Here is a 144,179-nt window from a genome sequence, read left to right on the forward strand (position 1 = left end):
TTCTCTCATCTCTTCCTAGATTTCCATCACATATATGTGACCATAAAGAAGTTTTCCCATGGTTCTTTGATACTTTATTCTTTGTTCTTCACACTTTTTGTTTTAGTTTGGATGATTTCAATTGATCTATACTCAAGTTCTGACACTTTTCTCAGCTTTGTTTTGAGCCTACTCATGAGTCCTTCAAAAGCATCCTTTGTGATACATTTTCTTTTCCAGCATTTCCTATTTGATTCTTCATTAATTTCTACTGAAATCCCCCCATCTGTTCATGTATATTGTCTGTCCTTCTCACAGAAGCACTCAACACATAAAATTCTGATATTTCCAAAATATGCTCATCTCAATGTGTGGTTTATTAATTAGTCTAATGCTGCTTGGCAGAGGATTATTTGTTCTTTTCATTTTGTAATTTTTTTTGATTGCATGCCAAATAGCATGTATGGAACAGTGGAGACTCAAGTAAGTACTATATATATATATATATTTTTTTAAAGATTTTATTTATTTATTTGACAGTAGATGGAGAGGCAGGCAGAGAGAGAGAGAGAGAGAGAGAGAGAGAGAGAAGCAGGCTCCTTGCTGAGCAGAGAGCCCGATGCGGGACTCGATCCCAGGACCCCGAGATCATGACCTGAGCTGAAGGCAGCGGCTTAACCCACTGAGCCACCCAGGCGCCCCAAGTAAGTACTATATTTGTCTTCAACTGGGCACTGCTATTCTGCTAGGATGTTAGGATGAACCAATCTGGTAAGGAACAAAGTTGGAATTAGATTCTGCTGTTGCAATAGTTATCTTCAGTACACCACTTCACATTTTTTCTGTTACCTGGTGTTTAGGGCAGGGGCTGGAGTGCTGGAGGATTTTTCTCAATGTTCCTCCTTCACCCTCAGCTTTTGGCCATCCCTGTGTACCTGTGCCTATCTTTGCCACAGGATTCTCTGTCTATGTTCTTGCCATTTTCCCAATGTTGCCTGCTATTGCTTAACACTAAGAGCAAGTCAGCCTGTTTATGGGAAAGAGAGATATTCTTTATTGTCTTGGCTTAGTCTCAGTTTTGAGTGGGGATTGGAGAAAACAGATTTTATGTATTTGGGGGAGCCAGGACTACATAACCCCCAAAACAAGATAGAAGTGCTCTTCCCTCAGCTGTGAGCAAAAAAGGTAATATTGCCATCTTCTGACCAATCTAAAGACAAGAATTCACACCAAAGGACAGGAGTGAGAGAATTAAAGAAAAGCAAAATCGAAGCTTCCTTGGCTGACCCAGACCCAAGTCTTACCCTGCCAGTATCTTTTCATTTATATGAGCTGAGAAATATGTTTGGTTTAGGCAACTCTATGTTACATTTTAAAAAATATATTTTATTTATTTCTTTGACAAAGAGACAGAGCAAGAGAGAGAACACAAGCAGGGAGAGTAGGAGAGGGAGAAGCAGGCTTCCTGCAGAGCAGGGAGCCCAGTGTAGGGGCTCAATCCCAGGACCCTGGGATCATTACCTGAGCCAAAGGCAGATGCTTTATGACTGAGCCACCCAGGTGTTCCTATGTTACATTTTTCACTACTTAAAACTAAAATCACCCTAATGATAAAATCACCATGAGCTCTCATGATCTCCCTTTTTAAGTGATGACAGCAAAGAAATGCATTAGAAACCCTGATTTCTGATGATATAGTGCAACTTGAACTAGCCCCTTGGAAGCCAGGTTAAGTGAGCACTTTGGTCACCTTGTTCATCCAATGAGGGAAATGTGATTGAAAGATTATAATGCAGGGGCACCTGGGTGGCTTAGTGGGTTAAGCTTCTGCCTTCAGCTCAGGTCATGATCTCAGGGTCCTGGAATCGAGCCCCGCATCGGGCTCTCTGCTCAGCAGGGAGCCTGCTTCCCCCTCTCCCTCTGCCTGCCTCTCTGCCTGCTTGTGATCTCTCTCTGTCAAATAAATAAATAAAATCTTAAAAAAAAAAAGAAAAAGAAAAATTATAATGCACCAATTTATAACACTACTGAATTGTACTAGGGCATTCTAGGCTAAATTGAGACCTGAAGAAATTTCACAGAAAGAGAAAGGTGCTGACACCCAATTTATCCGTTTCCCCCCAAACCCAGGGAATTTTGAAAATTAACTTCAGGGATTTTTATTCTTTAGTTTTGACCATAATGCCACCTACTGAAATAGAGTAATCACATTTGCGTTCTTAACCACTGGGGATAATATCTCAGCAGTTCATTAATTCAGTAAAGTTGGTAAAAGTTAGTTGAAAAAAGCTATAAATGCAGTACAAAAAAGAAAAGACAAAGCCAAAATTTTGCTTGTCAGAGAAAACCATTGTATATATGATGATGAGTAATCTTTCATACAACATCTATGAGGCATGTGTTTGAACACATATGTATACAGACTTAGATAACTGGATATTATGAAGATATAATCACATTTTCACTGCACAATATGCATGATTCTTTGTCATTTTTGATTGATGCCTTACTTTCTGTCACTCCATTTGATAGGAATTTAGAGAAATTTATTCAAACCCTTACTTATTTCCAGTTTAAAAAATTACCCACATTCTACAATTTTTTTCTATTAAAATTGCTTTATCATAAATTATTATTCTATGTTTCCAGGTGGGTATGCACATTTTACATATATATACATAGTATTTACATAGATATATATGTATGTATGTAAAATGTGCATACTCACCTGGAAATACTATATATCCTATATATGGTGTACATACACTATATATATATGTGTACATATATAGTATGACTCTGCTCTAACAAACTTGTGTATTTTTCAAACCCACCAATAGAATGCATTGTTTTTGGAAAATAGAGACTAGCAAGTAAAAGGCAATCCTATCTTAATAACCAACACATTTCATAAGATGTTCAGAAAAATTCAAGATTTTTCCTTTCTTTGTGTGAGTGGGAGGACAGGGATGGAGAACTTGATAAAATTAAAGCCCTCCAAAAGCATCACAGATTCTAACTAAGGAGGTTTGAATTGGACAAAGACTGTAACTCTTAGAAATCAGTCAGATTAAAAGAACTTTGATGTCAATATGGAGACTAAAGAACCAAAGTATTATAATTTTGACATTTATTAAAAAAGTATTTTTCATTAGTAACCATTTCTGACACTTTTCAAATCTTACAGTAAAACTCTACCTTAACACACAGGGCAGGAGTAAAAAGTCAATTATGTAAAATGCAGTGTAACCAAAAACACTGTTTTCCAGTTTGTACTGTCATTTAAAGTGCACATACATGTGTACACACACACACACACACACACACACACACACACACATAGTGCTAAACTTAAACTGATGATATACTGTATAGAAAGAGACCACGTGGTAAGAATTCAGCTCCTCCTGTTTAAGACAGGACAAAGGATGGGAGCCAATCCCTGCAGGGTTACAGCCAAGTTCACGTAATTTCAGACTGCAATATTGCTTGATATCCAGTATTTCAAGGAATGTTTTCACATTTGAAGTGCTTATATCAAGGTTACTTGCAGGATTCCTCCTCCAAGCATTTTTAAATGTTTTTTTTGTGTGTGTGTGGGGGGGGGGGGATGAACTTAATAAAATTTTTAAATAGGATACTTTTATACATTTTTAGTCATTAGGCAAAAAGTACTGAGCACCTACAATGAGTTACACAATGTCATGGTTTTGTAAACTCAGTAATGAATGAAGCCCCTTCCCTCACTAAGCTTGTATTAGATAGGACATGGGTTTAGGCACACTCGTCATTGTACTTTTGTTACTCTTATCTTTCAAAAGCCCTAGTGCAACGATAGTTAAAGTCACGCACAATGCCTGCTAAAGTTGTGACAAAATTCCTTTATGGGAACTCTCCGGTTAGATGTCTCTGCTGTGTGGTCGGACTATTGTGAATGTCGAGGTTGGGTAGAAACATTACATTTTCATTAAAGAAATTTTTTCTACTAATAATAGCTGTAGCGATTGGAAAATTTCAGTTCCTAGTTGAGGGTTTCAGAACAAACAGAACTGTTTTATAGAACTTCATTTCTGTACGGATTCTCTGATGGATAATCCTTACCATACTCTTCACTTTTATAGAATTTATCACCACTGTGGACTCTCTGATGAATAAGGAGACCTGAGCTCCAACGGAAACCCTTACCACATGCATCACATTTGTATGGTTTCTCTCCTGTGTGGACTCTCTGATGAGCCTGAAGGTTTGATCTCTGACTGAAGCCCTTTCCACACACCTCACATTTGTATGGTTTTTCCCCAGTGTGGACTCTGTGATGAGCTTGAAGACTTGAAAACCCACTGAAACCCTTACCACACTGTTCACATTTATAGGGCCTCCCTTCTGTGTGGACCCTCTGATGTGCTTGAAGGCGTGAACTCTCACTGAAGCCCTTTGTGCATACCTCACATTTGTATGGTTTCCCTCCTGTGTGGACCCTCCGATGTGCTTCAAGGCGTGAACTCTGACTAAAGCCCTTCCCACACATCTCACATTTGTATGGTTTCACTCTAGTGTGGACTCTCTGATGACCTTGAAGATAAGCTCTCTGACTGAAGCCCTTCCCACATACCTCACATATATATGGTCTCTCTCCAGTGTGGACACTCTGATGGCTTTGAAGGTATGACCTCTGACTGAAGCTCTTACCACACTCATCACACTGGTATGGCTTCTCTCCTGTGTGGACTCTCTGATGGGCCAGAAGAGTTGAGGCCTTACTGAAGCCCTTACCACATTCTCCACATTTATAGGGTTTCTCTCCAGTGTGGACTCTCTGATGAATTTGAAGATTAAAGCTCCAACTGAATCCCTTCCCACACTCCTCACATTTGAATGGTTTTTCTCCAGTGTGGACTCTCTGATGGCCTTGAAGGTGTGAACTCCGACTGAAGCCCTTCCCACACTCTTCACACTTGTATGGTTTCTCTCCAGTGTGAACTCTCTGATGGCCTTGAAGGTATGAATTGCGACTGAAACCCTTCCCACACTCTTCACATTTGTATGGTTTTTCTCCAGTGTGGACTCTCTGATGGGCTTGAAGGTATGAACTCCGACTGAATCCCTTGTCACACTCCTCACATTTATAAGGTTTCTCTCCTGTGTGGACTCTCTGATGAACATTAAGAACTGACCTATGACTGAAGCCTTTACCACAGGCATTGCATTTGTATGGCTTCTCTCCAGCGTGGGCTCTCTGACGATCTTTAAGTTTTGAATTCCAACTGAAGCCATTCCCACAATCCTTATAAGCTTTCTCTCCAGTGTGAATTTTCTGATGACCTTGAAGATATGAATTTTGGTTGAAGCTGTTACCACATGCATAATGTTTATATGGCTTTTCCCTTGTGTGGACTATCTGAAGGTCCTGAAAATGGGAGGCCAGACTGAAGCCATTACCACAGTCCTCGGAATTATAAGGACGCTGAATGTTAAGATTTGAGCTACAAATAAAACCCTTCTCATATTCCACATCTGTGTATAGTTTCTCTTCGGTGTGGGTTTTCTGGTGGACTTGAAGACAAGAACTCTGATGAAAGACATCCCCATTCTCTTCATATTCATGGGGTTTCTCCACAGTACAGACCCTAAAAATACTGTTAAGGTCTAAGCTATGACTGAAGTCTTTTTCATAAATATTGCATCTACAGGAAGTCTCCCCCGTGTGAAGAAGTTCACAAGTGTTGAGAGAGGGGCACTGACTGAAGTTCTCACCATATCCACATTTACATGGCTTCTCCTCTGTAGGTTCTCTATGTTCTCTCTGATGGGACTGCAGGTGTGAACTCTCAAAAATACAACCATCTCCTCTATGAACACTTTGATTAATACAAAGAGCTGAACTGTAACTGCAACCCTTTCTACACGGACGGTAAGAATGTGTCTTCCCTTCTAAGTGTAACTGCTGATAAACTTCCGAGCTGGAATCATCACTGAAGGCTTTTCTGTACTCATTACAGGAATAGGGCTTTTGCCCTGTTTGAATTAAGTCTTGATTAAGCAATGAAACCTTCATGATGTTCCCTCCACAATTATGGCAGCTGTAGTTTTTTTCTGTTCGGTGCACTCCCACATTGTCATTGTGATGTGATACCCAACTGGTGCTGTCACACTTACAGAAATTATTTTTCATCAAAATTTGCTGACATCTACACTGATAATTATGTGACTCTGTCAGATACATTTTCCTCCAGGAATGCTGGGATCTCCAAGATGGAAATTCTTGACTTTCTAGGCAATTGGAAACATCCTCTATGTGAGTCAATATACAGTTCTCGTCTTCAGAAATATGAACTGGCACTCCTTCCCAAAGCTTGCAGGGGACATTGCCTTGTTTTTGCAACTGAGAAATATTCCCTTGAAACTTTTTCATGGAATCTTGACACCTGGTTAACCCGTCTGCACCCTGTTGCCAGGTCTGCCGGGAAGAAACCTCTTTGGGAGAAATGTAGTGTAATCCCACTTCTTGATTACTCTCCATATTGTGTTGACTCTTGGCTCCTATAATAATAAAGACAATTTAGACATGTGCACAAGTGAATTTTTTATCCAGAGATTTTCAAGATTTTGCACTTAGGTCATGACATGAAACTTTAATGGACTATGGAAAAATTCATGTTACTTTTTTTTTTTAAAGATTTTATTTGTTTATTTGACAGAGACAGAGATCACAAGTAGATAGAAAGGCAGGCAGAGAAAGAGAGGGAGAAGCAGGCTCCCCGCTGAGCAGAGAGCCCAATGCGGGGCTCAATCCCAGGACCCTGAGATTATGACCTGAGCCAAAGGCAGAGGCTTAACCCACTGAGCCACCCAGGCACCCCTCATGTTACTACTTCTAAGAGTACTTAGAAAGTAGCTCTTCTTTGGTTATATTCAGGAATATAAGTAGGATCCACATAATTCAGGCCATCTGTATGCCTCAAAATCAGGGCTTTGCAACACAGCCTAGAAACATCAAACATGGTAGCCCTATTAAACCATGTAAGTATTATCATGGGTTTATTATGAGTTCAAAAGCCCTATTAAAACCAAGTAAGTATTATCATGGGTTTATCATGAGTTGCCTGGAGATCCCACAGACAAACTAGAAGGCGGTCTTCTCAAATTGGAAAGAATAGGATTCAAGCAGACAAATGGTTTTTGTCCTGATAATAACTTCTGCTTTTTTTCTCTGGCATGTGGGTACGGCAATGTTTTAGTTTGTGTTAGGAGATAGTGTTAAATGCTGTGCAAAGGTAAACACAGAGGTATCATATGGACTCTCTAATAAACTGTTTATCATCATGAGAATAAACTACTCTTCTAAGTCACTTTATGCTATATCACTATATCAGTTTCAACTCTTCAGAAAAAATGGTATGGTATATATGAACAATTATCATTTTTTTTTAGAACCATATCATATTTATCCATTTGTCTGTTGAAGGGCATCTTGGTTGGCTCTTTCCACGGTTTGGTTATTGTGGCCATTTTTGCTATGAACATTAGGGTACATATGGCTCTTCACTGCATTTGTATCTTTGGAGGGTTTTAGAAGGGAGCGGGGTTGGGGGTTAGGTGAGCCTGGTGGTGGGTATTAAGGAGGGCACGTATTGCATGGAGCACTGGGAGTGGTGCATAAACAATGAATCTTGGAACACTAAAAACACAAAATTAAATTAAAAAAAAGATATTTCACAATTAGCAAAGGACATTGTATAGATCAGAATGTGAAACCCTGTGACAGAATACAACTACAAAGACAGAAAAAAAAAATGGAGGTAGAGGGAGGGAGCACAGCCAAGTTCCCTCGCACCTTCGGGTGTCCTTTGAGGCAAATCACCAAAGACCAAAACTCAATGAACACTGACTTTGGCTTCTGTCCTTTTCCTGGAAAAATACTTTTTTTTTTTTAAAGATTTTATTTATTTATTTGATACAGAGAGAGAGATCACAAGTAGGCAGAGAGGCAGAGAGAGGAGGAAGCAGGCTTCCTGCTGAGCAGAGAGCCTGATGTGGGGCTCGATCCCAGGATCCTGGGATAATGACCTGAGCTTAAATCAGAGGCTTTAACCCACTGAGCCACCCAGGCACCCCTGGAAAAATACTTTAATGTTTAGGGATTTTGAAGCACCCAAAGACTTGAAGACAGGCACATTTTTGTGGAAATGGTCAGTCACTTAGTTATTAACACTCTGCTTATAAGCAGACAGCAAATCCTCATATCCTGGTAAGAAGTATCCTTCCTGCAGAAAATGGATGCAGCAGGGCTGACGTAATAATGTACTTTTATCTAGAATATTCATTTATTAAGAGTGACATAAAAGAGTTGACACTGAAAAAAACATGTCATAAACCCCAGATATTTAAGAGGAATATAAAGTGAAACAATCTTTTAGTTCCCATTTTGGAAAAGAACAACTCGAAGCTTTTATTTTTTTCTTCTTGTTACAGGCTTGGTTTTATTATTATTTTTTAAATTATGTTCAGTTAGCCACTGTATAGTATGTAATTAGTTTTTTAAAAAATATATTGTATTTATTTAAATATTTTACATTTAAATTATTTAAAATTTAAATTATTTTTAATTATTTAAATTATAAAAATTTAAATTATTTTAAATATTTTATTTATTTATTTGACAGACAGAGATCACAAGTAGGCAGAGAGGCAGGTGGAGAGAGAGAGAGAAGCAGGCCCCCTGCTGAGCAGAGAGTCTTATGTGGGACTGAGATCCCTCAGGAGCCACCCAGGCGCCCTGTAATTAGTTTTTGATGCAATGTTCAATGATTCATTAGTTAAGTATAATACCCAGTGTTCATCACGACACGTGCCCTCCTCAATACCCATCACCCTGTTACTGCTCCCCCCACCGTCTTCCCCTCTGAAACCCCCAGATTGTTTCTCGGAGTCCATAATCTCTGATGGTTCATCTCCCTCTCTGACTTCGCCCCCTTTGGATTTCCCTCCCTTCCCCTATGGTCCTCCATGCTACTGCTTATGTTCCACATATGAGTGAAATCCTATGATAATTGTCTTTCTCTGCTTGGCTTACTTCACTTAACAGAATCCCCTCCAGTTCTTTTCTTTAAAAGATTTTACTTATTTATTTGACAGAGAGAAAGGGGTGGGGGTAGAAACAAGCAGAGGGAGCAGCAGGCAGAGGGAGCAGCAAGCTCCGCGCTGAGCAGGGAGCCCAATGCAGGACTCGATCTCAGGACCCCAGGATCATGACCTGAGCTGAAGGTAGGCACTTAACCGACTGAGCCACCTAGATGCCCCAACACATATTTTTTCTAATACTTGGCAGCCCATTAACTCTCTACAGCATCCAGAAAAGAAAGCAGTAAAAAAGGATTCTTTTCATACATGAATACTATCCTTAAACATAATCATTCTTCCTTTTCTACCTGTGTTTGTCTGTCTGTCCACACTACAACATATTATCTACCAGGATGAACTCTTTTTGATTCCAGCAAACAGGAGTTACTCAATAAGCATATGGTGAATAGATCCCACAGTGACTCATTCTCACTCTCAGAACTATAAGGGCATGGATACATGTTGTTGTTCATGGGAAAGAAACTGGTGACAGTAATTCTGCTATAAAGTTGAAAAGCTGTGTAAGAGGCAGGGCTACCATTAGGGGATCACCTGCTGATGAGAAAAGCCAAGGTCACAGGAATCTTGTGGATTGAGTTTTTTTAATTTTTAGAATAACTTAAAATAGTGTATTTTTTCTTGTATAATATCTACAGGTAACACCTCATTATCCCCAACTTAAAAAAAAAAAGAAAAAAGAAAATGCCACACTGATGCCAGGGTGGCATTAGAATTGGAGGCATTGCAAAGAATGCAGGGTAAAACTCTATGGCACATCCACACGTGCTCCTCTTCGTACTTAAGAAACAATGCGAGTGGGGCACCTGGGTGGCTCAGTGGGTTAAAGCCTCTGCCTTCGGCCCAGGTCATGATCCCAGGGTCCTGGGATCAAGCCCTTTGCTCAGCAGGGAGCCTGCTTCCCCCTCTCTCTCTGCCTGCCTCTCTGCTTGTGATCTCTGTCAAATAAATAAATAAAATCTTTAAAAAAAAATTAAATCAATAAATAAATAAAATAAAATGCATTAAAAAAAGATGAAGTGAAGGGACATACTACAGGAGGCAGATAAAGTAAATAGCTTATGCATGAGAAGCTTGGCATCTAGCTAGAGTTCATCATGATGCTTAGTTTTGCTCGGTATCATCAGAAACACTCAGTATGCATCCATAAAGATACAGTTTAATATATCTTTTGGGACTGACATGGTGGCTTGAGGACATGATGGCAGCTTGCTATAACCATTTTTTTGGGGGGGGTGTTAGACGTAAACAATGATTCTTGGAACACTACACCAAAAACTAATGATGTACTGTATGGTGACTAACATAATAAAAAATAATTTTTAAAAAAAGTTCTTTCAATAGAGAACTGTACATCATTTATGACATGACCCCTCTCAAATATTTAAGAGATTAAAGTTTCCTTTTGATGAGTGGCTTTCTAATGTTAAAGTAATACAGAAAGGGGAAAAAAGGTTATTTCACTTGGTTTCAGGCTCTATGGAAAAATTATGCATTTAACGACAGTAACCTGCACTTCCTTCAGCCAGGGGTGCATACCAGAACACCTTGTCATTTCCTCCTCTTCTCTCAACGTTTAAGTTCTATCTTAGTATCAAAGGCCGGGTGCCGATGAGAAACTGTGTTAAGTCAAATTCATAAATGAACTTTTCTGATGGAGAAAATACACACTGCAAAAGAGCACTAAAAGACCTCATCTCAAGGAGGAAAGCTGAGAATTTATTTCACCTCCTTAGTGATCTTGCTTTAGAGATGGAGAAAGTCCATCATTCCAGCATCTTCTATGAACCAATTCAACAACAAATGTTATACGTGTTGTAAATACCAAACAATTCCTTTATTTTTTTTTAAGATTTTTTTTTAAAGATTTTATTTATTTGTCAGAGAGAGAGAGGGAGAGAGAGCGAGCACAGGCAGACAGAATGGCAGGCAGAGACAGAGGGAGAAGCAGGCTCCCTGCCGAGCAAGGAGCCCGATGTGGGACTCGATCCCAGGACACTGGGATCATGACCTGAGCCGAAGGCAGCTGCCCAACCAATGAGCCACCCAGGCGTACCCAAACAATTCCTTTAAATTTAATAGTTAGCTAGTTAGTGAGAGCTAATGAATTAAGAGAAAAAAAAAAATCTCAATTTATATTTTCTTTTTCTCTCCTCTTTTTTTTTTTTAAAAGATTTTATTTATTTACAGACATTTATTTACAACCCTCAGTTTGTTTCCCAGAGTCTTACTGACCTTTTAGACAGCAAGAGAAAGGAAGGCACTTATTGGGCAGTAGAGGATACGGATAAACACTTGCACAGCTCGCCACTCCCTTCACCACATCTGAGACTTAGCTCTGGGAGAGTATATTTAACCTTTGGAAGATTTCTTGGGTCTCCACTGCTTTTCCTCACCACTGAATGAGCTTGATCTTTCTGTTTTGGCAGGTTATTAGTTATCGATTCAGTTTCCTTATCAGATTGTCGATTTCTTTTCATGTTAAGTTTTGGCAAATTAGGCTCTTCATGGAATTGGTCCATTGCATCTTGGTTATCAAATCTGTGGGCTTAGAGTTTGCCTACAGTATTCCTTTATTATCCTTTTAATGTCCATAGGACCTGGGTGATGTCTCCTCTTCCATGTTTGGTATTAGTAATTAGTATCTTCTCTCTTCTTAGTGGGCCTGGCTAGATGCTTACTGATTTTAATTTTTCAAAGAACCAGCCGTTGTTTTCTTTTTTTTTCCTCTATTGGTTTCCTGTTTTCAATTTGATTTTTTTCTCTAATTCTTATTATTTCTTTTCTTCTGCTGACTTTGGATTTAATTTGCTCTTCTCTTTTTAGTTTTCTAAGGAGATTATATGGTGGATTTTAGATCTTTCTCCTTTTTAAAAAAAATATTTTATTTATTTATTTGACAGAGAGAGAGAGAGAGATCACAAGTAGGCAGAGAGAAAGGGGGAAGCAGGATCCCTGCTGAGTAGAGAGCCCAATGCAGGGCTCGATCCCAGGACCCTGAGGTCATGACCTGAGCTGAAGGCAGAAACTTAACCCACTGAGCCACTCAGGCACCCCAGATCTTTCTTCTGTTCTAATATAAAATGGCTCCAATACCCCCATTCCATGCCACAAGGCTATAATTTTAGAATCAGTTTTAATTCAGTCTGCAGGGGGAAACATATAATATATGGAAACAAGAACAGGTTATGTAGAGTGGGAGCAGAGGGCAAAATGCAGAAAATCCCCTTTATATGAGAGCATAAAATTGGCAGGGCTACCACAGCCTAAGATTTGATATCAGAACCACTATTAACAAACAAAAAAGTTATAAGAAAAACAGACTAAACATATATATAATTTAAAAACCAGATTTGTATATTTATTAGCAACATGACATTTTCTCCATATCTTCCTTATGTCTGAAGTTAGTTAAGGCAAATGTGTTAAGTTTTCTATTAAAAAGTAAATCTTAGGGGCACCTGGGTGGCTCAGTGGGTTAAAGCCTCTGCCTTCGGCTCGGGTCGTGATCCCAGGGTCCTGGGATTGAGCCCCACCTCGGGCTCTCAGCTCAGCAGGGAGTCTGCTTCCTCCTCTCTCTCTGCCTGCCTCTCGCCTACTTGTGATCTCTGTCAAATAAATAAAATCTTTTTTTTTTTTTTAGATTTTTTTTTTATTTATTTATCAGAGAGAGAGAGGGGAGAGAGCGAGCACAGGCAGACAGAATGGCAGGCAGAGGCAGAGGGAGAAGCAGGCTCCCCGCCGAGCAAGGAGCCTGATGTGGGACTTGATCCCAGGACGCTGGGATCATGACCTGAGCCGAAGGCAGCTGCTTAACCAACTGAGCCACCCAGGCGTCCCCAAATAAATAAAATCTTAAAACAAAAAAAAAAAAGTAAATTTTGGCAGGGAATTTTAACTCCAAATAAACATCAGTTTGGCACCTGTAAGATGTCCCTAAATATTTATGAAAGGTTGTGTTAGAACTTGAGGTTTAGGGGCGTTTGGGTGGCTCAGTCAGTTAAGCATCTGACTTTGGCTCAGATCATGATCTCAGGATGCTAGGACTGATCCCTGCATCGGGCTCTGTGCTCAGTGGGGAATCTGCTTCTCCCCTTCCTCACTGCCTCTCACCCTCTCATGTGCACTCGCTCTCAAATAAATAAATAAAATATTAACAAAAAAAAGTCCTTGAGGTTTAAATTATGGTTAACATATAAAGTTAAACTATGGTTGTAATTATTAACACAGTGATGTTTGGTATCCTAGTAAGCAAGAAGGGAATTAAAATTACTGAAGGAAACAGCTGAAAACAGCTGAGACCCACTGATAGGAATGGGGAGTTTCTTTGTTCAGTGCCAGACAATAATAATCTAAAGAAAGAGAATTAAAGATGAGGAATTCTTGAGAGTCTATGGACTCTGAAAAACAATCTGAGGGGTTTGAAGTGGCGGGGGGGTGGGAGGTTGGGGAACCAGGTGGTGGGTATTATAGAGGGCACGGATTGCATGGAGCACTGGGTGTGGTGAAAAAATAATGAATACTGTTTTTCTGAAAATAAATAAATTGAAAAAATTAAAAAAAAAAAAGATGAGGAATTCTTAGGGACTGTCTGTAAGAAAAACACCAACTTCTCAGCTGTTCTTTTTCACTATAGGGAGTGACAATCAGGTTGGGACAGAGAAGGAGATCAGAGTGCAAGAAAATATCTGTGAGAGATTATTTAAAGATAATGCTGAAGAAATCTGGCCCACCAGTGGACTCATGGCACTTTATTTTTATTTTTAAATTTAATTAATTAATTAATTAGAGAGAGAGAGAGACCAGGTGGAGTAGCAGAGGGAGAGGGAGAAGCAGACTTCCCACTGAGCACAGAGCCAGACACTGGGCTCGATCCAAGGACCCGAGGATCATGACCTGAGCTGAAGGCAGACACTTAACCGACTGAGCCACTCAGGTGCTCCTCACAGCATTAAAAAATAAGGCGGGGGGAAGGGGGAAGAAATAAGAGAGGGAGACAAACTATGAGAGACTCTGGACTCCAGGAAACAAACTGAGGGTTGCAGAAGGTGGGGGTATTGGGTAACCGGGTGATGGGTGTTAAGGAGGGCATGTGATGTGACAAGCACTGTGTGTTCTATGCAACTAATGAATCACTGAACCACATCAAAAACTAATGAAGCACTGTATGTTGGCTAACTGAACATAATATAAATAAATAAATAAATAAACGGATTAGTGCCATGAAGCCAAGAAAGCTTCAATACTGAAAGAGCCTAATATGTGTTCTGAAAATACTTTGATCTTCATTGAAGGGGAAGTTTCTGGGTTTCTTCAAGGTGTTCAAATGCTGGTACTGGCCTCAGGGTCCCTCAGCAGAAGAATCATTAGAACCAGAAGAGCTGTGCCACTTTGGGGTGTGTGTGTGTGTGTGTGTGTGTGTGTGTGTAACACACGTGCACACATGCAGTCATGCCCAAGTTGCTCCTGGTAATGTGAATGTGGAGGTCTCTCTGCAGTAGTTGACAGATACAAAAATCTCACACAACACTCCTGCTGGTATATCTGACATCCTTGACATGTGCTTTGGAGTCTGTCATTCCATCCTCAGACTTTCTAGGAGCCTGGACAGTAGGAAGGACTATAAACTGGGAAGGACTGAGATATATTTAGCATCTCTTGAGAAATAAAACCGAGAAACAAGGACATGGAATGTACCCCTGGTTGAGGGGGAGCACTGCCTCTCTGTGGACTTGGGGGGGCCTCTTGCCAGATACTATGCTCACTGATGTATAGAGTTGCTGCTTTCCAGTCACTTCCCACAGAGAAAATTAAAATTGCCAAATACTTTTCTGAAAAGTTTAGTGGATTCAGATCTAGCTGTAGCCAGCCAATTACCAAGAGGAAGAAGAGCACGATAATTTGTAGGGAGCACCTTCTTACTTAAAGATGAAGGGATTCCTGGGGGGGCTCGGTCGGTTAAGCCTCTGCCTTCTGCTCAGGTCATGATCCCAGGGTCCTGGGATGGAGCCTCGTGGAGCTCCCTGCTCTGCCCTTCCCCCTGCTCCTGCTCTCTCTTGCTCACTCTCTCTCTCCCTCAAATAAATAAAATCTTAAAAAGAAAGAAAGAAAGAAAGATGGAGGTTACTAAAAGTAAGGATCTCATGGTTAATGAAGTGGATGGTTTGGATATTATGGGAGATGACACTCTCTCATAATGCAAATGAAAAACAGAAACAACTTGCTATAGAAGAAAAAGAAAAAGAAAACCAAAGCCCTTGGTTTGTGGAGCCATGATGTCTGTCTGGCCCTACGGACCGAAACTTCGCTTTCCATCCCTGCTGGGAGTTTCATTTTTCATCAGCAGCCACAGGTACTGTTAAGGTACAGGGCTGGTAAAGGGCCATCACTCAGAGCCCCTGGGGACTGTGACACCTCATGGAAGCGAGGGCTGCAGGTGGCTCTAAGAGGCTGATGGCTGTACCTCAGACGGAATTAACCTGGCAGTTCCACGAAACAGATTCTGTTTACTTATGTGGCTTGATAAGTTGACTGTATATACACCTAATCACTTGTTTTACTGTAAGTAAAATTATTTTGCTTATCACTTTCCAAATATGAGACACGATTTAGTGACTGGCAAGGAAGGCCATACTTTGGAAAACAGATTACGAGATATTGCCAGATATATTATTTGGAACGTATGACCTAGAACAGCGTGAGAACACTAATGGTGAGAAACCATTTGTGAGGCTTAAAATCGATTTAGTAAGTGATGCATGTAACTTAAAAAAAACCCAGAAGATATCCGTGGTACACTGCATGTCCAGATATCACTGCATGAAATACTTGTTTCAGATGTGCAGATATATAGGTATACATACATCTGTCTATACAGGGTTATATTACATAGCAGGGGATGTGACTGGAAAAGTACGAAAACCACTGGTCTAGATATTTGAGGAAAGTATAAACTTCACAATGAAATAATAGCAAGGCTCAAATGCAAAGTTCAAATGTGGAAATGTGGAAAAATATCAATGAGTAGGTTTGTACCTTTCAGTTTCATGCCTACACGGGCTAAAGTTTCAAAATATAAGGAACAAATTAGCACTTGAAATAGATTCTTTCTCAGGGGCGCCTGGGTGCCTCAGTGGGTTAAAGCCTCTGCCTTTGGCTCGGGTCATGATCCCAGGGTCCTGGGATCGAGCCCCGCATCGGGCTCTCTGTTCAAGTGGGGAGCCTGCTTCCTCCTCTCTCTCTCTGTCTGCCTCTCTGCCTACTTGTGATCTCTGTCTGTCAAATAAATAAATTAAAAAAAAAGAAAGAAAGAAAGAAATAGATTCTTTCTAGGATGTGTGAACCTTGAGAGTACAGCTTCTTTTTTTCTGTTTACAATGGCCTCCAGCTGAAAGTTATACCCTAGATCCTCAAGAGCACGAAGATTTGAAAAAAAAAAAAAATCTGGGCATTTCTTTAAGTTAATAATAAACTATTGGATAAATTAAGAAAACAATCCCATTTACAACTGCATCACAAAGAATAAAATATCTAGGAATAAATTTAACCATGGAAGTGAAAAACCTATAGGTTGGAAAAATTACAAGACACAAAATTAATGAAAGAAATTGAAGAAGACACAAATAAATGGAAATATATTCACGTTCATGGACTGGAACAATTAATATTATTAAAATATCCATGCTACCCAAAGCAATTACAAATCCAGTATAATCCCTATCAAAATCCAATGGTATTTTCTGCAGAAATAGAACAAACAACCCCCAAAATTTGTATGACAAAAGATCCCAAATAGCCAAAGCAATCTTGAGAGAGAACAAAGTTAGAGGTATCATACTCCCTTATTTCAAACAGTATTACAACACAACGGTAATTAAAATAGTGATGAGCACTATGTTATATACACAACTGATGAATTGCTGAACACCACCTCCGCAACTAATGACATAATATATGTTAGCTAATTAAATTTAAATAAGTAAATAGATAATAAATAGTATGGTATTCATATAAAAAAGGCACAATGGAAGATCAATGGAACAAAGATCAATGGAACAGAATAGAGCCCAAAAATAAACCTGCACTTATATGGTCAGTTAATTTACAACAAAAGGAGCAAGAATATGCAGTGGGGAAAAGAAATCTCCCCAACAAATACTGTTGGGAAAACTGGACAGCCACATGCAAAAGAATGAAACTGGACCACTTACTTACACCATACACAAAAATGAACTCAAAATGGATTAAAGACTAGAACATAAGAAACTAAAACCATGAAACTCCTAGAAGAAAACACAGGCAGTAAGCTCCTTGACCTCAGTCTTGGTGATTATTTTATCTGACACCAAAAGGAAAAGCAACAAAAAAATAAAAGGTGGGACCACAACAAACCAAAAAGCTTCTGCAGAGCAAAGTAAACCATCAAAAAAATAAAAAGGCAACCTACTGAATGGAAAAAAATAACTGTAAATCACATAGCTGGAAGGCTAATATACAAAATACATGAATAATGGCTACAACTCAATAGCAAAAAAAATCCCCAAACAGACCACATAGAAAATGTGCGGAAGATCTGAATAGATATTTTTCAAAAAAGACACAGATGGCCAACAGACAAGAAAAGATAGTCAACCGTCACTCATCATCAGGGAAATGCATATCGAAGCCACGGTGAAATACCGCCTCACACCTGTTACAATGGCCAGCATCAAAAAGGTGAAAGAGAGAAAGTGTTGGCTAGGATGCAGAGTAAAGGGAAGCCTCATGCACTGTTGGTGGGAATGGAAATTTGTGCAACCACTACAGAAAATGGGTTCCTCAAAAAATTAAAAAGAGAACTACCATATGATCTAGTAATTCCACTGCTGGGTACTTATCTGAAGAAGATGAAAATGTTAATTCAATAAGATATATACATTCCCATGTTGACGGCAGCATTATGTACAGTAGCCAAGATAGGGAAACAACTGAAGTGTCAATCAATAGATGAATGGATAAAGAAATTGTGGTGTGGGGGGTGCCTGGGTGGCTCAGTTGGTTAACCCTCCGCCTTCAGCTCAGGTCATGATATCAGGGTCCTGGGGTCGAGTCCCGTATCGGGCTCTCTGCTCAGCAGGGAGCCTGCTTCCCTCTATCTCTCTCTGCCTGCCTCTCTGCCTACTTGTGATCTCTGTCAAATAAATGAATAAAATCTTAAAAAAAAAAGAAACTGTGGTGTGTATACACACACACACACACACACACACAACACACAAACATATTACATACACACACTGGTGTGTATATATACATATATATGCACGCATACATATATAGGTATGTATGTATATATACATATATACATATATGTGTGTATATATACACATACATATATATACCTATATCTACCTATAGATATAGATAGATAGGTGTATATAGATATAGACAGATAGATAAATATAGATATAGGTATATATATATAGTGTAATATTACTCAGCCACAAGAATGTAATCTTTTTTTTTTTAAAGATTTTATTTATTTATTTGACAGAGAGAAATCACAAGTAGGCAGAGAAGCAGGCAGAGAAGGGGGGGAGGGGGAAGCAGGATCCCTGCTGAGCAGAGAGCCCCATGTGGGGCTTGATCCCAGGACCCTGAGACCATGACCTGAGCCGAAGGCAGAGGCTTTAACCCACTGAGCCACCCAGGTGCCCCCCCACCTTTTTAAAGATTTTATTTATTTATTTGACAGACAGAGATCACAAGTAGGTAGAGAGCCAGGCAGAGAGAGGGTGGAAAGCAGGCTCCCAGCTAAGCAGAGAGCCCGATGCAGGTCTCCATCTCAGGACCCTGAGACCATGACCTGAGCCGAAGGCAGAGGCTTTAACCCACTGAGCCACCCAGGTGCCCCCACAGGAATATAATCTTGCCATTTGCAACAACATGGATGGACCTTGAGGGTGTTATACCAAGTGAAACAAGTCAGACAAAGACAAACACTGTATGATCTCTCTTATGTGTAGATTAAAATACCATAAGAAGATACCAAGTTTACAGACTCAGAGAACAGACTGGTGGTTTCAAGAGGAGGGGGTTGGGGACCGGAGATATAGGTAGACTGATGGGTTTGGTGGTATTATATATATATTTTTTTAAGTTTAAAGAAACTGAGTAAGAATTTTAAGAAAACTGCAGCTGGGTCAAGAGACTCTTCAGGTGTTAGAGGGTAAGAGGATGAAAAGAGAGGGCAGAATGGAAAGATAAAGAACTGGGCATTTGAACAAGGAAGTCAATGCAAGAGGGTCTCAGTTGAAATTGCTACCTGGGAAGGACCAGTTATGACGCTGGCACAGATCACTTTTGATATTGACTCTAGTTGACTGGCTTTTCTTAATCTTTTAAGGATAATGGCTACCTAATTTTTTTCTTAAAAATTTTATTTATTTGACAGAGATCACAAGTAGGCAGTGAGGGAGGCAGGGAGAGAGGAGGCAGGCTCCCCGCAGAGCAGAGAGCCTGATATGGGGCTCGATCCCAGGACCCTGAGATCATGACCTGAGCTGAAGGCTGAGGCTTGAACCCACTGAGCCACCCAGGCGCCCCAACGGCTACCTATCTATACTCAAGCACACCAACACCATTAGAATTAGGATAGGCCTTCATCAGAAAACAAACAGCATTCTACAATATCCTTTGATTGTGCTGATTTATTCTATGCCTGCCAGCTGTCCCACGGAGGACTGAGGACAGTTAGGACCTTGCATCTGTTAACCAATTCATTCACTCAAGGCAAAGAGAAAAGCAAGTCGAGTAACCCGAAGCAGAAGCATAATTATGATGGTCTGATGGGCAGCAGTGAGGCAGAGCAGAACAGAATGAATGAGCAGAAGTAAACACCTACAGACAAATACAGAAAGCCAGAGGTGGCTGAGGGCATAGACAGCTTAGGGCCTGACATGTTCTGATTCATGTCTAAGGAGAGAATCTCTGGCTGCTGTGTTACGGCAGGACGGTTCTTACCTAAATATCCATCTCTTTGGGTTTCTGTCTCTATCATCAAGAGATTTTCTTCTCTCTCCAGCTGGAATATAAGGTCTGGCTTGAAGGGCTGGTTCCCTGAAGAAAGGCAAGGAGAGCAGAAGTTTAAAGTTTTGATGAAGTCCAACTGATCTTTTGTTTGTTTGTTTGTTTGTTTCTGAATCATGCTTTTGGTGTCTAAGAACTGTTTGCCTAACCCAAGGTCAAGATTTTCTCCTGTGTTTCTTTCTAGAAGTTTCATACTTTTACAGTTTCCATTAGGTCTTTTACCCACTTTGAGTCAATTTCTTAGTGAGATGCAAGGCATGGGTACAGATGCATGCAGAAGTCTAAATGTTTCAGCACCCTCTGTTGAAAACACTGTATTTTCTCCAGTAAATTGCTGTGACACCTGTAATACATCTAAAATAGTTTTAGGGGAGGGTGCCTGGGTGGCTCAGTGGGTTAAAGCCTCTGCCTTCGGCTCGGGTCATGATCCCAGGGTCCTGGGATCAAGCCCCGCATGGGGATCTCTCTCAGCAAGGAGCCTGCTTCCTCCTCTCTCTCTCTCTGCCTGCCTCTGCCTACTTGTGATCTCTGTCTGGCAAATACACAAATAAAATCTTAAAAAATAAATAAAATAAAATAGTTTTAGGGGGCACCTCGGTGGCTCAGTCATTAAGCAGCTGCCTTTGGCTCAGGTCATGATCCCAGGGTTCTGGGATGGAGCCCCATATTGGGCTCCCTGCTTGGTGGGAAGCCTGCTTCTCCCTCTCCCCCTGCTGTTCCCCTGCTGGTGCTCCCTCTCTCACGTGTCTCCCTCTGTCAAATAAATAAATAAAATCTTAAAAAAAAAAAAAAAAGTAGTTTCAGAATGGCTTCTTCCATCTCACTGCAATAAGCAAATCCACGAGAAATTCTTCAGGACTGCAGTTTGTTTTCCCATCCCCCTCCCACTGCACCTAACACTAAGGGGACACAGTCATGTGCTGTGCTCCTTAGCTACGTCCCTAAGTTCTTTCTTTCTTCGCTCTCTTCAGTGTGGTTAGGGTATCAGTTTCAAATCTAATTAATTTCATTTGTTTCATTGTTCTTTTAGTTTTAGATGATCATACTTTTGCATTCTTATTTTTTGTCTTTCAAGATTATATTTAAATTCTAGTTAGTTAACATAGAGTGTAGTGTTTGTTTCAGGGGTAGAGTGCAATGATTCATCAGCTGCATTTAACACCCAGAGCTCGGGGCGCCTGGGTGGCTCAGTGGGTTAAAGCCTCTGCTTTCGGCTCAGGTCATGATCCCAGGGTCCTGGGATGGAGCCCCGCATCGGGCTCTCTGCTCAGCGGGGAGCCTGCTTCCTCCTCTCTCTGAATGCCTCTCTGCCTACTTGTGATCTCTGTCTGTCAAATAAATAAATAAAATCTTTAAAAATAATAATAATAATAATAATAATAACACCCAGCGCTCATTACAACAAGTGCCTGCCTTAACGCCCATTACCCAGTTACCCCTCTTACTTGTTTCTTCTTATTTAATTTGTATAATGCATTGAACTAATGGATCTAATTTGTATAATACATTGAACTAATGGATTCTCAAAAATCCAAACCAGGCAGAAAGGCACACCCAAAGGTGTGTGACACATATCTTCCACACTCTTACCTCCTACTCACTATATGAGACTGGCTTCATGAATCTCTAATTAATCCTTCTTGGATTTCTTCTTATAAAGACAAGCAGATAGACGGAGGTTTCCTTATTTCCCTTCTTTCTTACACGAATTGCAGTATACTATTAACGCTCTTTTGCACTTTGTTATCTTTGGGGAAAATTCCTAGAAGTGAATTGCTAGGAACATTGCTGGATAATTATCAAATTCCCCTCCTTCAGGGCTGTTTCATTTTGCTTTCCTACTTCTGATGCATGAGATTTTATTTATATTCATATTTATTTTTATATAAATTTGTTATATTTATATAAATATTATATATTTATATTTATATTCCCCGCAAATTCCCCCACAAAACTCCAGTGTTGAGTATTTGAATTTTTGCGCATCTCACAGGCGAGAATTGGTATTTCAGGATAATTTTACTTAAAATCTCCCTTATGTTTCATGAAATGGAACATCTACTGAAATATGCACATGCACACGTCTACCTTCTAGGTCTACCCCCCCGAGACCAAGAAACAAAGCCACCGCAGTAGCAGTGACAGTACCCAGCATTCAGATCCTGTTGTTAAAAATCACTCTCCAAGAAAACAGATGACTCCAGAGCTGGGGTTATGAAACAAAAGATTAACACAGAGCAGCATCTATGCCATAAAGTAAAGGAAGTGCTCAAAAATATGGTGGGGGCATATCACAAAAGGCCAAATTTGGAAAACTTTCAGCACCGAAGTAATTACAGTAATATTATAAACCATTTTTTACAAAAAGAATTCACAAGTCTCGACAAATACATAAATAAGTGATTAAGGCACGTGGGGCTCCTGGTTACTGTAGAAGGCCAAGAGCTGACTGCCAACTGCGAAGGAGGTAATAAGTCAGAAAATCGTTTTGTAAGGACCCTCGTAAAGACCAGCAAAGGCAAGGATCAGCACTGGATGTTAAATCTACAGGGAAATATTTGTGTGGTCTTAAAAAGTGTTGCCGTATGATTGCAAGAGAAACAAAGAGGTAATTTTATAGTGGAGAAACTGGACATCTGGACTGGGTGATCAAAATCAGCACACACCAATGAGGGACAGATGCTGTGCCTCTACCCGGGATGTTCCCAAAAGGACTGCCAACGTCAAATTCCAGCCAGAATGGATCATTGAACCAAATTATAAGGAAGTATTAGGAATGCTGTATGAAAAATGGGGGGTACGGGCAAGGGAGGAATAATAGTATTCTTCCAAAATGTTGCTGTCACAAAAGACAAAGAAATTGCTGTGGAAATGCTCCAAATTAAAGGAGGCTGAAGAGATGTGACAGTCAGACTAGACACAAGACTAGGCCTCACTCTGGAGAAAGAAAAATGTGCTTTTGGGAATGTAACTGGCTCTACTGATAAAATCAGAGCATAAATGAAAGATTGGATAAAAGTCTTACAGTTGCACTGGGAATATGTAAGAGAATATTCTTATTTCTACAAAATACACTGTTCAGTGAAGAATTAAGCTTGCTCAAAGAGAGGTCTGGTCTTTATCCCCAGCTCTTGGGAAGTGATCTTTAAGTCCTTGGGATTTCCTGTCTCGTAGGAATGTCTTTCTCATGTGGAGGCTTTGGACAACACCAGATTGCTTACCAATGTGATTTACGGTGGGGACTTTGGGCCATCTGCTATCAGTCTGATTTCCAGAGGGACTGGAAACTAAGGTCACACACTCAGGTGTCCAGCCACATCTATATGGCCAAACCGCAGTAAAAACTCTGGACACCACGGCTCGTGTGAGCCTTCCTGGTTGGCAGTGCTATACTCCATGTGTACCATGACCTGTCACTGCTGGGTAGAGTCCCTGCGGTCTACGTCTCCTCTGGGAGAGACAATTAGAAGCTGGTGCTGGAAATCCCCTGGACTCTGCCCCAGGTGCCTCTTCCCTTGGCTCTCTCCTTTTCATTTAATAAAGTGTAACCATGAGTATAACCACTTTCAGTGCTTTCTGAGAGTTCTTCTAGGGAATTATTGAGGCTGAGGGTTATCTTGGGGACCCCTGAGCTTATAATTGGTGTCAGAATAAAGGCAATCTTGGGGACTCCCAAACTCTGCATATACACTGAGGCATTTAGAGATAAAGGGCCATGGTGCATATAAATTACCCTCAAATGGTTCAGAAAAAAATATGAATATCCATATGTTACCATACATACACATATATGTGGAGAGAGAAGGAACACGCTCATAAATAAAATAAATGGGTAAAAATATTACTCTAGGTGAATCTAGGCAAAAGCTATAGGGGTGCTCTTATTCTTTACTTCTGCAAATGTTCTGTAACTTCTAAGTTATTCACAAATACACTGTTAAAGGAAAAAAAAAATAACTCTGAAAAATCAAGTTAATACATAGTTGCTTTTGCTGGCACCCTTGGCCTGGGCGGGAGAGCGGTGGGCGGGGACCAGGGGGGAGGGGCAGATAAAAAAGTTAGAGTAACTCACTAAACTGACTACATGACAAACAACAGGGCTGGACCACAATTCGCCCCATTACATAGTGCGAAGGACAGAAACATCTTGTCAGTGTTGGACGGCAATTATTAGGACTCTTATCTGACCAAGCATGATTTCAAGGGTCTCAGAGCTTCAAACACCTGAGACACCGAGAGCCTGTCCTCACCCACAGAGACCAGGTTCCTGAAGTTCTCCAGCATCACATCGCGGTACAGCTTCCTCTGGGCGGGGTCCAGCAACCCCAGCTCCTCCTCACTGAAGACCACCGCCACGTCCTTGAACGTCACCGCCTCCTACAACACCAAACACATGCAGACTGTGTTTATGGAAGAGGGGCAGCACTGAGAAAGTGTCAAGGATGGGAAGCTGTTCTAGAATCTGGGGGACCCAATCAAAGTAGCTGCCTTCTATGACACTCATTCCGTCCACCAAAAGGGACGCAAGAAATCGTGGACATTACATCGCCGCCAAACAAACAAACAAACAAAGAGCTGCCTTTTGTTAGCACTCCTAGGCTGCTATAATTTTAAATTTATAATTTTATAATTTATAATAAATTTATAATTTATAATTTATAATTTTAAATTTTATTAGGAACACCATTTGCCCCCAGAAAAGCTTTAGTACCAATAGCATGTGATGGAGAGTCTCTGTTCTCCATTTTACACACACACACACATTCCACTTACTTAGTTTGACAAACTTACAGGTATCGGTCTTTTACATACTGTTGGAGTATGGAGTTCACCCTCTATGCCCCCCCCCCCCGCCCGGAGTGTGCAGCGGTGGTGTGGGCACAGCTCCAGAGCTGGGCTGCCTGTCCTCACACTGAATGCTCTGCCTCGTGCTAGCTACGTGCCCTTGGAGAAGGTCTTCATTCTCTCCTCCATGTGCTTGGTACCTGTACCATAGGGTACGCATGAGCGACTCTAGGGAAAGCAATTCGGAGCAGGGCCTGGCACAGAGTACCCAAAAAATGTTAGCTATTATTATGATTAGTATTATTTATTTTTTTAAAGATTTTATTTATTTGTCAGAGAGAGAGAGAGCACAAGCAGGCAGAGGCAGAACAAGAAGCAGGCTCCCTGCTGAGCAGGGAGCCTGATGCAGGACTTGATCCCAGGACCCTGGGATCACAACCTGAGCCGAAGGCAGACGTTTAACCGACTGAGCCACCCAGGCGCCCCTTATGTTTAGTATTATGATCACGTCTGTCATCCTACTGCAGCACTGTACAGTAAGTCAATGATCTAGGTAGGATACGATCAACTCATCTAAATAATGCAGTTTTAGATTATCTATCATAAACAATGTCACAACAAAAATCCCTTTCATGTGGACCTTGGATTATCTCCTTAAAATGAATATTGAAAAGTAGAAATGGTAATGCTGAATGACAACTTTCAGCATTTTGATTCATGACAGGTGTTTCCTCCAAAAAAGATTTTTCCAGCTCATTCTTCTTCCACGTATAAATCCCTAAACTTCTATACCAGATACGAATACTTAAAACAGATATGAATGCCAGATATGAATACTTAAAAAAAAAACTCTGATAATCTCAGAAGTAAATTTGGGAAGTAAAGACCAGTTATTTAGAAAAATTTTCACAAAGCTGATTAGTAATGAAGACCCTTCCCTTTTATGTATTTGCTGGTCATCTCTTGCTCTTGCTGTATTCAAAATATTCATTTTGGGGACATTAAGTTCTTTCTTCCAAATATGTTGCAAATATTTTTCATTCTACTTGGGCTATTTGTCTTGTAACTTTTTACTGTAGTAAAATGTAAATTTTTTGTATGAAGATCTTTGTTCTGGCTGGAGCTCCAAATGTCACCACCTCAGGCCTTGGTCTCTGAATGAAAAAGAAAGACAAAACAATGTTTTGTTTTGTCTTTCTTTCTTCCAGTATCTCTTTCCTGATACTCTTTATCCAGAAGGGAAAGGCTTTGGAGTTGGCCAGATACTTTGGAGTTGGCCAGATACTCATCTGCTGTAGGATCTTGAGCAGGACTTGAACTTCCATGAACCTCTTACCTTCATGTTAACAGTGCAGAATATTCTAAATCCCCCTTGGAACAGTGGATAAAGTGACAGATGGAAAGTGCTTGGATGTCCTACAGTATGACTACAATTTTTAAATTAAGTATCTATATTGCTCTAATAAATTAATTCATGAAAGGTGAAACACATGAAAGTACATAAACATACACAGACACAAAGTTTCAGGTTTGGGGAAGAAAAAAATCGAGCTTTTTGTATGAAAACATCTCACAATTTTTTTCTGAGTTCATTTTCAGTATGATCCTGTTAGACAAAAACATCTTTTAGGTATTCTTTTTGTAAAATACCCAAGGCATCACTTAGGAGAAAAAAGTTTTTTAGTTTTGAGTCCCTACAACGGAAGGACAAATTATCTTATAATTCTCTCAGAATTGCTTTTTGTGGGGCACCTGGATAGCTCAGTCAGTTGAGCATTCAACTCTTAGTTTAGCATCAGGTCATGATCTCAACGTAATGGAACGAGCCCTGCGTCAGGCTCCATGCTCAGTGGGGAATCTGCTTGAGATTCTCTCCCTCTCCCCTCCCCTATAAATAAATAAATAATCAATCTTTCAAATAAATAAATAAATCTTTTAAAAAGTTGCTTTTAAAGTAAAGACTGTATGTAGTAAAACTGATACTTCTGCATAAAACTACTAGAATCCTCAAAAACTTAAAAACTTATGAATGGGGAATAGTGAAAAGTGGGGGTGGGGAACAGCGTCCATTAAAATAATATTAGATGGCAAATTAAGTGTTATAATCTTAAGTGAAAAAATTCAAAATTGTATCTATCATTTTATATAATAATATATATAAAATACCTGAAAAAATAAATAATTTATAAGCAGAGTGATATGTGAGCTTTTTCATTTTTTTGAATTTCTTTTTTTTTAAGATTTTATTTTTAAGTACTCTCACACCAGTGTGGGGCTCAAACTCACAACTTTGAGATCAAGAGTTGCGTGCTCCATTGACTGAGCCAGCCAGGTGCCCCCATTTAAAAATCTTTTCTCGGGGCGCCTGGCTGGCTCAGTGGGTTAAAGCCTCTGCCTTCAGCTCAGGTCATGATTCCAGAGTCCTGGGATTGAGCGCCGCATTGGGCTTTCTGCTCAGCAGGGAGCCTGCTTCCCGCCTCTCTCTGCCTGCCTCTCTGCCTACTTGTGATCTCTGTCAAATAAATAAAAATAAAATCTTAAAAAAAATAAAAAATCTTTTCTCATTTACACTATTATTTGTAAAAATAAAAAAATGACAAAAACCGAAAGGAAAACGTTTTTAAAAACAAAGAGCATGGCACATAAATGGCTAACACCTGCTGAAATTCTTTATTCTTGGCAAGGAAGAGTAAAAAAGGAGTCTACCTAACTGAGAAGTGAAAGAAAATGTTCAATGACAGAAATAAAAACCCAGCTCACCTGGAACTTGATCATTTTTTCCTCCTTTTCCTAGGGAAAGGCAGAGACCTGAGAAGGTAAAACAAGGTCATGAGAAAGAAGCCATGAGAGAAAGGGAGATGTATCTTTGTGTACAATAGGCAAAGGTGTCCCTTACTTGCTCCCAGAAGATGCTGCCACACACACCTTGGCAGGCCAGGTGTGGGCTGGATTCCAGCTACCATGAGGTTATCCTGGCAGGATGCCCTCATGCACAGGACAGTCTGCACAGTGATACTCAGCGCTCCTCACAGACCTCTCTGCTCCTATGGACTCACTCTGATACTGGAAAATCTGGAAAATGTGGAAAAGGAGAGGCAGTGGTATGTACTGGTTAAAGCTGGACTCTGGGCACAAAATTCAGTTTTAAAATCTGGCATTGGGGCGCCTGGGTGGCTCAGTGGGTTAAGCCGCTGCCTTCCACTCAGGTCATGATCTCAGAGTCCTGGGATCGAGTCCTGCATCAGGCTCTCTGCTCAGCAGAGAGCCTGCTTCCCTCTCTCTCTCTCTGCCTGCCTCTCCATCTACTTGTGATTTCTCTCTGTCAAATAAATAAATAAAATCTTTAAAAAAATAAAAAAAAATATAATCTGGCATTGTTGTGTATTTGCTATATGTTGGCATCGCTACAGAATAAACATGTAATATTTAACGTATAGGACATATATGAGTACAATATACAATATGTAATACACACATATGTTAACCATGGTTAATTAATTAACCTCTCTAGGGTTCATTTCTGTAATCTGAAGCATGAGGACCATAATAGAACCAACACTACCAGATTGCTATTAGGATTTCATGTGAATAGCATAAAAATGTTGTAATTATACCAATGTTTTCTAGATGCTAAAAATAGAGCTTCCCTATGACCCAGGAACTATACTACTGGGTATTTACCCCAAAGATACAGATGTAGTGAAAAGAAGGGGCACATGCACCCCAATGTTTATAGCAGCAATGTCCACAATAGCCAAACTGTGGAAGAAGCCAAGATGCCCTTCAACAGACGAATGGATAAAGAAGATGTGGTTCATATGGAATATTCCTCACAATGGAATAGTCCTCAGTCATCAGAAAGGACGGATACCCACCATTTGCACTGACATGGATGGAACTAGAGAGGATTAGGCTAAGTGAAATAAGTCAAGGAGAGAAAGACAATTATCATATGGTTTCACTCCTATGTGGAATGTAAGGAATATCACAGAGGACCACAGCGGGAGGGAAAACGGAATGGGAAGACATCAGAAAGGGAGTGGAACTACAACAGACTCTGGGTTCTGGGAAACAAATTGAGAGTTACAGAAGGGATGGAAGTGGTGGGAGGGGGTAACCAGGTAGTGGGTATTAAGGAGGGCACGTTTTGTGATGAGCACTGGGTGTTAAATGCAACTAATGAATTCATTCAGCACTGTATCAAAAACTAATGGTATGCTCTATGTTGGCTAACTGAATACAATAATAAAAAAGAAAAAAGGAGGGCACATGTTGTGATGGGCACTGGGTGTTATACACAACTAATGAATCATTGAACACTATATCAAAACCTAATGATGTACTTATACAGTGGCTAACTGAAAATAATTAAAAAAAAAAAAGAAAATCAGATACTATTCTCCATCATAAAACTGTCCTTGTAAGTGTGTCTTATAAGACAACTGGGCGGCAAAGATGGCCTCTTAATCCGTTGCCCCAGTAATAATGTTTGTTTCGACACTGAGACCACACTTCTGAAAAATTTAATGATTGACAGCTATTCTTTTTATTTTTTTTTACAGTATTTCTTTTTTAAAAATTTTTTAAAATTTATTTTCAGCGTAACAGTATTCATTGTTCTTGCACCACACTCAGTGCTCCATGCAATCTGTGCCCTCTCTAATACCCACCACCTGGTTCCCCCAACCTCCCACCCACCCTCCAGCCCCTTCAAACCCCTCAGATTGTTTTTCAGAGTCCACAGTCTCCCATGATGGCTATTCTTTTTTAAAATTACTTTTTTATTTTATTATTTATTTTTATTTGAGTATAGTTGACACATAATGTTACATTAGTTTCAGGTGTATAACATAGTGATTCCACAAGTTTACACATTATTCTTTTTAAGATTTTATTTATTTATTTGACAGAGATCACAAGTAGGCAGAGAGGCAGGCAGAGAGAGAGAGGAGGAGCAGGCTCCCTGCTGAGCAGAGAGCCCAATGTGGGGCTCGATCTCAGGACTCTGGGATCATGACCCGAGCCAAAGGTAGAGGCTTTAACCCACTGAGCCACCCAGGAACCCCTCAGAAGTTTATACATTATTCTATGTTTACCACAAGTGTAGCTGCCATCTGTCCCCATATTCTTCTTGAAGTCAGAGAAGGCTCAGATAGCACATCCCTTTTCCCACATGGATATAATGAAGGATATAATGATGCCACTATATTTCTCATATCCATGTAAGGTGTTGGCTCAGCACTTGATGCTTGCAAGGACTTGGGGACCAGGAGTTTAATTTCTTGGGCAAGGTTATTTATTGTATTCAACAGGTGTTTACTGTTATTTACTGTTTTCAAGCAGCTTCTCGATCATTCGTGTAAGAGAAAGAACTCAAAAAAGGGCTGGTTGAGGCTGTGACTAAGGTAGAGCCTTTTGTACCACTTTAGAGAGAGGTTTTCTTCTCCTGCAACAGAGTACCCATCTCCTCCCAAGTCCCTGCCCACACAGGCCACAGCTGAAGAATCCACAGAATGTATGCACCACTACCAAGAGCAAGTATTGACTTGGCTTCACAGTTAGTAGTGAAAGAGCTGAGTTTTCTTCTCACTTACCCAATATTTATAGACCACCTTCTGAAAGGGATATAGTTCCTAGACCTCTAGTTGCTTAGAGTCTAAGTGTGGGAGACCAATTAGGAAATGAGCTGTTACACACCGACAGATGCCACAGTAGAGTGTAAACAGGGTCCTTTGGGGGAACATGGAAAGGGTCCCCAAACCTACACTGGATAAGCGAGAGAGTTAGATGGGCTCAACAAAGAAAACGAGGCCTGATGTTAGCCCTGGAGGATGACAGTGCTGTATCAGCCACTCAAAGCTCAACAGGGTACTCAAACAGAACAGTACTCGAACAGAGGGTACTTGTGGCAAATAAGGCGAAAAGGTGGTGAGAAGTCAAGAACCAAATCACATGCCTTAGAGGCATTGCCTCATTTAATCCTCAAACAACCCCAAGGATTAACACAATTTTTACTGTTGAGAATATCGAAGCATTGAGTTGTTGTTGTTGTTTTTAATGGCAACACTAGGGCTTATTAAGCTGTGCCTTAGTAAAGGCACTGGGGCTTGCCCATGATCCTCTTGATGTATAAAGCCCGAATGTTCTACCAATTCCTCTTGAGCAATGACACCAGGAAACTGACAGCTAAGTGGACGTTGTACACAAGTCCATCATCTGTCATCTTGACATGGCCAACGGCCTTGCCAGACACAATACTTTCTTCATCTAGACTTTGATTTCGGACTTCACTTCATCCACTTTGGCCACCAGGTTCTCATGCGGGTCAGCAAGGAAGGGAAGTTGCCAGCTTATTCAGGCCTGGACCCAGAATTCGTGGATCTGTTTGATCAGAGATTCTGGAGCCCAAAAAGTATCATACTTCTTGGCCAACTTCTTGACTGATTTTTTTAATCTTGTTGATGCTTCAGGGCCTCAACGCCCATGTGGGGAATATCCACAGCTTTGGCCTCATCACCCTAAATCACACCTGGAGAACGTGGGGCAGGGAGTGGACCTAAGCCTGATGATAGGGTTATAGTTCTTCAAGCTGACTTGCAGCTCCACAGTCTCCGAACACTTCCAGTGCTTATGCTGGTTCCTGGGCAGGACTTCCTGCATAGCTTCGTACAGCCTGTCCCAGGAGACTTTGCTGCTCGTGCTGCTGCACACTGCAGTAACTGGAAAAGCTGAAGCATTGAGATTTTAAGTTATTTATTCATGATTATCCATTCAGTCAGCAGAGCAGCCAGGATTATCATCCCAGAGTCCATGTTCTTAATTACTAGGATGGTGGCTTTCAATCTACCAGCTCACTGGTAATTGTTGGGAAGCTAATAAAAAAATGGAAACAAAACTAATACCCAGGCCCCAGTCCAGGGTCTATAATTGGTATCTGTGGAGGAAGAGGTTTCGTGAAAATGAAACCTCTTTCGCTCATGTGACTAGTTTGCAGACAGGGTTGCAAACATAGATTCTGAGATGAGTAGAAGCAATTTGCAGGCTGAGCCTATGCAATCAACCATTAGATCGTTCAACCTCCCAGTGAGTATAGGGAATGACTGGAGAACACCTAAGCCAGGGGCAGAGGAGGGTCTGGGAGTCAGGCCTTGTGACTCCCAGCTTCCCACTGCTCCCTATTATAAGATGCTCTTGGAATTGTGTCTAAGTGTTGTGGATGTTTCTTCAGGCACATACTCAGTATGAATACAGGCCACCAGTTAGACTTGCTTCATCAGATTTACCAAGCAATAGGAGTTACGAATCATCCACGGGATTTTAAGAATTCAGAATATAAAGCAATTTATGTTATTATAAAAAATAAAGCAATTCGTTTTAAACAGACATTTAAACAGTAGTCATCCCACAGCTTTACATGTTAGAAAGAGTCTGATTATGTCCCTTTCTCGGTTAAAACATGTGCATGACTGCCCAATGCCTTTAGAATAAAGTCTAGACTCTTAGCAAGCCATCTATAGAGGAATCTTCCATGTCTGCTCTCCCCTGTAAACTCCAGCTGTGTAAAGGACTTTACCTCACAGGAAAGCCTCCAGGATTTTGTAGGTGAAGAGAGGCTTTACAAAAAGAAGTATGGGCAATAGTTTGCCGACCTGCATCCTAAATCCTCTTGGCTTTTTATACCAGCTTATACGTCCCCTGTTCTAAGATACCTTTTAACAGGCTTTGCTACCAGCCTTATCAACTCCTAAAACCCACCTTGCCAGTCTGATAAAAGCAGAGTGTTTTGGCCAAGAGCCTAGGCTATAGAATCAGGTTGCCAAGCTTCAATCAAGATTCTGCCACTTAATAGCAGAGTAAACTGCAAAATAATTAACCTCTTGATGTTTCTGTTTCTTCATCTGTAAAATGAAGACAAAAGTAGGGTTATTATGAAGAACAAATGAGTTAATGCATCCAAGCGTTAGAAAGTCCATGTAGTTCATAATAAGCACCCAACAAATGATAGCTGTTATTGTTATCCTCATTGTTGTCACCATGAAATAAATATAGAAGCTGCACATCAGCCCTAGTTTGCCTCTAAGAGTATTTATTTTAGGTTAGTAATTAACACTAGGCATATACCACCTTTTGAATATTCTGAAAAAGTGGGTGGCTTCAGCATCCTACTCAATCTGATTGAGATAAAGGGCAGAAAATATTTATATCGTTTGTTTATTCGATATCCATTTTCAGAAAATTTGAATACAATCTTACTGAGCTGAAGGTCCCTCTTCCCTGATGCCTGTTGGAAAGCTACATCAACCACAAACAGGTACTGAATAACTCCTCTCTGTCAAAACCTATACTTGGAAATAAGCACAGAGAACTTGACATTGTCCCTATTATATAGAAACCTGCAACAGAGTGGGAGAGACAGAGCAGAAACACCAGTGAACTCACAGACAGGTCAACAGAAATTATCAGAACTGAAGATCATGCAAATCGTGCATTTTGTTGTTTATTTCATAGTGTGTTGGAAAGGTTATTATTATTATTCAGGTCTTTTATATTCTTACTGAACAAGCTTGCTTGTTCTATGAGTTACTGAGAAGAGTACTCAAATCTCCATATGAAATTGTGGGTTTCTCCATTTCTTCTTTTGGTTCTGTCCAGTTTTCCTCATGTGGTTTGAAGTTATGTTGTTTTGTGAATACACATTTAGGATGGAATGTTATGTCTACTCGATGAACTTACCCTTGGTGTAAGTGTCCCTCTTTGTCCCTGATAATAGTCGTTTGTCTGAAGTCTCCTTTGTCGGATATTACTATAGCCATTCCAGCTTTCTCTTGATTGTTGTTTTCATGGCACACCTTTTTGGGGTAATCCCTTTAACCTTTACCATATCTAGGTCCTTATATGTAAAGTAGGCTCTTTAGATAGCATATACTTGGTTCTTGTTTTTTAATCCATTTTATAATCTCTTAATTAATGTATTTCAGCCATTAGCATTTAATGTAATTTTTATATGGTTGGATTTAAGTCTATCACTTTACCCTGATTTTCCTCCCTTCCTTTTATAAAATTTAAATTAAATTAGCCAACATATAGTACATCATTAGTTTCAGATGTAGAGTTCAATAATTTATCAGCTGCATATAACACCCAGTGCTCATCACATCATGTGTCCTCCTTAAATGCCCATCACCCAACTGCCCTATCCCCAACCAAATACCCTATCCCCACCCCTACCCACCTTCCCTCCAGCAACAGTTTCTCTCCTATAGTTAAGAGTCTCTCATGGTTTGTCTCCCTCTCTGATCACTTCAAATTCAGTTTTCCCTCCCTTCCTCTATGACCTTCTGTGCTGCTTCTATTCTTCCATATATGAGTGAAACCATATGATAATTATCTCTGATTGACTTATTTCATTCAACATAATCTCCTCCAGTTCCATCCACATTGATGTAAATGGTATGTATTCATCCTTTCTGATGGCTGAGTAATATTCCTGTGTGTGTGTGTGTGTGTGTGTGTGTACAGGCATTGTTATTTATATATACATATATATGTGTATATATATATACACACACACAATGGAATACTACTCACATTCTTTATCCATTCATCTGTCTATGGACATCATGGTTCTTTCAATAGTTTGGCTATTGTGGACACTGCTGCTATAAACATTTCCTCCATGATTTTCTTCCTCAATTACCCATTTCCTGCCTTTTTTGGGGTTATTTGAAAAAAAAATTTAGGATTCCATTCATTTTAATTTATCTGTTAACCTATGGCTATAGCTCTTGGGATTTTTTCCTCTAGGGTTCCAATATATACACCTAGTCTTTCACAGTGTACTTAGTGTTATTGTTTTACCATTTCCACTAAAATGCAGAAGCCTTACCATCAAATAGTTCCCTTAACTCTCTCCCACATCATGTAGTAGTTGTATCTATTACTCTATATAAAATACTCTAACCAAGTTATAATTTTCACTTTAAACAGTCATGTATATTTTTAAGAGGAGAAAAACAATATTTTATATTTATCAAAAAAACTTAGCATTTTGTTGCTCTTTCATTTCTTTTTTTTTTTTAAGATTTTATTTATTTATTTGAGAGAGAGACAGTGAGAGAGCATGAGCAAGGAGAAGGTCAGAGGGAGAAGCAGACTCCCCATGCTTCGAGCTGGGAGCTCGATGCGGGACTCAGTCCCGGGACTCCAGGATCATGACCTGAGCTGAAAGCAGTCATCCAACCAACTGAGCCACCCAGGTGCCCTCTTTCTTCATTTCTTAAGTTCCTAGTTTTCATTTGGTATCATTTCTATTCAGCCTAAAGAATCTCTTTTAGTATTCCATTTTAGCATAGATGTGACACTCCTCCCCCTTCATTCCCAGAGGAAATTTTCACTGGATATGTAACTTTGAGTTGGCAATTCCTTTCTTTAAGCACTTTAAATACGTTGTTCTGTCTTCTGGCATGCATGGTTTCTCCTGAGAACTCTGCAGATATTTAAATCATTGTTCTGCCACATATAATGTGCTACTTTCTCTAGCTTTAGTCAAGAATTTTTATCTATAATTTTCAGAACTTTATGATATATTCAGAAGTAATTCTGAGTTTCTTGTATTTGATATTCACCAAGCTTCTTGAATCTAAATTTATGTATCTCACCAAATTTAGGGGGTTTTCAGCTAGTACTTCCACACAAATATTCCTCTCCTCCTCTCCTAAGACTCCAATCACATGAATACTAGACTTTTGATATTGTCCCATAAGGATCTAAGGTTCTGCTCATATTTTCAGTATTTTTTTCCTGTTGCTCAGACTGAAATATTTACATTGCTTTATCTTTGAGTTCATTGATTCTTTCCTTTTTCATCTCCAGTCTGCTATAAAATCTTATAAAGTTTGAAATCTTATAAAGTATTTTTTCAAACTGTAATAGAAATAAACTAAAGATGAATAACAAAAAGATATCTGGAAATCTCCATTTGGAAATTAAACAGCATACTTCTAAGCAACCAAAAGGCCAAAGTCATAAAAGAAAGACAGCATACTTTAAACGGAATCAAGATGAAGAAACAACATATCAAAATGTGTGAGACACAGGCAAAGCAGATATTATATAGAAATGTATTCACATATTAGAAAAGAGGAGTCTAAAAAAAAAAAGAAAGAAAAGAGGAGTCTAAAATCAATTTAAGCTAACAACTAGGAAAGGGCAAATAAATTACACTTAAAGTAAACAGAAAAAAAGGAAATAATAAAAAGTAGAGAGAAATCAATAAATCCAATAAACATAAGGCATAAATCAATGTAACTAAAAATATAAGAACCCTAGAGAAAATAAGAGGTTTAGCAAATTTGGCTACCATACAGGCCCCTGCCTGTTTTTGTTTAGCTGTGAGCTAACAATGGGACTAACACTGATTTTTTTAAAAGACTATTCTTTTATGGTATGTGAAAATGATCAAATGATATTATTCCACAAATTCTCTAAGGTATTACTGGAATATAGGCATGCTCATTTGTTTAAGTAATATTTCTGACTGCTTTCATACTACAGCAGCAGAGTTATATAGTTGTTAATATAGACTGCTTTATGCTGAAGAGTTTATATACAAACCTATCAGCAACCATATATCAAAAACCACTACTAAACATACAAAAAACAGAGAGAAAGAAATTAAAATACATCACTAAGGAAAATCAGCAAAACATGAAAGAGAGGAAGACAATAAAGGATCAGAGAAAATCTCCAGAAACCACCACAAAGCAAGTAACAAAATGTTAATAAACACGTATCTTATCAATAATTACTTTGAATGCAAATGGACTAAAGCATCAATCAAAAAACTAAGGGTGTCAGAATAGATTAAAAAAAAAAAAGACCTATCTATATGCTGCTTACAAGAGACTCATATTTGACCTAATAACACCTGTAGATTGACAGCGAGGCATGGAGAAACATTCACTAAGCAAATGGATGTCAAAAGAAAACTGGAGTAGAAATACTTGTTTCAGACAAACTAGACTTTTTTTTTAAATATTTTATTTATTCACTTGAGAGAGAGAGACAGAGCAGAATCAGAGGGGCAGGCAGAGGGAGAGGAAGAAACAGACTCCCCCCTGAGCTGGAAGCCTGACGTGGGGCTCAATCCCAGAACCTTAGGATCATGACCAGAGCCGAAGGCAGACACTTAACCATCTGAGCCACCCAGGTGCCCCTGGACAAACTAGACTTTAAAACAAAGACAGAAAAAAAAAAAAAAAACCCACAAAAACAAACAAACCAACAAACAAACCCAAGACTGTAACAAGAGATGAAGAAGAAGGACATTACATAATAAACAAGAAGATGTAACAATTTTAAGTATTTATGTCCCCAATGTGGGAGCACTCAAATATATAAAACAATTAATAACAAACATAAGGAAATATATGATAATAATACAATAATAGTAGGGGACTTTAACACCCCACATATCAATGGGCGGATCAACTAAGCAGAAAATCAACAAGGAAACAATGGCTTGAATGACACACTGGACCAGGTGAACTTAACCGATATGTTTAGAACATTCCAACCTAAAACAGCAGAATACATATTCTTTAAAAGTGCACATGGAATATTCTCCAGAACAGATCACGTATTAGGTCACAAATCAGACCTCAACAAATACAAAAAGACTGAGATTATACCATTTTATGTGTATAATTACACCATTTTATGTGTATGATATACCATCAGCACATTTTCTGATCACAACACTATGAAACTTGAAGCCAACCACAAGAAAAAATCTGGAAAGACCACAAATACATGGAGGTTAAGTAACATGCTACTAAACCATGAATGGGTCAACCAGAAAATAGAGAAGAAGTTAAGAAATATACAGAGACAAAAGCGAAAACATGATGGTCCAAAATCTTTAGGACACATCAAAAGCAGTCCTAAGAGAGAAGTATATAGCAACAGAAGCTTACCTCAAGGAGCAAGAAAAATCTCAAATAAACAATCTAACTTACATGTAAAGGAACTAGGAAAAAACAAAAACAAAGTCTAAAGCCAGCAGAAGGAAGGAAATAATAAAGATTAGAGCAGAAATAAATTATATAGAAACTAAAAAACAATAGAACAGATCAATGAAACCAGGAGGTGGTGCTTCTTTGAAAGAATCAATAAAATTGATAAACCTCTAGTCAGACTTATCAAAAAGAAAAGAGAAGGGACCCAAATAAATTAACAAATGAGATAGAAGAAATAACAACCAATACCACAGAAATAAAAATAATTATAAGAGAACATTATGAAAAAGTATAGACCAACAAATTGGACAGCCTGAAAGAAATGGGTGAGTTCCTAGAAATATACAAACTACCAAAACTGAAACAGGAAGAAATAGAAAACTTGTAATCAAAAAGAAACAAGAAACAAAAGTTCAGAGCCAGATGGCTTCATAGGGGATTTCTACCAAACTCTTTTTTTTTTTTTTTTAAAGATTTTATTTATTTATTTGACAGAGGGAGATCACAAGTAGGCATAGAGGCAGGCAGAGGGAGAGAGAGGAGGAAGCAGGCTCCCCGCCGAGCAGAGAGCCCCATGCGGGACTCGATCCCAGGACCCTGAGATCGCAACCTGAGCCGAAGGCAGCGGCTCAACCCACTGAGCCACCCCGGCGCCCCTCTACCAAACTCTTAAAGAAGAGTTATACCTATTCTTCTCAAAGTATTCCAAAAAATAGAAAAAGAAGGAAAACTTCCAAACTCAACCTACAAAGCCAGCATTACCTTGATGCCAAACCAAAGAATCCATTAAAAAGGAGTATTATAAGGGCACCTGGGTGGCTCAGTGGGTTAAAGCCTCTGCCTTCAGCTCAGGTCGTGATCCCAGGACCCTGGGATTGAGCCCCGCATCGGGCTCTCTGCTCATCGGGGAGCCTGCTTCCTCCTCTCTCTCTTCCTGTCTCTCTGCCTGCTTGTGATCTCTGTCAAATAAATAAAGTGAAAATCTTTAAAAAATCTTTAAAAAAAGGGAGCATTATAGGCAAATATCCCTGATTAATATGGATGAAAATGGATGAAAAATTCTCAATAAAATACTAGCAAATTAAATCCAACAGTACCTTAAAAGAATCATTCACCATGATCAAGTGGGATTTATTCCTGGGCTGCAAGGGTGGTATAATATTTGCATATCAACCAATGTGATACCCTACATCAATAAAAGAAAAGATAAGAACATATGATCCTTTCAATAGATGCAGAACAAGCATTTGACGATGCACAACATCCATTCATGATAAAAAACCTTCCACAAAGTAGGGATAGAGGGACCATATCTCAACATGATAAAGGCCATATACAAAAAAAAACCCATAGTTAATATCATTCTCAATGAGAAAAACCTGAGAGCTTTTCCTCTATGGTCAGGAACAAGACAAAGATGTTCACTCAGAGCACTGTTATTTAACATAGGACTGGAAGTCCTGGCTTCAGCAATCCAACAACAAAAAGAAATAAAAGGGATCCAAATCTGGAAGGAAGAAGTCAAACTTTCACTATTCGCAGATGCCACGATACTCTGCAGAAAACCCAAAAGACTCCACCAAAAATTGTTAAAAGAGTTACACAAATTCTGTAATATCACAGAATACAAAATCACTGTATGGAAATCTGTTGCATTCTATACACCAATAATGAAACAGCATTTACAACTGCATCAAAAACCATAAGATACCTAAGAAAAAACCTAATCAAAGAGGTGAAAGACCTGTACTCTGAAAACTAGGAAAAAACTGATGAAAGAAATTGAAAAGGAAACAAAGAAATGGAAAGACACTCCATTTTTGGAAGTGGAAAACATTGTTAAATGTTTTCTTCCACTGGAATAAAAAACATTGTTAAAATTTCTATACTACCCAAAGCAATCTACACATTTAATGCAATCTTGATCAAAATACAGAGCTAGAACAAACAACCTTAAAATTTTTGTGGAACCACAAAAGACCCCAAACAGCCAAAGCAACCTTGAAAGAGAAAGCAAAACTCAGGTATCACAATTCTAAGACTTCAAGTTATATTACAAAACTACAGACATCAAAACAGTATGGTACTGGCACAAAAATAGCCACACAGATCAGTGTGTCTGTGTCTGTGTCAACACACAGAAATCCCAGAATTGGACCCACAACTATATGGTCAATTAACTTTAGACAAAGCAGCAATGCATACCCAATGGGACAAAGCATGTCTTTTCAACAAATGGTGTTGGGAAAACTGGACAGTACCATGCAAAAGAACAAAACTGGACTGTTTTCTTACACCATACACAAAAATAAATCCAAAATGGATGAAAGACCTAAATGTGAGGCAGGAAACCATCAAAATTCTAGAGAAGAACAGAAGCAGTGAGCTCTCTGACATCGACCATACCAACTTCTTTCTAGATATGTCTCCTAAGGCAAAGGAAACAAAAACAAAATAAACTATTGGGATTACATTAAAATAAAAGGCTTCTGCACCGTGGAGGAAACAATCAACAAAACTAAAAGGCAATCTATGAAATGGGAGAAGATATTTGCAAATGACATATCTGATAAAGGGTTAGCATCCAAATATTTAAGAACTTCTATGAATCAACACCCCCCAAAAAATTACAATTAAAATATGGACAGAAGACATGAACAGGCCTGTCTCCAAATAAGACACACAGATGGCCAACAGACACATGGAAAGATGTTCAACATCACTTACCAGGGAAATGCAAATCAAAACTATAAAAAGGTTCTGCACAGCAAAGGAAAGAGTCAACAAATCAAAGAGGCAACCCACAGAATGGGAGAAGATATTCACAAATGACACTGCAAACAAAGGGCTGATATCCAAGATCTATAAAGAACTCCTCAAACTCAACACTCAAAAAACAGATAATCACATCAAAAAATGGGCAGAAGATATGAAAAGACACTTCTCCAAAGAAGACATACAAATGGCAAACAGATGCATGAAAAAATGTTCATCATCATTAGCCATCAGGGAGACTCAACTCAAAACCACATTGAGAAACCACCTTATACCAGTTAGAATGGCCAAAATTAACAAGACAGTAAACAACAAGTGTTGGAGAGGATGTGGAGAAAGGGGAACCCTCCTACACTGGTGGGAATGTAAGCTGGTGCAGCCACTTTGGAAAACAGTGTGTTAAGAAATTAAAAATAGAGCTACCTTATGACCCAGCAATTGCACTACTGGGTATTTACCCCAAAGATACAGATGTAGTGCAAAGAAGGCCATCTGTACCCCAATGTTCATAGCAGCAATGGCTACAGTCGCCAAACTGTGGAAAGAGCCAAGATGCCCTTCAACAGACAAATGGATAAAGAAGATATTGCTCATATACACAATGAAGTATTATGCCTCCATCAGAGAGGATGAATACCTAACTTCTGTATCAACATGGACGGGACTGGAGGAGATTATGCTGAGTGAAATATATTAAGCAGAGAAAGTCAATTACCATAGAGTATCACTTACTTGTGGAGCATAAGGAATAACACGGAGGTCATTAGGAGAAAGAAAGGAAATGTGAATCGAGGGAAACCAGAGGGGGAGATGAAGCATGAGAGACTGTGGACTCTGAGAAACAAACTGAGGGTTTTGGAGGGGAGGAGGTGGAGGGATGCGTGAGCCTGGAGGTGGGTATTAAGGAGGGCACGGATTGCATGGACCACTGGGTGTGGTGCATAAACAATGAATCTTGGAACACTGAAAAAATAAGATAAAATTTTTAAAAATGAGATATCACTTCACATCTATTAGAATGGCTAAAATCAACAACACAAGAACAATTGCTGGTGAAAAGGTGGAGAAAGGGAAACCCTTTTACACTATTGGTGGGAATGCAGACCAGAGCAACCAATGTGGAAAATATATGGAGATTCCTCCAAAAGTTAAAAATACAACTACCCTATGATCTAGCAATTGCATTACCATGTATTTACACAACGGATACAAAAAGGCTGATTCAAAGGGAAACATGCCCCCTGATGTTAATGGCAGCATTTATCTACAGTAGACAGATTATGGAAACAGCCCAAGTGTCCATCGACTGATGAATGGATAAGGAAGATACGGTGTATAAATACAATGGAGTATTACTCAGCTATAAAAAAGAATGAAATATTGCTATTTGCAACGATGTGGTTGGAGCTAGAGTGTACTTTACTAAGTGCAATAAGTCAGTCAGAGAAAGAGAAATACCGTATTATTTCCCTCATAGGTGGCGTTAAAGAAACCAAACAAAGGAGCAAAGAAAAAAAGAGAGGCCTACCAAGAAAGAGACTCTCCACGATAAAGAACAAACTGATAGTTACCAGCATGGAGGCTGGTGGAGGGATGGGTGACACAGGAGATGGGGATTAAGGAGTGCACTTGTCAGCAACACTGGGTGACCTACAGAAGTACGGATCACTATATTGTACACCTGAAACGCATATTATGCTCTATGTTAACATACAGGAATTTAAATAAAAGCTTGAAAAAGTAAATATAATTGTTATTATTCATGCCCAAGAACTCTCCCATACCTTCCTGTATTTATTTATTCAACAAAAGTCAGGGCATCGCGGTAGAAGAATTTACAGATGGGTTAAGGAAATACCTTCTCCCCTGAGAGGAGATAACCTAAGAGGAAGAGAGACGCTAAGTCCTACTCCGGTGACGCTCTGCTTCCAGGAGCCAAAGCGCCATTCCCTCCTCCCAGGGGCCTTTTTCAAGAAGTCCAGGCTGGGGAAGGAAAGGAGGCTGAGAGAATCACAACTTCATTAGAACTCCCGCATGAATTACGGTGGTGTCCCAGACAATAACCAGGAATGACTCTTTATAACTACTTAAATTTAGATTAAAAAAAAAAAATGGGTATCTGGGTGCAGCCTCCCTTCCTGATTCAGGGATCCCAGAAGGGTCAGAGCTCGGACCCCATCCCAGGTTCACAGATGCTTTTATGGAACTGAGAGCTTCTCCAGAAATTTAAAAGTATCAAGAGACCTATTTTTTTTTTACCCCAAGCTAGACTCTAAGCCTTCCGCTGCTGCATCCTCATTTAACTCTTAAAGTAACTCTACTAGGTAGACACGACTACCCACTTAAAGAAAAGAGGCAGAGACGGAGGTTCTCCGAACAGTATACAGCCGGGGAGCTGGGAAAGGGCAGCACTGGCCGGGGGTCGGGGAAAGGGTCGGGGAAGTGCAGAACCCGGGAGACCCTCACTCCCAGCGACGTCGGCGCCCGGCCCCGGCCCTGAGCCGGGGATGCACGCACTGCCCCGCACTCCACGGAGCTCATTCAGAGGGAACACAAACCCCGCCCTTCGCCGCCGGCGGATTCTCTTCCCCAGGGTCGACGGCCAGAGGACCATGGGCCCACGGCGAAGTGACGCCAAGTCACTGCGGCTGCCGGGAGGGTTCTGGAGGAGGCAAGGCTCACCTTTCGCAGAGGAATGAAGGCCGCGTCCTCCTGTACCGGGAGCGGAAGCGACTCTGTCTACAGAGACATCCTGGACTACGCTTCCCAGAATTCCCGACGGGAGCAGGGTCGCAGCCTCTGCCTTCTACAGCGGAAGTTATCCTGCTGTACTTTGTTCCCGGACTACACTTCCCAGAATCCCCAGCACCCCTCTCGTCGCCTTCCTAGGGCGGAAGTGTCGGCTGTCACACCGAGATCCTGGATTGTATTTAAAAGCGTGTGGCTCCGGGTCGAATTTTGTAACCCGGGAATGCTGCCAAGTGTATAGAACTCTTTAATGTACGTCTGTATTTTCTCCAGCCAACGATGCATTCAGGGCGTCTTTCCGGAGCTTAATGCGTCTGACCTTGTGGATCTTGTGGACCACAAATCCCGGAATCTCCTGCGGAGTGGCCCTTTCCTCAAGGCTCTCCCTCTGTTTGGGATAGTCAGCGTTTAAATAGTCGGTGTTCTCTTTTGGAGAGTCAGCCTGAATTAATTCTATACTGTTAGTCTAGCTTGGCCGCCCCGCCCCCATCGTTTTCTTGAAATTTTTTCTTCCAAATGTGACAAAAACTAAGACAACTCAACCAAAACAAACTACCTATTCGAAGAAGCTTCCTTATAGACGCTAGAGAACCTTGAACTGGGAGAAAGAGGAAAGGAAAGGGAGAGGAAGGAAGGAAAACATTACAGAAAGGAAGAGATGGATGCGGGGTTTGGGAGGGGCGGAATGCAGATACTATAAGGAAATTTTTGCTGACCTGTACTGAGTATCGAATTTGACAAGTATAGAGTCTCAACCTTAGTGTGACTGGTTTGCATTTCTTTATTCTTTATGGGCATGCATGCATCCAGAACTGACTGAGAGAGATAGAACAAGAACAGGGCAAGAATGTTCCCATTCAGGATGCCTGGGTGGCTCAGTGGGTTAAGCCTCTGCCTTCGGCTCATGTCATGATCTCAGGGTCCTGGGATCGAGTCCCGCATCGGGCTCTTTGCTCAGCAGGGAGCCTGCTTTCTCCTCTCCCTCTCTCTCTCTCTGCTTGCCTCTCTGCCTACTTGTGATCTCTGTCAAAAAAAAAAAAAAAAAAAGAATGTTCCCATTCAACACTTTTTTCAACATTACACTGAAGTTGTAACTAATGCATTAAGATAGGAAAAGAAAATTAAAAGTATACGGATTGGGAATGAAGAAATAAAACTGTCATTGTTCACAGATGATATGGTCATCTATGTAGAAAGTCCAAAAGAAGGGGCACCTGCGTGGCTCAGTGGGTTAAGCCTCTGCCTTCGGCTCAGGTCATGATCTCAGGGTCCTGGGATCGAGTCCCGCATTGGGCTCTCTGCTCAGCAGGGAGCCTGCTTCCTCCTCTCTCTCTCTCTCTCTCTCTCTCTGCTTGCCTCCCTGCTTACTTGTGATCTCTCTCTGTCAAATAAATAAAATCTTTTTTTAAAAAAAGTCCAAAAGAATTGACAAAAAATTCCCAGAACTAATAAGCCATCATAGCAAGGTTGCAGGATACAAAGTTAATACAAAAGTCAAATGTTTTCCTATATATCAACGATGAAGAAGTAGAGTTTGAAATTAAAACATAATACCATTTGGGGTGCCTGGGTGGCTCAGTGGGGCTCTGCCTTTGGCTCAGGTCATGATCTCAGGGTCCTGGGATCAAGCCCCACATCAGGCTCTCTGCTCAGCAGGGAGCCTGCTTCTCCCCTCTGTCTGCCTCTCTGCCTACTTGTGAACTCTCTCTCTCTCTCTCTCTGTCAAATAAATAAATAAAATCTTAAAAAATAATAATACCATTAGCAACCCCCTAAAGGAAATACTTAATTACAAACCTAACAAAATGTGTAAAAGATTGATAGAGGAAAACTACAAAACTCTAATGAAAGAAGTCAAAGAATAACTAATTAAATGGAAAGATATTCCATGTTCATGGATAGAAAGACTCAACATACTCAAGATGTCAGTTCTTCACAATTTTATCTATAGATTCAGTGCAGTCTTGGTCAAAATCCCAGGAAGTTATTTTGTGGATACTGAAAAACTTTTCTAAAGTTTATATGGAGAGGAAAAGACCCAGAATAGCCAACAAAATATTGAAGAATAAAAAAGTTGGGAATACAGACACTTCTTGACTCTGAGGCTTACTATGCTACAGTGTAACTACAGTGATGGAGACAGTGGAGATACTGATGAAAGAACAGACAAATGGGGGTTCCTGGGTGGTGCAGTCAGTTGAAAATCTGACTCTTGGTTTTGGCCCAAGTTGTGATCTTACAGTTATAAGATCAAGCCCTGTGTCAGGCTCCATGGTTCAGCACAGAGTATGCTTGAGATTCTTTCTCCCTCACACTCTCCCTCTGCCCCTCCTGCTTATTCTCTCTCTCTCAAATAAATAAATCTTTAAAAAAACAGACAAATAGATCAGCACAATAGATAGACAACCCAGAAATAGACTCATATAAAAATAATCAACTGACCTTTGACAAGGGAGCAAAAGCAAAACAATGATTCGGAAATAGTCATTTCATCAAATGGTTCTGGAACAACTGGATGTCCTAATACAAGGGGAAAAAAGGAGGATCTAGACCCAGACCTTACATACTTCACATAAATTAACTTAAAATGGATAAAAGACTTAACTATAAAAACCAAACATAAAAATCCTAGAAGATAGTACAGGGGAAAATTTAGATGATCTTGACATTGACTGTGCCTTTGTAGATACAATACTAAAGTATGATCCATGAAAGAACTAGTTGACAAACTGGACTTCGCTAAAATTAAAAACTTCTACTCTGTGAAAGACAACCTCAAGATAATGGGAAGATAAACCACAGACTGGATTAAAATATTTGCAAAAGACACATCTGATAAAGGGTCTCTGTACAAAATATACAAAGAACTCTCAACACTCAACAAGAAGACAAGCAATCCAATTTAAAAATGGGTCAAAGCCCATATCAAAGCAGATATACACATGACAAATAAGCATATGAAAAGATACTCTACATCCTATGTCCCCAAGGAAATGAAAAGTAAAAGATTACTTTCTCATTTTTTCCTAATCAAAATCCCATCAATAACTAAAAATTTTTTTATTTATCTATACAATGGAAGTACTAGTCAACATTAAAAAGAAACTAAAAGTAATTACTAGATTTATGCAACAATAAGGATGAGTTTCACAAGTATTACACTAAGTGTAAGAATTGAGACAAAATATACATTTTATGATTCTATTGCTATCTCATACTGCAAAAGAAAAGAAAAACTACAGGAAAAGAAATTAGATCCGTGGTTGTTCAAGGATGGTAGCAGGTTGAGTGGATTGAGGATGTAGAGGCACCAAGGATCTGTTTTTGTTAGGCAAATGTTGTGTTTCTAACTAAGACAATTAACTTTTTTTTTTAAGATTTTATTTATTTATTTGACAGAGAGAGATCACAAGTAGGCAGAGAGGCAGGCAAAGAGAGAGAGGGGGAAGCAGGCTCCCCGTCGAGCAGAGAGCCCGATGAGGGACTCAATCCCAGGGCCCTGAGATCACGACCTGAGCCGAAGGCAGCGGCCCAACCCACTGAGCCACCCAGGCGCCGGACAATTAACTTTTTAAAGATCAGTTTCTAAATGGTAAAAATGAAACTGAGAAAGCACTTCATGGAATAATTTGCAGAAGATAAGAACTTAGCTCCTACGCTATGGATATATAGTGTTCAGACCTCTATGAGAGGGTAGAAAAATATGCAAGTGTGTGCACTCCCAGTATAATCTGAATCATCTGTAGGTCTCTCTGGACTTGAACTTATCAGCCCACCATGCTTACTCCAATTACAAAATATATAGACCACTGACTGCTGCCACGCAGTCTAATGACTTATATTTAAGTTGTCCTTGCATTCTTTTATTCATATGCAAATATACTGTACTGCTTCTTATAAACTTGAGAAAAGAACATCAGTGTGTTCAGTGAACTCTAATGGGATCCACTGATTTCCCTAGTCTCCCTGTCAGACACAGGAATCTCACAGACTGCTCGAAAGGCCTATTGTAGATTCTACTTTAGTAACAGCTTGGAGACCACAGGTTGTGCAGTGAGCATATTGAGCTACAAGTTGACTATTCATATCTTTTATATTCATATCCATATTTTTTAAAAAGATTTATTTATTTATTTGACAGACAGAGATTACAAGTAGACAGAGAGGCAGTCAGAGAGAGGAGGAAGCAGGCTCCCTGCTGAGCAGAGAGCCCAATGCGGGACTCGATCCCAGGACCCTGAGATCATGACCTGAGCCGAAGGCAGCGGCTTAACCCACTGAGCCACCCAGGTGCCCCTCATATCCATATTTCTATTGGAGTTTCATTACCTTATGAATCTCCAAGATTAAGCCACTTTCTAGCCTATATGTTGTTCATATTTTCAGCCTGATTTATTGTATGTCCTCTACACCTGTATGTATGGTGCCTTCTTAACATAAGGAAATCGAAAACTTTCATACAGACTTGCTTGTTGTTACATTTACTTTGGCTGGAGCCCTGTGCACCCATAACCAGAAGCAATCTTTTCTGGGTGTCATCACTGTTCTCTAGCGTTTTTGTTTGTTTGGGTTTTTTTAAGATTTTATTTATTTATTTGACAGAGAGAGATCACAAGTAGGCAGAGAGGCAGGCAGAGAGAGAGAGGAGGAAGCAGGCTCCCTGCTGAGCAGAGAGCCCGATGCGGGACTCGATCCCAGGACCCTGAGATCATGACCTGAGCCGAAGGCAGCGGCTTAACCCACTGAGCCGCCCAGGTGCCCCTCTGTAGCGTTTTAGAAGTTTTAACTAGTATTGTAAGTACACACCGGAAACTTATTCACAGAGAGCAACTCGACCAACATTACAGCGCTAGGAAAAGGCAACGGTGATTGGCTAGCCCAGGAGACGGCTTGGGGAGCTCAGCACCCAGGAGACCACCAAACAGTGACGCACAACCCTGGCCTGTCGCCAAGCTCCAACAAGTGATCCGCCCCAAACGCTAGGAAGCTCCGCCTAGCAAGAGGGAAATGCAAATGTCTCCACCGCTTCCTCCCTCGGACATCACTTTTTGCCCTTAAGACATTGGGCTGGGACACTACTGGTCCCTTGCCTAGCCTGAAGAGGCCTAGAATCGTTGCTAGGACTCAAGTCTCCCCACCACATGGGGAATAATGGCCGCAGCCTCCCCTGGAGCGGAAGTTCCTGCGCCTTCCTTCCTAGAACCCCGAGCCCCACACGAGCGACACAACCCACAATGCTGAAGAGGAAATGTCATCCACTGCACGGAACTTCTGGACTACACTTCCCAGCATCCCAAGGAGGCTTAGGGCTACAGCCCCGCCTACCGGGAGTGGACTATACCTCCCAGAATCCTCTGCGGGAGGGCTACTGCCCTCCCGCCTCTCTTTCTTTTGCTTAATTAAATGCTTCTACCTGAGTCACTTCCCTGGCGCTATTAGCTTTTGAATTTTTTTCTTTCTGTATTTCCCCCCCCCCCCAGGAACTAGTAAGTGGGAAAAAGGTGAAGCTTTTCGTATGAAAATAAATTGACACTTTTTTTTTTTTTAGCAGAAAAGTGATTGTATGTGACAAAAGAGAAGATTTTAAAAGGACTTGGTCTGTGCTGCATGAGGAGTATTTTATCTCGGACTTGATTTGACTTGATTGCCTCTTTACCTGTGCCTATATTCGTCCACCTCTGACTGTGCTACCTGGCATGAACTGTTTATTTCAAGATGCCAGGAATCCTCAAGGAACTCCAGGCACAGATGAGCCTAGGAAAAAGAAACAGCAATGTTATTTCTGACAAGTGAAAGGAACTGCACTAGCAAGGAGTTGGAGAAAATACTGCAATAGGGAAAAGTCTCTTTCCTTTAAATTTTTTTAGTTCAAACTCAGGCTTCCCTTTGACTACTCCTGTATTGCTTTTCAATATTATGTATTTGCTATGAGTATTTTACTTTTAATCAGGAGGGGGGAGGTAGATTGAGGTGGGAGATGGAGTCCAGGTAACTATGACAGGTGAAACTATAGGAAGTACGTACTTACTCTTTTCCTTTGGGCAGAAAACAATTTTTAAAATAAAACAATAATACAAAAGTATTGAAGGTAGTAATATGAAACACTTAAATTCTACACTTAAAATTTTTTTTCCCACAATGGCTTCACTTTTTTTAAAAAAAATTTGTTTCTGAGGTATTTTAAAGCAATTCCTTGCAATTGTTATTTCCTTCCAAATACTACATATATCACTTAAAAATAACAATATTTTTTTAAAATATTTTATTTATTTATTTGACAGAGAGAGATCACAAGTAGGCAGAGAGGCAGGCAGAGAGAGAGAGGAGGAAGCAGGCTCCCTGCTGAGCAGAGAGCCCGATGCGGGACTCGATCCCAGGACCCTGAGATCATGACCTGAGCCGAAGGCAGCGGCTTAACTCACTGAGCCACCCAGGCGCCCAAAAATAACAATATTTTTTATGTAGACACAAAATCATTACCTTATGAAACAAAATGAACAATTCTTAGCATTATCTAAACTGTATGTCAGTTTGAGTTCCTGTTTATTGAAAAAATGCTTTTTACAGCTAGTTTATTCCAATCAATATGCAAACATATTATATTTGATCCTGAAACTCATTTGTTCTGAAACTGTATCTACCCTCCCCAACACACACCACCATCATTTTTTTGTGTTCTTGTACTGTTGTAGAAATCAAGATGTCAACTTGGGTATCCAGGTCTGCATTTGCCCAATAGCATCCTCACACTCTCTCCCTCGATATTCTAAATTTCCTGTAAAGTAGAATTTTTATTTGAAAGCTAGGTTGGATACAGGGTCATGGTGGGGGGACAAGAATACTTTATAGAAGGGACTGGAAATATTTGAACAAGAAACCATATTCCCTTCAACTAAACCAATGTAAATCCTGGACAAGTTTCCCTTTGGAGAGAAAAACAAAAAGAAATAACAACAAATATGTAAAAATAGACAGGGCTTCAAACAAGGAAACCATTATAAAAAATCAGACTATATGATCTCTTACATAACAGATACTATCTCCATGAAAGGAAAAAGAATATTCAGTTCTCAAGTTTCACATACATTAGGATAAGGTAAAAGCAAAGATTTTTTTTGGAGAAAAGAATTTTTAATTGCAGTGGGAGGCAGTAGAGCCTACAGTAGCCAGCCAGCCAGCCTCTTGTTCACCTAATAAGTACAGACATTCTCTGACTTACAGTGGTTCCCCTTACAAAGGCGTGAAAGCAATATCCACTCAGTAAACAACAAACTTTGAATTTTGATCTTTTCCCAGTCTAGAAATATGCAATAAGATACTCTCTCATGATGCTGGGATGGTGGCAGCAAGCCACAACTCCATTTTCCAGCTCTGTAATTTGGTCACTTTGATAATGGTATTTAATTGGAATCATATAGTAGGTTGGCTTTATCACTCAGCAAAATGATCTCAAGATCCATCCACGTAGTTGCATGTATCAATAACCCATTGCTTTTTATTACTAAGTGGTATTCCATGATGTAGATATGCCAGACTTTGTTTAACCATTTACCTATTGAGGAACATTTTCATTGTTTCCATTTTTTGCTATTATAAATAAATATGAACATTCATGTACAGATTTTTATGTGTGTCTGTACATTAATTTTTTATTTCTCTCTGGTAAATGTCCAGGAGTACAGTGGCTGGAGTGTATAGTAAGAAATGTTTAGCTCTTTAAGGAAGTTCCAAACTTCCTTCCAGAGTGGCTGTGCCATTTTATATTCCCAAAAGAAATGTGTGAGAATTCCAGTTTCTATGCACCCTTGCCAGTTTTTGACATTGCCACTATTTTTTTTTCTTTAAAGTGGGATGTTCTGTTTGGACAAAATTTCTGAAGTGAAAAAGCAGTATTTATTACTAATGTGTCAGTGAAAGTGGCACAGTGGGATATGAGATGACCATGAAATTGTCAGTTCTATCATAGCCACACTAGAGCAAAAGTTCATCAATTCAGAAAACTCTGATGCAAAATTGGGACACTTATATATAATTCTTATTGAGTTAAAATTCAAATTTAGGGGTGCTTAGGTGGCTCAGTGGGTTAAAGCCTCTGCCTTCAGCTCAGGTCATGATCCCAGGGCCCTGGGATCCAGCCCCACATCGGGCTCTCTGCTCAGCAGGGATCCTGCTTCCTCCTCTCTCTCTGCCTGCCTCTCTGCCTACTTGTGATCTCTGTCAAATAAATAAATAAAATCTTTAAAAAAGGTTCAAATTTAGCAAGAAAATTCAGGACTTTTTGATGTAGGTTTGATGACCTATTACCTGTAAATTGCATTTGCATATTGAATAAAACTGGCAAAATAAAATAACATAAAGAACAATATGCCTTGAAAAGTATAAAGAGTTATAAAAATAAAAATATTGTAATTCACCTTTCTTTCATTAACTTTTTTCAGATTTTAAAAATTGAGATGCAACTGGGGTGCCTGGTTGGCTCAGTGGGGTGGGCCTCTGCCTTCACCTCAGGTCATGATCTCTGGGTCCCGGGATCGAGCCCCGCATCGGGCTGTCAGCGGGGAGCCTGCTTCCCTGCCTCTCACTGTCTGTCTCTCTGCCTACTTGTGATCTCTGTCTGTCAAATAAATAAATAAAATCTTTAAGGAAAAAATTGAGATGCAATTGACATAACATTATATTAGTTTTACGTGTACAACATAATGTACATAATGTTATGTACAACATATACACGTGCATATGTATATACTCACATGCACATTGTTAAAGGATCACCACAATAAGACTAGTTAACATCCATTACCACACAGTTACAACTTTTTTTCTGGTGATTAGAAAGGTCTACCTCTTTTTCAATTTTTTATTTTTTTTTATTAACATATAATGTATTACAAGCCCCAGGGGTACAGGTCTGTGAATCGCCAGGTTTACACACTTCACGGCACTCATCAAGGTCTACCTCTTAGCAACTTTCAAATATACAGTCCTGTATTGTTAACTATGGTCCCCACGCTGTACACTACAACTGCAGAACTTAATATATAACTTGAGGTTTTACTTTTTGACTACTCAACCTTTGAAACCACTCCTCATTCCCTGCCTCTGGAAACAAATCTTTTCTGTTTCTTTGAGTTTGGTTTTTTGTTTTAGATTCCACATATAAGTGAGAGCATATGATATTTCTCTCCTCTGAATGGATAATATCAAATAACTTGTCTTCAAATTCACAGATTCTCTGTTCTACTTGATCAAGTTTATTTGACAATCTCTCTATTGTGGATTTTTTCTGTTTCATTATTGTATTCTTCAGCTCTAGAATGTGTTCAACTTTTTATTTTATTTTATTTTTAAAGATTTTATTTATTTATTTGACAGAGAGATCACAAGTAGGCAGAGAGGCAGGCAGAGAGAGAGGGGGAAGCAGGCTTTCTGCTGAGCAGACAGCCCAATGCGGGGCTCGATCCCAGGACCCTGAGATCATGACCTGAGCGGAAGGCTTCAACCCACTAAGCCACACAGGTGCCCTGTGTTCAGCTTTAAAAAAAAATCTATATCTCTGCTGATATCCTAGTTCATGCATTGTTTTCCTGATTTAACTGAGTTGTCTGTCTGTGTTCTCTGGTAGCTTGTTGAGTTTTAAAAAATTATTTTGAATTGTCAGACAATTCTGAGACCTCCTTTCTACGGGATCGATTACTGGAAAATTATTGTTTCTTTGGTGGTATCCTATTTCTATGATTTTGTGTGTGTGTGTTCTTTGGAGTCTTGTATTGCTGCTTTTGCATTGAACGAAGACACTTCCTCCAGTCTATACTGACCGGCTTTAGGAGAGAAATACCTTCACCATTCACTTTGGTTAAGGATTCTGAGGCTTTCTTAGACCTGGTCTATGGATGTGCCCATTCCATACCTTTTGTTTTCTCTTGGGGAAAGTTCTTAAGATATATATGCCTTCTCTTGATTCCACAAAGCCAGGTGAAATGCTGAGAGCCTCCCATTTGTTTTCCCTAGGACAGTGCTCTGAAATGCTCACATCTATGAGTCTTCTATCAATTTCACAGGGTTGAGATGGCTTTCTGCATGTGCTCACTAGCCATCTGCAAAGGTTCACACTCACCCCAGGGGAGCACATACTGGCAGCCAGCCATGTTCAGGGCAGAGTGAGGTGTGCAGAGCATGGGCAGGGGCAGGGGGTAGTGTCTGCGGGCCAGCTGGAAAGGATGTCCACAGATGAGGTGTTCCCAGCAGTTTATGGGCAGGTTTTCTGACAGGGTCTGCAAAGGGTTAGTGAGATGAACTGCAGAGTGGTTGGTAGCATTCCTTTGATGAGTTGCTAGCCCTGTTTTCTGTGCTCCCAGGCTCTCTCAATAGTACACAGGGCACCTGGATGGCTCAGTGGGTTAAGCTTCTGCCTTCACCCCAGGTCATGATCTTGGGGTCCTGGGATCAAGCCCCAAGTCAGGCTCTCTGCTCAGCGGGGGGCCTGCTCCCCACCCCCCACCTGCCTCTCTGTCTACTAGTGATCTCTCTCTGTCAAACAAACAAATAAATAAATAAATCTTAAAAGTTGGGTATCAGTCAGGGGTCATCCTGTAATAATCTTTTACAATGTAAAAGATTTTTCTTTTCTCCAAACTGTATTGGAAATTCTTACATCATTTTTAATGGTGACATTTTGTTTTATTATATGGAAGTACCATAATTTATTCAATCTCTTAGGTATCTTCAGGTTTACAATTTTTAGTATTATAAATATTCTTGGAATATGTTCCCTTCTGAAAGCATTTTTTACCAATTGTGCAATTATACTGTAAAGATAAACTCCAAGAAATGGAATTATTAGTTAAAAGATAATGCACACTATACCCTTTGTTAACTATAGACAAATTCCTCTCCAGAAATGGTGTACCTATATTTTTTCCCACCAACCTCTAGTTTTTCCATTCCCTGACACTGGGTTTAATTAATGTTTCACTGTTGCTCATCTGGATCACTAAGAGAGCAACAATTTAAGGATCGTTTTATTTTATTTTGAATGGCTGTTCCATATATAAACCATAACTCATAGGAAATTATAATGTAAGAAAAACTAGGAGAAACACATGAGCCCAGAAGCTTGAGCCTGGCTTCCTCCATATTTCTCCCTATGTGCCTTTTCCCTTTGCTGAATTTTATCTGTATCTTCCATTGTAATAAACTGTAACCATGCATTAAAAAAAGAAAAAAAATGAAAACATGATCCAAATGAAGAAACTTAAAAATCAACTAAGATACTAAAAAAGACATTATTATTGAAGATGAAAAAAGATACTGTGACTATATCTCCTCCTCCCAAATCCATCTATAATCTCAAATTAAATCACAATTATGGAAGAAACTTGACAAATGAGTACCTCCTAAAACCCCATTTTTATTAAACAAGATTGTTGAGAAGTGGTGGTGTCAGAAGCCAGCTTCTGACAATGAACACTCTTGGTCTTCTGTTTAGTCACTTCAGTAAATACTAGTTTTACTTAATTCACTTTATTAAGACCATTTGCAGGATACCTAGTCGGATCAATTTCTTATTGACAAACTTTTCCCATTATTACACCTTACAGAGTTTCTCTAGTGCATGGGATTTCTTTATGTCTATAGACCGTACTTTTGCTAAAATTTTAGCACATGAACATTATCTGGAACATTTCTTTTTTATGCACAGACCAATGAATGAAGATTCTCACTGAAGAAGTCCTAGACACACCATTTTAGAAAGCTGCACTGACACATACAGCCTTAGCAACTTGAAAGTTTTGAGCTCAATTATAAAGTTGCTTTCTTATATGAACTCCAATGACCATGAAATATGTTGCTGTTAAATCCCTCTGTCATAGTCAGCAGAGCCTGGGCAATACTAGCAACAAATAAATTGCCAAAATAACAGTAGTATAAAACAGCAAATGTTTATTTCTTACTTGAGAAAAACAAAGTCCAACACAGGTCACATAACCACCTTCTACCAATCCAGCCTCCAAGGTCACCATGGCAGGAAAGATGGCCTGAGGACATCACAAGATGTTTCTAAGGCCATCTTAGTACATCACAAGATGTACTCTGTGGCTTGGCACTCTATCATGTGGACCAGCTCTTAACTGCAAGGGTTTCTGGGAATTGGAGTCTCTGTGTGACCAAGAAATGGAACCAGCGAGATGAACACAAGCCATGCCCATAAAGTATCACTTTTACAGAGCTTCTCCCTGTGTAGAAAATCTAATGGATTTGAAAACCTGAGAATGGACTTAGCAGACTGATAACATGGGTTTCATTTTTGAGCACTCTTCTGAGTCTTTCTAGTGGGTACTCTCTTTAAAAAAAAAAAAAAAAGCCTACAGATTTTGGCTGGCCTTAAGTCCCCATGGTACCCATCTCAATTATAATTTCCTTCCTGGGCATATCCACTCATGGAAAATTGATCTCCAACTATTGTCATTGCCACAAACTGTCCATCTATTAATTATCACTGCTCTGCCACTGCAGCATACGACAGTTGCTGGGAGTTCTGTAGAAGCTTTTGAGATCCACGTAGTTCCCTGGAATGCTCTTAAGAACCCCTTGCTTCAGAGCTGCAGGACGACATCATGGGTGGCAGCGTCCTTGTCCTTTGTTGCCCCAGCCCTCCAATGACTGAGTAAGCCTCTATCACCAGAAATACACAGACTTGCTTGGTTTCTTCATTGGCCCCTTTGAAAATTACATTGAGAGCGTTTCTGTCCTCTCATGCAGTTTTTGATGAGCAAGAAGGTCTGAGCTATGACTAAAGCCATTGCCGTGCCCACAACATGTATATTGGACCTCACTGGCATGGGATCGCTGGTGAGCCAGAAGATAAGAGTTACGACTGAAGCCCTTACCGCATTCTTTACACTTATAGGGCCTCTCTCCTGTGTGGACTCTGAGATGCACATGAAGGTCTGAATTCCGACTGAAGCCCTTACCACACTCAACACATTTATACGGTTTCTCTCTGGTGTGGTCTCTTTGATGCAAGTGAAAATACGAGCTGTAACTGAAGCCTTTACCACACACTTCACATCTGTAAGGCTTTTCCCCCGTGTGAACCCTCTCATGAGTGTGAAGAACTGAACTATATGCAAAAGCCTTTCCGCACACGTTGCATTTATAGGGCTTCTCCCCTGTGTGGACTCTCTGGTGAATGTGAAGGTGTGTGCTTTGGCTGAAGCCCTTTCCACACTCGCCACACCTGAAAGGCTTCTCCCCTGTGTGCAGCCTCTGGTGGACTTGAAGAACAGAGCTTGAACTGAAGCATTTGCCGCACTCACTGCATTTGTAGGGCTTCTCTCCAGTGTGGACTCTCTGGTGGACAAGAAGATTGGAGCTCTGATCAAAGCCCTTCCCACACTCTTCACATTTATAGGGCTTTTCCCCTGTGTGTACTCCCTGATGGATGCAAAGAAGTGACCTAAATCCGAACCCCTTCCCACACACGTCACATCTGTAGGGCATCTCTCCTGTGTGGACCCGGTGATGGTTGTGAAGAGAGGAGTTGCGCCTGAAGACCTTGCCACATTCGAGACATTTATAGGGTTTGTCTCCTGAGGGGCCATTTTGATATCTGGGAAGGGCTGGGTTCTGCTTGCTGCCCTCTGCCCACTCTCGACATTCATAAGCTTTGTCATCTGAACGAGTTTTAGAGTGAACAGTAAGATCTGAGCTCTGACTAAAGTCCTTTCCACACTGGTCACATCTACAAGACTTTTCACCTATGTGAGTGCTGGGATGAACAGGAGGGTCCGCACCACCTACGAAGCCCACACCATGGTTATGACATTTGATAGGTCGTGGTACCACAGGGACCACATTATGTTGTTTGGCTGCTGATTTCATAGCCAAGGGATTCCCACAGTCAGTGGATCTACAAGGTTTCTCCTCTTTACATTCTTGGGAATCATCATGATCACATGATGTCTGACTGACGTCATCAACACAGTGAGCACATCCATACAGTCTCTCTTCCACATGAATTCCCTCATATTGTCCTTGAGAATTCTGGGGCTCAGTCATCATGTTGGCTTCCCACCAAGATTCTGGGGTAAGAGCCTGTGTCATGCCTTTCCCTGCTGCGCCATCTTGATTTTCTAAATTAATGGTATTTATTACATAGTTGTCATGTTCAGAAACCTGAAGAGACTCTCCCGCCCACTCTTCACAGAGGGAAACATCTAAAGATTGCAGGCAATCTCCTTGAAGATTCATGACATGCTCCTGACTCACAGTTAATTCACTGATCCTTTGTTTCCAAATCTCCCAGCAGTAGAGCACTCCTTGAGAGAGATAACTCAATGCTTTTCCCTGAAGATGTGAAGTGTTGTTTTTAATCCTGTCTCCTATGAAGAGAAAGAGAATTTGGCTAAGAGAACAAGTAAGTCATCCCTCCAGAGGCTTTGAGAAATGAAGTAGGATGGGGTGGCCCCTGTTGATACAGGAAACCATCAGAATCATGGTACTTCTAATTCATGAGCTGTCCATTAAAATCAGATGTTGCAGAGAAATCAAAAGAAATTTTGGGAACAATTTATAAAGAAAGAAATTCACCTCCCTCCTATAAAAGCAGCTGATAGAACATCTTTAATCATTTTTCTACAAAAGGAATGGGGAAGGGGTACCTGGATGGCTCAGTTGGTTAAGCAACTGACTCCTGACTTCGGCTCAGGTCATGATTTCAGGGTCGTGAGATCAAGGCCCATATTCTCCCTCTTCTTCTCCCTCTTCCCCTCCTCCCACTTGCACACATTCTCTCTCAAAGCAAAAAAAAAAAAAAAAGGTATGGGGAAGACTTTCATGTGATTCAAGGTGTGTGCATATGTATATAGGAGACAACAATGGGAGTGCTGGACATGGTGACAGACACAAAGGATCACAAAGACTTTCCAAGATACCATATAAAGTTGCAGAAATAAGCAACAAGTCTTGTCTCACTTTACTGTCACATGAGGTGGGATTATCATGTATGTTTCTGCACAACCTGCCCAACTGTATGTGGTCAGCCTAAACAGCCATGGGGACTGTTATAGGGATAATATCGTGAAATAAGGTCCTGGGGTTGGTGGGGGAGGCAGATGTACACCTCTGAGGCAGGCTTAAAGAAACATCCTTTTCTCTGAGCTTCTCTGGATTCCACGAAGAGATGATGTCCACCAAGATCCTATAATCCATCCAGTAATCTTTTCCTTTTTTAAAAAAAAACAAGCAATTTCTACTCCCAATGTGGGGCTTGAGCTCATGACCTCAAGATCGAGAGTTGCAGGCTCTAAGATCCTGCAAATCCATTTCCTTAATATCTCCTCTTTAGGTAACTGCAGAATCTCAAACAGCCACACTTAGGAGAATGGAAAATGTGGACCTGTCAATGGCCTGGATCCACAGAAGTAAGATTGTGCCAAAGGGCCATAGAACATATGGAGATGAGGTAGAGGAGGGTGGTCCCACCCTTCGCACCCTAAAATGGGCTTCAGAATGGCAGGAACACAATGGTCAGGAGCATCTGGACACGGCTTCTCGTTCAAGGTAGTTTCTGAGTCATTTGATTGAATGTAACGTTAGTGTGTAAGGTGGTGTCAGAGAAAGGGGGAGTTGGAGTTCCCCACAAGAAGCCTAAAGGAGCAGTTCTTCAGTAGTTTCGATAGTGTCCATAGTAGGAAAAGCACCCATACCGTGACCCAGTAGGCACAAATAGACACCGATTTTTAACCAAAGCAGTTTTACCAGCTGATACTTACCTTCCTATGTGCAACATACTCTGATAAATTCTTTTGTGTTCTGGTCCATTAATCTATCATTCTTTTAAAAAACTGCTGATCATGGGGCACCTGGGTGGCTCAGTGGGTTAAGCCTCTGCCTTTGGCTCAGGTCATGATCTCAGGGTCCTGAGATGGAGCCCCACATCAGGCCCTCTGTTCAGTGGGGAGCCTGCTTCCCCCACCCCCGCCTGTCTCTCTGCCTAAATACTGCCTATCTCTCCCTCTCTGTCAAATAAATAAATAAAATCTTTAAAAATAAAACTCCCTGATGATCATGATACAGTAACTTGATTTCAGACTCACTGACAGTGTTGAATCCTGCAGACCAACCATATGTCTATAACCTATAGACATCATGGTACTTAGTTTAAAGGGTCTGGGGGCACCTGGGTGGCTCGGATGGTTAAGTGTCTGACTCTTGATTTAGGTTTGGGTCATATCTCAGGGTTGTGAGATCAATCTCCTCCTTGGGCTCCACATTGAGCCATGAAATCTGCTTAAGTTTCTCTCCCTCTCTCTCTGCTCCTTCCCCCACCTCCGCTCCCACATGTACACATACATGCTTTCTCTCTCTCTAAAATCAAAATCAAAATAGAACACAGGGTCTGCAGCCAGGTTAGGAGGGTTTGCAGCCTACTTCTTACAAGCTGTGTGACCATGGGCAAGTTATTTAACTTCTCTGTGCATCAGCTGTTTCCTTTGTAAAAGAAGGAATAGCAACCATGTCATAAACTAAACCAAGGTAATAGATAGAGCAGGTACCTGAACCTCTGTGACATTAAAATTAGATATTTATCAACAAGAAAGCAACGCAGCTGACACTTGTATCACACTCACTATACACCAGATCCCGGTTTAGTTCCTTTAACTCTAGTTTGTCCAAAACACTGGTTTTTCTGCAGAAGCAGTCAAGGGACCAAGACCCTTGGTAGTGTGTGAACTTTATGAACCTTGCTTTGCGAAACATGGAGCAGATGACAGCCTAAAATGAGAGTAGGCCAGGCTGGTCTCGCCAACTGTACCACCAACCCCATGGGCCTCGGGGTGCAAACTGTGAGGGTTGCCTCGCCAACACCTCACAGGGGACCATTTGCTCACATTCATCTGCTAAAACTCACTAACTTCGGGGGTCTCCTTGGCATGTGCGTCTCTCAAGTATTCACACCAGTGGCCAAAGTTTCTCTTTGTGCTCCAACTGGAATATTCTACCTGGTTTGCAGCTGATTATTTGAGGAAATAGGGCCCGTGGTTTGCGGCTTAGGTACAGAGGCTTATTGTCCTCACCCACTGAGACAACGTTCCTGAAGTTCTCCAGCATCACGTCCTGGTACAGGTTTATCTGGGTCTGGTCCAGCAGTGCCAGCTCCTCCTCCGTGAAGACCACAGCCACGTCCCTGAACGTCACAGTTTCCTAAAACATCAAGCACACGCCACATGGACCATCCACAGATGAGCACTGGCGGATGGGCACAGCTGGAAGCTTTGTGGATCCTTAGGTGACTGTCCTGCTCCAAACTCTGCAGCTCAAACCGCACTTTGCAATGCGGGAGCCAGGACTCTGCAAACACACAGAATCTGAGCACTGGCTCTGCGCGAGGCTCTGCCACTAGGGGGCGCAAGAGGGGCCTGCAAGGTTGGGGAGAAAGAAGGGACTTGTTCCTGGTCTGTTTGCCTCCTGTTCTGGTATCCTCTCTGTAATGCTACGCTCTGCTGGTGGCAGCAGTCCCTTTCCCTAGTGATAACAGAAGTCTGGGTCCCTGGTCCCTAGGCTTCTTTGCTGAGCTCTGAGATGCCAGCCAGCACCTCCTCTTCACGTTTTGGCTCCACATGGCCCGTCCTCTAAACTTCCAAGTTCCCATGATTCAGTCTCTCCCTCTGGTTCCCTCAGCCAGGCCAGCAGTTACTTCCCATAGCTGGTGCTTCCAAGATATTGCAGAGTTCTCTTTATCCCCTTAGCTACCCGTTGAATTACCCCTAGGTAGGACTAGGTAGGACTCCATACCTAGTCAACAATTCTATTAAGTTCTTTCTGTTCAAGTAGCCAGTGTCCTTTTTGTGTCCTGCACGGACCCTTACCAGTGCAGAAGAAATGAGAAATACAGAAGAAATTCAAAGTTTTGGGTAGGCCAAGTTTTTCTTCTTTTCTCCTCCTTGCCTGTGTCCCCGTTAACCATCCACAGTTGCACAAAGAATGTTCCAGTAAGCATCCAGGAACATCTGTCTCTGAGTGCGTGTAAAAGCATTTCTATAAAATAAACTCCCAGACCAGAGACTACTGAGTTACTTGGGTTATGCATATTTTACACTTTTATATTGTCCAAACTGCCCTCCAAAAAGTTCGTGCTGATACACTGACTTAGTAGTGTCTGGGTGTTCATTCCCTATCATACATCAAGACTTGATATTTTATTTTCTCTGTCACGGCAGATTAATCTACTTCTATTGGACTAAGCAGACAAAGCAACTAAAAGCATGGGCTGCCAGATTTTTTTTTAAGTAAAAAGTAAATTATTGGGACACTCAGGACCATCTGAGTATCAACTGAGTATTAAAAACAGTAGGATCAATAGTAGAATTACTGGCTCATATGGTAATTCAATTTTTAATTTTCTGAGGCACCTCCATACTGTCTTCCATAGCAGCTGCACCAATTTTCATTCCCAACAACAGTGCACAAAGATTCTTTTTATTCCACACACTGGCCAACACTTGTTATTTCTTGTGTTTTTATTTTAGTCGTTCTGACAGGAGTAAGGTGATATTTCATTGTGTGTGTGTGTTTAAGATTTTATTTATTTACTTGAGAGAGAGAGAACAAGAGAGAGCACAAGTGGGGGAAGATGTAGAAGGGCAGAGGGAGAAGCAGACTCCCCACTGAGCAGAGAGCCCGATGCGGGGCTCGATCCCAGGACCCTGGGATCATGACCTGAGTTGAAGGCAGAGGCTTTAACCCACTGAGCCACCCAGGCGCCCTCTCATTGTGGTTCTGATTTGCATTTCCCTGACGATGAGTGATGTTGAGCATCTTTTTCATGCGTCTGTTGTCCATCTGCATGTCTTCTTTGTAAAAATGTCTATTTGTGTACTCTACTCCTTTTTATTTTTATTTTTTTTTTTAAAGATTTTATTTATTTATTTGACAGAAATCACAAGCAGATGGAGAGGCAGGCAGAGAGAGAGAGAAGCAGGCTCTCCGCTGAGCAGAGAGCCCGATGTGGGACTCGATCCCAGGACTCTGAGATCATGACCTGAGCCGAAGGCAGCGGCTTAACCCACTGAGCCACCCAGGCGCCCCTCTACTCCTTTTTAAATTGGATTATTTGGCATTTTTTGGTGTTGAGTTGTGTAAGTTCTTTACATATTTTGGATATTAACCCTTATCAGAGAGAGCATTTATAAATATCTTCTCCCATCCAGTAAACTGTCTTTGTTTTGTTTCTGGATTCCTTCTCTGTGCAAAAACTTTTTATTTTGCTGTTGCCCCAAGAGTTTAATTTTGCTTTTTGTTTTTCTTCCCAGAGGAGACATATCCAGAAAAATGTTTCTACTGCTAATGTCAAAGAAATAACTGCCTACATTTTCTTCTAGGAATTTAATGGATTTCAGGTCCCACATTTAGGTCTTTAATCCATTCGGAGTTTGTTTTTTTTTTTTTTTTTTTTAAAGATTTTATTTATTTATTTGACAGAGAGAGATCACAAGCACAAGTAGATAGAGAGGCAGGCAGAGAGAGAGAGAGAGGGAAGCAGGCTCCCTGCTGAGCAGAGAGCCCGATGCGGGCCTCGATCCCAGGACCCTGAGATCATGACCTGAGCCGAAGGCAGCGGCTTAACCCACTGAGCCACCCAGGCGCCCCGGAGTTTGTTTTTATGTCTGGTATTTACCCAAAGGAAATGAAAGCACTAATTCAGAAAGGTATATGCACCCATATGATCACTGTAACATTATTTACAATACGCAAGATGTGGAAGCAATGCAAGTGCCTATCGATATAGATGAATGGATAAAGAAGATGCGGTATATATATACAATGGAATATTCTTCAGCCATAAAAAGGAATGACATCTTGCCATCTGGAGGGAGCTAGACGGGATAATGTTAACTGAAATAAGGCACTCAGAGAAAGACAAATACCATATTGTTTTCACTCACAGGTGGAATTTAAGGGAAAAAAAAAGATTAAAGGAAAACAAAGAGACAAACAACAAACCAAACTCTTAAATACAGAGAACCAACTGGTGGTTGCCAGAGGGGAGGTGGGTGGGGACGTGGGGGAAACAGATAGAGGGGATTACGAGCACACTTATCGCCATGAGCACCGAAAAATGAAAAACACATGGGATTGTTGAATCATTACATTGTACCCTTGAAACTCTAACACTGTATGTTAATTTTACTTGAATAAAAAAAGAAATGACTTGAGTGTGATGGCAGTAATGTGGGAATGTAGGAAAACACCCTTATTCTTAGTAGATACATACAGAAGTATTTAAGGAAGAATAATTGTGATGCTTATGAGCTTCTTATGCAGCTCAAAAATGCTTCCAACCACAGCTGTGAGAAGTTACGACGTATTTCACAAAGAATTTATTCCTAAACCTGACAATTGGGGCACCTGGGTGGCTCAGTTGTTAAGCGTCTGCTTTCAGCTCAGGTCATGGTCTTGGGGTCCTGGGATCAAGCCCGCATCGGGCTCCCTACTCAGCAGGAAGCCTGCTTCTCCCTCTCCCACTCCCCCTGCTTGTGTTCCCTCTCTTGCTGTGTCTCTCACTGTCAAATAAGTAGATTAAAATCTTTTAAAAAAATCACACCTGACAATTACTGAAAACAAAAACTAGGGGGGGCATTATGGCACTTCATGCTTGTGTCCCCCCGAAATTCATATGTCGACATCTTATCCCTCAAGGGGATAGTATTAAAACGTGGGGCTTTTAGGAGGTGATCAGGTCATGAGAGTGGAGCCTCATGTACCGGATTAGGGCCCTCAGAAAAGGCTTCCCATAGAGCTCACCCCTTCTGCCATGTGAGGACACAGCAAGAAGATGACCGCCTATTAATCCAAAGTAGGCCCTCACCAAACACCATGTCTGCCACATTGATCTTGGACTTCCTAGTCTCCAGAGCTGTGAAAATAAGTTTCCTTTGTTCCTAGACCCCCTGATATATCTTAGCAGCACTGCTTTCCCTGTTGGGAGGTGACAAAATACAGTTGGAGCAAGTGGGCCAGGAAGTACAGATACCCAAACAGCTGATGTGGGACAGACACTAGGGAGAAGGGGTTAGGAATGCAGGCTCGCCCAGCCTAACCCCCTATTCCCTTCTTGGCCTCAACTGTCTGAAAAAAACGAAAAACCCATTTTCCACCACCCTTTGCCATTGGGTGGGCCCCTCGCTGGGGTCCCCTGCAGAGACTGTCACACAATGCAGGTACAAGGACAGTCCCAAAGTACTCATAAACCAGATGTATAAACCAACACAGGTATAATCAAAGATTTTAAAATCATTTTCTCAGCTCGCAGCACCATCTATGAAGGCCTCTTGTAAAAGCTGGAACCTAAATTTGCTCAAGGACTTAGTGCTCCCACTTAAAGGAAACATTGTAGCTACAGGAACCCACTGAATGACACCAAAAAGAGGCATTTTTGAGATAATCAGGGAGAACTGGTTATTGCTGAGGTATTAGATGATGCCCAAGAATTACTGATCACCTCAGCCATTTCTTTTTTTTTTTATTTTTTTATTTTTTTAAAAATATTTTATTTATTTATTTGAGAGAGAGACAGTGAAAGAGAGTATGAGCAAGGAGAAGGTCAGAGAGAGAAGCAGACTCCCCGTGGATCTGGGAGTCCGATGCGGGACTCGATCCCGGGACTCTAGGATCATGACCTGAGCTGAAAGCAGTCGCTTAACCAACTGAGCCACCCAGGCGCCCATCTCAGCCATTTCTTTTATATTTTCGGTAGAAATAGACAGTGGTAAATTAGACTGCTATTCAGCAAATAGCATGCTCCCCACTTCCACACTCCCCACTTCCACAAGGATCAGTGCGTACTTCCTTGCCCCTTGACCTTGGATTTGGCCCTGTGACTTGTTCCCGTTCTGAGGCTGGGCCTTCAGAGGTCTGGCAGGTTCCGCTTGCTTCCTTGGCCCTCTCCCCACACCCATCACGTCTGTGCTAACCAGTACAAAGGTGCCACCATTAACAGAGCACTACCAAAGAAATACCTCCAGCGGTATCTGGGGACCCAGTGGCAACACTTGGGGAAACTGTTATCAGAGACTGGAAAATATGGTAGCCCCTGGGTGATACAGTGTGAAACATTTGGTAAAACAGTCATTGGCAGTAACGTAAGATGGAAAATGCACTTAATGGGACTCAGTGTGGACCCGGGCAAGACAGAAATGAGTAATGAACTCAAAACAAAGCCAGTACAAAATGAAATAACATGTTATCCAGGGTATTCTTTTAAAATGCTTTGGGACATCCAACTCTTGGTTTCAGCTCAGGTTGTGATCTCAGCGTCATGAAATCAAGCCCTGGATTGAACTCCGTGCTCAGTGTGGAGTCTGGTTAAGCCCCTCTCTCCCTCTCTCTCAAATAAATAAATAAATAAACCCTAAAATAAAATAAAATGCTTTGTGAAAGAAAAAAGGAAATGGAAAAGATAGATTAAGCAGATGTGGCAAGATGTTGAAACTTGCACTATGGGGACTACACACAGAGATTCACAGTACTATTTTCTCTTTTTGAGTAATTTCATAATTAAAATATTTTTCATGATTTAAAAAAATCCTTGTTCTAACCTCTGATGGCCTTTTGAGGCATCAACTTGGCTAGACTATAGTCCTGTTGTTGAAGCAAACATTAATCTAGGTGTTGCTGTGAAGATATTTTATAGATGTGATTAAAGTCCATAATCAGATGACTTGGAGGGAAACTACTTTAAATAATCTGGGTGAGCCTTGTATAATCAGTTGAAGGGCTTCAAGCCCAGAGCTGTGGCTTCCCTAAGAGAAGAAATTCTACCTGTAGACAGTAGCATCAGTCTATGTCTAAGAATTCCAACCTGCCCTGAGATTTCCAGTCCCCACAGTCACAGAAAATAAACTTCTTACAAATCTTAATATATATCTCATACTGTTTCCATTTCACTGGTTGAACCCTAATGGATACATCCACACTTATATCTTGCTACTGCTGTGGACTGGACCCAGTGCCACTCCAAGTGTGGTCTTGTACATACCAACCCCAACCATGCACTCAGAGGTTGTGACAATACTTCATTGCTACAAGGCTTTCTGAATGCAGGGCACCTGGATGGCTCAGTTGGTTAAGTGACCAACTCTTGGTTTTGGCTCAGGTCATGATCTCAGCGTCATGGGATCCAACCCTGATGGATCCATGCTTGGTGGGGAGTCTGCTTCTCCCCCCCCTCTCCTTTTGTCCCCCCTCCACCCCCCCCCCACTCTCTCTTTCTCTCTCTCTCTCAAATAAATAAATAAATAAATAAATAAATAAATAAATCTTTTTGAAAAAGAGTTTCTGAACCCTTACTCTGGATTGCTTTATTGCTCTCTCAGTGATAAGCAGCTCATGGACTGGCACTTGTGTGTGAACTTCACCTGGACATCTGGACATCTGAGAGCCTGTTTTGTTATGTCTGCAAAGGGAGTGGCACCACCAGTCTCCCACAGCGGTTACGAGCAAGGAAAAGCACCCAACATGGAGCCGTCCCTCAGAAATGGGTGACCTCCCTTCAGAGAATCGAGGTGTCCAGCTCCTTAGAAGTGACACTGGCCTTTAAGAGAGAGAAAGGAAACCTCAGCTTACCTGGAATTTAATCATACTGTCTTCCTCTTGGAAGGAGCAGGATCCTGAGAAAGCAGAGCTGCAAAGAAAGAATCCACGAGAGCATGGGTTTGACAAACTGTGAGTGAATCCTGGTTTCTCCTTGTCTGTACAATTTTCTCACACATTCTTCTCTCCCGAGATCGCTTTATCTCTCTCATTCCCAACAGACTCCCTCCCACCTCCTCAAGCCTTGTTCCCCTGCCCCCACTCCACCTGGATTCTTGTAGAACTCCTATCTCTCTCCCCAAGCCTTTGGGTCCAAATTGCCACACTTTTTCTTGTTCATAGATCTGTGAATGTGTTGGCGTCACCCATATCCTAATTACTCTGGAAAAGAGGCTCCAGAATTCCTGACTTGGACAGGGATCTCAGAATGACAGCAGACCTCCCTCTGTGTCCACTTTCTTGTGCGAGACTTGCTCTGAAGAACTTTCCGTTAGCTCAGATCTTAACTCATCTTCTAGAATGATCTCCCTCCAGCCCCCATTCCATCCTCTGGGGCTCTGTCACTTTTACAAATACTCTGGGGCTCTGTCACTTTTACAAATACTTCACGATATACCTACACCATGAAATACATCCCTTCTTCAAGATGTTTTTCTTCCATTTTCTGGAAATTATTATAATATACTGCTTCTGTCAGAACAGAGAAAGCAGAAACAGTCCTGACATACTAGATGCACGTCCACAGACACAGCACATCGGGCTCTCTGCTTCCAGAACCGGTTCTCTCCTAAGAGCCAATGATGCGTCAGCTTGACTTACGAGCACACATGCATCCACACACATGTGGGAGGGAGTTTGGTTTCCCAGATGTCTGGTTTCAAGCCCTCTTTGCCTTTATGAAGTTGGGGCCTGGGCAGAAACCAGATGGCACATTCAAATTTGAGGGGGGCAATTAATCAACAGACTACTTACAGGGGTATAGCTGGGCATAAGGAAGGCACGGGGGAGAAGGCACCATGCGGAGGAGTGACAGGCAGGTGCCATTAATACATCTGGGCCTGAAGTGGGTAACAGGAGGGAGATTCCTGGACCTGGAACAGAGTGTACAAAAGATCCCTGATGGGAACTGCAACTTTTTGTTGAGAAGGGCAGGTAGCCTACAGAGAGAATTGGGGAGACCAGATATTTCAATTCACTCTCCTCCCTCTCTCTCTCTGTCTCTCTCAAACTCTCCTATTGGGACTTCCCACTGGCCAAGGATAACCAGGCCAGAGGGCAGTGGCAGGCTCTCAGCGTGGATGGCAGGGTGGAAAGGTGAAGTCGATCTGGAGGTGGGTAACCGAGAGAAAGTGGCACGTGATGCCCCGAGACCCTTGTTTCCCCCACACCTGCCCAGGAGCACACAGCTCTCTCCCACAAATGCTCCTCTCGCTCACTCAACCCAGCCATCACTGGGATGGGAGTCCCTGCGGCAGGACAGAGAGCAGGTGCCCACAGCGACCTCTTGAGGGGAAGGGGACCCAACAGGAAAGCAGAAGTTGAGTTTGGAACTGCAACTGCCTGGAAACACAATCAGAAATACAAGCCCCAAGTTCTCCCCAAAGTCCTGCTTCCAGATTCCTGGCTCTTTTTCTCAGAATTTCTAGAGCATTCAGGACCGAGGAGAGAGACTAACCTGAACTCTTCTGGATATACCTAGCAATCAAGTGTAATTGTCTGGGGAACAGGATAAAGGCCATTTCTTCCATGTGTGTGAGAGACTAAATGTCATGAACTGATGACAAAGTCACATATCTGTGATCCGTGAGTATCTGAGCTGAAGGACTCTAGGAGGTCTAACTTTAGCCCTAAGGGCCAGAGGCTGGACTGCAGGCAGGGCTGTCTCTAGCCCCTGCCAATGCGCCTTTAGACTGATTAAAAAATGCATCCCTTCTTCAAGATGTTTTTCTCCCATTTGTTGGATGTCAGAACAGAGAAAGCACTTTTACTGCTCCTTGCTGAAAAACTGTGTGTGAGTCTTCTGTGTGAATGGCACAGCCTCAGTGTGGTCTCCTTGTGCAGAACCCAACCTGCACAAATGGGCACGGCAGTCGTACCCTCAGAAAGCCCGTCCAGAAACCTGAGACCAGGGGCTCCTGGGGGGCTCAGTCAGTTGAGCATCTGACTCGTGGTTTCAGCTCAGGTTCTGATCTCATGGTTCATGGGATTGAACCCCACACCAGACCCCTCACTAAGTGCACAGTCTGCTTGAAGATTCACTCCTTCTGCTCCCCCTTTCAAATAAAGAAATCTTGGGGCACCTGGGTGGCTCAGCGGGTTAAGCCTCTGCCTTTGGCTCAGGTCATGATCTCAGGGTCCAGAGATCGAGCCCCACATCAGGCTCTCTGCTCAGTAGGGAGCCTGATTCCTCCCTTCTCTCTCTCTGCCTGCCTCTGCCTACTTGTGATCTCTCTCTGTCAAATAAATAAATAAAATCTTAAAAAAAAAAACAAATAAGGAAATCCTAAAAAAAATCTAAGGGGTGTCCAAGTGGCGTGGTCAGTTAAGTGTCCAACTCTCGGTCCAGCTCAGAAACCATGATCTCAGGGTCCTGGGATCAAGCCCCATATGGGGCTCCACACTCAGTGGGGAACCTACTCTCCCTCTCCCTCTGCCCCTCCCAACCCCCGCATGCTCTCTCAAATAAATAAATCTTCAAAAAACAAAGAAAGAAACTCAAAGACTACTGAGACATGGCTGCGTGAATGTGACAAAGCCTATCACAGGCCACTCCAAGTGACCACAAAAATTAGGACGATGAAAGGGCTTTTCTAGTGACCTTCCCAAGTCCCCTGTCCATGAGGGTCATTCTTCTTTGGTCAAACCACAGGATCCTGCACTCACATCCACTATAACTTTTCATATTGTACGGCCCTTTTTCTGGTTACTTTTTGCTTTCTCTCCTGTAATGTGTGCTCCTGAAGAACGGAAATTACACTGTTCACGAACATGTGGCAAGTTTAGCATGTAATAGGTGCCAAATAAACCAATGAATGGACAAGTCTGGGCCTTTGCCAGACTTAATTCTCAGACTGAAAAGATCAGATGATGATATCAAAAGTGCAAGGAAAACTGCCCATAGGTGACCCATGCATGCAGTGCTAACTCTGGGAAAAGGCAGCAGACCCTAGCTGTTAAAAAAAAAAAAAAAAAAAAAAAAAAAAAAAAAAAAAGCAGGGGCGGGGGGGTGCACCTGGGTGGCTCCATCAGCTAAGCATCTGCCTTTGGCTCAGGTCATAATCCTGAGGTCCTATGATAGAGCTCCTTGTAGGGCTCCCTGCTCAGCGGGGGAATTTGCTTCTCCCTCTGCCCCTCTCCCCGTCCTGTGTGCTTTCTCTCTCTGTCTCTTACTCTCTCTCTCAAGTAAATCAAATCTTAAAAAAAAAAAAAAAAAAAGACTCTGAAGCCACACTGCTGGGCTGACTATATGCCCTTGGGCAAACTATCTCCTGGTGCCTCAGTTCCTTCCCGTGTAAAGACAGGATATTGAGAGAACCTATTTCTCAGTGTCATGTGGGAACTCGGTAAGTCATCACATGGGAAGTGCTCAAGGCAGCGTGTGGCATACAATGTCCACCCTTGTGTACTGGACTGCCCACTAAGTGCTCCAGGTGTCAAAGTAAAATTCAGTCTCAGGGTAGACAAACTAGGGGGGAGAGAGTTGAGCAAATAAATTCACAGGAATGCGAGAAGTTCTGCAACACATATTCCACAAGACCGAACAAAGACCCAGGGAACAGGAAGCCGGCACACCCCAGAAGGGGCCCAAGCTGTCAGGGGTTTTGGAGAGATGATAATTGAGCTGTAGCTGAGGACTGAGGAAACAGCAGGCACTTGTCAAACTGACATGAAGTGTAAGGGCCTACTTAGCCAGAGCAGGCCATTTTGTTGTTTATGCAGTAAACTTAGATTGAATCTGCCCCTTCCCCTTAGAGGAAAGTGCTTAGAAACAGAACTGGTGAAATATGGCCAAATAGCCCCCAATAATGGAGCACAGATACCAGGACATGTCAGGCTGGGCAGAGATAATGGAGTCCAGATACAAGGACATGTCCAGCCAGGTGGAAACATCCAACTAAGGGAAAGCACACGTATTACCTCCCTACCCGCCAAGGACGTGTTCCGCCAGGTGGAGACATCCAATCAGGAAAGATCCTCGCTAACCACCCAAAAATGTGGGCCCTGCCTTTTGGGCGCCAATTCTGACCAGAGTGATAGGCTAGTTCAAATAACTACTATAGGGTGAATTGTAATTCAGTTGGCCACCTGTGTGTGGCCAGACTCAACCACATGGCCTTTGCTCTATAAAAGTTAATCTGTGAGGCTGGGAAGGGTTGCCTCTTTGCAAGAGACGGCCCTGGCCGGTCAGTTTGATAGATGCTTGGCATGAAATACAGCTTTGCTTGACCTTCACTTTGTATCAGTCTCGTCCTTTTGTCTATGGACCCTTTCAGAAGGAAAAGGCTAATGAGCAAGGGTGGCCTTGCGGGTGAAAAAAACACGAGTGCAGAATGCTGGGGTCCCATCAAAGGCCAGGACGCAGGCTCGCAGGGCCAGGTGGCTGAGATAATGCTGGGAACATCACCAGGGGCCATACCCTAGAGAATCTCAAAGAGCCTGAACACTGTGTGGCTATTATTATCATCCTGCAAGTCTGGGTTTGGGAGTCACTTCCTCAGGAAGCCCTCCTTGATAACCCCCACTATATTAGGTACTGTCTGCAACCTTCCAAGCTGCACAGACTGGGTGGCTTACAAACAACAGAAATTTCTTTTTTTTTTTTTTTAAAGATTTTATGTATTTATTTGACGGAGATTGCAAGTAGGCAGCGAGGCAGGAAGAGAGAGAGAGAGGGAAGCTTGATCCCAGGACCCTGGGGTCATGACCTGAGCTGAAGGCAGAGGCTTTAACCCAGTGAGCCACCCAGGTGCCCCCAGAAATTTATTTCTCACAGTCCTGGAGGCTGGGAGCTCATGATAAGGGTGCCAGCACCATGCAGGGAGCGCCATCTTCTGGATTACAGACTTCCTGCTTCATCCCCACAGGGCTGAATGAGTAGGAGAGCTTTCTAGAGCTTCCTTTATAAGGGCACTGATCTCGTTCATGAGGGCTCTGCCCTCATGCCATGATCACCTTCCAAAGCCCTACCTCTTAATACCACCCCATTGGTCCTTAGCATTTCCACGTATGAATTTCAGGGGATACAAACACTCAGACCATGGCAGGTAGCTACCGTGGCTGGCATTTCTCCTCTTGGTGAAGCACTACACTACACTGTGGCTGCATAACTCTCTTCCACCTTTGCTATAAGCTCAGGGAGAACAAGGATGGCATTTTCTCATTCAACACATATTTATTAAGTGCCTACTGTCTGCCAGGCTGTGATCTGGACACTGAAGACAGAGCAGTGATAAGGGCTATGGAGACAAAAAACGGGGTGGCAGGGAGATCGGGAGTGAAATGGAGTGTTCAGGAGAAGACTCACCAGGGTGATCTGTAGGAAAAGACCTAACAAAGCAAGAGAGTGAACAACACAAGCATCGGTACAAAGAGCATTCTAGACGGAGGGAACAGCAAACACCAGGACCCGGAGGCAGCAGCGTGCATGGCATGTGGCTGATGTGGAGTGAGCGAGGGAAGGAGCACTGGGAGATGAAATAAAAGGAAATGTGGGCCACATGGCATGCGGTCTTCTAGGCCATTTCAAGGACTTTGGCTGTTGCTCTCATTACATGGCAACAACGGGAGGAACGCGAACAGGAGAGTGACATGATCTCACTTTAGGTATCAGCAGGATTCCTCTGGCTGCTGTTAAGGAGGGACTAGCAGTGGCAAGAGGGGGAGCAGGAAGACCCGGTAGGAGGTTTTCCCGATAAGCTGGCAAGGGATGATGGGCATTGGGTCAGGGAAGCAGAGGTGGAGGTAGTGAGAAGTTGCCGGGGTCTGCATTTCTTTGAAGATACAGTCGATGGGATCTGCTGATCACTTGCATCTGGGGTGGAAAGCGGGGAGTGGAGGCTTTGACCTCAGGGCCTGGAAGGATGGAGTTGCCATTTACAGAAATGGGGATGGCGGGGGCCGGTTCTGTGGAGGAGCAGGAGCTCAGTTTTGGAAATATTAGGTTTGAGGTGCAGAGCTAGAAGATAAAATTATCCTGTTCACAGGAGACAAAAGACATAAAACACCTATGAATCAATTTCTTTAGGAAAAAGAAAAACCTCAGAATTTTATTGAAACACCTTAAGCACAGTCACGGAGCTCACAGTGACTCCCAGGGCCCAGGGGTCTAGATTGAGGGGAAATTCATAACATATTGGAAAACTGTTTGGAAAATGTTTTATCATAAAAATTTCACACCCAGGGCGCCTGGGTGGCTCAGTGGGTTAAAGCCTCTGCCTTCAGCTCAGGTCATGATCTCAGGGTCCTGGGATCAAGCCCCACATCGGGCTCTCTGCTCAGTGGGGAGCCTGCTTCCTCCTCTCTCTCTGCCTGCCTCTCTGCCTACTTGTGATCTCTGTCAAACAAATAAATATAATCTTTAAAAAAAATTTCACACCCATTCAGAGGTAGACTGGAGAGTCTAATGAGCCCCCCAGGTATCAATCATTCAGCTTAATCAATTTTCACCACATGGTCTCTCTGGATTCAACTATACCTCTAGCCCTCCCCACGTCCTCGAGTATTATTTGGAAGTATATCCCTGACACCACATTCATCACATTGTTTAAATCAGAAATACTGCATCATGTCGCTCTAAAAGGTATGAAATAGTTTTAAAGGTGCTAATATTACACCTAAAATAATTACCTCAATTCTCCAATTTTATCAAATGTAGAGTTAGTTCTCAAAATTCTAATTTGTTCACAGCAATCGAACAATCCGCCATTTGCTCTTTGTCTTCCACGCCTCAAAGTTTGCATTCCCTGCCCCACAGCGTGATAGGTGAGGATGGGGTTAATAATTTGGGGCTGTTCTCTTTAAACTGTATTCAGATTTCTTTTTTTTTTTTTTTAAGATTTTATTTATTTGCCAGGGAGAGAGAGAGAGAAAGAGAGCGAGTACACACAGGCAGAAAGGCAGGCAGAGGCAGCGAGAGAAGCAGGTTCCCTGCCGAGCAAGGAGCCCGATGCGGGACTTGATACCAGGACCCTGGGATCATGAAGACAGCAGCTTAACCAACTGAGCCACCCAGGCATCCCTGTATTCGGATTTCTAACTAGAGAGAGGAGAAAAGTCAAGATGTAAGGAGAAAGAGTTAGAGGTCCCCCGAGAAAGATGAGACATAGCTTCTTGACATTAAGAAAAGTCATTTTAGTCATTCTGGGTCCCAGCCATCTTGAGATTGAAGCCTGACTGGCACTATGTGCCCAAAGCACCTTCCTCGAAGAATTTCCTGGGATATGTTGAAATTGCAAAATAGAGTTATTAATTAAATAGTTAATAATTTTAAGGGAACAAAAGAATGGAAGAATAAATAGCCACTATCAGGACAGGAGATAGCCTGATCCTATCCGGGACAATCAATCAACTGTAATAATTTGCAGGGCTCATTCAAACGTGAAGAGTGAGCAGAAGCACGTTCTTGAGTTCTCTTTTTAGGATCTAAACCCCTTTGAGCACCCGGATAACAGACCAACTGAAGCCAGGGAATTGATGATGCTGATCCTTGCCAGCCCTCAGGACTTCCATCAGATCTGAACTCTGCCACCTAAGATGACTTATGCCCCCCAGTTCCAGGCTGAATTCCTCATTGCACAAGGCCCTCCATGACTATGTATGCACCATTATCTTAAAACTTCCCAATTGGTGCCTGGGTGGCTCAGTAGGTTAAAGCCTCTGCCTTTGGCTCAGGTCATGATCTCAGAGTCCTGGGATGGAGCCCTGCATCAGGCTTTCTGCTCAGCGGGGAGCCTGCCTCCCCCCTCTCTCTGCCTGCCTCTCTGCCTACTTGTAATCTCTGTCTGTCAAATAAATAAATAAAATCTTAAAACTTCCCCAGTTTTGTTATTCCAGGAGACACTGCTTTGGAAAATATACCCCCCTCCCCGGCAATGTGTTCTCCTTTATTCGTTGCAAGTAAAATCCTTCCTTTTCCTGTTTTTTGTTTTTTGTTTTTCTTGGTTGTGTCTTTTGGCTTACCACCCACCAAGAAGTGAACCCAGTCTGGGGGAACAAAGATGCCACCCCACCCCAGAGTCGGAACTGCCCCATCCCAAAAACAGCGTTCAGAATCCAAGACTCCAAGAACCTCGGGCTGCTGAGCCCGAATCGCCCCCCAAGCCAAGGCCAGGAATGTACAGCCCAAGTGGTTCCCCATACTCGGAGATGAACTGCTTGAGCGGATCCCTCTCCGCAGTCAAGGGACACTTGGCCCAAACGATTATCCCCGCAAACTTGAGCCAACGCCCTCCTGTTCCCGCCCCGGGCCAGAGATGCGCATTCTAAGCCTGACACCAGCCCCAGTGCGGGGACGCACAGCCCCTACCCCGAAACCTGCACCGGTGCTACCGCAGTCAGACCCCCAAACCGAGCTCAAGCTCATCCCACCTCTCCCCACCTCTTCCCAGAGAACGCCAGGCGAACCCCTCAACACTTCGCCCCGCCTCGGGGGTTCTTCCATTGGCCAACAGTCCCTGCTTCCAACTCCTCCCACCCGCCAACACTGCCGGGTCACAGCTACACACCCCCACCACCCCCATCACCCCCGACGCCTCCGAAGGGAGCGCGGTCGCGACCGGACTCACCTCAGGGCCCCAAACAATGTCGCCCACAGCGAGCGCCTCTGCCCAAAGCGCATGAGCAGGAAGCCTGTGGACTACACCCCCCAGAAGTCCCTGCGCCGCAGTGGCGCCGCGCCGGGAGGCTGCGTGGGGGATCCGTGGTCCTGCTGGGGGGCCACCTGCACGCTTGCCATTTATTTAAAACAACAATAATAATAACAATCGCAATGGAGATAAAATAACAGTGAAATGTTAACGACAATTAAGGCAAATCACCGTCCACCCGTGATACTAAGGAGGGGCAAGCTTCAATAATCCCACCACCTGGAAATCAGCACCTGTTCCCAGTTTAGTGAAAACCCTTATAGGATCTTATTCTGTAGAAGTATACCCTTTAATTTTATAAACGCGCGACTTTTCCACTAAAACTCATTTAAATACCCTTTTCACGGTTTGTTTCTATTAAAGGGACTCTAGAAAATCTTCCACATTTGACAGCTGACAGTCCGCTAATATGTTTCCCTTTCTCTGGCGAAGCAGAGAGGATTAAAAACCAGTGCCTTCTGCTTTGAATCAGGTAATAGCACGAGTCTGGGAGTGGAAGGGGTCTTATAAGAACACATATTTTCACAAATCATGAAGACGTGGAACATTTTCGGATTCCCTTTGAGAAGTCTCCCCTATTGGTACTTAACTTTTGCATTTTAAGATTACTGTTAAACAAAGTTTCTTTTTGTGCCATCATGGGGGAAGAAAACTGTATAAGGATTTCACCAGAGGCCCAAAGTTCTGGCCTGGAGGAAAGCACCAAAAAGAAAAAAACAAAAACAAAAACCACACACACACACACAAAACCGGTGAGAACATCCTGTCTTTGCCACCTTTAGTCCTATACTAGACAGATAATTGAAGACCCCCACCTCCTAGCAGCTGGCCAGAGGGGGACACATCATATCCATATATACAGCCTGGCGTTGCAACTCATGACACATACAGGGGACAGCAAGATTCTTTCGGATTAACTCTGCCTTTTGATGTCTTGATGTTAGTTTCATGGCGGTTAAAAAAAAAAAAAAAAAAAAAAACTAGCAAGATCTGCCAGAGAGAAGGGAGTGACCTTTAATTTTGGCAGATCCTAAAACAGTCCTTTTACAGGATGGAGGAAGAGTTTTCCTTTGACATGCTTCAGTAGTATCTGTGATTCTGTATTAAGTATGTCAAACTTCCACATCTGAGTTAATTTATTCCTTCTAGTCTTTTTTTTTTTTTTTAACCTTATTTTCTATTACTTTCCCCCTTGCCCATTTGGTCCACTAACAGGTCGGGTCAGTAGTGTCCCCAGTGCTTAGACACACAGTGCCTGACACATAGTAACTACTGATTAGCCAAAGGTCAGTCAGAAATAACAATTCGAGAAGTTGGATATGCAAGCCCTGCATGGCCATATTACATGATACCATGTTACACTGTGACACTGGGGTCCAAGGCAAAGCCAGGCTTAGCTTGTTTTCATAGCTCCGAGCAACACATCTGAATGCAGGACATCTCCAAAGTGAGAATAAACCAAATTTAATTTCTGACCTACCATGATACACCCTCGTCCTGGTAGGCTGAAATACTGAGTTGGTGTATTTCATTCTCCATCTCGTGCTGGAATAAAAATAGGCTGGGTTTTACACCTTGGATATTTATATTCAGGCTAAGGACTGTTCTGAGGAACAGTTACAATTTGTCTGGACCCACAAAATCTACTCGGAAATAGGTATCTTGGGACACCTGGATTGCTCAGTCTTTCAAGTGTCTGCTTTCGGACCCCAGAGTCCTGGGACTGAGCCCTCCCTGCTTCTCCCTCTCCTTTTGCTCATGCTCTCTCTAATAAATAAACTTTAAAAAAATTTAGAAAAGGGAAACATATTCTAAGTCTCTGACTCTACCTTATAAAATGATCACTTGTCACCTGTTGGCAAAATACAATGTTACTATCACAATCAACTTTATATTCTATACCAGACTTATCCGCTCTACCAACCCACTTCAGCTAGAGAAAACTCATTCACCATCATTCTTTGTAGGCTACCAACCATTCAGTTTCTGACTCTGCCCACAGAGGGTGTTTTTACAACCCTCCAGATACCCTGAAACTTGTACTAACCTTCCTACCATGCAACACTCAGAGAATGACAACAGAGTGACATCTTTACTTTTCCTGCTGATTTTGCAGAGAACGCACTGCAGTTTAGTGTCTGACACCAGCCAATCCATAGTGGTGATAGCACTCCCCTTGATACTTGTGTACCCCTTGCCCCCACTGAAATAGCAGCAGCCGATCGGCACCTGGGTAAACTTTAGGCAACCCAGTGGGACCTTGAGGACAGCCTCTAGCTGGTAGGATGGTTAGAACACATCGACGAAGGTCGCCTGTTGGCATGATCGTTCCATCCGAATCATTTGCCCATGCTGTTAGTAGGTACTGTGGTTTGAAGACCCATCCACAGGTTCTCTGGTACTTTTTGTGAGGGGTAGAGCCTAATGCCCCCACCCCCGAAAAATTAGTGACCCCTAAGAGAAGAAAGTGGAAGTGATGGTCATGTCGGAGCCTGGGTCACGGAAGGCCCTGTGGCTTCCTGCTTGTGCTCTCCAATCTGGTCACTTGCCCTGAGGGAAGTTAGCCGCCATGTCCCAAGGCCCTCGGGTCGTCCTGTAGAGATGCCCACGTGGTGAAGAACTCAGGCCTTTTCCAACAACCACTGACGAACTGAGGCCTCCTGTTCAAAGCTCTGTGATGCCCAGAGCCATCTGGGAAGCAGATCCTTTCAGTGCTGGTCAAGCATCCAGATGCTTAGTGGCAGGCAGCCAGCATGTAACAACTACTTCCAGAACACTGGGGAGAGACTGCCCAGACCAACTTAAGAACCCATGGTCCTCCCTTTTTTTGTCTTATTTTTTTCCTTGCCTTCCTCTGTGTTCATCTGTTTTGATTCTTAAATTCCACATCTGAGTGAAATTGTACAGTATTTGTCTTTCTCTGACTTATTTTGCTTGGCATAATACCCTCTAGTTCCATCCACGCTGTTGCAAATGGCAAGATTTCATAAAAACAGAGAGGGAGGCAAATCCAAAGACACTCTTAACTCTAGGAAACAAACTGAGGGCTGCTGGAGGGGAGGTGGTGGGGGAAATGGGGTTACTGGGTGATGGGCATTAAGGAGGGAACTCGATGCAACAAGCACTGGGTATTATACACCACCGATGAATTAGTAAATTCTACTCCTGAAACTAAAAACAAAATCAAAATTAAAATTTTGGAGCTTTTAAAAATGCATAAAATAAAATTACAGAAAAAAAAGGAATCTGCAGGGCAACTGGGTGGCTCAGTGGGCCTCTGCCTTCAGCTCAGGTCATGATCCCAGGGTCCTGGGATCGAGCCCCCGCATCAGGTTCTCTGCTCAGCAGGGAACCCGCTTCCCCCCTCTCTCTCTGCCTGCCTCTCTGCCTACTTGTGATCTCTGTCTGTCAAATAAATAAAATCTTAAAAAAAAAAAAAAAGAATCTGCAATCCTCCGTAGGAAATCCATTTAGAGAGCTGAACTTTTCACCCACAGATCTTCTGGGTCTGAGGGGTAGCGTCTGCGTTCTTTGGCTGTAAAACCCATGCCACAACTGGAACGATGCCGCTGCTATTCCCCAAAACACCTGAGATTTTTTTTTTTTTTTCCCAAGCCCCTTTGGAAAGCTAACCATTTCAGCTATGGACACTTTGCTAAAAAGTTACAATCATTAAAGACATATTCTTTAACTGTTCATTTAGATAAAAGGGCCCTCCCCCACCTCCCTGTCGCACCTATAACTGATTCTTTACGCAGTGGCCCAGGCAGCAGAGAAGAGCTTGGCCCACACAATGCCTCTGGTGAGGGGGTGAGACTGGAGGGGCCCCATCCTGGTGCACTGCCTTCTAGAAAGCCAGGCTTGGGGGCTCACGGTCCCAGAGGGCCAGAATGTAGAGCAGAGCACCAAAGTTCCTCCCAATTACCCAGGTCAACCTCCTTTCCGACCAAGCCAACAAAAATGATGCATCCAGTTAAGAGAGCATCTAAGTCACAAATTTCTCCATTCATCTGTATGCCTTATATTTGGTACTTAGGTGCCAAGTACACAGGAGAAAAAGCAACAGCAACAAAATTACAGAGGCTGTGACATGGATCTTTGACATAAGGCACTGTTCTGCCAAACTTTTTTTAAAAAATAGCTTTACTATTGTTATAAAATTGATATATGCTCTTTGTTAAAAAGTAAAACATATAAAAGTACACGAATGTATTACACACCCCACATCCCACTTACTAGAGATAAGCAGTTATCATACTAACCTTTCACACATTTTCATCTCTCTCTCTCTCTAAACATATGCACGCAAAACGTATTAACAAAACGGGGCCATATTAAAATGGTTCTCCAACTTTCCTGGTTTACAATATAATTTTTGGGCAACCTTCAATGTCAATGTATGTGTATGAATATTTTTAGTGATTTTCATTCATTTACATGTGCCTTAATTTATTACACTTGGAGTATTTTTTTTTTTTGCTATGTTAAGAAAACGCTAAGAAACTCAGCCATACGCGTACATCTTTTTCCACATGTGCAACTATTTCCCGAGTATCTCTTACTCCACACTTAGTGCCACTTCAAAGGTTACTACAAACTGAACTTGACACACTGACGAATTGTTTCCCCAAATGACTACTTTTTTCACCCCCACCAATAAATTCACAGGTGCATGTTTCCATAGATTCCCCACTGATGGTGGCTCTGGTGACTATTTTACCACAGCTGTTCCGACAAGTTAAAATGGTGTTTCTGACTCTTTAAGATGCTCTAATGGTTGCCTTGTCTGTTTAAGAACACTATGAATGAAACGGGGCAGAAGAATTATATTCATAACAATAAAATAAATTAACCTATAAATTCAGTGCAATGCCAATGGGCTTTTGCTTTTAAACCCAATAAAATGAGGAGCACCTGGGCGGCTCAGTCACTTGAGCATCCGACTCTTGATCTCAGCTCAGGTCTTGATCTCGGGGCTGTGAGTGAGTTCAAGCCCCATGTTGGGCTCCACGCTGGGTGTTTTGTTTTTGTTAAAAAACAAAACAAAACAAAACCACAAAACAAAACAACGTGATGAAATGAAACGGCCCCGCAGTTCAGTACAACTTCTCTAGGAGAGCAGATTATCTCTAGGAGATAAAACACGTTCACCGCAACGGGACATAAAAAGCGTGATGGAGACACATCACCCAGACCTGCAGAGAGGGGGACCCTCCCACACCCCCCCTCCAACTGTTCAGGCTCTTCTAAAAGCCACTGGCCTCAACCAATAGTAACGTCACCTTTTGTTGTGTTTTTTTTTTTTGTAAAAACCATCTTCTAAGATGTACACACAATATTGGTTTTGGTGAGGTAAGCACTCTTTCCTACATCTGTCCCATCCCATCTGTAGGTATTTCCACCCCCACCCCACAAGGAGTCCATGCCCACAACCTACTCATTATCATTCATAAAAGCTCCCTCCTGAGCCAACTCTGAGGAGAGTGACGATTTTTACTGAGGCCCCGTCCTACTTCCTTGAGGACAATCCACCATGCGACAGACTCTTGGGGACACATGGGGGCATAAGCCTGGGACTCAAGTGCTCTTCCCATTTCTCAGCCTTTCGGGTCTTCGCTTCCCCTTCAGAAAGGGCCACCATGACCAGGTCAGTCCCCTTCCCGTCAACCGTGGCTGACCCTACACACCATGTTCCCAAAGGCTTTCTCCCGCACTGGCGCTCTGGTGACTAGAAAGCTCGGGATGCCAGCCCCACACACGCCTACTTGTCGGGTTTCTCGCTGCCGTGCACCCGCTGATGGTTCCGCAGGCCTGAGCTGTAACTGAAGCCCTTCCCGCACTCCCCGCACTTGTAGGGTTTCTCGCCGGTGTGGACTCTCTGGTGCACGTGGAGACAGGAGCTTCGGCCAAAGCCCTTCCCGCACTCCCCACACCTGTAGGGCTTCTCGCCCGTGTGGACCCTCTGGTGACCCTGCAGGTGGGAGCTCTGACTGTAGCCCTTCCCGCACACGTCACACCTATAGGGCTTCTCCCCGGTGTGCACCCTCTTGTGACTCAGAAGCCCTGAGCCGTATCGGAAGCCCTTGCCGCATTCGTAACACGTGTAGGGCTTCTCGCCCGTGTGCAGCCGCTGGTGGGTGCGCAGGTTGGAGCCATAACTGAAGCCCTTGCCGCACTGGTCACAGGTGTAGGGCTTCTTGCCTGTGTGGATCCGCTGATGCTTGTAGAGGCTCGACGTGCAGCGGAAGCCCTTGCCGCACTCGGTGCATCTGTAGGGCTTCTCGCCGGTGTGGACCCTCTGGTGAATGAGGAGCCCGGAGCTGTAGCTGAAGCCCTTGCCGCATTCGGCGCACTTGTAGGGCTTCTCACCCGTGTGCGTCCTCTGATGGATGAGCAGGTCAGAGCTGTAGATGAAGCCCTTCCCGCACGCGCCACACACGAAGGGCCGCTCGCCCGTGTGGACCCGCTGGTGGCTGTGCAGGTCCGAATTCCGCCGGAAGCCCTTCCCGCACTCGCCGCACTTGTAGGGCTTCTCGCCAGTGTGGACCCGCTGGTGCACGTGCAGGTCCGAGCTGCGGCCGAAGCCCTTCCCGCACTCGCACTTGTAGGGCTTCTCGCCCGTGTGTAGCCGCTGGTGCCTGAGCAGCCCCGAGCTATAGCTGAAACTTTTGCCGCACACGTCGCACTCGAAGAGCCGCTGCCCGGTGTGGACGCGCTGGTGTGCCTGCAGGTAGGAGTTGTAGCTGAAGCCCTTGTCGCACTTGTCGCATTGGTAGGGCTTCTGGGTCGTGTGTGCCTTCTGGTGGCTGCTGAGGTGGGAGCTGCAGGCGAAGCCCTTGCCGCACTGGCTGCAGCTGTAGGGCCTCTCCCCGGGGTGCGCGTGCTGGTGCTTGTGCAAGGCCGACCTGGCGTAGAAGCCCTTGCCGCACTCGCCGCACGCGTAGGGCTTCTCGCCTGTGTGCAGCCGCTGGTGCACCTGCAGCACCGAGCTATAGCTGAAGCCCTTGCCGCACTCAGTGCACTTGTACGGCTTCTCACCTGTGTGCACCCTCTGATGCACCAGCAGGTTGGAGCTGCGGCCAAAGGCCTTCCCGCACTCCTCGCACGCGTAGGGCTTCCTGCCCGTGTGCACGCCCTGGTGGATGAGGAGGATGGACTGGTATCGAAAGCCCTTGCCGCACACATCGCACCGGTAGGGCATCTCGCCGGCGGGGGCCCGGGCACGGCGGGGGCCGCGCGTGTTCTGCCTTGGGCCCCGGCCCCTCTCTGGACTTTTAGAGGCTTTCTCCACCGAGGGAGGCCTTTGGGGTCTCTCAAGGTGAGCAGAGGGCCTCAAGCCTGAACCCAACTCGTTTTTGTGGCTTCTCTCTCTCCAGGGCCCTCTGGGAGCAGTGGGAACGCATGACTCTTCCCTGAAGCCGTTTCCATGTTCATTTCTTGTCCAGTCATGCTCTGGGGGGTTAGGGTGATGATGAAGTAGCAGCTTTTTAATGCGGTCCTTTCCACACTGACTGCAATCACAGGGTCTCTCTGTTTCAGGTAACCTGTGGTCATCATGACGTGATATCCAGCCGAAGCCGTAACCGTCCCCCTCATGTTTATATATTATATCTTGCCTGTCAAGTTTTTTACACCTTTCTCGAATGTTCCATGGCTCGTTCACAAAGGCTTTCATCCAAGAATCTTGAGCGGGTACCACTCTTACAGCTTTCCATGGTGGAAATGCTCGATTTTCTGAACCGATGGGTCCCTGAAGACTGCCCACCAAATTGTCAATGTGTGGACCCCAGGCAGGGGCTCCTTCCCACCCTTGGCAGTGAGAAGTGTCTTCTGAGAACTGGAAACTTCTCCCTTGAAGATTTCCTCTATGATCCTGACTCCCAATTAATTCACCAGCCACCTGTTCCCAGATTTTCCAGCAGGACACCTCTCTGAGGTAATGGCCCTTTAATTCTCTTTCTGGAATATACTCCATTTCCTTTGCATTCTTGTCTCCTGTGGGGTGAAAGACAATTCAGAGATGAGGTTATAAACACAAGATGGTCAGGGATCTCAAGCCAAGTCAGGCTTTCAGACTCGGACCAGTAATAAGCCGAGAGCAAAATTCACCTATGTGTATCCTAACTACCAGGGCACTTCTTTTATGTCTGAAAAAAAAGAAGAGGGTCCTGTTAACACCCTTTGAAGCTAAATGTGAACACAATCCTACTAGTAACAAACTACATCTCATCATCTACTTGCCAAGCGAGAAATTCCCAACAGATTTCTGCAGAGAAAATTCACCTCTCCACATACAGCTGTCGTTGCTAACAATAACGATAACATCCAACGTTACTGCAACACTCCCCCATGTGCCAATGATGCCCCCCAGAACAACACCGATTCCCCAGACATTCCCCTTACCCACAGACAGCAGGTTCCTGAAGTTCTCCAGCATCACGTCTCGGTACAACTTCCTCTGGGCGGGGTCCAGCAGCCTCAGTTCCTCCTCGGTGAAGACTACCGCCACGTCCCTGAAGGTCAATGTCTCCTAAAAGGTGAAACACTGTTAACACCAACACCTGCCTGGTGAACAGTCAACTTGGAGTCACTGAGAAGAGTAGGCAAGCCAGCAGGAAGCTGCTCCCTCTGGCAGGTCAAACCAAGTTTTGTTAATGTCTGATGCTAATAGTGTCCATCATAACCAACGGATCTTCCATGTTATCCCAAGAGCAAAGCACGGAACCCTAACTACTCTTTGCTCGGGCTAAGCACTTCTGAAGGCAATTCCATGGAGCTACCATTCTTCATACGGTTGGTTCATTTAACTTGGGAGAATACCAACTTCTCCTCCACGATGACTGTGCCAACAGTGCGTAATGTTCGCGTGCATCCCCAAATCACCTTTTCCACCTGAACAACTGGTCTTCACCAACCAGCCCCTCGTCCCTCCCTCCCCCAGCAGCTGGGCAAATCCTGCTCTTTGCTGCCCTAGCCCACACCCCCCTCCACACACACGTCTTACATGGGCCTCTGTGTCCGTGCTGAACAGAAGCAACTGAGATGTGTCTATGCAACTGTGTCCCCAACCTGCTGAGGCCCTACGAATCACGCTTTGTCATCCTCAGGTATGAACTGAGCCCCAGGGGTTTTTGTGAAGGAGAACTGGAGTATGAACACTTTACTAATGCGACACTCTGAGCACTGCAGAAATCACAGTGATTAAAAACCCTGTCCTCGGGGAGCCTGGCTGACTCAGAAGAGCACGCTACTCTTGATCTCGGGGTTGTGAGTTCGAGCCCCATGCTAGGTGTAGAGATTACCAAATAATAATAATAATAATAATGATAATAATAATAAACTTGAAAAAAACCCCGTCCTCAAGGAGTCTATAAATCAAGACACAGGTTAGCAATGGTCTTCGAAATCAGAGTTTGTGATCTCTTCTGTTCCGTGGACTGATTTGGCAGTCCGGTGATACTGCGGACTCTAACGCAGAACAATGTTGTAAATGCGTAAAATAAAACACAAAGGATTGCTTTAAAGGCTAATTATATGGGAATACAATGTTCAAAAATAATAAAACACAAAAGATGTGCTTCTTTGTACACATTAAATATCAAGAATGAATCAACTACTGTATTTTCGAAATAGTCACGAGTGTAATACTTTGAAACATCTACATCAGCTAAGACTTGGTGTGGCTAAAAACAAAAAGAACAAAGCAAAACCAGCAAAGTGAAAAGCCCTGTGGGGTGAAGTCTGGAGGAAGCCGGGTGCCAACAGGTGTGCTGCTGTAACCTATCGTGGCCATAACTACAACTACACACTGAGTCCCTCGGGTCCGGCAAATCTCTGAATGTGGGGGTGGTCTCAGGGACCCCCGAACCAGCAGGTGAAGTAACCTGGCTGGGGTCACACAGCCACTTAGAGACAGAGGTCTAGTTCTAGCTGAATACTCAGTCTAGTTCCAGAGCCACTAAGCCTTCACAATTGTCCTATGAAGGCCAAGATGTGTATCACCAGGGGACCAGTAATGAGTCTATAAAGCAGATGATATTATAGCTTATATTTACAGAAAAATGACTGTAAGGCAGGCTCTAGCCTAACAATGTTCCTTAAAGATTTATTTATTTATCTGTCAGAGAGAGAAAGAGAGAGAGAGCGAGCGCACAAGCAGATGGAGCGGCAGGCAGAGGGAAAAGCAGGATCCCCGCTGAGCAGGATGCCGGATGCCAGACTCCACCCTAGCACCCCACAATCATGACCTGACCCTAAGGCAGATGCTTATTGGACTGAGCCATCTAGGCGTCCCTCTAGCCCAAGTATTTGTGTATGACTGACCTCACTTAATCCTCAGAGAACTCAGGGAGAGTGAGAGCTTTCTAGAGTGTTGGAAATGTGCTCTCGTCTGCTCTATTACCAGTAACTACTCACAAGGTAGTGACTAGTGCCACTGGTGAGAAACCTGGGGTCTCAGAAAGGCAACATTATTTGTCAAAGACCATGTATCTAAGAAGCAATGAGTGAGGACTAGACCCAGGCAACCTTGCTTCTCCATGTGGAAACGACTCTGCTATCCTGTCGTCCCAGTGAGGTCAGAGGGGCCAGACCAGACGAACCAACCTCCTGATTTTGGAAAAGGAGTGCCACTGAGAGAGCACATTTCTGAGCAGAGTCCTTGATCAATCCCAAGACTAGAGGCAGTGTAACAGTAGGGAGAAAGCTTGGGCCAGAGGCAGTCCATCTGACAACTGATTAAATTGATGTGAACCACCATTAACTCCCAAATTTTTATACCCAGCGCTGTCGTCTACACTGAGCCCTGCCAACTCCAACTATTACCTGGGTGTCTAAAAGGTATCTGAAGCAGAAACAGCCCAATCAGAAGTGAGTGTCTCCTCCCAAATAGTCTTCTAACCTCCTTGATGTGGTTGAACACAAGCATCGTTGACCTTTAAGGCATCCTCGATTCTTTTCTTTTCCTTATTTCTTACTCTAATTCATTTTAAAAAAATCTGCCAATTATTATTTCAGAGTAGACTTCAAATCTGTTTCTCCCTATCATTACTTCCACCTCTCTAATCTGACTTGTCACTGTCGTTTGCTTAGATGACTGCAGAAACCTTCTCTTAATTCATCCTGCCTACGCCCCTCAAGACACTTAAGAGTGATGATCTTGTTTTTAAACTGTCTGCTACCTGTCTCCCCCTTCTAGAACACCAGCCCCACAAAAGCAGGAGCATTCTATCTGTTTTGCTCTCTGATACATCACGAGGGCTTAGAATAATGTTTGGCCCACAGCAGGTGTCCAACAAATGTTTGCCAATGAGTAGGGAAAGGAAGAAAAAATAACTTCTCAACTTAGAAAGTTCAATGTTCAATATAAGTGGCAAAACAATACGTAGACATACAAGTAACTCAGCGGACCAGAGCACAGAATGCAGGAACAGTCCCGTTAAAGGAAAGCGAAGTCAACAATGCTTTCCTTCTTCCAAATGTATAATATATACACCTATTAAATATATAAACATGTACATGTATAAATACACACAAAATATACAAATGATAAAGGCAGTACTTTAGTAGACTTGCATATGAATGAGAAAGATAATAAACGGCACCGTCATGATTGGCTATCCATCTTCAAGAAAATGAAACTGCATACCTTACACCACTTACAAAACCAAGTTACAGCCATATTAGAGATTAAAACGTTTTTAATCTAAATAAAAACCCATTTACATGTCTTTTGGGTTAAGCTTAGAACACGTAAGGCCTTCGGGAGCTAGGTACGGAACAAGATTTTCAAAAGGGAACTAACCAATCATTTAACAAGGTGAAAATGTTACACTTCTTTATGGTCAACTCACCATTCACAAAGTCAAGAATGAAAGAAAGTAACCATTCACACTTCAGATGGGTGAGTTAACAGCCCTACTCTTGAAAGAGCTCCTTTCATTAATTAATGCAAATGGGCAAAAGCCTTTCCTAAGCAATTCACAAACAAAAAATATAACAGCAGCAAACATAAGGAAGAGCTCCTCACACGCCGACCACGTGACGAACTACAAAATACATGGGAGGTCTCAGCGACACAGCCTCCTCCATCAGATTAGCAAAAATGTCTAGTGCTGGGAAAGCCTTGGTGGGGCTTGTGTGTGCGTGAGCGTGAGAAAGAGAAAGTGCGAGCGTGTGTGCATCTCTCTACGTCCTAAGAGTTTCATCCACTTTATCTCCCTGGACAGCAGCAGAAAATCCACAAGAAAACAAACGAAACCGTAATATTCCAGCAATCCAGTATCAATCCAACAAATGACATGGAGTCCACTCCACGACTTTTTTTTGTCTTTCTTTGCTATTATGGACAAGACTGCAATGATCATTCTGCAAACATGTGCTCTGATTTAGAATGAACTTGGAGAGTGGGGAATATTGGAGAAGATGTACGCAGAACTTCCAGAAAGGCTAAAAATGCGCCTTCCGATTGCGTGCATGTGCCCGTTTCTCCATCGGGATCACAATGAATGCTGATCTTTCCAATCTTTGGTCATTTGCTTAAAAAAAAAAAAAAATCCTACCTTGTTTTAATCTGTACTGCTTTGACTACTAGAGGTTGATCATCTTTTCATATAATTATTGGCCGTTTGTGTTTCTTCTTTTCTTCCTTTCTGAACAAGAATGCTTGAGCATTTGAACCCCTCTTCCGAAAATAAAGATACTATACTTTGTAATTTTGTCATAGATGAAATGTCTTTTCCTCTAATATGCTCTCTTTTAACCTGGTCCATGGGGTACTTTTTGGTAGGGTGTATCATCTGGAGAATATAACATCTGTAAATGAATCCGAGAAAGGTCCCACGGAGGACAGAAACTCAGGCAGAGATGGATTCATTATCTGGAGTCACCTCTCTGCTTAATTTAGGCTCGGGCCCTTAGAGGAAATGATTATTGATGGGCAGGAACATGTACAGCAGAATGGCAAATGACAGCCATGCTGACCTGGATTCAAATCCAGGGTTCCTCGCTCATTTCTTTCTTTTTAACCCTGGATCCCATCACCTCTCTCACATGGCTACTTTTTGGATACACGCAATGAGCAAAGTCATTACTCGCCCAATACATTGTTTTCTCTGTTCCCTTTTACCAATGGAGGGGACATTTTTATGCTCTGACGCCTGGCGTGTCATTTCTGGAGAAGAGATCTCAACCCACCTGAAACTCGGTCTTGTCCTCTCCATCCTGAGAAAGGGCTGAGGCTTGAGAGCAGAAAGCTGTAGGAGGAGAAGGAAGCCATGAGAAGAGGGGGCTCCCGCCTGGGCTCACTGACACACACACACTGGATCGTTCTCCTGCACCTCACTCTTCCTCTCTCCACGCCCGGCTCCGATCCTCCCCCACCGCTCCCCCTTCCTGAACTCGCACCTCTCTCCCCAGGCCTGGAGGCCCAAGTCTCCATGGTCACCTCTCCTAGGTTTTCCCAGGATGGCAGCGATTTCATTTCTCCTCTGATCTTCCCAAGCCGGAGAAGCAGAAGATCCAGGCCTCCTTCACTCTTGAGGTTCTCCAAGCTCTGACGAGGAGTGTTGGGATGGCTCCCTGGGCTCAGAGGGAAGGACCTGCCTCCACCTTCATGCTCCACAGCCTGGTTGGTTCCCATGCTCCAGGGACCTGTGGGCTCAAGAGGGAAACTTGACTTTATGCAGGCCTTTCTTCTGGACCCCAGAGCTCTGGGTCTCCAGTATGGTGCACACCCTCTGGACACCGACTCGGTGGGCGCTTACTGAGTTGCTGTATGCATAGTCCCTGCTCCAGAGAGACCCATGGTCCACAGAGTCAAGAACACTGCAGATGGCTGCAGACAGTCTGAGAGTTTCTGCGGTGAGGGCCTAGCAGCAGAAGTGTCGCAGTGAGACACAGGGCCCTGCAGCAGGGTACAGATGCCACAGACACGAGACCTGTGTTCTGTGAAGGGGACTCTGGACTGTGAACGCTTTACCAACATGATACTCCGAGCACTGCAGAAATAAGAACAATTAAACATCCTGTCCTTGGGGTGCCTGGCTGGCTCAGTCAGAAGGAGTGAGCTACTCTCATTGGGTGCAGAGATTACTAAAATAATAATAATAATAATAAACACCTTAAAAAAATCTCAGTCCTCAAGGATTCTATAAATCAAGATACAGATTAGCAAAGGTCTTCTACATCAGTTTGTGATCTTTTCTGTTCTGTCCTGACTTACAGACTCTTACTCAGAAGAACGCTATAAATGTAGAAAATAGAACACACAGAATTATTTTAAAGCCTAATTATACTAGAATACAACGTTCAAAAATAATAAGATATCAGGGATGTGCTTCTTTTTACACATGGAAATATCAAGAATTAATTAACTACTGTATTTTCAAAATAGTGATGAGCGTAAGTAATATTTTAAAACATCTGCACCAACTATAATATAAAAATATCTATGATTTACATGGATAGCAGATTCATGGGTTCTGATAATAACTACTGTGGTTTGTCACCTGCATTCATAATGAAAGGAAATGCAATTTTTAGTTCAATTAGTGTTTACTTTTTCCCCACTCAAGTTCATGAACCCTCTACATTACACCCATGGACTGGAATTCAAAAACTCTTCTAAGGGAGACCTTCTCCTGCCACCACCAGATCAAATTAGTCACTCTGGGACCCAGAACTGCTTTCAGTTGCTGGCTTGCCACCTCTCACACAGCTGCCCTGTTAAGATCTCTAAATCATCGGGGTACCTGGGTGAGGGCTATTGGTTAAGCAGCAGGCTCTTCATTTTGGCTCAGGTCACAATCTCAGGGTCCCGGAATCGAGCTCCATGATGGGCTCCTAACTCAGCGGGGGAGTCTGCTTCAAGACTCTGTCTCCCTCTGCCCTGCCCCTCGCTCATACGTGCGCTCTCTCTCTCTCTCTCTCTGAAATAAATCTTCAAAAGGGGGAGAGAAAGAGAGATCGCTAAATCATCAAGGGAATGGGGCCTTCTTCCTCTATTCATGTTCTCCATTTTGCAAGGGCCGGGCACATTGGGCACGTTTAACAAATTCCATCACCGGGCTTGAGGCAGAGAGAAGACCCAAACTCTTGGAACCAGCCCGGAACCAGTCAGTAGGCAGCACAAACACATGGACCGCGAGTTCCCTCCCTTCCCCTCTTTGCCTGACCCACTTCCTCCTGAGACTCAAACCACAGGGCAGGTTCAGATAAACAGAAAAAAAACACCCAGGGGGCCCCTTCCAAGACACTCCCTACACTGGATGGTTTCAGGAGCTCACATCTCCACTTTGCCCTTAACCATCCAGTCCCAGACCTCTGCACAGCCTGCCCCGGCCAGCGCCTCCCAGTCTCCCACAGTTTGCACACTGCCCTCCTGCACAAGGGACTGCCCTCTGAAGCAAGTGTGCAAGACTGGGCCACCTATGGACTGCCTACGGGGAGGACCGAGGTGTGTAACAGTGTCCTCCAGACCGCTGCCATTGAAACCCAGCCCCTCAGGACCCTCTAGGAGGGTGCTCCAGAAACTTAACCTTCTCAAAAATCACCATGACAGATGGCTGAAACAGACCGCAGGAGCCCAGCCCCAAAGATGCTAATTCAGCAGCTCTGCAGTGGAGCCTAAGATTCTGTGTTTCGAGCAAGTTCCTAAGTGAGGCTGATACGGCTCCTCTGGACCCACACTTTATAGAAGCAGTGCTAACGCACTCACGTGTCCTTTGCCTGGCTCGCTTCCAGGGCTTTCTAGTTTACACAGAATTTCCTCGTGGTTCCTTCTCATATCCCCGACCTCCAAAAGCCAGGGCTGCCTCAAGCTTCAGTGCATGAAGTCTCTCTCTCTCTCTTCTCATTCCCTTCCTCACTGAACCCATCCAGCCTCGGGACGTCAAACAGGGTCCATACACTGATGACTCGAGGCCAACTCGACATGTCCACTTGGCTGTCTAGAAGATGTCTCAAACTTAACATGCCCGAAACCAAGCACAGATTTGTCTTTCCAAATAACCAAGCCACATGTTTGTTTGGGTTTTTTTTAAAGATTTTATTTATTTATTTGAGAGATCACAAGTAGGCAGAGAGGCAGGCAGGGGGAGGGGGCCAGCAAGCTCCCCATCAAGCAGAGAGCCCAATGAGGGGCTCGATCCCAGGACCCTGAGATCATGACCCAAGCCAAAGGCAGAGGTTCAACCCTCCGAGCCATCCAGGCGCCCCAAGCCACAGGTTTTGATGTGCTCTTTGATTTTTTCCCCCTCTTCTTCATACACCACATCCAACCATCAGCAAAAACCTTCAAATGCTAGCCAGAACCCGACCAATTCTCTCACTACTGTAACGGTCCAAACCACCATCATCTCTTGCCTAAACCACTGAAGTTAACTCCTAACTGGTTTCTCTGCTTCTGTTCCTGTCCCCCTACAATCTACTTCCTACACAGCAGCTGGGATGCTTTTTTCGTTTTTTTTTTAAGGTTTACTTACTTATTTGAGAGAGCGCACGCGAGAGTGCATGTGCACAGGGGGAGGGGCAGAGGCAGAATCTCAAGCAGACTCTTCACTGAGTGCAGAACCTGGTGCAGGGCCCAGCCTCACGACCTTGAGGTCATGACCTGAACTGAAATCAAGAGTCAGACGCTCAACCGACTGAGCCACCCAGGCACCCCTGCTAGAATGATCTTTTATTTTTTATTTTTTTTTAAAGATTTTTAAAATTTATTTGACAGACAGAGATCACAAGTAGGCAGAGAGGCAGGCAGAGAGAGAGGCGGAAGCAGGCTCCCCGCTGAGCAGAGAGCCTGATGTGGGGCTCGATCCCAGGACCCTGGGATCATGACCTGAGCCGAAGGCAGAGGCTTTAACCCACTGAGTCACCCAGACGCCCCTAGAATGATCTTTCAAAAAGACAAGAAAGGTATGTCACTCCTCTGGCCAAGAACTTCACCTTGCTCAAAACCTTCACCAGAGTCCTATCGATAGCCAAAAGATGCCACACTATCTGACCTCCTAATACCCAACTTCCCATTTATCTTTCCTCTTTCTCTTTGGGCTCAGCCACTCTGGCCTCCTTACTGTTGTTCACATAGACCAGTCAGTCCTACCCCCCGCCTTGGGGCCTTCTCTGCTGCTCCCTTTCTCCAGGGAAATGGGCTTCTCACTTCCTTTGGGTGTCTACTTAGCACCTTTTGAGTGAAATCACCACTTGTTCACTGAAGTCATATCCTGATAATCCTACTTACGATTGCAAGTCCCTCTGCCAGCCCTCCCAAAGCATCGTCCCTGCTTCATCTTTCCTCATGAAACTTATCACCAAACCTACGGTCTGTTGGTTTCATTTACTATCTCTCTGTGCCCATGATAATCAGAGCTCTATGAGGCCTGGGATTTTAGTCTGCTCGGGGCACAACATGGGAACCCAACACATACATCAATGGGAAACTGGGACCAAAGTGAACTCAGCCCGCTTATATTTGGATCCTGGGATCTTCGATACCAGCTACAAAGCACAATGGTTTTGTCTGCCATGTGTTCGCTTAGTCAGTTACATGCTAAGGACCACGCTGGGCCGGTTGGGACACAGTGGTGATCGGGGCAGACAAGGACAGCGCTCGAGCAGCTGACATTCTAGCTGGGAAGACTGCACACATTCACTGGAATTCTACCATGGATCAGGTGCTTGGGTTTAAAGAAAGATACCCCTTTACCATATGGGGCTCAGCCTGGGCAGAGAAAGATGACCAGTATCACTGGTGAACCAGGCAGTGGGATAAAGGGGTAATGGGAATGAGACACTGGCAAGGCAGAAACAACAGGACTAGATGAACGATTACACGCGCGGATGAAAAGGAGAACTGAAACAGGAGTCTGGAGCTAAAGTTTAAGGAAAATGGGTAAATGATGGTGTTTCAATCCAGACAGCAAGACGGGAGAGGCAGGGCTGGGAAGCTGCAGGTCTTGACTCTGGATACTGGAGTTGTGGCCTGGGGTAAGTTCCGGCTCAGCCACTCTGTAGCCACATGAACACTCGGAGACAAATCGCTAAAGGAGTCTGTTCCTCTGCCGTGAAAACGGTACTTCTTACTCGCAAAGTTGCAAGGATTCAGTCTTTCTTGCACACATACACATGGATATGCATTTGAATAAAGCTCATAGGCTAGTACATGGCACCTAGAAAATCCTCAGCCTACTGCTCTCATCGCCGTTAACTCATTCATCTTAGCACTAACCTAGGAATACAGGCACCCATCTGTTTAACGAAGACTTATCTGGTGTCTCACTATATCTCGGCGGTGTAACAAACATTCCGGACACCGAGGCAAATAAGATGGACAAGGCACTTGTTCCTACGGTGCTTGCATTCTGGTAGGTAAACCAATCTACAAATAAGGTGATTTCTGAGTATAAAAAGGGCAATGAAGAAAATAAGACCGACTGTTTACGAACCAGAACATGGGGGCTCTGGGACAGAACACAGGAGGCAGGTGTGGGAGGGACAGCATTAATCAGGTTGTCGAGGATGGTCTCTAAGGCCGATGTGAAAATAAATCAGCCGCGGGAAGATTTGGGATGGGAAGAGTACAGAGGGAGGGGCAGGTGCAAAGGCCCTGACTTCCGCTTACAACACCTCAGCATAACCGGTATAAAATAAACAATTAATGCCTAACATTACAGTTACTATAATTATTTTTTCCCTGTACCTAGCACAGCCCTGAAGTAGTATAAGCCTGAATGATTTACTAACCCAATGGACAAGTATTAGAAGCCAGGGAGAGCTACACTAAATCAGGACACCGGGAATTGCCCCAGCTGTAGAAAAACCCACTTCTGGGGGGAAGGCAGCCATGCTAAGGGGCCTGAATGGGCATCTGTCAAGACCACGGTATGAAGAGTGAGGTCAGGAGAGAAGGCCCTTGTTTGGGAAGAGAAGTGGCACTGCCATAAAACAACAAGAAACCGAAATTCTACTCCCTTGAAGCTCTAATGTCAAGAGACCAGAGGTTATTCATTTCTCTTACACCCAGTTCTCTCTGAGAAAGGAACAGTCCCAAGAAGGCAAAGCCATAAATAAAAATGAGCCAGGAGGGGCACCTGGGTTGCTCAGTGATTAAGCCTCTGCCTTCGGCTCAGGTCATGATCTGGGGTCCTGGGATTGAGCCCCACATTGGGCTCTCTGCTCAGCGGGGAGCCTACTAACACCCGTCTCTCTGCCTGCCTCTCTGCCTACTTGTGATCTTTCTTTCTCTGTCAAATAAATAAACAAAATCTTAAAAAAAAAAAAAAGATCCAGGAGATAACAATGATTTTATCACTCTTCCCACCACACAACATGGACAAATCTCTGAGCCCAAGTTGAATGGAATCTAGCCTTCCTTCCTATAATCTACTCCTACTTCCAGGAAGGGGACCTCTCTCCCTACAGGGCTCAGACAGAGGGTCCACACCATTCCTGCCATGGGCCTTGTCTACAAGCCTGCATTCACTGTAGCTCCCAGGAGACAATCACATGGCCAACAGACATGTGAAAAGATGCCCAACACCACTCATTATCAGGAAAATGTAAATCAAAACCACAGTGAGATATCACCTTAAACCTGTGGGAATGGCTAGACTCAAAAAGACAGGATGTAACAAGTGTCTGTGAAGATGTGGAGGAAAAGGAATCCCAGTAATACAGACTGGTGCTGCCATTGTGGAAAGAGAACAGTAGGGAGGGTCCTCAAAGAATTAAAAATAGAACTACCATATGATCCAGCAATTGCACTACTGGTGCCCCGAGAGCCTAAATATATACCTAAAGATATACCATGTTCATTCAATTAAAGACTCAAGGTTGTGGGGCGCCTGGGTGGCTCATTGAATTGAGCCTCTGCCTTCGGCTCAGGTTGTGATCTCAGGGTCCTGGGTTGTGATCTCGGGGTCCTGGGATCAAGCCTCGCATTGGGCTCTCTGCTTGGCAGGGTGCCTGTGTCCCCCTTTCTCTGCCTGCCTCTATGCCTACTTGTGATCTCTCTCTCTCTGTCAAATAAATAAATAAAATCTGAAAAAAAAAAAACACTCAAGGTTGTTATCTGATCTCTCCAATGCAACCTCCATCAAAATCTCAATAAAATATCAATCTTTTTGCAAAATCTGACACACCAATACTAAAACATACGTTGAAATAATAATAATTTTAAAAAAACCTAGTCAAAACAATCCTATTCAAAGAAAATTTTGGGCAAAATTTGGACTCATTCCTTCTGACTTTAAGATTTATTCTAAAGCTACAGTAATCAAGAAATAGTGATATTGCAATAATGGAGAAAAAGATCAATGAGAAGAGTCTTTACAACCTATGGAGTTGAAACAACTGTTAAATTCTTACGTACCCCACCTTAAATCATAAACAAAAATGCATGCAATACGATTAAAGATCTACTATTAAAAAAAATTTGAATTGAATTCACACAACATCGTAATGTGGGACAGAGTGGAATTCAACCCGTGTGCCTCAGACGCTGCAATAAAACAGACCTAGCACCACCACATCAGCAAAACATTCGCTTAAAACTTGTACGGCGCTTAATAATTCTCAAGGGAACACATACAGAACATGAGAAATCAACTTCTGCAGCTCCTTATGGAAATGACTTCACAGAAAAGTTCGAAAATTCATGCAGAAGTGGGTGTGCGTCCACCGTGAAAGAATTCCAAATATCATCAATCTGAGACTGCCTGCATTGGAGTCTCCCAAACCAAGCGATGCCCGTCTCAAAGCCACAACTGCTGACCCGAAACTGCGGCTTCCAAAGCTGGGGGTGCCCAGCGCAGCTGCCCGAGCCCCGCCCCACTCCATCCCAACCGGGGATGCCCAGGGCATCCGCCTCCTCAAACCTCTCCTTCGCCAGGCAGAGCTGTCGAAATCCCCTGGCTCTGACCTCCGCCACACGCCCCCTCCCCCGAGTTCCTAAAGACCCAGCCCCTGTCCCTGCGGCCGGAACCAAGACCTCCAAGGAGCCCCACGTCCCATAACCTACTCACCATCGCAGAAGAAATTATGGCACTGCTGCGGTGGCCGGAAGCGGAAGTGGGCAACTCGGGAGGGCCGGGACTACACTTCCCAGAGCCCTCTGCGGCTCACGGTATTTATTAGAGTGCAGACCTTGACGTAAAAAGCGTACACCTGAAGCCCCGCCCAAGGCCAGGTGAGAGGCGGAGTACCCAGCAGGTGTGTCCTGGTGTGTGGGAGGACCCACGATGTTCTGGCTCTCAGCTTGGGAGCACCACTATACCTTTTTCTCTCTTTCCTTAAAAAGAAGTTACTACTCGCTGCTAACATGTTCACGTTGTGTCCATGTGAAAATCTGACACTACTCTCCAGCAGATGAATCCATAATGCCATCACCAGGGGACATAAAACAATGATGTTTTGGTATACTTTTTATATGTATGTAATATACATTTTAATTATATATATTTCAATTCCAAAAACACTGTGAAGAAAAGAATGTAAAATGAAAAAAAGGAGGAAAAGTAAGAAAAAGAACTAAAAGTCCTCTGTAATCCTCGCACCCATAAACAAGCATCATTAATATCTTGGTCTATGAATGTCCAAATTTACTCTTTGAGTAAATATATATACAAAAATTTTTGTCCCGGGGCACCTGGGTGGCTCAGTGGGTTAAAAGCCTCTGCCTTCGGCTCAGGTCATGATCCCAGGGTCCTGGGATCAGGCCCCGCGTCGGGCTCTCTGCTCAGTGGGGAGCCTGCTTCCTCCTCTCTCTCTGCCTGCCTCTCTGCCTACTTGTGATCTCTGTCAAATAAATAAATAAAATCTTTAAAAAAAATTTTGTCCCCACAAAATTGGCATCATCAATTTCAGACGCTTTTCTGCCTCCCACTTCATGTATCATGGGTAGCTTTCTATGTCACTAAATAATAAATTTATTTTAACTGCTTGCTTAGGACTCTTTAGTTTTAGATCTGTTACCCCCTGGTCCACCAACGAAGTTAGACTTCCAGTATTAGAGTGTTAAAACTAGGAATAATTATTACCTTTAATTTCTTCCAATCTGATAGCCCAGACTTATTGATTGCATTTCTTTGCTCATGGCGATGTTGAATAAGTGTCAATATGTCAGTGGTGGGTAAACTGCCTTCTTATATCCTTTACCCATTTTTATCTTTTGTTTGTAAGTTCTCCTTGCATACAGATGGTATTGGCTCTGTCCTGTATGATGATTTTTTCTTACAGTTTGGACTTTTTTTTTTAAAGGATTTTATTTACTTGACAGAGAGAGAAACAGTGAGAGTGGGAATACAAGCAAAAGGAGTGGGAGAAGGAGAAGCAGGCTTCCCACTGAGCAGGGAGCCAGATGCGGGGCTAGATCTGAGGACCCTGGGACCATGACCTGAGCCCAAGGCAGACACTTAATGACTGAGCCACCCAGGCACCCTTACAGTCTGGACTTTTATAAAGACTTTTTAAAAACCACCAAACCTTTATTTGATCAAATTGATCAGTCCTTGGGGTGCCTGGGTGGCTCAGTGGGTTAAAGATTCTGCCTTTGGCTCAGGTCATGGTCCCAGGGTGCTGGGATCGAGCCCCAAATCTGGCTCTCTGCTTGGCGGGGAGCCTGCTTCCCCCTCTCTGTCTGCCTGCCTCTCTGCCTGCTTGTGATCTCTGTCTGTCAAATAAACAAATAAAATCTAAAAAAAAAAAGTTGATCGGTTCTTTCATTTTGGATTCTGTATTTTTCCATATGATTATAAAGACTCCCTTCCCCAATATCCAGTAAGTACACATCTATATTCATTTCTGTTCTAAAAATGTACCTGAGATTAATTTTAATCAGGCATGGTAAGACACACCAATACAGAAATGATAGTCATGAGGAAAGAATTTTATACTCACAGATCCCTAGAAACAGAGGGTATTGCACAATACGCAGGGCCTCAAGGAAAAGGACAAGGGTTGATCAGGAGACAGAAGAAGAGAGAACATGGTCCAGAGCCTTTACTGAGTTTTCAAGGGAAGGAATGGGTCAATCAGGGAAAATATGATGAATAAGTTTAGGACTGAATAATTTATTTTTATTTATTTATTTTTATTTTTTTGACAGAGAGACACATAGTGAGAGAGGGAACACGAGCAGGGGGAGTGGGAGAGGGAGAAGCAGGCTTCCGGGGAAGCAGAGAGCCCAATACGGGGTTAGATCCCAGAACCCTGGGATCATGACCTGAGCTGAAGGCAAACGCTCAAGGACTGAGCCACCCAGGCACCCCAGGACTGGATAATTTAAATAATTCTGGTGGGCTCTGGGCTATAGGCATAGTCCATGGGTATTCAGTACCTGCTCCTGGGTTGATTTAGGGCAGTGGAATACTGCCTTGGTGTATTTTGTTTGATAAAGGACATGGTTGGGGTGTGGACTCTACATTGTTTTGTTTTGTTTAAATCAAAGACACTCTCATAAAGTAGACTGTAATTTATGAATTAGCTAGCCCTGGGAGGGAGCAGACTCTCTGGGATCAAGGCCTCAAATGCCAAAACACTGAAATACAGAAAACAAGAAGATATAGTCAATTCAACTTTCAGGGATTTTATTGTTCTATTTTATTCCTCTGTGATTTATTTCAGTATAAGGTGTGAAGGAGAGACCCACTTTTCTTTTTCACCAAATAGCTGTCAAGTTTTCTCAGCAAAATTGACTGAAAAATTCATTGTTTCTCTACTGATCTAAAATGTCATCTTACTCATTTACTACATTATTGTATACTTACATATTTTCTGGGATACAATTGGTCTAATGATAGAGATGTCTTTCTGTGCCAGGATAAAATCTTTCAATTAGAGTTATTACTATCTTGTAACATATTTCTTTATCTCTCCCTCTGTATTCTATTTTTTTAAAAGTTAAGTCCTAGAGGGGTGCCTAGGTGGCTCAGTGGGTTAAGCCTCTGTCTTTGGCTCAGGTCATGATCTCAGGGTCCTGAGATTGAGCCCTGCATTGGGCTCTCTGCTTGGCAGAGCACCTGCTTCCCCACTCTCTTTCTACCGACTTGTGATCTCTCTCTCTGTGTCAAATAAATAAATAAAAATCTTCTTTAAAAAATCCTAGAAATTCTAGCACTCTTTTCCGATGAACTACTGAATTGTCTTGACAAATTCTCAAGACTTGTCAAGGATTCCTTTTGCTTAGAAAAATAACCCAATCCCAGCATTACACACATCCAGGCATGTGGTCACAAACCCACCCTGCTTTGCTTGAGTGTGAACAGTTTCAGTTCCCAGCCCAAGTCCTGCCATTTTTATAACTCTCTTTCTTTGTTGATGTTAATCACTCTGAAATGTCCAGTCCCTCCTTCACTTTTGAAACCTTACCCAATTTTTAAGACTCAATTGAATATCCACTTCCTCCGTGGAAACTGTATGAGTTCTATGACAAATGAGTGGATCAGCCTCTGGTTCAGGAGAGTTTTAGGTGAGTACAGTTAAGGAGATCTCAGTTTTAGAACTTTCTCATTTCCCTGGGAAAGCAATACACTAGAGTGTTTTTACCTGCAGAACTAAGGAAGAGTCCCTGTAAGAGGAGGGCAGATGAATCTGTCCCAAGGCTCTAGATGAAGTCCCAACCTGCACCTCAAGTTTGCCTGTCATGACGAGCTCGTGTTAAATATGAAGTGGGGTAGTATCACTTGAAGGAACACAGTGATAAGCAGAAATCAAGTAAGTAGAAAACAGAAAACCAATGATACCAAAAGACAGTTTTCTGAAAGCATCAATAAAATTGATAAACCAAGAATAAAGAGAAGACATGATCAAAATCAGAAATGAAAGAGAAGATATCACAACTGTCAATCAGACAAAACTAAAAAGAGTTACAAAAGGACATTATGAATAATTTTGCACCATCAAATTAGACTATGGAGGTGAAATGAATAAAATCCTAGTAGGGCATCAATGATCAAAAATGACTCAAGAAGAAATGGAAAAATCTGACTAGACTTAAAACAAGTTAATACGTTGAATTAGTCATTAAAAATCTATCTACAAAGAAAAACCCAAGCCTAAGCTGCTTTGTTGGTAAATTCTATCAAGTATTAAAGGAAGTAAAAATAATAAACATACACAAAACTCCCCAGTTCAATCTATGAAGCCAGTATTACCCTGATTTCAAAGTCAAACAAAGATATTATGATGAACAAAATTAAAGACCATTATTCCTGATGAACAAAGACGTAAAAGTCCTTGACAAAATATTAGCAAACTGAACCCCCCCATGACCAACTGGGATTTATACCAGGAATGCAAAGTTGGTTTAACATCTGAAAACCAAATCATATAAAACATCAGATCAATATAATAAAGGACCCCCCAAAAATGATCATCTCAATAAGGCATAGGAAAAACACTTGAGAAATGAATGTTCATGACAAAGACAAAAGCTTTTAACAAAATAGGGATATGAAGGAACTTCCTTGACTTGATAACAAAATCTACATCTAACAGATCATTTGAGACTAGAACTAAACCCTTTTGCTTATTACTGATTTTCAACAAAGATACTAAGTTTTGCTTAGAGTAGCCATAAATCCAAACACTGCAAATACTCAGTGTCTCTAGATAGTGTTAGGTTTTGGGCAAGGAGTTCAGAACCACTTTTCTAATATAATAGAACTAAAAACAGACTTTTAAAGCTTTTCTGTATCTTAGACTCAACTTCCATTGTCTTTGACTGTCCGCCGCCAGGCCTCTCTTGCTCCACCACACTAGAGAAGATAGGGGAATTGTTGTCTGTGTTTGTTCACCTAAATGCCCAATTTTCACTCTCCCTGAATTGTGTGGTTTTAGGTCCCAGTGAATAGGTGACCATTCTCAAGATCAGCTGAGATTATCCTGAACGCAGGAGGGTCTGAATCTAATATTTTCCAGATATTGTATCTGTCCCTCTGTGTAAAGGTGTTTTTCTATAAGTCTCCAAACTCCCTGACAAGGCAGGTTCTATCTATGTCCTATATCTTAAGACCTGAAGACTGTACACTTTAGGGAGTATTGTTGTCATGCACTCTGGTAGTTTGGGGAGGTCATGAACAAGGTTAACATCCCATTTCATCATTTCCTAGAGAACTCAATAATAAGTAATTCCTTTTCCAGGTGTGATGAGGACTGGTATTCTCAGCAGCATAACCCTGAGCTGATCTGCCATGAGAATGGGAGCAAAGTCTGTTTCCTGTGAGTTCCACACCTCTATGATACTGGGTGCCTCAGCTGGGGTCCCCAATCTGTCATGATAGGACAACAGGCCCTATTCGTGACCATTCAAATGTGTCCTTGCCTGAGACAGTACTTTGGTCCATCTGGCCAAGGTCATTTTACCTGTTAATGATTTAATCTGTTGCTTTAATGTTCTATTTTTGCTATCAACCCTGTTACTTGTGTGTTATAGGACAAATGAAACTCCCATTTAATGGTATGGTTTTTGCCTAGTCTGGGATATTATGACCTTTGAAATGTAATGCCCGATTATCATCTATTCAGTGAGGGTATCCATACGCAATACTCAAGTTTCTCTAACCCCCTAATGGTGGCAGCCTCAGCCTGGTTTATATGCGAGCAGGAAAAAACTTGGGTGAGGCCAGATGCAGTGTCCATATAAACCAGTCATATTGGAACACTCACTCGTGGGGGAAGGGGGAGAAAATCAATTTGCCAATCCCTCAACAGTTAGGAACTCCAGGGAATGGTCCCAGATACTCTGGGCGGTGGCCTCGGGTGTTGTTTGGAACAGACAGGACAGACTTGCTGCATTAAGCAAAGGCAATCCAGCATCCCCAGCAATATGCCATCCCACTTGGGCATTGCAATGATTATGCTCCATCTGCTGAAGGATCGACAGCTAAAGCTTCTACGTGAGCCAGGGCATCAGCTTCCTGACTATAAGGGCCTACCCGTGCCTTGTGAGCCAGAACATGGAAGACAGTAAGGGTTGTCTAAGGCTCTTGTAGATGGACCCAAAGTCTTGCCATGTATCTTAACCCTACAAGAGATTATTCATAATCATCCAACCCTCAGCTTCCCACTGTCCAAGTCATAGGGTTAATCCCTTTAGAACAGCCCAGCTCTTAGAGTAGCAGGGTTCACAGAGTCATCAATCACCAGCCACACTGCTCTGAACTCAGGCCACTGGCTGCTCCCATTTGTTTCTGTTTCCATCCAGAAGGTGTCGGTGTTGGACTGAAGAGGACTGCGATCTGTGTGGATGGATTCCCTTGACTAGACCCATCCACATACCAGGCACCAGCAGGACTCTCCCCGACCCTTCCTTACAGGCTGTGAGGCTGCCCTAGGAATAGGGGAAAGGAATCTGGAGGGTAATATACCCCATAGGGCTTAGCAGCACCCCATTTCTAGAGACAAAGGGCTTGTAGACAGGGCCCTCCTCTGCCGCAAATCAACACGCCACTTAGTCAAGGGGGGATCTGAGCCATGGCGAAGGTGGGTATTGTCTCCATGTCTTGTTTCTGCCACAGTGCCCAGGCTGTATCTTCTGGAATCACAGACACATTTAACTCAGATGGGAGCCCTATTTGACAGCTGCCCAGAGCTTCAGTCCGCTTCACTAGTATTTCTGCCTTCTCAAAGACAGCCTGCTGCTCTGATCCCCAGACCCCCATGTGCCCTTGCCTTATCAGGTGTCGTAAGAGGTGGAGGCCGTGTCAGGGGTGGAATAGAAGTCCCTCGTAAGCCCCAACATCCTTACAAAAGGGTGAACATCTTCCATATTCTAAGGGGCTGGGTAGGCTTGCATCTTACCAATCACAGCTTCAGGGTCAACACTGGTCTGAGCCCACAAGACAACTCCCAGAAACTTTTCAGTGGTGCCTGGATCTTGAATTTTCTGTGGGTTCACTGCCTTACCTCTCCCTCGCAGATGCCCCAGCAGAGCCTGTGAGGTGTCCTGAAACAGAGGCAAATCTTCATATGTTAACATTATAACATCAGTGGTAAATGTTGTGCTTATGTGTATTTTACCACAATGTTTTAAAAATAGAAACATAAAATCCCCTATAATAACATGACATAAAGATGATTGATGTGTGTAAATACACACACACACACACACACACACACACACACACACACTGTATGTTCTTGCAATCTCATTAATGTGGGGAAAGAGAACAGGGACAGGTCTTGGCTACCATCCCATGACATACAGTGGGGTTATGCAGGTAACCTTGGGGGAGCACTTGAAAGCTCCATTGTTTCCATGGCTTCACATGGATTTTGTGACTCAGTGGCCAGAGATATACTTAAAAAGGCATTTTCTAAATCCAGCAGAGCATGGTACATTCCTAGGAATGTGGCTAAAACATCTGAGATGGTGGCAGTGTTGGGCACAGCCACATGGATGGGGAACACTACCTTATTTAGGACACTAAAATAAGCTACCTTATTTGGTGCCATCTGGGGCTTTTCTACTGGTCATACTGGGCTATTGAAACTCCCATGGGCAAGGTGTAAAATACTTACACAGTGTAGTTCTCAGATGGTTTCCCAATGCACCCAACAATTTATACTGTTTGATACATACCATTCTATGCGGGGATGGCAGGCTTATTGGTTGCCAGTTGGCACTTGCCCTCAGCATGGGTTTGATTACTCTAACCTGAAGGTATCAGAGATTTGCTGTTTGATCTTGTAGGATATTAATGCCCAATATGTTCTCTGGTATCGGAAAGATAAAAACCTCATAATCTCAGGTCGGGTGGGGAATGCCCAAGAGAGCCTTTCTGACTCTGTCCTACAGAACTATACATGGCACTGAAGGGGGCAGGAAACCTCTGTGGGTTACTAAATATTAAAGTACCTTGACCTCAGGATCCACCAGAGCTGTCAGCATTTTATGTATTTCTGGAGGACCAGTGAATAGTGAGCTCAACAAGGGACCTCTGGTCACCTCCAATGGCCCTTCCCTGGAGGCAGACTTGTCCCGCATCTTATGTCCAGGATGAGGGGGCACCCATCCCACCAGGGATGATAGGAGCCAATGAGACAGGTCTAAAATGTTGCTCTGGTTTTAAGGCTTTCTATAGGCCAACCCAATCTATCTATTTAGGCAGGGTCCCTGCAGCAATGAGATCATACCGTATTTGCCTCCAGGTTATTCTGACTGGACCCTATATAGGGAATTGGGATAGCCTTTTGGATTTCTGGGCTTCCTCTCTATCTCTAGCCTTCCCAGTCGCCCATGTCCGTTCCCGGGACTTGTCAGTTTCCCCCAGTTCAGCAATGGATTGCCCAACATGGTAAATATCTTATCTCATAAAAGGGCTCAGCATGGATACCAGTGTTGGGGGGGCAAACTGGAGAATCTTGGCTTTTATCCCTGGAGTGAATGTGTTCTATCAGGACCTTCAAAATGAGGAGCTCAGATCACTTGTCTCATTCCCAGATCCCTGAGATTTTGTTATACCTCCTCCATAGATTTCCAAGGTCCCACATACCCAGGGAGACAATTCTTCATGGGATCAAGCCTCCCTGCAGGATAAAATAATCTAACCTATCAGGAAGTGAGTATCCTGATTCCTGGGCAACACACAGATGCTGCCAGAGAGCAGGGGGCCTGGTGATGCTCATTTTCTCTGCCCCCTGCTGGGTCCCTGGTATCCTACAGCCGCACCAACAATGCCAGGATATTTTCCCTGACCTTTGCTGAAACGTGGCAGCTCTATATCAATAAGCTCAGTGGGCATGGATTCTCTTAATAAATTACACTAAACGGTAACTGTAACCTGCTTTGTCTCCTAACACAGGCCAGACTCGCCCCTGCCCATCAGCAAACCCGCGTTCCCAGTGTCATTTCCGTGCATCCCTCCTCCTTCCTGCTACAGTTGCATCTCCCAGGGATGTTTGCAATTATCCGTGTCCACAAAGCCGCCATGGAAACATCTTCCCGCGCACCTGAATTCATCCCAATGATAATACACATGAAAGGCATCCCGGGTGGAACTTCTTTCTAAGAGAGCCGGGTGCAGGAAAGAAACTAGGAGCAGCCATGAAACGTGTCACGCGGGTCCCACGAGGCCCTGGGCTGGGGGAGAGGGGAAACCTTGACTGGAAGGGTCGAACCACAGGCGCCACAGGGGCAGGTCCCGGGTGATGACGCTCTGGTTAGGGAGGCCCATTCCCCCGCCCCCCTTCCAAGGATACAGAGACTGGCTGCAAGCCTTCCATCACTGCCGCGCATGCACGGTGGTAAAAAACGAGGTCACATCCCCACAGCCAGGTGGCGCTGTTTTCTGCTTCTGCAGGAACTGTGTTACTGGAGGTTCCCACGGGGATTCCACCCAGCACATGTGCATGCACCCAAAGAGGTATGCCACAACCCTGTCCCTCTCCCATGCTCTGATCTGCAGGGTTTTTTTTTCTTTTTTTTTTTTTTAAAAGATTTTATTTATTTATTTGACAGACAGAGATCACAAGTAGGCAGAGAGGCAGGCAGAGAGAGAGGAGGAAGCAGGCTCCCTGCTAAGCAGAGAGCCCGATGTGGGGCTCGATCCCAGGACCCCGGGATCACGACCCGAGCCGAAGGCAGAGGCTTTAACCCACTGAGCCACCCAGGCGCCCCTGATCTGCAGTTTTAACTGGTCCTTTACACGGTCTTGGGCATCTGAGCACCTGTCCCTAGCCCCGCCCCCCCCCCCCCCCCCCGAAACATCCAGGCCTGAACTACCGTTGATTTCTAGAAGCTACAAAGAACTACCTTCGCCAACCCGGGGTCTTCAGCTCAAGCACCACGCAGCCTCACAGTGGATCCGGGGATTCCTTGTCTAAACACCCACGTAGTACCCCTCCACCTCAACCAGGTTCCTTAATCCAGCAAGCCCAAATCATCATACCTAATAAACACATAAGTATACCACGATTAGACTCCGGAGGAAACCTTGACTATCTTCAAGCTTGTTCTAACCTAGAGCCACGCCTCGTAGGTTCCCCTGCCTCCCCCACCCCACGTGGTCACCACCAGATTCCTCCTGTTTGCAGTATTCCAACTCAAACATACAAAAGCTTCACCCAATTGCTGGTGTCTCCACCGATCTGGGTCTGCAGACCACTTACTAGAAAAAACCTTCACAGATTATTATTATTATTGTTATTATTATTATTTATTTATTTATTTGTCAGAGAGAGAGGGAGAGAGAGCGAGCACAGGCGGACAGAATGGCAGACAGAGGCAGAGGGAGAAGCAGGCTCCCTGCCAAGCAAGGAGCCCGATGTGGGACTCGATCCCAGGACGCTGGGATCATGACCTGAGCCGAAGGCAGCGGTTAAACCCACTGAGCCACCCAGGCGTCCCCACAGATTATTATTTTTGCGCCCACAAACCATCACTCCCTTCACCCCTTACTTCCACCCATCTGAACATCCTGGGACGCTCCCACTACACAAGGGACATAGCACTGAGGCCGTTTCCCCTGGACAACCTCAGTTAGCTCCTGGACCCACCCGCCTGTCAAGAACGGTGCTTCCCGGAACCACTGCCTCCCAAATTCCTTTACATGTGGGCACGTGCACAGCTCCATCCCTCGGAGAACTTAGATCTCTAACCTGGGTTTCCACCAAGACGAGTTTCACAACCTCACCCACCACCATTTTTTCCCATATCCCGGGCCTGGCCCACAGAGTCTGAGGTCATGTCCCTGCCTGCATCTTTGAAGAGGAAAGGGGGCCTGTCTAGCTGTTTTTCTCTCCGAACTTCTTAGTTTGCAGTCCTTCTGAATTCTGGACTCTCAAACCCAACACCCCCAAAACAAATAATCCAGTTAAAAAATGGGCAGAAGACATGAATAGACATTTTTTCCAAAGAAGACTATGTCTGAAAGACACAAAAAGATGTTCAACATCACTCATCATCAGGGAATCGAAACTACAATGGGATGTCACCTCAGACCTGTCAGAATGGCTAAAATGAACAACACAGGAAACAACATATGTTGGCAAGGATGCTGAAAAAGGGGAACCCTCCTACACTGTTGGTGGGAATGCAAACTGGTGCAGCCACTGTGGAAAACAGTATGGAGGTTCCCCAAAACGTTAAAAACAGAACTACCATACACTACTGGGTATTTACCCAAAGGATACAAAAATGCTGATTCCAAGAGACACATGCACCCCAATATTTATAGCAACATTATCCACAATAACCAAATTATGGAAGAAGTCCAAGTGTCCATTGACTAATGGATGGGTAAAGAAGATGTGGTGTGTATACACACAATGGAATTTACTCAGCCACCAGAAAGAATGAAATCTTGCCATCTGCAATGATGTGGATAGAGCTAGAGTGTATTACGCAAAGAAAAATAAATCAGAGAAAGACAAATACCATATTATTTCACCCATAGGTGGAATTTAAGAAATGAAACAGACAACCATAGGGGGGAAAATAGAGAGGAAACCCGTAAAACAGACTCTTAACTATAGAGAACACACCGCTAGAGGGAAGGTGAGTGGGGGATGGGCTAAAGGGGTGACAGGTACTAAGGAGGGCACTTGTGATGAGCACTGGGTGTTACATGTAGGTGATCAATCACTGAATTCTACTCCTGAAACTAATATTACACTAGATGTTAACTAACTAGAATTTAAATAAAAACTTGAAACGAGGGGCGCCTGGGTGGCTCACTGGGTTAAAGCCTCTGCTTTCGGCTCAGGTCATGATCCCAGGGTCCTGGGATCGAGCCCCGCATCGGGCTCTCTGCTCCGCGAGAAGCCTGCTTCCTCTTCTCTCTGCCTGCCTCTCTGCTTACCTGTGATTTCTCTCTGTCAAATAAATAAATAAAATCTTTAAAAAAAAAAAAACTTGAAACGACAAAAAAGAAAAGAAAACTGAAAACACAACCTACCAAACTTATGGGATGTAGCTGAAGCAGTTCTTTTAGGGGAATTGATAACTGCAAATGCCTATATTAAAACAACAAGAATGTCAAGTTAATAACCTAACTTTTTCCTTTCAGACAATGAAATAAAAACAAATTAAAGCAATCATGAAGAAATAGGATTTGAGCAAATAATGAAGTACAGAATAACATTAGAGAAAAATCAATGAAACCAAAAGTAGGTTCTTTGCAGAGATGAACAAAATGTACAAATCTTTAGCTAGACTAAGTAAGTTTAAAAAAAAAGAAAGAAAGAAAAAACTCAAATGACTAAAATCAAAAATTAAACTGACTACTGATTTATTTTTTAAATCATTTTAATCAAAATAAATTTTTAAAATTTATATTAAAATTTAAAATTAAAATTTTTAAAATTTTTAAATCAAAATTATTACTGACCTTTATGATACAAAGAGGATTATATGGGAATACTAAGAACTACTACATGCCAACAAATTAGATAATTAGTAAGTTTCTAGAAAGACACAAATAATCAAAATTGACTCAAGAATAAAGAGAAAATCAGACTAGACCAATGATAAGAGAATTAATGATTTTTAAAAGCACAAAGAAAACTCCAGAATTAGTGGCAATTCTTTTTTTTTTAAGATTTTATTTATTTGATAGAGAGAGAGATTGAGAGATCACAAGTAGGCAGAGAGGCAGGCAGAGGAAAAGGGAAGCAGGTTCCCCACCAAGCAGAGAACCCGATGCGGGGCTTGATCCCAGAACTCTGAGATCATGACCCAAGCCGAAGGCAGAGGCTTAACCCACTGAGCCACCTAGGCACTCCATTAGTGGCAATTCTTCACAAAAATATAAGACAAGGAAGCATATCCCAATTCATTTATAAGGCTGATACTGCCAAAATCAGGGAATGATATATCTCAAGAAAACTATATGCCAATGTCTTTCATGAATATAGATGCAAACATTCTCAAGAAAATACTAGCAAATAAAAATGTCTTGTGTAAATCATGCATCTGATAAGAAGCTTATATTCTGAATACAAAAATTGTGCTTACAACTCCATAATAAAGACAACCCAACAAGCAAATGATATGAATACACATTTCTTCAAAGAAGAAATACAAATGGATTAGAAGCCCATTAAAGGACGGTCAGTGTCATTAGCCCTTGGGGAAATATGAAAATCAAAGCCACAATGAGATACCACCTCACACTCACTAGGATGGCTAGAACAAAAAATACAGGTAATAACAATTGTCAAGATGTAGAGAAATTGTAACCCTTGCAGGCTGCTGCTGGATGTGTAAAATGCTTCAGTCACTTTGGAAAACAGTCTGGCTCTTCCTCAAACATTTAAACAGAAAGTTTCCATACATTTGAAAATCCCACTCTCAGGTAAGTACCAGAGAGAAAACATGTGTTCACACAAAATCTTGCACATGAAAATAAGGCACAGAAACATTATTTATAATAGCCAAAAAGTACAAATAAGCCCACCTCCATCAACCAATGAATGGATAAAGAGAATGTGGATTCAGTGGATTATTATTCGATAATAAAAAGGAATGGTGTTCAGTCAGAATGGCAAAGATTGACAAGGCAGGAAACAACAAGTGTTGGAGAGGCTGTGGAGAAAGGGGAACCCTCCTACACTCTTGGTGGGAATGCAGATTGGTGCAGCCACTTTGGAAAACAGTGTAAAGATTTCTCAAAAAATTAAAAATAGAGGGTACCTGGGTGGCTCAGTGGGTTAACCCTCTGCCTTCAGCTCAGGTCATGATCTCAGGGTCCTGGGACTGAGTCCCGCATTGGGCTCTCTGCTTGGCAGGGAGCCTGCTTCTTTTCCTCTCTCTCTCTGCCTGCCTCTCTGCCTACTTGGATTTCTCTCTGTCAAATAAATAAATAAATAAATATTTTAAAAAAATTAAAAATAGAGCTACCCTATGACCCAGTAATTGCACTACTGTGTTTTTACCCCAAAGATACAGATGTAGTGAAAAGAAGGGCCACATGTACCCCAGTGTTCATAGCAGCAATGTCCACAATAGCCAAACTGTGGAAGGAGCCAAGATGTGCTTCAACAGACGAATGGATAAAGATATGGTCATATATACAATGGAATATTGCGCAGCCATCAGAAAGGATGGATACCCACCATTTGCATCAACATGGATGGGACTGGCGGGGATTGTGCTGAGTGAAATAAGTCAAGCAGAGAAAGTCAATTATCATATGGTTTCACTTACTTGTGGAACATAAGAATAGCATGGAGGACATTAGGAGAAGGAAAGGAAAAGTGAATTGGGGGATATCAGAGGGGGAGATGAACCATGAGAGATTGTGGACTCCGAGAAACCAACTGAGGGTTTTGGGGAGTGCCCGGTGGTGGGTATGAAGGAGGGCACGGATTGCATGGAGCACTCGGTGTGGTGAATAAACAACGAATGTTGGAACACTGCATCAAAAACTAAGGATGTATTTTATGATGATAACATAACACAATAAAAAAAACCAAAATAAAGTAAAATAAAAAGGAATGGTATTGTGGTACACTCCACAAAATGAATAAACCTTGAAAACATTATACTAAGTGAAAAAAGCCAGTAACAAAAGTTCACATATTATATGATTCTATTTATATGTAATGTCCAGAATAGGCAGAGCCTCAGAGACAGAGAGATTACTGGTTCCCTAGGGCTGAGGGTCGGGAATGTTGGACATAAGGTGAGAAGTGACTGCTAATGTTTATAGGGTTTCTTTTTTTTTTTAAGATTTTATTTATTTACTTGATAGAGACACAGCGAGAGAGGGAACACAAACAGGGGAGTGGGAGAGGGAGAAGCAGGCTTTCCCCTGAGCAGGGAGCCCAATGCGGGGCTCAATCCCAGGACCGCAGGATCATGACCTGAGCCGAAGGCAGATGCGCAACGACTGAGCCACCCAGGCACCCCCTTTACAGGGTTTCTTTTGAGGGTGATAAACTTGATTGTTGTGGTGGTTACACAACTATATGCATACACAAAAAATACCAAATTGTGTATTTTTTAATCTTATTAAATTCAATTAGTTAACATATAGTGTATTATCCATTTCAGAGGTAGAGGTCAGTGATTCATCAGCTGCATATAACACCCAGTGCTCTTTACATCACATGCCCTCCTTAATGCCCACCATCCAGTTACCCCAACCCCCATCCCCTACTCTCCAGCAACCCTGTTTGTTTCCTAGAGTTAAGAGTCTGTCATGGTTTGACTCCCTCACTGCCTTCATCTTGTTTTATCTTTTTCCGCTCTTCTCCTATGACTTGGGAGATATGGCCAGTAAGTACATCATGCTGATCAGTGGTTTGGCCACATCTTGGAATAAAAGGACAATAATGCCGAGTGGTTGGAAGGTCGTGCCTACGTCCAAGTGAGACTTGATTTGCGTGTGGGGACCCAGGAGGAGATCTGAGAGTCACTCCTGTGAAGAAAGGAGACATTGGGGATGCCTGGGTGGCTCAGTTGGTTGAGCGACTGCCTTCGGCTTAGAGTCCCACATTGGGCTCCCTGCTCAGTGGGGACTCTGCTTCGCCCACTGACCTCTCTCCTTTCATGCTCTCTCTCTCAAATGAATAAAATTTTAAAAAGAAAGAAAGAAAAAAGGAGACATTGGGAGGGAACCTAGTGAGGTCTGTGAGTTAATAAATGTTTTCTGTGGATGATGGGCTGACTGTCACAGAGACCTGGGCAGGGTGCAAGAAGAGCTAGACAAAACAGGGGACACTCTGAGTTCTGGGGGTGAAGAGATAAGGGGCACCGGGGAGGAACCCCGTGAAGTCCGTGAGTTAGTGTTTCCTGTGGTTAATATGCTGAGTCTCACAAAAATCTGGTGATGGTTGGAGAGTAGCTAGGTGACTTGGGAGATTCTCTGAGTGATGTGGGTGAAGTGCTTGGTGATGAAAGTAAGAAGACAGAGTATACTGTCCATAGGTATGGTGACCCTGAGGAAATCCTAGAAGACACAGCCAACGCCAGTGGCTTTGGTGATTGTCCGGCATGGTTTGGCGAGGGCAGTGTGAAGTTGTGGGATGCCGGTAATGATGGAGGTGAATCTGGTGACCTTCTGGGAGTACACAGACCAGCCTCCCCGATAAGGAGTTTTCCATTATGGACGTGTTGCTGGGAGAGGGGAATGAGAAGCTGCCTGAGGTTGGCTGTAGTTTTCAGTGTCTGGGCTGCGGGACCCTTCAGAGGGGCCAGATCCACTCTTCTCTGATGCAGTCATGACTCCAGCTCCCATCCTGCTCCTTCTCTGACCCCAGAAACGGAGAGCAGTGGGGTGTGTGTGTGTGGGTGTGTGTTGTGGAGGGTGGGATGCCCTCTTAACAAATGCAAGAGTAAACGAACGAAACACACCGACAGACTTACTTACCAAGTGTTCCGTCCTGTCCTGAGTTCGACTCCACGCAGGTAGAACTCTGGAAGAAACGACCGCAGGCTGCTTGGACAGATGGTTCTGAGCGCTGCTCTCCTGAGATGATGCGAGCGGAAGGCCGGGCGAGTTTTAATACCAGAAGGCGGGGCATGGGCGGGGCCTGGGCGGGGCACCGGCGGGGCTTTACACCTGCTTCCCCTACGTCAGGTCCAGCGGCCTGACTCCGTCCAGCAGAAATTTGAAGCCGAGTTTCAAGTTTGGGACAAACTTCGATTGGCTTTGAGTTCATGTTTACAATATGGAAAAATTTAAGGTAAGAACTTAGAACTTTTGTGAGCTAATTATAAATTAACTCCGTTTAAACATTTCTACCGCGGCGATTCTCAGATTGTGAGCCTGGACCACAACGGCAATGGGTGCAAATCCTCAAACCCCAGCCGAGACCTCCTGAATCAGAAACCCTGGGTCAGGTTTCTGGGGACTCAGAATTCTGTGTTATAAGAAACCCTCCCTCCTTTTCTGATGCACGGCAAAGTTTGAGAACCACCTGTGTAGTGGAAAAGAAATTTTTTTTTAAAGTTAAGATATACATTGTATAAATAAAATTATTTTCTTATCTGGGGACATAGGAGCTAGGTGGGTGGAGATCAATTGCATTTTGGTGATTAGGTTAGGAATTTGAACCAATGTTTCCAAACAATCAGATCACAAATGCCTATTTATAAATAGGCATTTATAAATCTAATTCATTGTTTAAATCATATGAAATTGTTTAAATTGTTTGATATGCTAATTACTGAGAATTGCAGGGCTCAAGTGTGACACATAAGTGATTTTTTAAAAAAGATTTATGGGGGCGCCTGGGTGGCTCAGTGGGTTAAAGCCTCTGCCTTCCGCTCAGGTCACGGTCTCCGGGTCCTCATTGGGCTCTCTGCTCGGCAGGGAGCCTGTTTCCCTTCCTCTCTCTCTGCCTGCCTCTCTGCCTACTTGTGATCTCTGTCAAGTGAATAAATAAAATCTTTTTAAAAAAAGATTTATGATCTCTCTCTCTCTCAAATAAATAAATAAAACCTTAAAAAAAATAAAAAGGATTTATTTGAGAGAGCGGGAGAGAGCAGGGGGGCTGATCCCAGGACCCTGAAATCGTGACCTGAGCCAAAATCAAGGGTCTGTGGCTTCACCAGCTAAACCACCCAGGCACCCTGTGACAGCTAAGTGATTTTATGTAAATGTTAACATCTGAACGTAAATCTTATTTTCCACCCTCATGTGCTTGTGGGCTTATTCAGGGTCATCCCCTTCCTGTCTCTTGGGTTGGTGTCTCAATTGCAAAGACTTTCAGAGACATTAAGGGGGAGAAGGAGTTTATGGCTGACACTCTTTCACCATCCAGCACCTTGTTAAAGAAATATCACCATTTGCTTTATTCTTTCATTATAATTCTTTTCCAAGCTTCCTGAAATGAATTATAAGACTTTAATTTCTGCTTCTCTTTTTCATTAACATATAGGAAAAATGGTGGTGACAATCCATGGTCTGCTGCCATTGTTTTAAATTTGATAAATTTTCCCATTTCTTTTAACCCTAGATCACAGTAGCTATTTTTAATCTGTATTTATTATGTTAAATCCAACTTATGAACCATGAAATTGCATTAATATATTGGAAACATTCTTTTAGCTTAGTAAATGATTCATCTTACCTTATATCAATAGGCATTTATAAAGTGCCCATCACTTTTATATAACATTCAACACATTACATTACACCAGGAAATCTAATATCCAGCCACATAATACCTTCCTTCACATGATACATACAGAGTATGAGATCAGTTAAAATCCCCCCCCCGCATGTTTCTCTTGAACCCCTTTGTCTTCCTGAAGATAAGACAAATTGAAATGGACAGACTTGAAACTTTGTTCAACCCAGCTCCATCTCTACAATGTGGCTGAAATTGATCCAAGTTCCTTTAAAGACATGACCCTCTCTATTTTCCAGAAATAATGACAATATCATCATCTTTTCCTAACTTTGAATATTTTTCTGTGATGGGGGGGGTGCGGGAGGATTATTTAAATACTTGGAGTTAATGGTAAAATCATGGATTATACTGCAAGTTTATGAAATAAAGCCCTAGGCTTTCTTTGTGATGGGACAAAGCTGGCCCTGCCCCTGGCCAGACCATTATTTTCCTAATTTAACAACCCTCTATCTACTCACTCTACTCAGACTTCTACTTTATAGTGGTTGTGATCTCTGCCTGATCATGTCAGGTAGTATGTGGGCTCCAAATCTTGAGATGTACATTTCGAAGATTCCTGTCACTCTCGCCAGCAAGAAGGACTAGGAGACCTCAGCGAAGCAAGCTTTATTTCTGGGTAGCTGTTGGGATCTCCCCTTTCACTGCCCGCGCATGTGTATATATACTAAAGTTGTACAACCAATCACTTGCAGCCACATAGATACAAGAGGCATTTTGGACTACTTCCTTAATCCTCAGTTCCGCCTACTGGCTCGCATCCAGCCGCCATCTTAATGGCGTGTTTACTTTCGGCACCGACAATTCCTCCAAGCATCCCAATGCATCTTCCTAGGAGAACATTCTCTTCTGATTGAAACTACTAGACCACAGAAAACGGGGAAGAACAGATATAGAGATAAGACCTGGGAATTATAATTGAATGTGGTGAGGGGCACCTGGGTGGCTCGGTGGGTTAAGCCTCTGCCTTCGGCTCAGGTCATGATCTTGGGGTCCTGGGATTGAGTCCCGCATCGGGCTCTCTGCTCAGCTGGGAGCCTGCTTCTCTCTCTCTCTCTCTCTGCCTACTTGTGATCTCTCTCTGTCAAATAAATAAATTTTTTAAAAAAGATTTCTAAAAAAATAATAATAATTGAATGTGGTGGGAATTATAATTGAATGTGGTAGACATGAGGCCTTTAGGGTCCTGATCTACCAGGAACAGAAGGTAATTGTTGGCCAAGGAAGAAATAACAGCTCCACACAAGGAATATTTTTGTTAGTTTGTTTCTCTGTTGAGTAACATAGATTTTTTATCCTACAGACATGTAGGATCTGATGTCAGTTGTTGGTCAAACAATGCCATTATAAACTCTTTGTAAAACATTTTATTTTATTTTATTTTAAAGGTTTTATTTGTGAGAGAGAGCGCATGCACAAGCAGGGGGAGCAGCAGGCAGAGGGGGTGGGAGAAGCAGGCTCCTAGCTGAGCAGGGAGCCTGATGCAGGCCTCCATCCCAGGACCCTGGGATCATGACCTGACCCAAAGGCAGATGCTTAACTGACTGAGCCACCCAGACATTCCTTTGTAAAACATTTTAAATGTCTGCATGATATTTCTATCATGGATAAGCCAAATTTTTCTATCCGTTTTGCTAATGTTGACATTTCTTTTTTTCTTTACCAATTTTTCATTATTATATTGGAGTGATGCTCCATGGGCATTTATCCTTGTCAAGAGAAATGACTGGAGCAAAGGACCTAAGTATTTGAGTGGCTCTTGATACATGTTGTTACTTTCTAGGAAGGCTGTCTCAACCTTGGTTGTCTTAGCAGCATGAATGGAAATGTGGGTCTTACCAAACTGTGCCTTCTGTACCTCCTCTCTGGAACTGGACTGTACAATTAAAAAAAAAAAACTCTTCTTTTTAATCCAATATCACAAATGAGATTTGTCGCTCTCGCCAGCAAGAACGACCCGCAAACGTGATGAGGAGCAAACTTCTTTATTAGCGTCTCTATTAGCGTCTGACGTCTCAAGCAAGTTCTGGCAATATATACATGTAGGCGGTCCAGCCCAGCTATCTAATCACTGCCCTGTGCATACGGTCTCCTCGTGAACCCTTACGTAACCACAGAGGGCTCTATTGTTCTCAAGCAGTAATCATGCGTTTCTCTCTTGGCTCCTGGTGCTGTTCATGTGTCAGCCACGAGCGCACCCATACCCTACCTAGCCAATCATACTCACTTCATCAATCTTCAGGCATATTCGTCTACATGACTCCTTGCATCTGCTCGATGGCTCTCCCCAGCTCCCCCTTTTTTATTTGTTTATATGGCAGGGATCGTGCCTGTCTTAGGTTGCCAATCCTCAGCACACATGCTTACCCGTCATCGGGTACTCTCCCGGGTCGAAGAGCCCCTGTCTTAGGTTGCTATGGTGTGGGATCAGTCTTACCTGTCTTTGACTACTGATCCAGCATACTAAGCCATATTTGGGGGGAGGTCCCGACCTCCAGAGCCATCATGGCTTAGACCAAAGCCCGTTGCTATAGCCGCTGTTGTCGCGCAATTCTACAGATGCATTTTAGAAGGAGTACTTGAGCCAGAATCATCAACATAATCAGGGCTCTTATGCCTGCCCAGTTTTTGAGGAATGAGACTGATTGTTATGACATACTAACCCAATCGCTGACGGAGCCAAGAGATACTTGAGTGGCATTCAAGGTGGTACTTTGAGCCTACTGCGAGTGATTAACTGGTGGTTACGTACAATAGCTCTCACCTTATAAATTTCTGCGAATATAATTTTAAGTGCACAAGGCAAGAGGCACATGAAAAGAACAATCACCACTAGTACTCCTACAATTGTTCCTACAACATACCATGCGTGCGTCAGAGAAGGGAAGTGAGAGAAAACAAGGGTGGGTCGGGGACGTATGCCCAATATAAAGAGCCCTGGATTGCCAACACGTGTTGCATTAAAATAAGCGTCAGTAACAAACATGAGTTAGGGTGAGAAGATTGCACTCTATGCTGAGCCATTTGAAGAAGGGCTTGAAGCTGGGCAGTCTCTTGTCTCGACCACAGTTGAACTGGCTCCGCCTTCATGGGAACAGGCTGCAGGACAGTCATCGTCGCTATCATCACCATCACCAGCACCCTCCACAGGTTCCACGGCCACCAGCCTGGTGAGACGTTCCGGCACCCAGAGTGGAGCAGGTGCATCCTGTGGGAAAATACAAAGAGAACCTCGGTGCCACCTAATCACCGGGTCGGGTCCCTTCCATAAGCCAGTAAAACCATCTTTCCATTTCACCATTGACTGCTGCATTTTCTGTTGGCCCCAATGACGTTCGGCGGACGAAGTGCCGTCCTTGTGAACCGTGAGGAAATTTAAAATAAAGGTGACCAGATTGGTGAGATCATTGGGTGTACGATACTCCTCTCCAATTCCCCCTTTTTGTATTTTTTGCAAGGTGGTTTTGAAGGTTAGGTGCGCGCGTTCTACGATGCCCTGTCCTTGTGGGTTGTATGGTATTCCTGTGGTATGCTGAATATTAAAGCAAGCCAAAAAGCTGCGAAAGCCTGCGGAAGTGTAAGCAGGGGCATTGTCTGTTTTCAAATGTTTAGGTACTCCCCAGCAGGCAAAGCTACGTAGGCAATGGGTCATCACGTGTTTGACATTTTCCCCGCGCGAGGGGGTGGCACTAACAACCCCCGAGCAGGTGTCCACACTCAAGTGGACATACCTTTGCTGCCCGAAAGAAGGAACGTGTGTCACATCCATTTGCCACAGATGGTTAGGCAGTAGCCCTTTGGGATTTACCCCTAAGGAGGGCATGGGCAAGTGCACCACACAATTGCCACAAGACTTCACGATGTCTCGTGCATCAGCTCTTGAGATGTGAAAGCGCGCCTTTAATGTTAGGGCATTAACATGCCATCTTTCATGATATCTTTTAGCATCTTCCAGAGTGCTACAAACATAAAAGCGCGTGGCCGTGTCAGCCATTCGGTTTCCCTCAGCCATAGGTCCCGGAAGGTCTGAGTGTGCTCTGAGATGTCCGATATAAAAAGGGGCACCACGGGAGAGTATAAGGTCTTGCAATTCAGTCAGCAGGGAGGAAATTTCTGATTGACTGGCTGAGATAATAGCAGTTTCAATAGATCTGGTAGCTGCAACTGCATATTTACTGTCTGAAATAATGTTGAGAGGCTGATTTTGAAACCTTTGTAGAACACACATAATTACCAACAACTCTGTTCTTTGAGCTGAGGTCGATGGCACAACAACCGGAATTACCTTTCCTTCCACCACGTAGGCGCCAGTTCCCGATTTACTACCATCTGTAAACACTGTGAGAGCCCCGACCAATGGCTCCAATCGGCAGGATTTAGGCCAAATGAGGGGTGTATTTTTGTAGAACCCAATTAGGGGGTGTGAGGGATAATGATTATCAAATGTAACAGGGTAAGCAACCGTCAAAATGGCCCAATCATCATTTTCATGCGTCAGAATGTTCATTTGGGTTTTGTCATAAGGGATTATACATAGATCGGGCAGTCTCCCGAGGACTTGTATGCTAGCTTTGAGTGTTTTGCTTGCCACCATAGCTACAGCTGTAGCATACGGGGTGATGACGCGGCTAAGATTATGGGGTAGGTAGATCCATAGCAGGGGTCCTCCTTGCCATAAGGCTCCTGTGGGTGATCCAGGGGATGGGATAACTATGGCATTTACAGGCTTTTCCGGGTCACATCTATCTGCTGCTGTTAAGGCTAGTCTGCTTTCAACCAACTGCAATGATCTAATGGCAGCTGGGGTAAGAGTTCTTGGGGAGTCTAATCTAGAATCTTCAGGCAGGATATCAAATAAGGGTTTCAATTCTGTTGTAGTGATTTTTATATATGGTCGGATCCAGTTATTGGATTTTCCATTCTAGATATTGTCCTCCACTTAATACCGCCCTGGCCAAGTTGGCCTAATCCTCGGGAGCGAGGTAGAGTGCTCCCAGCGACTCCACAAGGGAGAACGTAAAAGCTGCCTGGGGCCCATAGCTGCTAACTGCCTCCTTCAGCTGCTTTACCAACTTAAAATCTAGTGGCTGGTGGTACCTCTGCTGATTCTGATCTTCTAACACTGGAAAAAAGCCTTTTCCCGGGCCAAGGACCTTTCTCCAATTTTCCGCGGCGCAGCCCGAACAATAGCACGTCTTGGTGCAGCTGGGCTTATAAGGCGGGGGCCACTCATGGGGTGGCGCTGTGGAGCTAGAATGCGGAAGCGGCGTAACTTTCGTTTTTAATTTCGATTGCGCCACAACTGCGGCTTCCGCCCCTGCTCTCAGCTGCGCCATTACTTCTCCCTGCACCCTTAACTCTCCTAATACTTTTTGCAATTCCGCCTCTTTATCCTCAAATCGTTGCCTCATGGCTTCCAAGTCTGTCTGGAGACCGGGAGATTCTTCCTTCTTGTTGTTTGCCTCTATCTTTCCTAGCTCCTGCAACTCGCTTTCTGACATCCCTTTTGAGCTTTCGCTTTCGGAGTCAGGGTCTCGGGAGGAGCCCTTACGGGATTCTTCTTTCACTTGCTCAAAAATTTCCCCTCCCTGTAGTACTGCTCGCTGCAGGGGCTCTCGGGGGGATTGCAAACATACTTTCACCAGGGACCACACGGCGAGAGTCCCCGGGGATGTAGAGGGGCAGAGTTTTAAGTCCTCGCCCAGGTGTTCCCATTGTGGCACATTTAGGAGCCCTTCTTCTATAAACCAGGGGGCAATCTCTGCTACTTCTTTTAAAAAGGCCCTGGCTGTTTTTGCCTTTAAGGGGGTACCGTTCATCTTGAGAACGTCTTTTAGGGGATCTTCCATTCTACGTCTACTAAGATCGTTCCCCATCCCGAGGAAACTTTCACTTGTATCGTCCCTGCCGAGGGAACTTTTACTTGTATCGTCCTAATCCTAGGAACTTTCCCTGTCACTCACTAGACAGAAATAGGTGCACTCCTTACCTTATCGTTGCTCTATCTCAATCTCCGTTTTGCGATGCGGACAGTTTCCCGGGTTTCGGCACCAGATGTCGCTCTCGCCAGCAAGAACGACCCGCAAACGTGATGAGGAGCAAACTTCTTTATTAGCGTCTCTATTAGCGTCTGACGTCTCAAGCAAGTTCTGGCAATATATACATGTAGGCGGTCCAGCCCAGCTATCTAATCACTGCCCTGTGCATACGGTCTCCTCGTGAACCCTTACGTAACCACAGAGGGCTCTATTGTTCTCAAGCAGTAATCATGCGTTTCTCTCTTGGCTCCTGGTGCTGTTCATGTGTCAGCCACGAGCGCACCCATACCCTACCTAGCCAATCATACTCACTTCATCAATCTTCAGGCATATTCGTCTACATGACTCCTTGCATCTGCTGGATGGCTCTCCACAAGATTAAATCTTATTTTCATACATCTTAATCACTGAGTCAGTTTTGTGTGTGTATATGTGCGTGAGGAAGGTGGATCAGTGATATTTTCATTGTATGGGGTTGAGAAAAGCCTTTTAGGTTCATCTCTGAAGCAAAACTTTGCTGGACAGTCTTTGGTGATCGTACAAGGCAGGTTCTAGCTCCCCCCCCCCTTGAAGGTCCTCAGAGGGGCTGATTATGGAGCGCCAGGGTTGCTCAGGGGTTGACTCTTGGTTTCAGCTCAGCTCATGATCGCAGGATCATGAGCCTCACATCAGGCTCTGCGTTCGGTGCAGTCTGCTTAGGTTTCTCTCTTTCCCACTGTGCCTCTTCCCACCCTGCTTGCCTGCATTTATGCTCTAAGGTAAGTAAGTTGAAAACAGAGACAGCTGCAAACCATGAGAGACCCATTTTTTTTTAAGATTTTATTTCTTTATTTGACAGACAGAGATCACAAGAAGGCAGAGAGGCAGGCAGAGAGAGAGAGAGAGGGAAGCAGGCTCCCCGCCGAGCAGAGAGCCCGATGTGGGGCTAGATCCCAGGACCCTGGATCATGACCTGAGCCAAAGGCAGAGGCTTAACCCACTGAGCCACCCAGGCGCCCCACCATGAGAGACTCTTAACTCTAGGTAATAAACTGAGGGCTGCTGGAGGGGAGGTGGGTGGGACAGAATGGGTCACAGGGGAATGAGCATTGAGGAGGGCACGTGATGTAATGAGCACTAGATTTTATATGCCATGGATGAATCATTAAATTCTGCCCCTGAAATGAATATTACACTATATGTTAAATAAAGTGAATTTAAATTAAAAAAATTAAATAAAAAAATAAGTAAAATCTTTTAAAAACAGGAGGGGGGGTAATTTTTCTCTCCTGGGGTGTTGGCTTGGGAATGTCCTCATTTACTCTACCCAGTAGATTTTAAGGACAAAGATTATGGAGCAAGGAGACCTTGAGATGGGAGATTCATTATTAAGTGACTTTCATTAGTAAGTTTCCGTGTCGTGATTACAGTGGCTCTAGGAGGCATTACAAATAGCACTCTTGTTTTATTTAGGGGAACATATACAATTTTTTATAAAAATGCCCAGTCTTTCTCCTTCTGTAGTAATGATAATCTGGGCCTTTTGGGGTAAATTAAATGGTTTTTTGAATGCTGTGGTGACCTGGATCCAAAGGCTGTAGATTTAGCCAGTAAAATTACACCCACTGAGGGTCAACTGACTGTGCTGGGAAGAGATGCTAACACATGTGCTCCAGCCCAGGATGGGGTGGTAGAAAACCAATTATCGTCTAATTTATTCCAGATGGGTGGTAAAAGGGGTACTTTTTTTCCACAAGGGGAAGTAAACTCATATTTCAGTCAGGTTCTTGTATATCTGGCTGGGTGATATGAGGTCCTCCCACCTTGAACAAGGCGAGCAACTGTCAGAAGCAGGGGGATTAAGGAAACCATTCTGGAAAGAGAAATATCGGCTGGAATCCCATTTAGATATTTAGTTCCTAAGTCCATATATTTAATGTTGCTTTAGAGGAGGCATTCGTATTTCTCCCCTTTAGAGCTCATCTCCTGGATAATTAATCTACACTTTTCCTACCCAACTCCCCACCCCCAAGTTGGGATGGGCCATATTAACTAAAATCTTTTTTTCCCCTTGTTTTCCTAAGCTTTACCAAAGAGCAAATATGGGCTCTCACTGAAGGTGAATTGCCAATAATCCCAATCACTTTTTGAAAACCTTGTCCCTTGAATGATAAATATGACCAAATACACCTGAAGTTGGGCCCATTTATTAATGGTATCTTTGTATGTTCTTATACAGCCAGTGGGCCTATCCACCAGAAGTAAGTAATAAAAAGGCCAACGTCTGAGTGTGAGAGAGAGGACTGAACTGGAATTTTAGGTGTGAGATGAAACAGTTGCCAGGTCATTGGTCTAGTGAAGCTTCTGTTTCCTAAACAGATGCACATTAAGCCTTATCATTCATCCAAAACTTTGATGTTGACCAACATTTGGCTGCAGGAAATTTAGACTGATCAATATAAAACATCTCTTGTGAAGTCAAGTTTTTGCCTGTCATGGACTGAATGTCTATGTCCCCACCCGCCCCCCACCACCGAAATTCATATGTTGAAATCCTAATGCCCCATGTGATGGTATTAGGAGATGGGGACCTTTGGGCTCTGATTAGTTCATGAGGGTGAAATTCACCATGAATGGGATTTGTGCCCCGATACAAGATTCCAGAGATGGCTCTTGTCCTTTGGCTGTGTGAGGACAAGGAAGTGGCTACCTATGAACCAGGAAGCGAGTCCTCACCAGTCACCGGATCTGCTGGTGCTTTGCTTTTATTCATTACTTAAAGCATCCGGTCTACAGTACTTTTGTTATACCAGCTTGAACAGACTCAAATAGTGCCTTTCTTGGACACTGTTGACACTGCCTCTCACGATGGATCCATAGAGACCTAGACCTTGGTCTAGCGTTCGTGTCTGATGGTTTCTCAAGGCTCACAGTGTTCCTGCCTGACTGGTAGGAATTCTACTTGGGTTAGTGGTCCCTATGGCCTCTGTCTATCACCACTGCATGATTGCTGGTTCCCCAGGATGAATATGTAGCCTTTCATGGTGCTAATGCTGCTCATTCCAATTTAACACTAGTTTTAACCTAGTCTCCCTCTCCTACGTAAACATTTTTATTCTAACTCCGTGTTTTCTGACCAATTTGCACGTCTCATGAACACAAATCCACAATTTTCGTTTCCTTTAAAGCTAAAAACTTCAGTTTTCCTTTTATTTAAAAAAAAAAGTACAACTGGACTCGATACAGGAATAACAGCAAACAGTAACCCCCACACAGTAGTCATCCCCCTCTTCCCATTTAGGCAGAGAAGCCGTAATTGAGCACTGAGACACAGGTAGAAGCCACGCCACATGGGGAAGCTGTGATGACTAGGTGTCCCATTTCTTGGGAACACAGCTTAGATTTGGCTGTATTGTATACAGGTCTAGGTGACAAATGCTATCAGCAACACATAAAAATCCATCCACCAGATTACAAAAAGAGATTTCAACTCCCTCTTCCCCAGTGCAACATAAATACTAAAGCAGGGAGTACACACCTAGTATCAGTGATGGAATCCTGATACAATTAGTAGAGAAGAGTAACATCGGAGAATACTAATAAACAGCTTTGGTATTTCATCAAAAAATATCCTTTGGCTTTTCTATAGGTTTGGTTCTTTTAAAACCTAATCCCCACTACCAAAATTTCAGCACATTCTACTTATGATCCTATCTACATTTTGCTATTTTACATTGTATAGTGGGACAGGTGGGGAGTACACTTAGGATGAGCACTGAACTGAATAATGCATAGAATTGTCTGATCAATACACTGCACACCTGAAACTAATGTAACATTGAATGTTAACTATACTTCAGTTTTATAATAACCAAGTCAGGCTTCTGGCATGTCCTGAAAGTTTTTCAAAGGTACAGAAAAATCAGGTACTTACACCCATAGAGTTCCAGCTTGCCACAAAATGTCCTGTAGGAGTAGCGTGGTCCTTGTGGGTTCAGAAAACAAGTCATGGTGGAGGAAAATGTGGACAAGCCAAAGAGAAAACAAGAGGAAGAGTTTACGGTCAGAAGATTCAGGAAGCTGTCTAATCTGTAATGAACCGAAGGCAGAGGTATCAACCATGCAGAACTGAACAAACACTGTCAGAAAATGAACTCGTAGAACCTGGGCAAGGAAAAGGAACAGTAGCCAAGCAAATACCCAAATTTCAAGGTCTTGATCCAACACCTAAATTCAAGGACTGCTCCCTGAAGAACCGGGGAAGTGATCATAAAGACTGTCATAACCACAGAATGAAGATTCACTCAACAGAACATAAAAGCTGTTGATGCTTAAGAGTTTAAAGGTTTAAACTTTTTGACGTTTAGAAGTTAAAGAGCCTAGACAGGCAATATTAGTTCAGAAAGGTTTATCGATCACTAACCGAGTTCCATGTAAATACCAATGCTACATTGGGTATAAGATAGAAAACCCAACTTTACTGTTTCAACATGAACATCCGCTTGGCAGGTCCCAAAATTGACATTTTAAATGGAAAACTATTTTTTACAGCAAAATCTATAAAATTCATTAATTGAGTTACACCTCAAGTTAATCCAAATAAGGATTAAATTATCCTAAGCAGTAAAAACTGTCACCCACTTGTTCCTAGTTTTACAAAAACAGTTCTAGAGAGCTTTTGAATATCTACTTGCAACAACAAACGTTACTTAATATTAGCTTGCTAAGTTGACCTGATTTTATGCTCTCTCCCCCTTTTTCATGCCCAGCATCTGAACCCTCTTTTTTTTGAACCCTCTTTTTACATGACAGATTTTTCACTAGAAAACGAATGAACCCAGAGATCCCAGACTTGGAAGTGGATGTAATGATGGGAAGCTCTAGTTAACCTTATATGGAGAAGAGAGTAAGCACTTTTTTTTTTTTTTTTAAGAGCGATAGCTCTATTATGTTACATAGGAGATTTTATATACATATTTAAATCAGAGTATAGAAGGTGAAGAAAATGTTGACTTATGGGTTAGGCAGAAGAGAGGGCTATACTGGAAACCTTCTTTGCTGCTGCTTTGCAAATGAATAAAATTCTATGAATGACGAATCCTCTACTTAATTAGCATGAGTGGAAGGTCAAGCCCACCTACCACTACAGACTCCAGGAAATACAAAAGGTTCGTACCTCTGATGTCTCAAATGATGGCATAGCTCAGGTGTCACCAAACCCAGGCACTTGCCTCAGACTTGGAATCAAAAGAAATCAACGTAGAGATAGATCAAGGAAATTAATTAAGATACTCTGGGAACGTTAAGGAATTCTCATAGGCACTGCAGCATAATTCTGACAATCATTTCTGTCTATAAATCCTTGAACATGATCTTACTGCTTCTTGCCAGTTCTTGGACCCACCTAACGTCCTTTCAATAAACTCCTTTTTCCAATTGGCTAGCATTGGCTCATGAGCTTCCCAACCAAGAACCCAGGTTGCTACAATTTGTAAAGAGTAATGTGATATTTATGGATGTGATCCGTTCTGTGGTGAAACAGTCCAAGTGCAGGCTTTGTCAACAAACTGGAAAAATACTGATTTTCCAAGCTAAAGTTCTAAATGCATTGGTAATTTAACTGGTCCTGTCAGATAAGACACACAGAACAGAGGCACAAATCCAAATGAAATTTTGATTCCTTGAGCACAAAATCCAAATGAAATTTAAGAATACAAAAGTGTATCTGAAAATAGTATTTCAAAATCTGGATCTCCCCTCTCCTAGCTGAAATCTCTCTAAATATAAAACACACTTATCTTTCCAAGCCTAGAAGTAAGCTGAAACATCAAAATACAAAATGATGTGGGAGGGGTACAAAAGCAGTAAAGGCAGATCAGGAGTGTGAGAGGACACAAAACAACTAGAGTTAACATTGCTATTTGGTATGTTTGAAGGTTGCTAAAGAGTAAATCTTAAGGGTTCTCATCAGCAGGGAAAATAAAAAACCCCATGATTGGGGCGCCTGGGTGGCTCAGTGGATTAAAGCCTCTGCCTTCGGCATAGGTCACGATCCCAGGGTCCTGGGATCAAGTCCCACATCAGGCTCTCTGCTCAGCAGGGAGCCTGCTTCCTCCTCTCTCTCTCTGCCTGCCTCTCTGCCTACTTGTGATTTGTCTGTCAAATAAATAAACAAAAATCTTAAAAAAAAAAACCATGATTCTGTATCTCTACGAGTTGATAATATTAACTGTGATAATCATTTCACAATATATGTAAATCAAACATGCTGTATACCCAAAACTTACACAGTGCTGTATGTCAGTTATAACCCAGGAACACTAGGGGAAATGAAAATTTGGTTCTAGGAGAGTATTTCCTAACATCTAGGTAGTTAAAAACATTATGGTCACTTTTCATTTATTTCTAATTTTACTGGGGTATGGTGAGAGAAATTTGGCTTGTAAAACCTCTATAAATTCTTCTATGGCCAAGTACAGCTTTAGTTTTGTGAATTTTACACAGACAAAAATTTTTATGCAAGGGACATGTATATACGTGTGTATATATATATACATGTGTGTATGTATATATACGTATATATGCATACACATACATACATATGCCATATATGTGTCATTAAAATCAAACTACTGATTCTCCTTTTTAACCTTAAATTTTAGGTTCAGAAATTTAGTTACATATTTTTGACATGTGGTCACATGACCTAAACTTACTATTGATACAGGAATTTTTGGTGGATTATCTTTAAATTAAAAGAATATCTTTCCTACAAGGGAAATTACTGAGCAAATAATATAAATTCCCATTTTTGTTTATCAGTTGACTCTATCTTTTATCAATACGCTTGGCAATCCTTAATCCCCACTGGAAAACTGATACAATACTCACAACAGTGCACACAAATGACTCACATATTCAAGCTGGCCAGAAACACACACATGCACACTTACACACATATTTCAAAAATTTTGCAGTTTTATAAATTTTTCAATGAAATATTTTCAATGTTTATCGAAGAGATTACTTTGCAATGAATCACTTCCCAAACTTGAAATATTCAGAGCCCTCATCCTTCACCCAGTTGGCTTTATACTCATTTGTACAATCATGGCTTCTTGCCTTCAAAGTAAGATTCAACATGCCTGATGAGAATCATCCTAGCTAGTATTGGTTTTATCTCTAATTTGGGGCGGGGGGGAACCTCTTCAGGTCCGGTTGCTAAATTTGGACTTTTTACCATTTTATGTCCTCCCCAGAAAGGAATACATGCAGAACCCCTGCTGTTCCTCTATCCACGCATTCATCAACCAACTGAAGAGCTCTCAGGCTGTGTGTGGAGCCAGCTGTCAGCCCTCGACAACTGTTCCTGAAAAATTCAATCACTGCCATGTGTGTTGTACTCTGGCTTAAACCTCAGAGAGGTGGCTCTGCTTAGGATCATCTCATGGGGACAGAATTTTACAGAGGGCGACCACTATCAGAGGTCACTTTCGATTTCTTGTTCTTCCTCCAGAGAATTCATCTTGGTTCTCTGGTCTCCCATTTCAACTCTCAGCTTACTTTTTACTAACTCTCCAGGATCAGAGGTTTCAGGCCCATGATAATCCCTAGGATTAAAATATATGATTTAGGTGATGTGAAACACATCTTAGAAACCAACAAAGAGCTACAAAATCTTACCTAAAATCATTCTTGCAAGCTTAATTTAGGCGATAAGCACTTAGCATGACAGTGCTCTCTCACTCAGAAGACTCAGACATCAGGAAATATACCCCAGAGGGAAAAAAACCCACAAGACTACATGGGGGAAACCCTTAAAAATAGAGCTCCTTTATACCGCTTTGGAAATATAAAAATATGCCCTCTACACAACTGCATATTCTCAATCCCTCATATAGAACCCCTTCTGATCTAAATTTCCAGTTCCCCATTGCCAGGGGAATATTTTCAATGAAGAAAATCCCTGGGTATCCAAGTCCTAAGGAGTGACCTGCTCAAGCTAATCCAAATGGAAATCTCAGAACCCTGAGAAATCTCTATCTAGCTACCTAGTCTTTCCTAAATGGTCAAAGATGGAAATCTTTGGTTTACTTTTTGTTTCTGACTCCTCACATTACTTACTACAGTACAACAGCACACACACCAAAGAGAAGAAAAACCAGGCATAAAGCTAAAAATAAAAAAGATACACCTGGAAAGCCTTTCAACTCTGATCCATACATAAGTACCACAATGGTTCTGGAAGTTACTGTTCTATACACTTGGCCTGCATTTTTTCCCACTTCATTATCATAGCCATTTTCCTAATATTTATGAAATCTTAACATATAATAGAAAGTGCTGAATAAAACAGATTACAAAGTAGCTACTGGGATAATCATGTCATAAAATGGTACTGAAATATTATTTTCCAGCCTAGGTTCCAATACCTATACCAATTTTCCAATCTTCTCAACAACAAGCTCACCAGTGTTTGCATTCTCATTTACTCTTTATTGTTAAAGAGTTCTACCTCACTCACAATCACTCCATAGTAAGTTGCCCATTTAATGATCATTTCCTCAGGTCAGAGTGCTTTCTTCCAGGAAAAGTGCCAATATTTATTACTTATGTGGCAATGTGTCTTAAAGGCCAAGTTTGATCTTTTTAATACAAAATGTTAAGTAAAATATGTGACTGTTTTTCTTTCTTCACCAGACCAAACTTCCAGATCCACAATAACAGAAGGCTGACATTTGAAAGGAAGAAAAAAGAAAAGAAGGAAGGAAGGAAGGAGAAAGAAATGTAAGAAAAAGGAAAAGAAAAAAAAAAAAGAATACGCTGGCTGAAAGGCTTCCAAACTAGTTACATTCATAGGGTTTCTCCTCAGTATGAGTTGCCTGATGCCTAATAAGTTTAGAACTATTAATGAAAGCTTTCCCACACTGATTACATGTAAAGGGCTTTTCTCCAGTATGAGTTCTTTGATGTACAATAAGTCGAGCACTCAAACTGAATGTTTTCCCACACTGATTACATTCATAGGGTTTCTCTCCAGTATGAGTTCTTTGATGTTGAGTAAGGCATGAACTCTGCCTGAAGGACTTCCCACACTGACTGCACTCGTAGGGCTTTTCTCCAGTGTGAGTTCTCTGATGTACAACAAGAACATAACTCTGGCTAAAGGACTTCCCACACTGGTTACATTCATAGGGCTTTTCTCCAGTATGAGTTCTCTGATGCATAACCAGATGAGAACTGCGGTTGAAAGATTTCCCACACTCATTACATTCATAGGGTTTCTCGCCAGTATGAGTTCTTTGATGGGCAACAAGCTGAGAGCTCCAGCTGAAGGATTTTCCACACTGATTACATTCAAAGGGTTTTTCTCCTGTGTGAGTTCTCTGATGGGCAACGAGTTTGTAACTTTGACTAAAGGACTTCCCACATTGATTGCACTCATAGGGTTTCTCTCCAGTATGAATTCTTTGATGTGCAATAAGCTTATAGCTCTGGATAAATGATTTCCCACACTGACTGCATTCATAGGGCTTCTCTCCCGTGTGAGTTCTTTGATGGGCAATAAGTTTGTAGCTCTGCCTGAATGACTTCCCACACTGACTGCATTCATAAGGTTTCTCTCCAGTATGAGTTCTCTGGTGCACCACAAGAACATAGCTCTGGCTGAAAGCTTTCCCACACTGATTACATCTGTAAGGTTTCTCTCCAGTATGAGTTCTCTGGTGAGAAACAAGGTGAGAGCTCCGGCTGAAGGACTTCCCACACTCATTACATTCATAAGGTTTCTCCCCTGTATGAGTTCTCTGATGTGCAACAAGATGAGAGCTCCAGCTGAAGGATTTCCCACACTGATTACATTCAAAGGGTTTCTCTTCAGAATGGTTTCTCAGGTTTGGGGCAAGGGATGAACTCTGGGAGGTTTTACCACAGTTATACTGACTTTCTTCAACAGGTATTCTCTGTTGTTCATTATGGGTTATACTGTGGTTCAAAACTTGCCCACATTCCTTAAAATCTAAGGACTTTCCTCTTGCGTGTATTTTCTGATGTATATTTAGAGGTACATCATGGCTAAGAGATTGAATACTATCCCTAAATCCATAGGATTTATCTCCTGTTTGAGTTCTTGTAAACTGAATAAGGTGAATGTTCTGATCAGGGTTTCCACATTCATTATTGTCACAGTGTTTCTCACTGTCATTAATCTTCTCATGATTGTTTACAATAGAATTATAATGCAATTTTTTAACATGTGAGGCATGTTTATGAAAATGGCTTCTTATGGGTATCATCTGGGGCGAAAGAAAACTGGAATTCAGACCACTCTTCTCTTCAAGTTCGCTTTTATAGACCTTCTCATAAGTAATCGCTTTCCTGGGAGTAAATGCTATTTCCTTCAAAGGTCTCTCTTGTCTTTCCTGTTGCTTTTCCAAATGGTCCTTACAATCTTGAACTTCTTCACACGAAGACAACCAAGGATCATCTCTTGTCAACCTTTCCAACTTCACTCCATGGGATGGTTCTTCATCAAAAATGTTCTGCTTTGAGGTTGATTCTCTTCTTCCAAGTGCCATTGCCAAATCTAGAAGAAAGCAAAATAAAACATCCTAGCCAAAGAATGTTAAAGTTGGAATACTGGGGAAAAGCTGACAAATATATGAAATATATATGGATTTGTTTTCAGCTATGGACCTATAACCTGGATTAAGAAAACAGAAGGCTGGCATGGAGCAAGAGGCAGAAAAGTACCAGAGCCCAACAGTATAATGCTATTAAAATGCAGTTTTTCTGAATAAAAAGACTTTAGATGCCAAATATCTCTACATTCCAAAATAAGATCACCTGTGCAGAATCTACAGAACAACAAAACAATTTTACAAGTCTTCGCAAAGAAACCAGCCTCCTTTCTACCCTCTTTAGTGCTACACGTGTGCTCAGTGAAATTGAAAACAGTATCTACATTTCTAGGAATTTCTGGAGGCACAGGTCAGTAAGACAATGGCAAACTACTTTGTGAAACAAGAGAAAGAATGAGGGCACTGGTATCCCAAGTTCCCTAAATGCCTTAGCGGCAATTAAGGCCCAATGGATTCCTATGGTTCCAAGTGAGAGAGAATGGAGATTAGCTCAGAAGCAGAAGCCTGTGGGGCTACTAGGTCAAGCACAGAGAGTACACCTGGAAAAAGTGGCAATGTATGCAGTCCATAGGAGTGGGAGATGGAGAAATATGTAGCATGCCCTATGGGGATTCTTGAAATTAACCTTCAATACCTGTAATGATTCCTAAGTGTCTGTTTCTCACCTGGATATGCAATGTTGGGAAATGTTTATACTCATCCCCTTGCTCCCACAAGGAGATGGCATCTAGTTTGAAAAGCTGATAGGGACCAATATAGAACTTAGGGTGTCTGGGCTAGGAACAAAAGAAAATCACGGCAGAATTTGGTCCCAGTCTTTGGTTTTTAGAAATTATGAGGACTGAACAAGCTCAAACCAAAGAAGTTGCTCCTTTGCTACCCTACAAATTAAAATTAAATCTTCGGGGCACCTGGGTGGTTCAGTGGGTGAAGCCTCTGCTTTCGGCTCAGGTCATGATCTCGGGGTCCTGGGATCGAGCCCCACATCGGGCTCTCTGCTCAGCGGGGAGCCTGCTTCCCCCTCTCTGCCTGCCTCTCTGCCTACTTGTGATCTCTGTCATATAAATAAACAAAATCTTTTTAAAAATTTAAATTAAATAAAATTAAATCTTCATTGGGGAATAAAAAGCACACAGGTAATCCACATGTGGTCAAAATCAATCTGACCTCTGAACTGCATAGCTCATAATCCAGTGGAATCATTTCAATACAAAAATTCATTAATTCCTACCCCAAGAGACCAGGTCCCTGTGGTTCTCCAGGATCATATCTCTGTCCAGGATCCTCTGAGCAGGGTTCAAAGTGCTTTCTTCCTTCTGAGTGAAGTCCACAGTCACAATTTTGAAGTTCACTCCTTCCTAAAACAGGACACACATTTCTGTTCAGCTGGGCATCATTTTCTTCCAATGTTCACAAAGAAGGAAAAGTTTGACAAACGGAAGAAGGAAAAATTGACAGCCTGGAAACTGTCCTGACTGTCCAAAAGATTCCAGTCAAGGTGTACAGGTGCCTTTTATGTAAGCCTCTGTGGGTTTTGGATGCTGGACCTGGTGTTATATAAACACCTGGTTTATACCTGGTATTCCTGAACTATGGTTCATGAATAGGACCAAGTCCCTGAATCCCACGGAACTCCACATACAATGCGGCTGTGCATTACTATCATTAAGACTCACCATACATTCTGTTCATTTGTATAATGGCCATCTTTGTCACTTGGCTACAATCCATGAGGGCAGGGGCAAGGTAGTGACTGTTTTAACTGTAACTCAGGTGCCGAGCACAGTGTTGGTGTACAGTAGTTATGGAATATACACACTTGGCAAATGATTTCAATGAATAAATCCAGACTATCAACAGACTTCGTAATACATCCAAATAATCTGACTTTTGGTCCAAATTCTGATTCAAGTCCTCTCTCTCACCCTAATCTCACAGGCTTATCACACACCCATTTGAAAAGTCCTGAAGTGGATCAGGTTTTTTACTCTTATCCTTCTTCTCACCTGCCCCAAACTACCCACCCCTCAAAATTCCATCCCCCTCCAACTGGGTCCTTGGGCACTCTGCTTCTAAATAACGAAATCCTACAGCTTCAACATCATCACCAAATAGTCCCTGTATATCCCCGTGTTAATGGAAACCCACATTTCCCCCAACAACCCCCTCCTCTGCAGGCACCATGGGCTCACAGTCACTCAGCATCAGAGGGGGAGGGTGTATGTCCTCCCAGTGACAGTGAAACTCACACTACTTACCTTATTCTTGACCTTTGTCCTACCAACCCTGAAAAACTAAAACCCCTCTCCACTGGAAACATAGAATACCTCGGATTTGTTTTCTACTTCAAGAACTTGTATTGTCTCATCTTGCAGTCTCTAGCATCCATTTGTAGAGTTCTCTGATGGTAACGTAAAACTGACTATTTAATTTCTTTAAAGATGTATTTATTTATCTGAGAGCAGAGGGGCAGAGGGAGAGGGAGAAAAAATTTTAAGCGGACTCTGCTGAGCGCAAAATCCAATGCAGCGGCTGATCTCACGACCTTGAGATCGGGACCTAAGCCTAAGCCAAGAGTCAGATTCTTAGCGGACTGCCCCACCCAAGTGCCCCTAAAACTAACCGACTTTAATGAAGCACTTTCTGTGTGCTTTCAGGCTGTGAGCTAAGCATGCTGCATGAACTATCATTCACTGAATTCTCACAAGGTCCCTGAGAGAAAATCCTCATAGCAGCACCATTTTTTTCAGATGAAAAGCTGGAAGAACAGAGAAATTAACACGTATGTCCAAAGTCAGGGGCTGGGAGGCAGCATCAATTTTGCCTAACATGTGTTCTCAGTCACCGACGCCTAGCGCTGCCCAACTTCCAGCCCCTAGAATTGCTCCTCAGCACCCCGCTCTCAGGGTGAGACCCCAGACCTTGAAATCTCCACGAAGTACTCCACCTCCCACGTCACGCAGACAGAACTCTCTCATTACAACACCAGACTGCTGTCCCTCATTCTTCTCATTCTTTGACAGTGTGGGGCCATCACTCAACTCAAGTATCTACAGTTAACCGCCCACTAGTCTACATGCTTTTCCTTCCCACTTACTGCCCCTTTTATCTTTTCCATCTTGATTATTCCGACTAGAGTAACTGGGTCATTCGTTTTCATCTTTCTATTTGATCTATTCAAAAATCCTCTTTCAAACCGTACTTTACCCTACAGGGCTTTCACAGAATGTTTCTGGCTACAAGAATGAATCTGAATGTCTGTCTATAGTCTACAAAATGTAGGTTCCAGAATGCTGCTGGGAAAGAAGACTCCTGAAAGCAGCGGGACAGAGTACTATGGGTGGTAACTACCTCGGGATGGTCCTTTCAGACAGACCAGCAATGCTGTTAACCTCCCGGAGCTGCCTCGCTCTCATTGCCAATGGTACTGCATTCAGCCTTCCCCACTTCCTTGCAGCTCTCGCTTCAATCTTTAGCATGAGAATGGACCAATTTTTTGTAAAAGTTGTCCACTTGTACCCGTTTCCTCCCTTTCTGCTCACCCCCCAGCTCACTTCGACTGGGTCCCTGCTGCCAACTGGCCATGCACGTTTCTCAGTGGAGGCCAACTCACCTGGGATGGAAGGGCCAGTGACCCGGCATCTTCTCTCTCGACCTTAACGATAATCTCTTGAGCAAGAGGAGAGTCCTGAGAAAGCAAAACAGATGAGAAAGAGGAAAATAACCAGGAAGCGAAGTCGTGGCTCAAAACTCCCACAGTGAGTAGGCCAGGATGTGAAAAACCACCTGTTTCAACATATCCTACCTACAAGACTTCTGCTCCCTCCCAATGATTCACTCACGCTAGTTCCCACTGGGCAGGAAGCCTGATGTGGGGCTCGATCTGAGGACCCTGTTGGTCACACAGACCCACTCTGGTACCATGTAGATGTGGAGCTTGATGTGGGGCTTGACCCTAGCACCCATAGATCATGACCTGAGCTAAAGTCAAGAGTCAGACCCTTAACAGACTGAGCCACCGTAGGTCCCAATTATCTCAACATTTTTGTTTAGAGGGATAATAGGTCTCTTTCATCAACGCAGAGATTAATGGTAACAATGTTTAGTTAAACCTGTTTAAGTCCACGAAGTTCACCAGAGACGGTTCCAAGTGCTAAATGCCTGATCCAAACTCTGTCCCTTTCTGCTCCGCCGCTCGAAGTTTCACCATTTAGGCCACCTCTCCCAGGAAGCATTCCTGGATAGCAGAGTCTCATCTCATCTTCCCTTAGGATTTCGTAGCTGTTTTTATCGGAGCTTTACTGGAACAGTAAAATCAGTCTCCTTATTTTATTGCTTCCATTTCTACACCTCTCCTCTGGGTCAGGAGATTGGTGCTGTGAAGAACTGTATATTTTTCACCTTTGTATTCTCAGTACTGAGTAGGAGCGTAATGTGCGTCATCTGAAATTGATGGGGTTAGACATACGTGCAGGGCTTTGGGTACAGGAGAGGAATTTAAAGGTTTTCATTTTTTCACTACTATTTACTTTACAACTTTACTGAGGTACGCTTGACAAAAATTATCTGGTGAGTGATGTGATGTTTTTTAACTATGTGGACACTATGAAATGGGTACCAGTCAGGGTTTTGGTCTCAGCCCCCGAAGGCAGGCAGGGCCTTCCCTGGCCCAGCTACTTCCCGTGTGTCACTGACACCTCTCAGCTGATGTCCATCAGGCTGCTCACTGGGCTCATGGCCCTCATTCAGCACCAAGACTTGGGCTCCCCTGATTTCTCTTCCTGCTGGGGCTTTAACTGATATCCATCACACCCAAACAAAGTACTTGTGCATCTTCTGACAATGATTAAAATTTGCTAGAGGACACTCAGAGTGGAGAAGTGCACTAGGCAGCCTCCAAGATGGCCCCCGATGGCTCCCACCCTCCAGGAATTCACACCCTATGTAGTCCTTGCCCACACAGTACCAGTGGGTCTGCTCAGCAGGGAGCTTGCTTCTCCCTCTGCTCCTCCCCATCCCCACCCCCACTTATGCTCTCTCTCCCTCATATAAATAAATCTTAAAAAAAAGAAAAAGTGATGCTGTGTCACTTCTGAGATCAGATGATAAAAGATAGAAGCCCTCTCTCTTCTCCCTCCTCTCTCTCAGGTCCTTCGCACCGGGAGAAAGCAGCTGCCGTGCTGTGCGCAGCCCTGGGGAGAGGTCTGTGTCGTGTGGAACCGAGGCCTCTCGTGAACGGCCACGGGAATGATCGGGCAAGGGGGTCCTCCTACCCATGAGCCTTCTGAAGAGAGCAGCTGAGGCCGACAACCTCTGACAAGATGCTGATCACCAAGAACATCCAGAGAAGCTGCTCCCGGGCACCCAACCCCGAGAAACCGCATGCAATCATAAATGCTGGTTGTTCTAAGCTGCTGAATTTTGGGGTATGGAGACACAGATGACTAACACAAGAAGGAAGATGTTTCTGCTTTTCCTGCATAGCCTTGGAATATACAAGAAGTGAATGGATAAAGAAGACGTGGTCCAGATACACAATGGAATATTCCTCAGGCATTAGAAAGGATGACTACCCACCATTTGCATCGACATGGATGGGACTGGAGGGGATTGTGCTGAGTGAAGTAAGTCAAGCAAAGAAAGTCAATTATCATATGGTTTCACTTACTTGTGGAGCATAAGGGATAGCATGGAGGACATAGAAGGAAAGGAAAAGTTAAGGGGGGGAGATCGGAGGGGGAGATGAACCATGAGAGACTGTGGACTCCGGGAATCAAACTGATGGTTTTGGGGGGGGCAGGGTGGGGGGATGGGTGAGGCTGGTGGTGGGTATTAAGGAAGGCACGGATTGCAGGGAGCACTGGGTGTGGTGCATAAGCAATGAATCACAGAACACTACATCAAAAACTAATGATGGGGCGCCTGGGTGGCTCAGTTGTTAAGCATCTGCCTTTGGCTCAGGTCATGATCCTGGGGTCCTGGGATCAAGTCCCGCATCAGGCTCCCTGCTCAGCCTGCTTCTCCCTCTCCCACTTCCCCTTCTTATGTTCCCTCTCTTGCTGTGTCTCTCTCTGCCAGGTAAATAAATAAAATCTTAAATAAAACAAACTAATGATGAACTATATGGTGACTAACATCACATAATTAAAAAAAAAAAAAGCTGCACATTTCTCTCTGGGAGCACTAGGTCATCTTTCTCCCCAGCACCTCACACGGGGCCTTACACTGGCTAGGCCATCAATGAATTTGTGACAAAAGTCAAAATTACAATGAACATATCGCTAGTTCAGTTGTGTAACAGAGGGGAAAAATGGCAAGTAGACCATGAAGGTTCCCAGAAAATACCCAAAGTCACTAGCTTAAAGGAGAATGCCAATGGTCACAATCAAAGCATGCTTTACTTACAGTTTTGACAAAGTGTGAACGTACTTATGTAAATTTAAATGCATAATTCCCTCTCAAACTCTTGCATACATGTCCAGCTGACCCTTGAACACCACCAATTTGAATTGCACGGGTCCGCTAATATATGGATATTTTCCCCCAATAAATACAGTACTGTAAATGTACTTTTTCTTCTTTATGATTTTCCTAGTAACTTTCTAGCTTACTTTATCATAAGAAAACAGTGTAAGATACAAAATGTGCAGGGCGCCTGGGTGGCTCAGTCCGTTGAGCATCTGCCTTTGGCTCAGATTGTCATCCTGGGGTCCTGGGACTGAGCCCCGTGGTGGGCTCTCTGCTCAGGAGAGTCTGCTTCCCCCTCTCCCATTCCCCCTGCTCGTGCTCTCTCCCTCTCTCTCAAATAAATAAAAAAATTTTAAAAACATACAAAATAGGCATTGTTGATGGCTTATGTTATCAGTAAGACGTCCGGTCAACAGTATGCTCTTAGTAGTTAAGTTTTTGGGGGAGTCAGAAGTTACAAGTGGATTTTCAACCATACAGGGGGTCGGTTTCCCTAACCCCCGCCTTGTTCAAGAGTCAACTGTACAGGGAATCATACACAAAAACACTTTACAGGGGCGCCTGGGTGGCTCAGTGGGTTAAGCCTCTGCCTTCAGCTCAGGTCATGATCTCAGGGTCCTGGGATTGAGCCCCACATCGGGCTCTCTGCTCAGTAGTGAGCCTGCTTCCTCCTCTATCTGCCTGCCTCTCTGCCTACTTGTGATCTCTCTCTCTGTCAAATAAATAAATAAAATCTTAAAACAAAAAACAAAAAACAAAAAAAAACCCTACTTACAGTAGTGCTATTTGTAATAGCAAAACATGGAACCCTAAATATCTACTGAGTGTAAGCCCATAGATTCCATGGCCAGAGGTGGAAATCTGTGCACCAGGCCTGCATACTGGTGTGAGAATGTCACTGCTCCTAGGCCCTGACAGTGGACAGAAACAGGATCATATGTGTGTATGTCTACACACACACACACACACACACACAGCTCTACCTATTTCTACACCTACATCTACTGAAAACCACATCGATACCTACAATCCCCATCGACCACTAAAGTTCATTCCACTGTTCCTCCTGCCCCATCTGATTGCGAGAACCCTGGCTCCCAAGAGCCTCATGACGTTTACTCAGCTGACCATCGCCCCTGTGGGTCACTCCTCTCTCATCCCCACTGCCGCCCCCTCTCCCACACAGATGCTCCTCGGACCCCTGAGCTTGGCCAAGACGCCCTCCTCACCCTCCTCGGGCTCTGACTCTCTAGGCAGGTGGTCTCTTCTCATAGACTCGCTCTCATGCCGTCGGGACTTGTACTCCAGGTGGACGCCCTTGACCTCCGGCCTGGGCTGGAGCTGTCATAGCCCATCCTGGGCTACCCTCCTGCGTTGATAACCTCCACATGCTTCAGTTGTGATGCACACCGGGAGGGGCCCCTGACCCCAACACAGTGCACATCTCACACCCCATGGGCCGCCCTTTGCACAGACTCACTGCACTTGGGCTGTTCCCTGTGGACGCCCTTCTCACCTGCTCTGGCCCTGTCACCCCAGAGCAGATCCCCCTCCCCCAGACGTCTGTCACCTCACCCTACCTGCGCTCTGACGCCCAGTGCCACCTGCCTAACCGTGTTTGGTCACTGATGCCCCTACACAGGGACACCCTCCTCAGCCTACAGGAGGGAGCTCTCCCTCGCCTGCAGAACCCCACGCAGCCAAGCCCCACCTAACGGCTTCAGGGTTCAACTGTTTAGGAAGGAAGAGGTGAAATTCTCACTGAACATTTTTAAGAAGTTAAATGTCTTTGAAGAATATTTGTTGCAGGAAAGTGCTTTGTTGATTTCTTAACCTTAAAATGTGCTGAACAGAAACAGAAAATGATAGATAAGTAAATGAAGACATGAAGTCACTAGGGATGGAACTTGCACATAAGCTTTGCTAACCTCCTTATTTATATTCTTCTAACACATTTTCTTTCATTTTTTAAAAAGATTTTATTTATTTATTTGACATAGAGAGAGAGATGACAAGTAGGCAGGGAAGCAGGCAGAGAGAGAGGAGGAAGCAGACTCCCTGCCAAGCAGAGAACCCGACGCGGGGCTCAATCCCAGGACCCCAAGATCATGATCCGAGCTGAAGGCAGAGGCTTAATCCACTGAGCCACCCAGGTGCCCCCTAACACATTTTCTATACAAACACAAACTACTTCCCTTTTAGAAAGAAAAAAAAAGATGACTGATCCCAGGGTCCTAGGATCGAGTCCCGCATCAGGCTCCTTGCTCAGCAGGGAGCCTACTTCTCCCTCTCCCTCCACCGCTCCCCCTGCTGTGCTCTGTCTGTCTCTCATTCTGACAAAAAAATAAAATCTTAAAAAAAATTTTTTTTTTTAAGATGATCATTCCTGTCGGCACCTGGGTGGTGCAGTCAGTTAAGCATCTGACTCTTGGTTTCAGCCTGAGTCTCACTTTCATGGTCATAAGATCAAGCCCCGCATCAGGCTCCACACTTAGCACAGAGTCTGCTTGGGATTCTCTCTCACTCTCCCTCTGCCTCTCCCCCTGCTCACGTGTGCTCTCTCTCTCCCTCTCTCTAAATAATCTTTTCAAAAAAAAATTTCCCGTACATCGGGAAATAAGCATTATCACACCCATCAATGGCCACAGCATCGCCCATTTCATGGTCTTCCCATGACTCTTTGACACTCCTCCTGCAAGGCCCATTCTTGAACATTTTTTCCCATTTCCAAGCGAAACTGGGAGCAGCTGGCCACAGGGCAGTCAGAACTCGAAGGGCCTTTGATACAGGGTACCAAATTCCTCCCCGGAAGAATTATCTGGATTAAAATGGTGAGGAAATGCAGGGAGCCTCTGAAAATGTAGAGTGTATCAAGTCAGGGGAGACCAAAATCTCCCAAAACACTGCAAAGAGAGCCAGGTCTGCTCCCAAGCCCAGAGTCGCCAGCTCTAAGCTCTGGGTGTCCTCAAGGAAGGGAAGTTCCACTCACCTGTGCACAGATCTTCAGAGGTTCTGGGGGCTTCTCATCCCGCTCTTCCATGCTCTTCCAGGCACAGGCAGAGGTCTGAGGGTCCTGAGCTGTAAGGGCAGAAGCCCTGAGAAGAGCACCCTGGCGCCAATCCACTGTGGTGCCCCCCCACCCCTGCACCTCCCCACACCCAGGATTAGTCTCTGCTTCCAGGATGCATTCCCCATGGCAAGTGTGCATCTAGAGCTCTCTGCCTGAAAAGCTCTGCATGCACCTAGAGTCCCACAGTCCCTGTCCCAGGCCAAGACTCTGCACCTGCAACCTAGTACTCCCACTACCATCACAGGACTCTGGACCCCCTAACTGTAAGTCATGCCCAAACACAGCCTCTGCCCACCACCGAGGTCTGCAGCACATGTCAGTCCCTCCCTGCGCCACCGGGTTCTGAGATCCTCACAAATGCCCAGCACACTGAGGACCACCTAGCATGCGCTCCTCCCCCACCATGACCTGATTCTGCACCCTAAACCAGCTCCCCTTCCTCGGGCAAGGAGCAGGGCTTCTGGGATGGACCACGCAGAATCACCCTCCCTGAATGCATGAAGCTCCTGACACAGCCCCACCCATCCCAGGATCCGACCCCTCCATTCACCTCACCCGACCCTCTCACAACCTGTCATGAATGGCCTCCCACTTCCAGCTGAAATAACCAAGCATATGCACAGAGCTGGGTCACACATAGGGAGGACCTGGTGCCTCCATCGTTCTGGGCTCCACTGTTCTCCCCTACCAGAACAGCACCAGCAGGATCTCCAGTCCCAAACCCGCCTGAGCCTCCAACATGTAGCTCAGATTTAGGCCCTCCACCAACCTGGGGACCCTCGGGCATGAATCAGCAGCAGAGCCGACATGGGCCTGGGAGCTTCCTGACACACCCCAGCACGTGCCACCCCTTCCTCCGCCCAGAAAGTGGACCTCATCTGTCTTTGTGCCAGCTCGAGATTTCTGGGTCTGAGACTAGAACAGCCCCTGGGAAGTCCCAGCCCACACACCACATTACCAACCCCACTCCATCTCTCCCCCTTATCCACATCCCCTTATTCCCACCAGATTCTTACTCCAAAGATATAGCGTGGGTTCACAATGCGGCTCTGTCCTGAACCTGCACACACACCACTTCCTCCACCAACACCCAAAGACCCCTACTTGAGCCATACCTGCCCAGATTCCTGCCCAAATGTACTTCTGGGCACCTGCGGCTTAGGGAGATCCTATCTTCCCACCACCTTGGGTACCACCAACATATGATTAGAGCACCCTCTGTACAAAGATCCCAGCACCCTCTAATTCCCACCTACAGCCTCCTGTTCCCCGTCCAAATACCCATGTGTGTGCGCCTGCCCGCTCGCGCACAGGGGACAGGAAGCAGCCCTAATCCTCTGCAGCCCCAAATCTCTGGAGTGGAGGTGCTCTCTCCACTCGCCTGAGCATCTCAGGCAGTACTAGGGTCGCAGGACCATTCATGTCTCCCCATTCTGCCCCTTCCAGGTCCAAATCTGCGGCCCAGACTCTGTTCCTCTACCAACCCGGGCATTCTCATGCCTGCAAGCAGAGTAGCCCCGGAGCAAAGGCCCTGGGAAAGCCTACTTCATGATCATGCTCCCAGCACCCTGCTTCCTTACCAAAGAGCTGTCCATGTCAGGCAGCTGCTGCAGCTCCGTCCTTCCCGGACGCCAATTCTGCACCTCCAACCCAAAGTCTCCACCAAACTTGAATGCCCTACGGCCCTGCGTTACCCTACCTGGATCCCAGGATTACCAGTCCAAATCTCTGCTTCCCATTCGAATACCCCGCAGCACGTGCAGGGAGCGCTCCGACTAGAACGCTCCCCCTGGGCCCTCCTTCAAACTGGGAGTCTGAAGCCCCTCAGCGATTCTCAGAGGGCTCGCTCAAGTAGCACTGCCTCTTCTGGAACAAGAATCTGCAACTCAAACCTGGTCTCTTCACTACCCAGGGGACCCGCTGGGTCCCCAAACCAAACACCAAGAATCTCAACTCCCACCTCATGCTTCCTACTTAAGCGTCTGCTCAAAATACAAGGAGAGCGGCAGAGCCCCTCTCCTCCAAATCTGCTGTTGAGTACTCCATCCTCCTGGGCTTCAGTCCTCAGATCCTGCACTAAACCGGCCTGGCACTGGAGGAAGGGCAGGCGGGCTTCTCAGGACCTCCCCACAGCCCAGCACTTGGCCTGTCTTCACCAACCTCGGCATTCGCAGGCCTGGGACAAGGGCACTACCGGATCAAGAACTGGTGCACGCCCTCGGTCCCGAATCGGTAGCTGCACCCGAATATCTCTACCTACTTCGGGGGCCCGAGGCTAAAGCGCCGCCCGGGAGGGTCCCTTGTCACCCACCCACACCACCAACCCATGTTCCCGTCCACACCCTGCGCATGCGCGCATGGGACACCCAGCGCTGCCCCGCCCCTCACCGACCTGGGCGTCCAACGGCTCGCGGCCCAAGTCGGGCCTGCCCTAGCTTCAGTACCCCGCACGGCTCTGCGGCAGAACGAGGTCGGGTTCAGCAACCCCCTGCGCCGATTCTGCATACGACAGACTCGGCTTAAGTTAGTTCGGCCCCCTCCCCTACTCGGCATCCGCAGGGCCGCTCGGCTGACGTCCGAACCCAGGTGCGCGGCGACTGCAGCCGCCCGCACTCAGGACAATGGCTGCGTTTCTGGCCGAACCCGGAAGTGCGTTTGGGCTTGGCGAGCCAGGACTACAATTCCCAGAAGCCTCAGCGGCGCCCGCGGCGATTACGCGGGAGTCCAGCTCCTCCCGGAGGTGAGCGTGGAAATTACGGCCCGACGCGCCGGGTTGGAGTAACTGCGTGGGCCGAGACTGAGTTTTTGCCGGGCTCCCAGAGGAGCTGGACTGGGAGGCCCAGGCCTAGGTTCTGATGTGGGGGGCGGTGGCTGACTTGGGAAGAGCTAGCCTGGCACCGGCTGGACTCCCAAGCAGGAGCAGCCGTGAAAACGGGATCCGATGAAACGGCAGG

At 43.4% G+C, this 144,179-nt stretch overlaps 4 protein-coding genes and 1 long non-coding RNA gene across 18 annotated transcripts; all 5 read right to left on the reverse strand.

The window, feature by feature from the left end:
- Positions 1–3,092: 3,092 nt before the first annotated feature.
- Positions 3,093–43,602, reverse strand: ZNF112 (zinc finger protein 112). 11 transcript variants are annotated; one of them, XM_032325288.1, is made up of 8 exons: positions 43,440–43,602; positions 32,722–32,864; positions 27,863–28,029; positions 27,727–27,774; positions 26,106–26,120; positions 24,432–24,558; positions 20,116–20,211; positions 3,093–6,519 (listed from the first exon to the last, which is right to left on the reverse strand). In XM_032325288.1, the coding sequence occupies exons 4-8, from the start codon at positions 27,739–27,741 to the stop codon at positions 4,034–4,036; spliced, it is 2,739 nt and encodes a 912-aa protein (XP_032181179.1). In that variant the 5' UTR covers positions 27,742–27,774; positions 27,863–28,029; positions 32,722–32,864; positions 43,440–43,602; the 3' UTR covers positions 3,093–4,033. The 11 variants fall into 11 exon arrangements, with proteins under 11 accessions (XP_032181179.1, XP_032181180.1, XP_032181183.1 ...); XM_032325289.1 differs by lacking the exon at positions 43,440–43,602 and adding an exon at positions 42,329–42,377; XM_032325292.1 differs by lacking the exon at positions 43,440–43,602 and adding an exon at positions 34,555–34,993.
- An 11,216-nt stretch (positions 43,603–54,818) lies between these two features.
- Positions 54,819–76,906, reverse strand: ZNF285 (zinc finger protein 285). The gene is made up of 4 exons (XM_032325354.1): positions 75,881–76,906; positions 67,131–67,188; positions 60,584–60,710; positions 54,819–57,886 (listed from the first exon to the last, which is right to left on the reverse strand). The coding sequence occupies exons 1-4, from the start codon at positions 75,931–75,933 to the stop codon at positions 56,232–56,234; spliced, it is 1,893 nt and encodes a 630-aa protein (XP_032181245.1). The 5' UTR covers positions 75,934–76,906; the 3' UTR covers positions 54,819–56,231.
- A 4,349-nt stretch (positions 76,907–81,255) lies between these two features.
- On the reverse strand, positions 81,256–97,015 carry ZNF229 (zinc finger protein 229). Of its 2 annotated transcripts, none has more exons than XM_032325353.1 (5): positions 96,979–97,015; positions 89,366–89,611; positions 89,156–89,214; positions 84,365–84,491; positions 81,256–83,956 (listed from the first exon to the last, which is right to left on the reverse strand). In XM_032325353.1, exons 2-5 carry the CDS (start codon positions 89,598–89,600, stop codon positions 81,723–81,725), a joined length of 2,655 nt encoding a protein of 884 aa, XP_032181244.1. In that variant the 5' UTR covers positions 89,601–89,611; positions 96,979–97,015; the 3' UTR covers positions 81,256–81,722. The 2 variants fall into 2 exon arrangements, with proteins under 2 accessions (XP_032181244.1, XP_032181243.1); XM_032325352.1 differs by having other exon boundaries at positions 89,366–89,618; positions 96,979–97,008.
- Positions 97,016–108,496: 11,481 nt separating this feature from the next.
- On the reverse strand, positions 108,497–118,031 carry LOC116580081. Its single transcript, XR_004281499.1, has 3 exons — positions 117,930–118,031; positions 114,506–114,507; positions 108,497–108,508 (listed from the first exon to the last, which is right to left on the reverse strand). It is a non-coding gene; the product is annotated as an uncharacterized LOC116580081 (long non-coding RNA).
- A 9,204-nt stretch (positions 118,032–127,235) lies between these two features.
- Positions 127,236–143,879, reverse strand: ZNF180 (zinc finger protein 180). 3 transcript variants are annotated; one of them, XM_032325338.1, is made up of 5 exons: positions 143,618–143,879; positions 141,145–141,233; positions 135,301–135,375; positions 132,919–133,045; positions 127,236–131,632 (listed from the first exon to the last, which is right to left on the reverse strand). In XM_032325338.1, the coding sequence occupies exons 2-5, from the start codon at positions 141,193–141,195 to the stop codon at positions 129,891–129,893; spliced, it is 1,995 nt and encodes a 664-aa protein (XP_032181229.1). In that variant the 5' UTR covers positions 141,196–141,233; positions 143,618–143,879; the 3' UTR covers positions 127,236–129,890. The 3 variants fall into 3 exon arrangements, with proteins under 3 accessions (XP_032181229.1, XP_032181230.1, XP_032181231.1); XM_032325339.1 differs by lacking the exon at positions 143,618–143,879 and adding an exon at positions 143,386–143,608; XM_032325340.1 differs by lacking the exons at positions 135,301–135,375; positions 141,145–141,233; positions 143,618–143,879 and adding an exon at positions 134,015–135,293.
- Between the last annotated feature and the right edge of the window lie 300 nt (positions 143,880–144,179).

Source organism: Mustela erminea, chromosome 19, assembly GCF_009829155.1.
Source record: "Mustela erminea isolate mMusErm1 chromosome 19, mMusErm1.Pri, whole genome shotgun sequence".
In the NCBI taxonomy this organism is placed as follows: Eukaryota; Metazoa; Chordata; class Mammalia; order Carnivora; family Mustelidae; genus Mustela; species Mustela erminea.

Bases quoted from the DNA above. Each gene is read 5' to 3' on its own strand.
- ZNF112 (XM_032325286.1), bottom strand. The intron at 20,212-24,431 runs GTGAGGACAGGC...GCCTTTCTTCAG, and splicing joins CAGGAACCTGGTCTCTGTGG to GGAACCAGCCCTTCAAGCCA. The intron at 6,520-20,115 runs GTAAGAACCGTC...TTATTATTATAG, and splicing joins CCAAAGAGATGGATATTTAG to GAGCCAAGAGTCAACACAAT.
- ZNF285 (XM_032325354.1), bottom strand. From the start codon at position 75,933: ATGCGCTTTGGGCAGAGGCGCTCGCTGTGGGCGACATTGTTTGGGGCC. The intron at 67,189-75,880 runs GTGAGTCCGGTC...CTTTCTTTGCAG, and splicing joins ACATTGTTTGGGGCCCTGAG to CTCTGCTTTCTCAGGATCCT. The intron at 60,711-67,130 runs GTAAGCTGAGGT...TTGATGTTTTAG, and splicing joins ACAGTATGATTAAATTCCAG to GAAACTGTGACGTTCAGGGA.
- ZNF229 (XM_032325352.1), bottom strand. The intron at 89,215-89,365 runs GTGCGAGTTCAG...CTCCTCCTACAG, and splicing joins CTCCAGGCCTGGGGAGAGAG to CTTTCTGCTCTCAAGCCTCA. The intron at 83,957-84,364 runs GTAAGGGGAATG...TTCACCCCACAG, and splicing joins CAGGAACCTGCTGTCTGTGG to GAGACAAGAATGCAAAGGAA.
- ZNF180 (XM_032325338.1), bottom strand. From the start codon at position 141,195: ATGGAAGAGCGGGATGAGAAGCCCCCAGAACCTCTGAAGATCTGTGCA. The intron at 135,376-141,144 runs GTGAGTGGAACT...TTGCTTTCTCAG, and splicing joins CTCTGAAGATCTGTGCACAG to GACTCTCCTCTTGCTCAAGA. The intron at 131,633-132,918 runs GTAGGAATTAAT...GCTTTCTTCTAG, and splicing joins CAGGGACCTGGTCTCTTGGG to ATTTGGCAATGGCACTTGGA.